Raw genomic sequence first — 144,179 nt, 5'->3', positions numbered from 1 at the left:
CTGTTTGTCTCTGTATTTCAAAGAACACTGGGGGTGCCACAGAGGAGCCCCAGGAGCCATCTCAATGGCAAGATCATGTGGCAGGTTCCAGGGTTCCTCCCTGCAGCGTATATTTTGATGATTCTCTGATTTCATCTATTTTCAATACCAGTCATCCGTGTAAAATTTAATTTGATTTCTTGAGGGCTCTGCTGACATTTGAAAAAAATAACAGAAAGAAAGGAAGGGATTGAAGTAGGGAGAGAGGGATAAAAGGATAAAAAAGCCATTGACCTAAAGAAGAAAATCTAAACTTCTTAATTTTGGCATTTCTGGACTTGCAGAAACTGAGACATCATTCCTCCTGTGACAGCAATCCCTGTTCTTGAACACTTCTTCTCCCATCATACTGACCAAATGTTGTTTCTGGAACTCTCCTCTTGTCTATTTGCGTCTGTGTCTCTCTTCTTCAGTCTCCCAAGCTTCTGCTGTTTCTTTCTGCCCTCCATTTCCAGCTGCCCCACAGCTTCTGTCCCCTGAAGACTTCACTACTCCCCCTGCCTGGAAGTTATTCAAAAGGGCAGAGGGGTGGGAGGTGGGAGGTGGGGGTGGGGAGAAGGTGCCACTGGCATCTGGTGGGTAAGGCCAGAGATGCTGCTAAACATTCTATAATGCACAGGACAGGCTCAAATTGTCAGTGGTGCCAAGGGAGGGAAACCCTCCAAGAAGACACAGAAACTAAATAACAAAAACGGAAAAGAAAAAAGTAAAACCATCTTATTCTCAATGTGATTATTAATGTAGAAATTCCTAAAGAATCTATAAAACACTATGAGGACTAGTAAGGAATTTATAAAGGTCATAGCATATAAGGTCAATATACCAAAAAGTTAATTTTATTTGTATGTACTTGCAGAAAACACTTAGAAAGTATTTTAAACATAGCGACAAATACATAAAATACTTCAGAATAAATGTAATAAAAGATGCACAAGGGATGTGTGGCTGGCATAGTCGGTTAAGCATCTGACTCTGGATTTCGGCTCAGGTCATGATCACATGGTTTGTGGGATGGAGCTCTGTGCTGGGGATTTCTTTTCTCTCTCTCTTTCTCTCTGTCTCTCTTCCCCTCTCTCTGCCCATCCCCTGCTCTCTCTCTCTCAAAAATAAGTAAATAAATAAATAAATAAATAAACATTTTTTAAGAAGACATGCAAGACCTCTACACTGAAAACTATAAACATTGCTGAAAGAGATAAAAAAATCTAAATAAATGGAGAGATTTAGAATTTTCATGGATCAACTGACACAATATTGTTAAGATAGCAATTCTCCCTAAATTAATCTACACATTAAATATAATCACAGTTAAAACATTAAGACTTTTTTTGTAGAAATTGACCCTACTATGAATCCAACATGATTCCACAAATATTTGGAGGACCCGTGAATTTTTAAGGTGATTTTAAGACCTATTTTAAAGCTATACTAATCAGGATAATGTGGAATTATCAGAAGTATAGACAAATAAATTGATGGAGCAGATTAGAAAGTTGGGAAATAGACTCATACATACAGAACTTTTCTATAAAGGTTTCAAGATAATTCAGTAGGAAAGAAAAGTCCTTTAAACAAACAGAACTAGAAAAACTGTAACAAATATATGGGGAAAAAATGAACCTCAACCTGTACCTCAAGCTTTACATAAAAATTAATTCAAGATGGGTCATAAACTTAAATGTAAAATCTAGAACCATAAAGCTTCTAGAAGGAAATGTAAGAGATGTTTCGAAATTTGGAAGGCAGAGATTTATTAGAGATAATCCAAAAAACATTAATTATATAAGAAAAACAGATGAAGTTGAATTTCATCAAATTGAAAACTTCTACTCATTTGAAGACACTGTTAAGAAAATAAACAAACCATAGGCTAGGAGAAAATATTCATATATACATCTGACAAAGACTTATATCCAGACTATATATACTAAAAAGAAAAAAAGCAACCCAATTAAAAAATGGGCAAAGTATTTGAATTGACAATTCACATCCCAAAATGAGCATTAATCCATAGGGGAAATTAGCACACATAAAAATGACTGTTTATACTCCTTACTTTCTTCCTGCTTGTGGAAGTCTCACAACTTCACTATCAAAAGAAGATGGGCTATCCTACTTAAAAGTCTAAGATACGAATCCTCTAGGCTTAGATGTTGTTGTTCCAAGTGAAGAGAAAGACAAATTTGAAAATTCTATTCTCATGCAGTAGTCTTGACTTCTGGTAAACTATGATGATTAAGCACAAATATGTATCTCTACACCTTCCCTTCCAAATTCATTAAAACAACAATGAAAGGATAAATATGTTCTAAAACCACAATAAAAGAAAAGAGAATAGATGACAGGAGATGAAGAAAGTCAACAAATTCTTGGCAGCTAAAAAGATGGTGGATGGGTGGTAACTGGCTTAGGCAGAGTAGAGAAAGCTGAAATGTTAAGTGTCTAAGACACACAGGGAAATTCTGGAAAGAAGCAAACCATTTCATTTAGCAGAACCATGGATAGTCTCAGGAATTGTATTCAACCAGTTACTTTGGAAGGTGAAACAGAAATGAGAAAAGAAATAGGAAAAGTTATGGATAAGGAGCCTGTCACCTCCCAGGTAGCTCCCACGTTCCTTCAGAACTTGGTGAGTACTGCTGTCCACCCTAGCAAGGGCTGGGATGGGTATTCTCCAGAGAAGTTGCATCAGAGTTTATGGGCTCAACTAGATCAGGTACTGCTTGGATAGAAGATATTGTAGATGATACCTGCATTAAAATCAACCAGGACATAAATTTAAGATGTGTTAAAAGACAGAAGATTGTATTTTTTTTTGAAGTTTAATGCCCTTTTGTATTTTTTTTTTTACTGAATATAACCTTTGAACTACTGTGCACCAAACATTATTTATGGCCAATGATAAAATTCAATTTCAAGCTTTTAAGCAAAATTTGGAATCTTAGAAAGTTTGTATGTACAAAGAGGCAGTTTCCAAATACTTAAAGACTTTTTTATTAGATAGGTGATGCAATAACCAAGTATTTATTTAACACTGTATAACAAGAAAGTGCCAATATTTGGAAGATCTGCAAATGTCTGTGAACCAATCTTTTCCCAATGACCAATGCACCATGTTATAAAATTATGAATGGGTAAAAGATCCACTTAAAAATCCAAGATAGACAATTCTATTGTAATGTAACAGAATAAGAAGACTTCATTGATAGAATTTCAGTTTCCACATTGCAGCTAATCTTTAGAAGACTGCAACTATATCAAGATATAATATAATATCACAATTATATGAAAATGCTATTAAAGTACCTTTTCCTTTCCAGCTACTATTTTTGTCAGACCAGACTTTGTTCGTGTACTTGAAACAAAACAACATAAAGCAATTGTTTGAATGAAGAAGCAGATATGAAAATCTAACTACCTCCTAGTAAGCCAGACATTTAAAAATTTTTCCAAAAGTAAAAAACAATGCCACTTTTTTTTGTTTGGAAAACAATTATTTTTTCATTAAATAACTTGTTTATGTGTTTATTATTGTTATAAATAAATTAATGAAATATTTCAAAATTTCTCAGTTTAGATTTTTCATACTACATAAAAATATCAATAAATAGAACCCACAAAATCAAAAGCTCTTTGAGGTCCTCAATAATTTTGAAGATACAAGGGATCCTGAAACCAAAAAGTTTGAGAAATGCTTCTCTAGGAAATCTCTTATATATCTTAGAAGTGATTTAAGTATTAATCGTGTACCAGTAACAGGATGCAATGAGGAAAATACGGCATGAATTCAAGGATATATACATCTTAGCATATATAGATAGAATTATAGGTATATTCTAATTATATATACTGTATATTTAATTATATACTATATAGTCTGAATAAATAGGATTATTAATCAATTATCAATAAATAGAATTATTCAGGGCCACAGACAGGGAGAGAGAGAGTCCCAAGCATGCTCTGTGCTGTCAGCTCGATCCCACAAAATGTGAGACCATGACCTGAGCTGAAACCAAGAGTCAGATGCTCAAGTGACTGAGCCACCCAGGCACTCCAACAGGTAATCGATAATTTTTAAAACACCCTATGGAGGCCAGATTCATGTGTTCTGTGGGCAAGAAAGCCACTTTTAAAATAGAGACTGTGGGCTTTTCCCAATATTAATCTTAGGGGTAATTGATACTTTAGGTTTGTCAGTTACTAAGTCTTCTTTTCCCTTAGTGGAAACCATATCTGCTGCATTTATAGTCAGTGTAAAATAGTTTTGCTGTTGTAAAACGGGCATAGAATTCCAGAAAGTGACACCTCAGAGTTTCCTCAGAGGTGAGTCACCCAGCAGAACCTGGAGCCATGAGTGGAACTGTCTATATGAGTTTTATTACTCATTAAAAGCTTCTCTGTTCCAAAGATGAGCTAAGAACTTAGTGGGAGACCCAGATGAGAGTGGATACTTTTCAAAAGAAAAGACAGAGATTCTGTTTCTCATGGTTAGAAGTAACTGGTAGAGAATTGAAACGGGGATAGGTGGCGTGTGTCATCAAAGACAGATAAATAATGAGATTAGGATCCAATGCTAACTAAGCTTATGTTGAGGTTCAAATGAACCTTAGCATCTCACTAGGTAGTGAATATGTATCGAAAACTTCATATAAGTTGGAGATAAATGGGTGATGGCTTAAGGCTGGATATCTAGCCCCAATGTCATAGAGCCCTTCCTGAAAGGGGCTGATAAAATACTGATGGCCTAAGACGGAAAACCTGAGGATACACAGACACACTGAGAAATGTCTTCCTCCCCAGGGACCAGTGATAAGGACAGCACTAAGAACACAGTGACCAGGCGGCCCAGGACCCAGCCTTGGAGATGACATTTTGAATCTACTTTTGGTGAGGCTGTTACCATATTTTTAACCGTGCTAATCCAAGTCTTTTTAATTTAGTCTAGCATACACAGAGTGGGATCAATAACAAGGAAGGGTATCTAGGGTAGGGTATCTAGTTAAGATATATGTGATTAGGTTTAGGAAAATTAGATGAAGAAATCTATGCTTTCTGTGTGAGCCAATTCTATGATAGAGTCAAAGACTAACCCTGCCTCAGGCGAACTAAGAGATGAAGTCATTTTCCTAACTTGGTGACAGTGAGGATGGAGTAAAGGGTGCAACATGGGGATAAAGATGCTGTGTGTGGATGTCAAGGGCCATCCTAACTCAGGATGCTAGAAAAAGACGGTGGTACAGCAAAATGAAAGGTGAAATACAGGAGGGAAAGCATTAGGGCAGCTTGAGAATTTTTAACCTCATCCAATCGGGAACTTTCTCTTGTAGATGTGTTACTATGCTTGATATGGTCCTTCAGCAGCCGGAAGGCAGTTAAAGCTCTCAGAGGTTATCAGTGGATACTTTTACCATCACTTAGCAACAATACAGGAAATTTATTTAAGTGACTGCTTTGTGAACACAGCAGCAGTCCACAATGCTTTGCTCCTTAACCCCACAGCAAGGCTCAGTGAAGATGCCCAGTGTGAATACAATTTATCACAGAAATCTTGAAACACTACATGTCTTGTACAGAATGGGAACAGCAAGCCCTTCTTAACTGCCCAGACCTGCTAGGGCCTCTTCTCAGCCCTTGATCCTGAAGAAATCATTTCTCCTGGGCTAGTTTTCTGAGCTCAATCTCTGGATTTTGACTTTTGAGAATGAAACTCCCTTTTCCCCAACTTCCAGTCATTCCCTACCCCCTTTCTTATTTTCTACCCCTACACAACACCTTTCCAACTCACACATGTTCTTTACTTGCCCCATGCTTCTGGCTGAGTGTTTGATCCAACTTGATTTTCGTAGCAGACTGCCTCAGCCCAGTCTGTTCCTAGACCTGCTTTATCTGGGTCAGTCTTGAATAAACTCACAATGCCAGTCGCTTTCAGAAATGAGTTGCTGATGACTGTTGGTTGTATTTACTATATGCCCTAGCATGTATATTCAGCACCACAGAAAGACATGAAGGGGATGTCTACCCCACACTGGATCGTCTTATGCCTGGTCACAGAGGATCTCTAGGCTGATAAAATTGCTTTCCTTCAAGTTCAAGTAGAACTTGGAATAAGCAAATCGCATCCAAGAAATATGAATTTGTAACGAGACTGTCAGTTATCTCACTGTGAGAAACACTACTGGCTGGAACTTTCTATTTCCCACTAGAACAGCAATCTGAAAAAATGATCAATGATGTGTTTAGTGTATACAATCCGAATTTGGCTTGTAAGGGATATTCTGTGAGATTCAGACAAAACCTAGTGGCTTTTCTTGCTTCTAGAACTCTTTTTAGTAATCTGGATGAGTCCAAATGCTACAAACTAGTAGTTCTTACCTCCATAGACTACGGAGATCAGATCTTAAAGGGACTGCTTTCCAGCCTAGTGATTTTCTCTTTGAGTCTAGCGATCTTTGTTATTGAAATTAAGTCTCTCTGAGCATTTTATCTATCAGTATATCTACCGAAAAGTAATTTGGGGGTTTAGACATAACAATTTTGCTTTGGAAATCAGACTATCTATACAAGATACATAATCCTGCAATGCCTAAAAAGTAGATGGGGCTCAGTAAATATGAAAAATGAATGATAAATACATGAGTATAAGTAATTCAAAATTAACTAAAAACCTTTGAAGAACTTCATGAAAAAAATGGACTCAAAAGTGGCCATTCCTTGTTTCAAATTCTCTTGAGAAGAAAGTGGTTTTATAGAACTAGTGGCGAATAACAATTTATAAATCATTCACTAAAATGCTTCACGTGCAATGGACCGCTCATGAAGGTGGGAGAATACCATATCATTCACTTGGAATCTAAATTTGCAAGACTTTCTGTTCAGTAAAGCCCAGTAGTAACAACACGGCAGGAATAAAAACCTGCCAAATCAAATCGAGCACATACTCAAAGCTCCTCTTTCCTCCAGTTATAAAAGGGGGAAAGAGCTCTTGGGAAGAAGAAAAGTAAAGAAGAATATGTAGGGTGGTTTGCCATGCATGCTTCACACATTCAAGTATATCAGCTCAGTAAGGACCAAATGTCATTCTCAGACATAACCCTCAGCCAGTTTTGTTCATGTACACTCTGCCTGAAGCCATAATCAGACTCTTTTGGAATGAATGAATGATCTTTTATACAGCAGTTATCATGCTTTGTACCAGGCGATGGTGTTACCACGAGCACAGCTAATTGGCTAAGGGCAGGTCTTTGAGCCAAAGGCAGTCATTTATCATCTGGCCAGCAGCTTATGAGTTGGTTGTATCCATAACAATGCATAGTAAGGATGTTCCCGGGGCACCCAATGCATACTGCAGTCAGATGCTGTCTCTCTCCAGGGAGTTTAACTCAAAGACAGACATAGCTGGTGGAAAATAAGAAGACCTGACGGGCACAGAAATAAGGCAGTAAATGGAAGCCTGTGACTGCAAGGGTACAGAGGCAGTTTTCACTGGTAGCAGGAAATGAAAGCAGTGGAGGCAAAGTGCTGAGTCACCAAAATGGTGGAACACTGGAGTAGAGAGTGAATGATATGTCCTGTCAGTGGAATGTGAAGATAAAAGCTAATTAAATGAGAGCAAGAAAGGGGCACCTGGGTGGCTCAGTCTGTTAAGTGTCCGACTTCGGCTCAAGTCATGATCTCACGGTTTGTGGGTTCAAGCCCCACATCGGGCACTGTGCTGACAGCTCAGAGCCTGGACCCTGCTTTGGATTCTGTGTCTCCCTCTTGCTCTGCTCCTCTTCCACTCATGCTCTGTCTCTGTCTCTGTCTCTCTCTCTCTCTCTCTCTCAAAAATAAGTAAACATTAAAAAAATTAAAAAAAAAATGAGAGCAAGAAAGACTATCTATTCTGATACTGTTATAGCAAGGGAGCCTGCCACTGTCGCTTGCATTTTGACAGAGACTCAAAGGTAGGCAGAGGATTGGGGAAACTTTATAGTAGAAGAAGGAGAAGACATCTGGTGTGCCCTAACTAAGGCTGTTGGCAAGGGGAAACTGTAGGTGGGCTAACTGGAATCAGGACATCCTGAGTGATTGGTTAGGGGGGCATATTTGGCTTTCTCTGATTGGTCCCAAGTTGGAAGCAGGGGCAGCAATTAGGGCAACCATCAGTTATTAATCAAGTCCTGGACATTTGGGGCTGATTGTTTCAGAAGTTATCGTTTAGCTTCCTGGGTTGCCACTAGAAATAGCGACCTGGCGTCCTGCAAGTGGGACATGGCAGGTTGCTCATTGCAGACAAGGGGCTGGCTTCCTGGGCAGGTTGCTGCAGATTGCGGGTCAAAGGTCTGCTTATATATATGGTCTAGCCATTGCCCATTGGTATGTTCAGTCTCTACAGAGTCTGGCTGTTGTGTCTGAGCTGGGAATCCAGTTCTCCATAGGGCCTGACTCTGCACTTGTTGAGATTGTTTCCTATATTTTCTGCTTTAACAACTGTTTCTGTTTTTGGGGTGCTTGGGTGGCTCAGTCAGTTAGGTGTCCAACTCCAGCTCAGGTCATGATCTCACAGTTCATGAATTTAAGTCCCACATCAGGCTCTGTGCTGACAGCTCAGAGCCTAGACCCTGCTTCAGATTCTGTGTTTCTCTTTCTCTCTGCTCCTCTCTGTCTCTTTCTCAAAAAAAAAATAAAATATAAAAAATATTTAAAAAATTAAAAAAAATTGCTTCTGTTTGTTTTTAAAACTAGGATTTTCTGAGGTTTAACACAAAACTCTCATATCCTGGGAAGGTCCTCAGTTCTAGGGCAAATTGGGATGGTCGGTTGCCCTACCTATTAATATCCTTTTAATAGCCCTAATTAACTGAGTGAACAAGCAAAGCATCAATGGCTTTTAACATCTTATCCTGTTCAGTGTTCTCTATCCCTTGAAATATAAAACAGCCTAACTAACACAAGGCAAAATGACATCCTCAGTTTTAATAAGCGGAGTAGTGAAAATACATTTGTTTCCTGTCATTTGCATATGAGTGCAATAGAGCGCTGCATTGGGAATCAGGCGGCCTGTCTTTGCTGCCAGCCAGCTCTGTGACCTTGCATAAATTTCAGAAAAGCATAATGGTAATGTGTGCACTTTCTGGAGACAGTGTATGGACTTGGTTTTAACAACTCATTCTCTATAGCTGTGGGAATGTCGCTTTATTTGGAACCCAAAGTTTTCTCATTTGTAAATAGCAATTCCAGTAATCTAGCTTTGGGGATCATTGTATATGAAAGAAGTATATGAAATAATATATGTAAAACAGTTATCCCATTGCCTGGCATGTAAAATACCTCAATAAATTTATACATTTAGCAAATATATTTTTCTTGCTAAGACCTCCTGTCATGGGCTGAGTCGTGCCCTGCAAACTCCACCAATGCCTTTCCCTCACCCCCCACCCCCACCAATTCATATGCTGAAGTCCTGATACTCCATACCTCAGAATAAGACTGTATTTGAAAATAGGGTCTTTGAAGGGGCGATTAAGTTAAAATGAGGGCATAGGATGGGGCCTCATTCAGTATGACCGGTGTCCTTGTGAGTAGAGATCAGGACACATGCAAGTACAGATGAAAGATGAGGTGAAGACACAGGAGGAAGGTGGCCATCTACAAGCCAAGAAAAGAGGCCTCAGAAGATACCAGCCCAGCCCACACCTTGATCCCGGCCTTCTAGCCTCCAGGATCATGGGCAGATTCCTGTGATTTAAGTACCTTGGTCTGGGTACAGTTGTGAATCTTCAGGTGCTTCTGAGCCCTAGCGCACTAATGACCACACAGTGGGGACCCTCACCCAGGAACCTGCTGCAGGGGCCAGGGGAGGCCGTTGTCTTGAATCTAGCATCGCGACAGCTTTTGATGAAGTACCCAATTAAGGGAGGGCAGGATATTTCAGTGACTACAGTTAAAAGGTCAAGGCTGCAACTTCAAGCCATTATGCTTTCAGTTCCTTTTTGCTCTTAATCTGTTTGATAATAGGCATGGGTTATCTGCAAATGCCTGACTGGCTTTGAGAGAAACTAAAGTTGTCTCATTTCCTACATCCCAGAGGAGACTGTGAGCTACTCTCACTGGAGAACCAACTATCAGCATGGTTTGGGCATAAATTTTCTCCAAGAAGACAGGAACAGTGCAAGGGAGAAACAAATAATGAAATGAAATGAAATAGGCAATCTTGCCATGCTGAGTGGGGACCACAAAGTAACACCACAGCAAATATGCTGTAAAAATAGTAAGCATATCCTCTCAAGAAAACAACACGATAATTTCCGATCCTTTCATGTGGAACATGCAAAAGAGCTTTGAAGGAAACACACACACACACACACACACACACACACACACACAATACCTGAGATATCCAAGCTAATAGAGGTTTAAAAAAAAAAACATAGCAGCATGGAGTATCTAACAAGGAAGAAAATATCTAGGGTACAGAGTGCCAAAGTCTCTCATTGATGTCATCATTTGAAGCCCTGGTTTGGTCAGTCATCTGCAACCAGCCCACATGCTTTGATTGACTGAAATTTGGATATTTGGGTTTCCTGTATCATCAACCTCCACGTGACTTCTGAACTCAATTGTCTTCTGCTCCCCTGATGTCAGCAGGGGAAAAGGACAGAGTGAAGGTTGGAGGGGGCACGAACTGCTTCTCAGACCGTCAGAGAAGCGGCTGTTTCCTCTGAACAGGGACTGAATTTCAAGAATTTTGTCGCAATGCTTTTTACCTCTTCTCCATCTTTGCAAATTTGGATTCTATAAACATCTGTATGTATTTTTGCATCACTGTAAAAAATAGCTACAACTTTGATTTAATTTTAAAGTATCTTTTTGAATATTTTGAAACCATTTAGATGGTACTATGATCTGAGAATCCTTAGTTTGGAGGATGCGTTGTTCTCCAAGGAGCCAAATGGCACCTTCCAACCAACAATTTTAAAATTATGAGAAGCTTGCTGGTGACTCTGAACTCTCACCTTTGCTTTCTATCAAATGAAAAGGATGGTCAGAAGAAAAGAGACATTATTTCTTTTGTCTTTGCAAAGTTTGCTCAGTCTACAAAATCTCTACTAGACTTTTTCCCGTTTCCAAGGACTGTGGCTCTGAAGTGCTTACTGACTATAACTTAAACAGGTTTCATAACTTTCTGCAAAGGCATGGTTTTAATTCAATTTCAAGCTTCTACCCTCTTAAATGATGACTTCTCTCATGCTTGCTTAATTTTTTTCTTGCCTTGTGCCACTGTAATTATTTTGATATAAATCAAATGCAAGAGGATAGAATTTTCAACCATATCCTTCTACTTGATAAAGTCCTACTCTACACGGAACTCAACTCAAATCCCTCTAACAACCTTTAAGAATCTTCTCCAGATGGATAGATCCAGTCCTACCCTTCCTAAGAGTCCTACAGCATCATGTGTGCCCATCTAGGACATCACCACATCAGAAATATCCTTCAACACTGGATTTTACACTCCTTGAGGAGAGAAGCAGTACATGATTTTTCTCTGTATTCCCAGGGCCTGTATATACAATCCCCGGAATACAGTCAATGCTCCACTAATCCTTGTTGAATTGACTCATTAAGGCTCTATTGAGATCAAAGACACCATCAGATACCTCTGTTTTATGAAAACTCGCTCATGATCAAGGTACTAAAAAATAAAGACTATCCCAAGATGATGTTTATACATGATATTCCATCTTTGGGACGATTTTCCATAAGGTTACCAAAACAGTCTCACATCTGTAACATGATTCTTTTCAGGGCCATTGTCTTTGGAATTCATAAAAAACAAAACAAAACAAAACAAAACAAAACAAAACACTACTGAGGAAAGAGCCAATGTCAATATCCTTGCTACTCTGAGAGCTACAATGAATATAAAGATGGCTAGAGCAATTTTAGGACCTTCTGAGTTCTATCTTTTTTTCTCTATATATTTCGTCAAGAAGGGTGAGGATCGAAAAGAATCAAATCAATCTTTGCTTTACATGCTTATTTCTGTGACCATGAAATTTCCTCAGGGGTGTTTGCTTAGTATTATAGATAGATAGATAGATAGATAGATATAGATAGATATAGATAGATATAGATATAGATATAGATATAGATATAGATATAGATATAGATATATGAGTGACACCTGAAAGGAGCTTAGCATTTTAGGATTTGAGCATGATTCATCTTAATGTTTTAAGGCCTCATTCAACAAATACATACAATTTACTATTTGCCAGGCACAGTGCTAGATGCTGGGATTGTAGTAATCACTGCTGGTTCCTACCCCAATCCAATTCCTGCCCACCCCCACCCCCACCCCCACCCCCACCCCCAAATTCCTTATTAATTTTGATCAAGATGAGAATATACCTGGCTAAAAATCTCAAGCTCCCCAGACTGTCAGAATTGGGTGTGGCAAAGTAACACCATTGCAGATAAGAAGATATAAACCAAGGGCTTCCAGGAAATCATTCTTATAAATTTAAACCATTCTGGGGACAGCTCTCTGTTACTTGCTGCTGAGTAAATTTCTTGCAACGCAGCAAGGCAAACCCAAGGACTGTTGTGGTGTGGCACTTATCTGCCAGAGGAATGATAGGGCTTAAATGTTGACGTCTCATATCCTGAGGCTTTTATTTCTAGACCAATCTGAAATTGTCTCAGTGGGTGGATGAATGAGAAGAATTGAGGAAACACACCTTCCCCTGTTTTAGGGAAGGAAGTGGATTACAGGCCTATATTATTACCACTAGGCCTAAGATACAGTGTGGGTGTTTGTTGTAAGGCAGCATCATGCTAATGAATCCAGCTGGAGTTTGTATTCTGTGGATGGGTGAAGCAATAAAGCTGTAAGTGAAGGATCCGTTCCCACAGTGCTATGCAACACCTCTGGGCAACAATCTGGCCCTTCCAAGGGAGGCAACATGATCATTATAGGAAGACTCGGAGGCATTCTCTATTCTTCTAAATCCAGATTTCCCTACCGACACTGCCGCTTAATGCCCTTGAAGAGAAGGCAGTCCAGGACAAGGGTTTCCTTATTAGCAAACAAATTATGACTAGAAGCCAAAAACAACCAGCAGAGGAGTATCTGGTTTGGGGAGAGGAGGGGATGCTAAATGAATTTAAATAGAGATATATTATTGCATTTCCTGCCTCTCTTTTGAGGTCACCTCAGTCCTTAGATCATCTTTTGTAATAATCATTCACCTCTGACTGGAAAAGCAAAGTCACTCCCACTGGTCATGGGTAAATATAGTAAGACACTTGCAAAGCAATGCCTTTGAGGAGCCAGCATCCTCTATAGGGAGCAACCTCATCTCAATAACAAAGAGATAGTGAGGGACCTCCAGCTGGCCTGCTGGGTGTTCTTGGACTCAAACAGCTGTTTCCGGATGTGTCATTCCCACCTTTCACTGCCTTTTGGCGGAAATATTTACTGGCTCACGCATGGAATAGAAAATCTTTCCAATTAAGCAAGTTGGTATAAAGGCCCAAGGTGAGAGTTGGCGAAGTTTCCTGGAGGCACCCACTTCATGTGGCAACCTGAGTCCCAGCGGAGAGCCAAGGGGGTTCCGGGCATGTCAGATGCCTTGGTCACAGATCTGGGACCGGGTGCCGAGGATGACGTCCTTCTCATGTTTTTCCTTTATTATCTCATTGCTGCTGTTGAAGCTTTTAGTTTTTCCAAGGCATAATCACAAATACCCTGCTCCCCTGACAGCTGTGTGTGTGTGTGTGTGTGTGCACACGCGTGTGTGCAAAAATGCCCATACATTTGTAGAGAAGGAAAAATGGGTGGGAAGAAAGAGCCTCCTGCCCCCTGGAGACTGAGGTATTTGCAATTACTCGAGACATTTGTAAATAACTATACTTACAGTACTGTCTGAATAGCTAAAATATAACAAACATGGAAAAGAAGGGAGTGGACTAAAATAAAGAGGTGAGTCTTAGGAAGGGGCCTTGCTGCGTGGTTTAAAGAGCAAGGTTTTTTTTTTTCGCCCTCTATCACCTGCCTACCAGGTCCCGGCCAGCTTGTCTTGCCAAGGCCAGTGACTCAGCAGAGCATGCCTCCACAGCTACTGAATGACACCCTCGGAACAGTTACTGTGGGTCTCTATACTCAGGAGCAGCATAGAGACTGATGAGGCATTGTATCCTTGTTCGTGCCGTTTTCATTCATCTCACAATGCATGCCCACCACTGTGTACATTTTCTGCACGTCTCTACATTGCCTCAGTGCTGTAAGTAATGCAGTAAGGGGCCACGAGAGAGGCCTCCTGCAGTCTCTCCAGGCTCCAGCTTGCGATTTTCTTATCTGACTCCGCATTTAGAACAGCTGGATGGCTCCAGCCCTTGCCAAATGTTGCTTGGAGCTGTGCACCGGGGGTATCTTTGCATTGTGACATGATTAAGTGAAAGCATACGCTTTCTCTTTCGTTGACTTTCTCTGTGCCCGGAGCTGAAATCAATCCAATCAGTAAAATCCTGATGCAGCAAATGGTAAACCTCAAGGCTTACTACTGTTACTGAAAAAGGGTCAAACACAGCTCCCTTGACACAGCTGGGGGAGGGGGGGTTGCCTTTACCTGGAGACCATGAATTTCCCTCTGTTGAAGAGCATGAAATTGCCATTAGATGGAGCTCAATGAAAGAAAAAATAGAGGATGGGCTTTTTCTGGGTTAGAAAGAGGTTTTTCCTGGGAAATCTGGAACTGTTAAAGGAACAAGTTTCATTCTGGTATGTGATTTTACAGACGAAAACTCCATATAAACTCAGCAGATGTCTCTCTGACATTAATGTTACCAGTGCAAACCCATATGCCTAACCATCAGAGAGGAAACTGGCAAGTGGGAAATATGGGGACCCAGGAAATGACACCAAAATAAAAAAGAATAGGGGTGCCTTGGAGGCTCAGCCAGTTAAGTGTCTGACTTCCACTCAGGTCGTGATCTCTCAGTTCGTAGGTTCGAGCCCCACATAGGGCTCTCTGCTGTCAGCATGGAGCCCACTTCAGATCCTCTGTCTCCCTCTCTCCCGTGTGCATTCTCTCTCTCTCTCTCTCTCTCCCTCCCTCTCTCTCTCTCTCTCTCTCTCAAAAATAAATGAACATTTTAAAACAATTTTAAAGAATAATCTAGTTTATATCATGTGGGAGGTAAATTATACCAGCAAACTCAGATTTCCTTATAATTTGTAAAATGAGCTCTTTTCTAGCTTGTTTCCATCTCTCTGCTCCTCAGTCATCCAGGCCACCAAGAGACTTTCTGGCATTCATACATGGAACAAGCTAGATTCAAAGAGATGGATGGGCTGGGAAGAGAAAGGCAACTCAGAGTGTATGGTGAGAAGGAAGTTTCCAGTCTGGCTTTGTGTGAGGGTTTGCAGGATGGAGTCAACTACTACGGCCAGGCACGATTGTTCTTTGCTTTATGGGGAGGGTCAACTCAGAATGTGTGCGATCCTGTGTAATAGGGAAAATGCATGTGTCATGGGAAAAACATAACCCTTCTGAGTATCACAGAAGAAAAACAGTGTAGTTTTTTAACACCCAGCTAGTAATATTACTTAACTGTATCACAATTACGGATATTCCATTGAGTGACATTGGAAATTTGCAAAGGATGTTCCATTTCAGAGCTTCCGCACGCTGAGGTTTCAAACTACCATAGAGTTCACACGTCAAGAGAAAGAAAATAAAAATTAATCATTTCACTGAGTTTCTTCATACCCACATGAAACCACAGTACGAGATTTTTATGCTATAAGCAGTGAAGAAATTATGGATTTAAAAGGTGAATTTGATTCTGTGAACTGATCTGTACCAATAGATTTTTAAAAGGAGTCATTTTCCTTCTGTTTTCTTTTTTTATATATAAATTCTTTTTAACGTTTGTTTATATTTGAGAGAGAGACAGAGTGCAAGAGGGGGAGGGGCAGAGAGAGAGGGAGACCCAGAATCTGAAGCAGGCTCCAGGCTCTGAGCTGTCAGCACAGAGCCTGACATAGGGCTGGAACCCAGGGACCAGACTGTGAGATCATGACCTGAACCAAAGTTGGACGCTCAACAGACTGAGCCACCCAGGCATCCCTCCTTCTGTTTTCTAATTGTACCTATGCAATTCTTCCATCAATGTACAGATTGTCCATTTGTCCTTTCCTTTCCACCCTATACACATTACTTGACATGTCAGAAGAGATGTGCCTTTAAAGTATTTGTTTGAAAATCAAAATATATTTTAAGCTTTTTTTAAACTGGTGGTTGCCAGAGGGGAAAGGGGATGGGTGAAATAGATAAAGGGGATTAAGAGGTACAAACTTCCAGTTATAAAATAAATAAGACACAAAGATGAAAAGTAGAGCATATGGAATATAGCCAATAAGATTATAATAACGTTGTGTGGTGACAGATGGTGACTATACTTATCACGGTGAGCACTGAGTAATGTATAGAATTGTTGAATCGCTATGTTGTACACCTGAAACTAATATAACATTGAATGTAATTACACTTCAATTGAAAATATGTTTTAATCTCACTGGAAGAGTCTTTATTACATTATTAGGGATAATTTCAGACAAAACATCTTTTAGAGAATGAATAATTAAACTGTTGTAAATCATTCTACATAGATAGGAGTTCACATACTAAGTATGCATAGTACAGAATACTCCATACAAAGTAGTACATTGTGGAATCCTTTGTGTAGGTGGCAGGTGCTCTCAGTTGGGTCAGCTAGTTAATGCTTTCTGAAAAGACATCCCCGAGGTCCTTAAAGATGTCAAAGATCTGAGCTCCTTCACTAGAACTCAAATGATGCTCTCCCACGCCTCCACTTACATCCTGATTTTCACCCTCAACACAACTATCCACCTGGTCTTGAGTCTGTTCACACCCGAAAACAAAGGTGGCAACGTATAGGAAACAGTAGACTTGTTACCGAGTCTCCAGGAAGATATTTTCTCCCAAAGAATAAGGGAAGAAATCTCCAGGGGCAGGAAGGCAAGACGGAAGAAGAGGAAGAAGAGAACATCGCTTAATTAAACAGTGCCAAGCCATTAGTCTATGCTTCAAAGCTAATTTCATCAATGAGTGCCTGTGTGGAATGTTAATTTGGATTTCTATTCTTGCATTTACCCCCTTTAACAAGAAAAAAAATGTAGATTCCCCAGGACTCAGTGACTGATTGGGGAATGAGAAAAGGAAAGGATCAAGGAGGGTGTGGCGTTCGTGATTGGCAACATCAGTAGATGATGGTGTTGTTCACTGAGATCAGGGTGGACACTTCTACAAGTTTAGTGCTAGGTTGATAAATGTAGAACATGTCTATCTGTATTCAGTAAAAGACAGCGTTGTAAAGAATGAAGGTACTATTGCATTATATTTATATAATGTTTTATAGTTCTCAAAGTTTTTTCAAAAACACTATCTCTTTTGATATAACAGCCCAATAAAATATGTGGGTTAGTTATCAATAGCCTTGTTTCAGAGATAAGAAATCTGAGGCCCCAAATGCTTAAATGACTGTCCAAAGATCACTGAGGAAAGAAGTAGCAAGGTGGGGCTTGAACTTCGGTCTTCTGTTTCTGAATCTTTAGACCACTGAGTTTAGGGGCTCCTGGGAGACTCAATCGGTTGAGCCTCTGACTCTTGATTTCTGTTCAGGTCATGATCCCAGGGTCATGGCTTCGAGCCCCTCAACGAGCCCCATGTAGGGCTCCATACTGAGCATGGAGCCTGCTTAAGATTCTCTCTCTCTCTCTCTCTCTCTCTCTCTCTCTCCTCCTGTGCTCACTCTAGAATAATAAATAAATAAATAAATAAATAAATAAATAAAAATAAAAAATAGACCCTTGAGTTTAGTATTTAACTATTCTTTGTAACTTCAAAATTTGTAAGTTAAGTCATTGTTCGGAAATTAGAGCATGTAGTCTCTGAAAAAGAGAATAAGGGTGTATGTTTAGTCCCTGATTTTCTCTATCTTAGCATTCTTGACCTTTTGGGCCAGGAGTTGCCTGTGCATTGGAGGGTTTCTAGTAGCAAACCTGGCCTCTACCTGTTAAATGCCAGTACCACTTTCCAAGTTGGGACAAGTAAATATGCTTTCAGTCATTGCCAGATATTCCCTGAAGGGCAAATCACCCTTGATTGAAAGTCACTGATTTAGCATGTTATAATCCTGGGCACATAGACGTCCAGTAAATTCCTGGTGATTGAAAGCTAATATGCATTCTGATATGTTTTTAATAGAAACTGATCAAACAACGAAGTTAAATTGGAGTGTAAAGTCAAGGACTTGGCCTTTTTAGCATTTGGCACGGTGCCTGGTAAACTGGGAACGATTGTGACGGTGACTCTCCTGTGCTGATTAGCAGAATCAGCACAATTCTGTAGGGATTAATGCAGGAAGAGAGGAGGGACACAGTTTCTTTCAAAAGCAGGGATGTGCCGTCTCACTCTGCCTCCACACTGCAGCGGGTCTGGAGGAGAGGACACAGTCATGTACATTTCCCTTGTTTAGAAATCCCAGGCACAGGGGAGGAGCTCATTAAAGGGCGGTGAGTACGAGAAGCCGGGGACTCGAGCACCTTGGGAGTGGAATCTATTTCTATCTCTGCTACTAACCGAGTAGTAAGACCTTTGGCAGGTCACTGCACTTCTCTGGACTCCGTGTCCTCATTCATAAAATGAGGAGGTTGGAATATATTATCTCCTAGGTACCTTCCAGCTTGAATATTTATTTATGATTCCATGATACAGGTCCCCAGTGCCCTGTTTGAAAACCTGCAGATTGCATGTATTACTGAATTCAAGCTTTCACATTCTTGCAAAGGTACTAAAGCGCATACACTATTTTTTAAATAACATTTCCAATGCGGGCTGAGGCAACATCCCCAAATCAAATACGTGAATATTTCTGCAGTAAAATGTATGCCTGTTCTTACTCAATGAAATAAATAAAGATAATTAACAGCAATGCATCAGTTCGGGTTAGATTTTTTCAGCCACAAAAGCAAGCAAACAGGGGGCGCCTGGGTGGCTTGGTCGGTTAAGCGTCCGACTTCGGCTCAGGTCATGATCTCACCGTCTGTGAGTTCCAGCCCCGCGTCGGGTTCTGTGCTGACAGCTCAGAGCCTGCAGCCTGTTTCAGATTCTGTGTCTCCCTCTCTCTCTGCCCCTCCCCTGTTCATGCTCTGTCTCTCTCTCAAAAATAAATAAACGTTAAAAAAAAAATTAAAAAAAATTAAAAAAAAAAAGCAAGCAAACAGAAACCCTTCCTGATTTTCAGACCACTTTAAACTTCAGAATTGGGGATATGCCACCCTCCATGTGTACTTAATTTTGATTATTGATAATTCATTAATAAACTTTGTTATAAATAAGTAAAGTCTGCTAAATTAGCCTAGGGTAAAGTTTTTAAAAAGATTTTGGGATGTAAGAGTTTTATTTAAAAAAATAAAAGGCTACAGGGCACCTGGGTGGCTCAGGCAGTTAAGCATCTGACTTTGGCTCAGGTCATGATCTTGCTGTTTGTGAGTTTGAGCCCCATGTCGGGCCCTGTGCTGACAGCCTGCTTCTGATTCTGTGTCTCCCTCTCTCTGCACCTCCCCTGCTTGTGCTCTGTCTCTCAAAAATAAATAAACATTAAACATTTTTTTAAATAAATAAAAGGCTTTTTCTCAATATGTATTCTCTTGGTTTCCAATTTCAAAGCTAACTCAATAGGCAGTCTCTAAGGCCTTGATTTTTATTCTACTATTTTGTTATCATGCAAAAATAATGATTATCTCAGGTAATACATGTGATGGGAAAAATATGAATGAAAATGAAAACTAGGGGTGCCTGGGTGGGTCAGTCAGTTAAGCATTCAACTCTTGGTTTCAGCTCAGGTCGTGATCTCATGGTTTCATGAGTTCAAGCCCTGCATTGGGCTCTGAGATGACAGTGTGGAGCCTGCTTGAGATTCTCTCTCTCTCTCTCTCTGTCTCCCTCTCCTTCTCTCTCTGCCCATCCCCTCCTCATGCTGTCTCTCTATCTCTCAAAATAAATAAATAAATAAACTTTAAAAAGTTAAAAAAAAATGAAAACTAAACAAATCCCTTCTATGTCTTAATGTAAAAAGCATATCATAAATTTCGTGAAAATGGCGATGAAATAGAAACTTATCAAAAGATACGTATCGCAAAAAATTTTAACAAATAAACTACTATTGTTTGTTCTATGTTATATTAATTAGGGTCACGTTGACTTGCAGTTTGATAAAATGAAAAAGGAAGAAACTTCAGTAAATGCTGTTTACGGGGTGACGTTACCAGAAAGCTCTGATAGTTCCTGGCCGGTCCAGACTTCAAGTTCCACCGTGGGACGTGAGTCTGACTCCAGCATGTCTCCGTTTTCCAGATTGCTATTAATAGTGCTGTCATGGATGGCACTTTCCTTCACTCACTCAACACTTTCTGTCACACACTGGTAATACTCCTCAACAGACAAACACCACTGAGCTAAATATGTCCCAAAGTCTTCACCAAGCAGAAAATGCATGCTCCCTATACTGAGAGAGAAACTCAGGTGGGTAGGGAGCCAACAGTGAAAGTCATACAATCTTTCAGTCAGCAGCTAAAAGCAGAATATCATTGCTTTGCGCTTTCTGGGAGCAGCAAAGTAGAAAGCTGAGAAATCAAGGTGGGAGAGTGGTTGGGGGAAGGACAAAGGGAGGAGGAAAGAGGAGGAGGGAAGAGTTTGTGAAACGGTGCTGGTGATGGAAAGTTGCCATGAAATATCCAGCTGTCCAGTTGTCTCTTTTGTCTCTCACCCAGCATTCTGAAAAGGAGGATGTTGATGACGAATGGCAATCACAGTGCTGGGTGCTGGTAGTACAATGGCCAGCAAGACATGTGACACTTAGGGCTTAGGGGTATGAACATACAATAAACAGGTAAGGAAAAAAACCCCTTATTTTCAGGTGATGATAAATGCCAGGAAGGAGAGCAATCGCATACTCAGGTAACACGTAAGCCGTAAGGAATGCTTCCAAGGGGTTGTCGGGAAAAGCCTTTCTGGGACGTGGGAGTTAGACTCAAAACCTGAAGGAGGGCAGTAAGCCAGCCACCGGACACGCTCCTGCTGCCAAAGCCTGAGGTCGGAATGGGCTGGGGCAAGTGCAGAAGAGAAAGGAGGCAGGGGGTGAAGTGGGAGAAGCAGCGGGATCTGGGGCTGCTGGGTCGAAGTCAGGGTAAGGAGGCTGTACTTTCTGGCGAGGACAGCGAGAAGGCCCTGAAGGGCATAGCAAAGGAGAAATGATTGTTTTATGTTTTAAAATGAGTGTGCCAGCTACCTTGTGGAGAATGGATTAGGAAGGGCATGAGGGAAGGTGAAAGCACCCGTTAGAAGGCTGGTTTGAATAAGGCTATTGCAAGAATTTAAGAATGCTCTGATACACTAAGACTAGGGACTTGTTAAGGGGAGGATGGGCTATTTTCTTTACATGCCAGCTTCCCTGTAGCCTGTGATTTTTATAAGCTCTACATGTATCTGTTTGTATATTCAACCTACAACTTCTGTACAAAAAATGTTTATTTTCTGTGTGGGTACTTTTTTTTTTTTAATAATCCAAATATAGACAAGACCTCCACAAAGGCCATATTGTTGAAGACCTATGCATTCACCCTGACCTCAGATGAAAAATTCCTCTTTAACCTGTCCATATCTTGTAGGATATTAAAGACTGAAATTAAATTTCCTTTCAAACTTTAACTTCCTAGGCTGAAAAATGTCTGTCTCAAAAAAGCTGCCCCCTTATTAGTATATCTATTTTAGAACCTTCTACCATTCTTTTTTCTAAGTTGACCAGTGGATTTTCTTGAGATATAGAATTAGCACACCCAAAAAACCCAAACATGGACACTATATTTTATTTAGTTTTCTTTGGAGCAAAATTTTACCTTGTTTTTGTGTTTGTTTTTGTTTTTTGTTTTTTTTTCATCTGTATGATGCTTAAATGGTCAGCAGTTTCTTTCAGCTAGGAACCATGGGAAGTGAGGGAGACACTTGCTTTGTGTGTGTGTGCATGCATGCTGGCTTTGATCACCATGTTTTTACACTTTTAGTCAGGTTTTTATATGTCTTTTCAACTCTTGTCATCCTGTTAAGGATGATTTCATGGTTGGCTGAGTGGTCTCACTGGTGAAATAAGGTTAAATAAGGGATTTAAGTGGTTACATACTGCTGTGTAACAAATTTCCAAACCTAGAAAATTATAACAAGAAGTGTTCATTATCTCACAACATCTATAGATTAGGAATTCAGGAGCGTCTTAACTATTTGGTTCTGCCTCAAGGTCTCTTACAAAGTTGCCATCAAGATGTCTGCCGGGGCTGCAGGCATCTGAATGCTTGAATGCAGCAAAGATTTGCTTACAAGATGGCTCACTCACATGTCAAAAATCGAAGCTAGCTCTTGGCGGGCAGCCTCAGTTCCTTCACAGGGATGTGTGAGTGTCCTCATGACATGGCAGCTGGCTTCTCCCAGAGCTAAGAAGCCAAGAGCGAATGAGGCAGAAACCATGTATCTGCCTAGCCACATCTGCCTATGACCTAGCCCCGGAAGTCATATTCCATCATTTATGCAACATTCTATTGGTCACACAGGTCAGCTCTATTCAGTGCACACATAGGCATGAACACCAGGAGGTGAGAATCATCAGGAGCCACCTTGGAGGCTGCCTACTGCAGGATGTAAACTAGAATGGGGAGGAGCAGATCAGGAAGAAGCAGGCCATGGAACCAGACGCCATAGCAAGATCAACCATTTTCCTGTGGGAAAGTCCCACTGGCCAAGTCAGTATCTGGAAAGCATAGCAACAAATACCACTGTTGGAAAGTAGGGGACCAACCACCGTGTTACAAAGGTGTGGATCAGGCATCAGAACATGGCATTGATGTCAGAGAAAGGTATTCTGATTCAGTTAGGCACTTAGAAAGACATTTATGATTCACTTGTTTTGTAAATATTTGCTAACAACTGTGCACTGAGCACTAAGAATACAGTGGGTAGGTGGACCACCCTCCCCCGCCCCTGTCATCATGAAGCATAGAATCTATGAGGGACAATGTCACCATAATGTGATGAGCTCTGTGATAGGAGAAGTATGGGATGGTGGAGATTTCACAGGAGGAACATTTGAGCAAGAATTGAGATGTGTAGAGGGCTTGGTGGCTCAGTCAGTTGAGCTTCTGACTTTGGCTCAGGTCATAATCTTGCAGTTTGTGAGTTCAAGTCCCAAGTCAGGCTGTTTGCTGTCAACACAGAGCCTGCTTCAGATCTTCTGTCCCCCTCGCTCTCTGCCCTTTCCCTGCTTGTGTGATCTCTCTCAAAAAGAAGTAAAACACTAAAAAAACAAAACAAAACAAAACAATTGAGGGGTGCCTGGGTGGCTCAGTCAGTTAAGGGTCTGACTTTTGATTTCGGCTCAGGCCATGATCTCACAGTTTATGAGTTTGAGCCTCACATTGGGCTTCATGATGAGTGTGGAACCTGCTTGGGATTCTCTCTGTCTGCCTCTGTCTCTCTCAAAATAAATAAATAAATAATTTTTAAATGAATAAAAAAAAAAGAATTGGGATGTTGATGGAGGATAAAGGAAGAAGTAATATTGGAACCAAAATTTAAAAAGGAGCTTGCAGCTGAAATACAGGGAGACAGAGAATATTCTAGACCAAGAGAATAGCACCTGGAAAGAGAATAGCCCTGTAGTAAGAAAGAACAAGTCCTTCTATAGTAATTAAAAGTGTGGCTGGAGTTAAGCACGCAACACTTAGGAGAGGAAGATGTGAGAATAAAGTTGTAATCCAGTGGCAGGATTTTAGGTTGGGTTAAGGTACAAGACCACAACCCTGGAAGGGAGCAGAAGCCCTGAGGGAGGAAAGCAAAACCCAGCCCCTGAGACACAGGGTTTCTTGGGAGTTCCCCAGAAAGGAACTGTGAGATGGGACAGACATCTGGTGGGAGGTTTTGCCAACTCAAGCGATATCTAAGATGGGAGTTCTCTTGTGATTATTCATTTCAGAAGTGGTCACCCTCACTCCAGTGCTGGGACAGACAGGTCTGGGCATATACCAGGGAGGGGGCCTGAGGTGCAGGATGTCAGGCGAACTAAAAGGGTGAGCCAGCAGATGCACACAGGAGTCCTCAGATAAGAGTGTCAAGAAAATACTGTGCAAGTGGAGGTAAGGGGTGAATAAGGGTTAGGAGCTGAACCCTCAGACTCTAGACACTGTATGTACTGACAGCATCATGGAGTCCGCTTGGGATTCTCTCTCCCCTTCTGTCTTTGCCCTTCCCTCACTCACATGCATGTAGGTACTCTCTCTCTCTCTCTCTCTCTCTCTCTCTCTCTCTGATCTCAATAAATAAATAAACTTTAAAAAAATAAAATAGGGCGCCTGGGTGGCTCAGTCGGTTGAGCGTCCAACTTCGACTCAGATCACCATCTCATGGTTCATGAGTTCAAGCCCCGCATCAGGCTCTGTGTTGACAGCTCAGAACCTGGAGCCTGCTTCAGATTCTGTGTCTCCTTTTCTCTCTGCCCCTCCCCTGCTCACACTCTGTCTCTCTCTCCTTCAAAAGTAAATAAACATTAACTTTTTAAAAATAAATAAATAAATAAATAAGCTTATTCTAAAGCGATAAAATAAAATGGAAATGTGAGAATTCTTTTTATTTTTTTTTTTTTATTTTTTTTTTTTTAAAAATTTTTTTTTCAACATTTTTTATTTATTTTTGGGACAGAGAGAGACAGAGCATGAACGGGGGAGGGGCAGAGAGAGAGGGAGACACAGAATCGGAAACAGGCTCCAGGCTCCGAGCCATCGGCCCAGAGCCTGACGCGGGGCTCGAACTCACGGACCGCGAGATCGTGACCTGGCTGAAGTCGGACACTTAACCGACTGCGCCACCCAGGCGCCCCGAGAATTCTTTTTAAAAAAAGAAAGAAATTAATGTCTCCAGAACAAAGAAGATGTGTAGATAGCCCTGGAACCTGAAGATAGAGCTGACCTAGGTAGTCAGACTGGATGCTGTTGCCTCAGTTAAGCCAGAGATCTTCAGGATTGGATTTGGAAAGTATGTAGGCTGAGATTTCAAAAATGGCTCCTCAACGGTCCTGATAGTAGGAAAAAATAGACAGGACCCAGAATCCAACAGCACCTGACCCATGGGAAATCCAAGGCGGTTTTGTATGGTGGTTCCTAAACTTTAGTCTGCATTAGAATAATGCAAACAAAATCTTTGTGCAAATGCAGATTTCTAGGGCCCGTGTCCTGGCACTCCGATTCAGTACGTCAGGAGTGGAAACTCGGCGATCCATATTTTAAGAAGACTTGCTGGTGACTCTGAGGCTAAAAAGTTGGCAGAGCACATGCTGCAAGCAGCTATTTGGAACTTAAAATTGAGAATAGTGGTGAAAGTGTGGGCCTTGCCGCCAGGCTGCGCAGATATCAATGCCAAGCTCAGTCACTTCCCACCATCTCCATGGAGGTAAGTCTGTGCCTGTGAAAAAGAGTCATAGTACCCACCTGACTGAGGTGTTATGGAATTAGACAAGTCAACATACGTCAAGTCCAGAGCCTGGTACAGTCTGAATACTCAACTAATGTAAACGATTATGGACTGCAAAAGCATACCAATATTGCCTGAAAAACAAGCTTAGCAAAATTGACATGTGAAATTCCAAGCTTTGTGGATTTTCGCAGTGCTGCAGATTTATGGTACAACCAAAAAGAAGATTTACATCAACGTCGATTTCTGCCTCAACTGATCTTCAAAATACTTCAACATTACTTTCTGCCTATCCTGGAACTTTCAAACGTAGTATAATTACTTGAAAACATTAAAATAGGAAGAAGTTAGAAACAGTATTGGCAACATTGGTTGGGTGGTAGTGAAGATGATGATTGACATTTTGTTACAAGTTTTTTGCCTTTGAGCTGTTACAGGGAAGACAAGGATGATGGCCAATTCCACCTCTGTAATCCTAGGCCATTTCCTCTGTAGGGGTATAAAGCAGATCATACCGCCCCCCCCCCCCATTTTTATTACAGAGGAAGCTGGAGGCACAAAGTTTTCATGACTAATAAAAAAAGAAAATCAGGATTCAAACACAGCCCTTCAGATGTAATCTAGTTTTTGTTTTGTGTCTTGTGTTGTTTAAACCCACTATACGGTCCTTCTATGCAATAAAAGGAGAGTCTGTTAAAAATAACATTCTAGCTTGACATTGAAGTAGGACTCAGAGAGAAAGAGGGGAAGAAAGCAACACATTAATTTTACGCACATAAGGAATAGTTAGCTAGTGACATCCAAGTATAAATGCTTAGGTAACCACATTTGGGGGATATTTGAGTGGCACAAGAAATGTACATAAAAACCTACACGTATAAAATGTTTTGGAGCCATAAAGATATATAGAAGTAAACTTCATGGCAGTTGTTGAAGCTAACAAAGTAATGTCATATAATGGGGTTATCTGATGGTTGTAAGGAGACAGTGACAAAGGATATTTTCATATCTACTTTTGAAAACATGGAGGATAACTATACTCAGCACTATTTATTGAGCACCACCCTTTGGTAGGAATTTTAGAGAACCTATCTCATATGGCTCTAAAAACAACCAGGAGAGGTAGGCATTGACCTGAACATTAACAGAAGAGAAATGGAGAATCAGAGTAGTTTGCCCAGGGGCACGGGACTTGTAAGTGATGGGGAGAGCTGCTATTTGAACCCAGATCTGTCTAACTCCAGCCCATATGTTCTTGCCCCTACACCAGCTGCTTCAAGTCAACGGAACCAAAAGAATTCTCCGTTCTTTCTCTCTTAATTCTTTAATGCCGAGTTTGCTAAAACCTATTCTTGTTAACTGACGTCTCTCCCAAATCTGCCTCTCCTCATGTGCTTTCTCTCTGTGACTCCCTTGGCAATCATCCCAATCAGCCGGGCTTGACGCCTTTCTTCCATTCATCCTACCCATCCAATCTGTTTGCAAGTCCTGGCAATTCTAATTCCATCTTCATTTTCACACCATTCCCCTATCTAAAGCCTGACAGGAACCACCTACTGCAATGCCTCACTACTTCTAGCTTACTAGGTTGAAATAACCTCTAAAATGGCCCCCAGTGAATCCCACCTATTTATTTACACCCTTGTGTAAGGACTGGGCTTGGTAACTTGCTTTGAATGAGCAGAATAAGCACAGTGAATAGAATATGGCACATGTGATGGGATATCACTCCTGAGATTAGGTTACAAAGAGACTCTGGTTTCCATCTTGCTTGCCCTTTCTTTTTCTCCCTTCCTTTCCCTTGCCTTCCCTTCCCTTTCCTTCCCTGCTTTCTGGTTTAAAACAAAGAAATTTATGGCCTCACTGTTCTGGAGGTCAGAAGTCCAAAATCAAGGTATCAGCAGGGCCATGGTCTCTCTGAGGCACTAGGGAAGGATCTGTTGTGCATTCTTCTTTTCCAGCTGTAGATAGATGCATGACTACAATCCTGAGTTTATCTTCACATAACCTTCTTCACATGCTGTCTACTTGCCCTTTCTTGCTTTCTCACTTGCTGGCTCTGATGGAAGCTGGCTGCCATGTAATGAGCTACCCTATGGAAAGCTTCACTTGACAAGGAAGTGAGGGAGGCCTGTGGCCAAAGACCTTGGAGGAACTGAGGTTCCCAGTCTAATAGCCTGTGAATAGCTGAATGCTACAATAACTATGCCCAAATTTCTCACCTACAGAAACTGAGATAATAAATGCTTGTTGTTTTAAGCTGTTACATTTTGGGATAATTTATTATGCAGCAATAGGTAATGAATATACCTTTAATGGGTATTCCCAAACTTGGGAATAGTATTGTCAATTTGGGGACTGCCAAATCAAACGTTTAGCAATATAATTCTGATTATGTCATTCCATGTTGGAAAACCTTCAATGACCCCTCATTTAGGCCTTAAGAAAATATCTAAGCTTTTCAGCTTAGCAATGAGATGCTTTATCATTAAGTCCCAGCCTACCAGTTAATAATTAATTAAAGGCTTATTTCATAGTTGAAGGCAATAGTGTGTTATTCAGGTATCCACTGAATCCACTCTGTCCTTTAAAGCCTAAATAAGATAGGCTCCAACCATCACTACACAGTCGGTGGAAAAACCACCACCTTCCCCAAGATTTCTATCAATTCCTGGTGGGTTTATGATCTCACAATCACCTCTGGCTTCATTTTTCTCCTGCTGAATTAATTCAGGGTATGGATTTTCTCTCTGTCCCACACATTTCTGTTCCACATCATGTCAACCCAGATGTAGAAATGTAGAAATTGGTCCTGTTCTTTCACACACACACACACACACACACACACATCTATAAACAAGACTGTTGTATGGAGTAGACTTTGCTAAATTTTGAAAATTTGCTTCACATCTCAAATAATTTAGATTGAATTTAAACATCACTATTAAAATATTTTGGGAAGTTAGAAAATAAAAACATAAATTAATTTTGGTCTGTATTTGCATAAACACTGGAAAGATACCCTAAAAACTAAAACAGAAATTACCTGGGGGTGGGGGAGGGTGGAATGGGGTAGATGGGGGCAAGAGTTGGACTAAGGCATTTCACTGAACATATTGTTCTGATTTATGAACCATATAAATGTTTTTTCCCAGAAGATTAAAGTAAAAAAATAATAATTTAATTTAAAAAATCATTTAAACCCTGTTGGGAATTTCTCAGTGGCCACATCACCCTGCTGGATTCTGAATCCCCCCTCTTATTTCTCCTCCTTAAGCATTCCTTCAAGGACTGAATCAGTTCCTGCTCCAATTTGGATTTTTCTCACTCCCAATTCAATTCAATTATCTTTTGTCCCACTCTCAGATTCATCTCTAGGGCTACTTTTGTGCATTAAAAACTCACAAACGGGGGCACCTGGGTGGCTCAGTCGGTTAAGCATCCAACTTCTGCCCAGGTCGTGATCTTGCAGTTCCTGAGTTTGAGCCCTGCATCAGGCTCTGTGCTGACAGCTCAGAGCCTGGAGCCTGCTTTGCATTCTGTGTCTCTCTCTCTTGCTGCCATTCCCCTGCTCACGTTCTGTCTCTCTCTCAAAAATAAATAAACATTAAAAAAAAAAAACAACCTCACAAATGTACTGATATACGCAAAGTACAAAAGAAGACCTAAGAGCGGTACTTTCCAATGCAATTCCAATGCACCTTACCATCCAGGATACAGAATAAGATGAGGGTGATGGAGAGGAGTTGTCAATGGGGCCGTGTTACCACAGACAAGTTGGAAGGTGGGAACCCAATGGGTGAGGTGAAAGGAGAGCAAAGGCAAATGGTGCTTATAACACAACTTTGCTTGGGACCAAGCAGACCACACCCCCTGGCTTCTCACGCTGTCTTTGCTGGGCATGTGTGTGCTGGGTAAGCTAACAAAACGTAAACTGCCACTAATGACATACGTTGTTCAAGTGACTTCCAATTCAGTAGTGTGACTTTAAAGCATCATAAGTTTTTTTTTTTTTTTAATTAAGCAGGAATTTGAACTGGCATTTCACACAAAAGAATGTACAAATGGCTAATAAACATATGAAAAGGTGCTCAATTGCATTTGTCACTGGGTAAATGCAAATCAAATACATAATGAGATATACGAAGTGCTCATCAGAAAAGCGAAAATGTAACAGACAATCCGGAGTGTTGGCAAGGTTGTAGAGGCCCGCTGGTGGAGGTGTAAATTGGTACAACCACCTTGGAAAACTAGCAGCGTCTACTAAAGCTGAGCTTCTGCACCATAGGAATATTCTGACTCAGCTAGTTCACTCTTAGGTATATTCCAAGCACATATGTGTACATATTCATGGTGATACTCTAACATTGTACCTTATGTTAAATTCAACTACATTTTTAAATATGATCGGAGATATTTAAAACCCACAGTCCTACTGCTTATTTTATTCTGCTCCTTAGTCATCTGTGTGACCGGCCCACTTCACCTCTCTGGGCCTCATTTTCCTCAGATATTGAATGAGGAAGCTGTGAATCACCAATCCCAGACTGAAGGTCTTCCAGCCCCAGATGACTGGAAGGACTGGTGAATACTTCTGGAAGTAGTGTGGCACAGCCCTGCTCAAGCTACAAGGCAGTAGGCAAGCCTAATCGTGTCCAGAACAAAGCCAGTACCAGGAGTGGAGCGTTTTGTGGTATGCACAGGTAGGGGGATTAATTTGTAGCCAAGGGTAAAAGTAGTTCCTGACTTCTACCAACTGGAGAAACTGGGAAATTGAGAGTAGCCCAGAGTGTCCCTTCCTCCTCTTGCCTGTGCCAGGAAACTGAGACATAGCTCCACCCATTGTGAACAGCGTCTTCTGGCTCTATCCAATCAGAAGGGTTGGAGACAACAACCCTGGTTGTTGTAACCCTGCAACACTGGAACTGAGGTGAATAGGCAAAACTGGTAGATTGCAGAGCAAAGCCAGTGAGCCTCTTCAGTTGGGGAACTTGGAATGTTGGTTGGCTTGAGTTAAGGCAGCAAATAATGAACTTTACCAGCTTTAGAGTTACTTCTGCTGCACCCAGATAGAAAATCTAATTCATATCCCCGTTCATCATTGAATACAGCCTTCAGCCTGCCCAATCAGGGAAACTAACCATAGCACACAAAACTGTATAGCCCATTCAACAGCACTATGTACAGTGGCACTTGAACAGAGAGCACAGCCCATGGCTTTCCTATGTGCAGAGCAAAACTAGTGACCTCATCTGACCAGGGAGTTCAGTGCACACTAGGGCCTGATTTAAACTCCCAAACAATGAGCTGTACAGGTCCTGAACTCTGTGGTCCCACGGCATGAAAGCTAATGGATAACCCCCATCTATAACTGAATATAGTACCCAGTCCCAACCATCTAGTAAGCCTGACCAGAGAATCCAGGCAACTGCAGAGCCCATCCTACAACTCACTTGGGCAGGAATCAAGCCAGCAGTCCTATCCAGCTGTTCTCAGCCTGTGGCTCCCCCCACCCCTATCCACAGAGCTCAAATAGTTGCCTTACCCCAAAATAGCCCATAATAGCAGCTCCCACCTGTCCAAGGACATTACCAGCAAATACACCCAGAAACCCAAACTGAGCTGACTGTGAGAGAACTTTCTATGCCAAAGTGAACCTGTAAAGTCTGGGAGAGGAACCCAGTTACCCAAATGCACAGATACCAACACAAAGAATCAAGGATCACAGGGCGCCTGGGTGGCTCAGCTGGTTAAGCATCCAACTTCGGCTCAGGTCATGATCTCCTGGTTTGTGGGCCTGAGCCCCATATGGGGCTCTGTGCTGACAGCTCAGAACCTGGAGCCTACTTCGGATTCTGTGTCTCCCTCTCTCTCTGTGCCCCTCCCCCACTCACACTCTGTCTCTCCCTCTCTCAAAACCAAATAAACATTAAAAAAAATTTTTTAATTAAAAAAAAAAGAATCAGGATCACAAAAATTCAGGTAAATATGACACCACGAAGGGAAAATTATAAAGCTCAAATAACTCACCTAAAAAAAAAAAAAGAAAATAGAGATCCACAAACTGTCAGACAAAAAATTCAGAATAACCCTCAGAGTTTGGGAATTTTCCTCAGAAAACTCCTAAGGAGGAGTTTGAAAACTCCTCTGGAGTTCCTCAGAGTTCAGAAATTTTAGTGAACTACAAGAAAACACAGATAACTAAACAAAATTAGGAAAAAAACTAAATAAAATTAGGAAAACAATGCACGAACAAAATGAGAAATTTGACAAGGAAATAGCAACCATCAAAAAACAAACAAAACCACAGACATCTTAGAGTTGAATAATTCAATAACTGAAGAATTCAATAGAGAATTGCAAAAGTAGATCAGTGATCTGGAATATAAAGTATTAGAAATTATCCAGAGGAGCAAAAAGGAAAAGAATTTTTTAAAAGTAAATAAAGCCTATGGGAATTTTAGGACACAATGAAAAGAAACAATATTTGCATTATGGGAATTTCACAAGGAGAAAAGAAAGAAAAGGGAACAGAAAGTATATTTAAAGCAGTAATGGTTGAAAACTTCCTGAACTTGGGGAGAGAAATGAACATCCAGATCCATTATACACATTGTAATTAAATTGTCAAAAGGCAAAGACAAAGAATTTTAAGAGCAGCAAGAGAAAAGAAAGAAGTTACATACAAAGGAACCCCCATAAGACTAGTTGCAATTTTCTTAACAGAAACTTTTCAGGGCAGGAGAGAAAGGGATGACATATTTAAAATATTGAAACTGTCAACCAAGAAGTCTCTACTTGGCAAAGTTGTCCTTCAGAAATGATAAAAATTTTCCCAAACAAAAAAGCTGAGAGAGTTCATTGCCATCAGAGCTGCCTTACAAGAAGTACTAAAGGAAGTTCTTTGAGTGGAAGTAAAAGAATGCTAATTAACACCGTTAAAGCATAAAGAGGTAGTGTAAATATCACTGGTAATAGTAAATATATAGTCATAGATTCAACAACATAGTAATTCATAATTACTTACATAATTCACTTACAACTCTAGTTTAAAAGTTAAAAAAAATGTAGTAAAAATAACCAAAACTATAATAGTATGTTATTAGTAACACAGTATAAAAACATGTGAATTATAACGGCAATCATTTAAAATGTGAAAGGAACAGGGTGCCTGGGTAGCTCAGTCGGTTGAGCATCTGACTCTTGATTTCGGCTCAGGTCATGATCCCAGAGTCATGGGACAGAGCCCCACATCAGGCTCCTTGCTGAGTGAGGAGCCTGATTAAGATTCTCCCTCTGCCCTTCTCCCCTGCTCTCTCTCTCTCTCTCTCTCTCTCAAATAAGAAAGAAAGAAAATATATGAAGGAAAGAAGTAGCAATGTGAAGTTTACTAATTTTATTGAAGTTAATTGCAATCAATTTTTATTTTTTTTTAAAAAATTTTTTTTCAACGTTTTTTATTTATTTTTGGGACAGAGAGAGACAGAGCATGAACGGGGGAGGGGCAGAGAGAGAGGGAGACACAGAATTGGAAACAGGCTCCAGGCTCCGAGCCATCAGCCCAGAGCCTGACGCGGGGCTCGAACTCACGGACCGCGAGATCGTGACCTGGCTGAAGTCGGACGCTTAACCGACTGCGCCACCCAGGCGCCCCTGCAATCAATTTTTAAAAAGGTGTTATATATTTAAGATTTTATGTAAGCCTCATGGTGGCTACAAAAGAAAATCCTATAGTAATTACACAAAAGAACAAGATAAAGAAGTAAAAACACACTCATACTAAAAGACATCAAAAAACCCCCAAAAAACAAAAAACAAGAAAAGATAGCAGGGTAAGAAATGAGAAACAATGGATCTACAAAACAACCAGAAAACAATTAACAAAATGGCAATAGTAAGTTCTTACCTATAGATAATTATTTTAAACATAAAAGGATTACATTCTCCAATTAAAAGACATAGAATGGCTGAGTGGATTAAAAAAAGGAAGATACAATAATATGCTGCTTATAAGAGACTCATTTTAGCCTCAAAGACACATATACACTGAGAGTGAAGGGATGGAAAAGACATTTTGAGCAAATAGTAATCCCCATAAAGCTGTATTTATTTCAGACAAAATAGACTTTAAATTGAAAAGGATAAAAGGAGACAAAGAAAATAATTATGTAATGATAAAGAGGCAATACATCAAGAAGAGACAACAATCATAAATATTTATGCACCCAATATGAAAGCACCTACATATATAAAGCAAAAACTAACAGAACTAAAAGGACAAATAAATTGCAACACAATAATAGTTAAGGACTTTACTGCTTCACCCTCACAAATGGAGAGATCATCTAGACAGAGAATCAATATGGAAACAGCGAATTTAAACAGCACTATAGACCAAATGGATCTTACAGATCTATACAGAATATTCTATCCAACAACAGCAGAATACACATTCTTCCCAAATGCACATGAAACATTTTCTAGGATAGACCATATGTTAGGCCACAAAACAAGTCTCAGCAAACTCAGGAAGATTGAAATCATACCAAGTATCTTCTCTGACCACCATGGCATAAAACCAGAAATCAACAAGAGGAAAACTGGAATATTCATGAGCACATGGAAATTAAATGACAGTTAAATGACAGTCTTCTGAATAACCAATGGAGCAAAGAAGAAACTCAAGAGGAAATAAAAATGTTTCTTTTTAAAAAAAATTTTTTTTAATGTTTTTATTTGTTTTTGAAGGAGAGAGAGACAGAGCGTGAGCCAGGGAGGAGCAGAGAGAGAGGGAGACATAGAATTTGAGGCAGGCTCCAGGCTCTGAGCTGCCAGCACAGAGCCTGATGTGGGGCTCGAACTCACAAACCGTGAGATCATGACCTGAGCCGAAGTCAGACGCTCAACCGACTGAGCCACCCAGGCGCCCCAAATGTTTCTTGAAGTAAGTGAAAATGGAAACAAAACATACCGGAACTTGTGGCATGCAACAAAAACAATTCTAAGAGGGAAGTTCATAGCAATAAACACCTACATTAAGAAGCAAGAAGAATCCCAAATAAACAACCTAACTCTATATCTTAAGACACTAGAGAAAGAAAAACAAACTAAGCCCAAAGTTAGCAGAAAAAAAACAATAAAAATTAAATCAGAAATAAATGAAATACAGAATAGAAAAAAATAGAAAAGATTAACCAAACTAAGAGTTGTTTCTTTGAAAGTATTTTTTTAATTGACAAACCCTGAGCTAGACTAACCAAGGGAAAAAGAGAAAGTTCCAAGTCAACAAAACAAATTAAAAAGGAAACATTACAACTAATTACGCAGAAATTCAACGGATCATAAGAGGCTACTATTAACAACTATATGCAACAAACTGAACAACCTTGAAAAACTTGTAGAAGTATACAACTTTCCAAGACTGAATCAGGAAGAAATAGAAAATCTGAATAACCCAATTATTAGCTGGAAGATCAAAGCAGTAATTAAAAATCTCCCAATGAAGAAAAGCCCAAGACCAGACAGTTTTACTGGTGAATTTTAGCAAACATTTAAAGAAGAATTAACACCAGTCTTTCTCAAATGCTTACAATAAATTAAGGAGGAGGGAACACTCCCAAACTTATTTTACAAAGCCAGTATTATCCTGATACCAAAGTCAGAAAAGGATACTACTACAAAATAAAACTTCAGGACAATATCCTTGATGAATATGGTTGTAAAAATTCTCAATAAAATACTCCACACTGAATTGAACAGTACTTTAAAAGCATTATATACCACGACCAAGTGGGATTTATCCCTGGGATGCAAGAATGGTTCAACATATGCAAATCAATTACTATAATACATCATATTAATAGATTGGGTAAGATTGGGTGCCCACTCTCACCACTCCTATTCAACACAGAACTAGAAGTCCTAGCTAAAGCAATCAGGCAAGATAGGGAAATAAAAGGCATCAGAATTGGAAAATTGTCTCTATTTGAAGATGACATGATTTTATATATAGAAAATCTTAAAGACTCCACAAGAAAACTGCTAGATCTAATCAATAAATTTAGTGTAGTTGCAGGATACAAAATTAATATAAAAATCGGTAGTGTTTCTCTACACTAACAACAAATCTTCTGAAAAAGAAATAAAGAAATTAATTGCATTTACAATATCATCAGCACCAATAAAATGCCTAGGAATATATTTAACTAAAGAAGTGAAAGATCTCTACTCTGAAAACTATAAGATATTGATGAAATAAATTGAAGAAATGGAAAAGTACCCTATATTCATGGGTTGAAAGAATCAATACTATTAAAACATCAACACTACCAAAGCCATCTATAGATCCAGTGCAATTTATATTAAGATTTTAATGGCATTTTTTACACAAGTAGACAAACAATCCTGAAATGCATATGGAACCACAAAAAGACCTTGAAGAGCCAAAGCAATCCTGAGAAAGAAGACCAAAGCAGGAGGCATCATACTTCCTGATTTCAAGCTATACTATAAAAGCCACAGTCATCAAAACAGTATAGTACTAGCATAAAAACAGACAAATAGCCCACTGGAGCAGATCTGAGAGCCAGGAAGAAACCCAAGCATTTTTGGTCAACTAATATTTGGCAAAGGAGCCAAGAATAATCAATGGAGAAAAGACAGTCTTTTCAATAAATGGTGCTGGAATGATTGCATATTGTCATGTAAATGAATGAAACTGGACCCAGGTCTTACACCACTTACAAGAATTAACTGAAAATGGATTAAAGACTTAAATGTAAAACCTAAACTCCTAGGGGAAAAAAAATAGGAATAAAGCTCCTTGACATAGGTCTTGGTAATAATTTTTTGGATATGACACCTAAAGTACAAGCAACAAAATTAAAAATAAACACTTAGGACCACATTAAAAAACTTCTACATGGGAAAAGAAGCCATCAACAAAATGCAAAAACAACCTACAGAGTAGGAAAAAATATTTGCAAATTATATATCTGATAAGGGGTTAATTTCCAAAATATATAAAGAACTCATACAACCCAATAGCAAAAAAAAGCCAAGTAACCCAATTTAAAAATGGGCGAAGGATCTGAAGAGACATTTCTCTAAGGAAGATATACAATAGCCCAACAAGGATATTCAAAGATGCTCATCACTAGTCGTTAGGAAATGCAAATTAAAACCATAAAGAGGTATCACCTCACGCCTATTAGAATAGCTATCATGAAAAAAAATAAATAAATGCTGGCAGGATGTGGAGAAAAGAGAACACTTGTACACCATTGGTGGGAAGGTAAATTGGTGCAGCCACTATGGAAACAAGATGAAGTATCCTGAAAAAATTAAAGATAGAACTATCATATGATCCAGCAATTCCACTTCTGGGAATATATCCAAAGAAAATGAAACTTGAAAAGCTATCTGCACCGCCATGTTTGTAGCAGTGTTATTTACAGTAGCCAGGACATAGGAACAACTTAATTGTCCATCAGTGGATGAATAGATAAATTATGCAGTAATGGAATATTACTCAGCCATTAAAAAAAAAAACAAGGAAATCCTACCACTTGTAATAACCTTGAAGGCATTGTGCTGAGGAAAATATATCAGAGAAAATAAATACCATATGATCTCACTAACATACGGAATCTAAAACAAAACAAAACAAAAACAAAACAAAGTCAAAAACAAAAAATCAAACTCATAAAAAAGAGATTAGAGGGGCGCCTGGGTGGCTCAGTCGGCTAAGTGTCCGACTTCAGCTCAGGTCACGATCTCACAGTTCGTGGGTTCGAGCCCCGCATCGGGCTCTGTGCTGACAGCTCAGAGACTGGAGCCTGTTTCTGATTCTGTGTCTCCCTCTCTCTCTGACCCTCCCCCGTTCATGCTCTGTCTCTCTCTGTCTCAAAAATAAATAAACGTTAAAAAAAAAAAATTAAAAAAAAAAAAAGAGATTAGACTTGTGGTTGCTTGCCAGAGGGTGGGGAGTGGGGAGAGAAGAAGGTAGTCAAAAGGTAGAAACTTCTGGTTTTAAGATAAATAAGTGCTAGGGATGCAATGTACCACATGATGACTGTAGCTAACACTGCTGCATGATATATAGGAAAGTTATTAAGAGAGTAAATCCTATGAGTTCTCATCACAAAAAGAATTTTTTCCTTTTTTCTTTTTTTCTTTCTTTTCTTTCTATTGTATCTATATGAAAAGATGAATATGTTAGCTGAATGTATAGTGGTGATAATTTCATACTACCTGTAAATCAAACTATCAGGCTGGACACCTTAAACTTATACAGTGATATATGTCAATTATTTCTCAAAAACAAACAAACAAACCTGGAAAGGAAAAGAACTTGTTGAACTAATTAACTCATTTAAGAATGTTAATACTATCAAGTCACACCTAATACTGCAAAAGAAATCTAGTATTGAAATTTCTTTAAAACATCTCAATCAAATGACCGAGAGACCATCGTTATTTGATAGCTCAATATGTTAGCGCATTAGGGTTTGTGATAAGACAACTAAAGCGATTGAATCTGGTAATTACTGTACCATGGAGCTCTCATCTAGAGAGAATGACCATGAACATCTGAGAAAGTGTGTGTTAGTTTCTGAGGCTGAACTGAACTCCTTTCCTAAGTAGGGCAGTAGGAATGAGGCAGAAGAGCTGACTCTATTTGTCTCATGTTGGTCTTCTTTCCCTCTCTGGCCTCCTGGGTGTAACAGATGCAAAAGAAAGGCTTTGCACAGTTATAGCTAAGCCAGAAGAACCATCCCCAGGGAGGGTTCAGTTAACCTTCATTAGTTGCTAACTATCTTTTGCAGGTTGTTTCTAAATTAAGTTCTGTAGATTAGTGGCTTTCAGTCTTTCCATGCACGAAGCAGACTGTTCTTGCTCCTGTGAGTAATCCCTAAGGAAGTCATAGCCACAATGATCCATGCGGGGGTGAAAGCTAAACTCAAGACCGGAGGGGGTTTTTAGGGTAATAAGATTTTTTTTTTATGTCATTTTCAGTTAGGAATGTAACATAATGATGTAGAATGCTAGCCAATTAAAATGCAGTTACTGTTCAAACAAGAGCCTTTACAGAATGACTTACAAAGAAAAGACAGTGTGTCTGTTTCATCTGACATTTGGCTATCAGCCACAAAGACCATAGGGGTAAATGGAGAACCTCCTTCCCTGGTTGTCTCAGATTTCACTCTATCTGGAAACATAAATGTCAGACCTCTTGTTCCAGGTGGAGTTTCTTTGATTCACAGCAGAATTTTATCTTGCCATGAATTGTAGTTGCATTGCCAAGGATGAAAAAGGATGTGAAATTGGACATGTTTTTGCTGAATTTGTTACAAGGCACCATAATTTTGAGGTCAGCCTTACTGGAAAGCAATCTGGAAATATGTATTCAAAGTTTCAAAATTGGCCTGTCCTTTAACCAAGAAACTGAACTTCTGGAAAATTAATCTAAAGAAACAGATAAAGATTTGTTTTAAATATGTACCTCCAGGAATATTTGTATGAGAACAATTTGTAGCAATGAAAAGTCAGAAATAACCTAAATGCTCAACAATAGAGGGTCGGTTAAGTCAACTTTGGTCCAGCCATATCCTTGAGTACTATTCAACTCTTCAGAGTGATGTATTACATACAAAAATTATGTATTGAAATAAAAAGATATTCTCTATATATTCTTTTAAAATTGTATCTTATGCCCATTTTTGTAAGAAAAACAAATGGCTAAAATGTGTTGAATATTTACTTTGCACTAACATTCATATGCATCTTCATATTTAATCCTAATGCAGTTCTATGAAGTAGATATTAACATTGCTACTACCTTCACTTTACAAATGATGAATGTTCTCAAGTTCTCAAGGTCACGTGAGTAGTAAATGTCAGAGAGAGAGAGAGAGAGAGAGAGAGAGAGAGGAGGAGGGGGAGAGTAAGGACAGAGAGAGATTGGGAGGTATAGATTAGTATATTACATTGTAAAGGATCTGCTCCAAGATGTCAAAAGCTGTTATCTATGATTATATGGGATTATGAATATTGTTGTTTCCTTCTTTTTGTGCATGTATTCTGGGTTTTATTTTTCTATAATGAGACTGAGTTGGTTTCATAATTAGAATTGCTTAGTCTATCGAACATCTTTTCTTTTCCTTGATCCTTTTCAAGATAGCCTCATATGTATGGGAGAGAGCACTGGCTCCTGTGACTTCTAGGTTACAGGGCTGGTGGGGAGGGCAAGAATTCATGAAGAATCCTCTAGATCTTACCAAGCTCTGTTGCAGAGTGGCTGGTCCCAGCTGCTCCTTGGACTGGTGAATAGAGAGATAAAATGAGTCCAATTTGACTTGTGGATAAATCAGATAAGTGGATAAATATCCACTACTGATGACTACATGGTCTTTGGTCATTGGGTTGCCCATTCTCAGAGGCCTCCTTTTCCCAACACCAGACTTTGCTCACCAATGATGGTCTAAGAAACACTGTGCTCCTCTAAGTCAGCACCTGGGCACATTTGCACCCATGAAAATTCTGTGTAAACTGAGGCTTTACCTCTTTTTTTAATTGTGTTAAGAACAGATAACATGGGGTGCGTGGCTGGCTCATTCAGTAGAGCATTTTGATCTCTGGGTTGTACGTTTGAGCCCCATGTTGGGTGTAGGGATTACTTTAAAAAAATCTTAAAAAAAAAAAATATATGTTTAATAACAGAGAACATGAGATCTATCCTTTTAGCAAATTTTTCAGTGTACAATATGGCATTGTTAACTGTAAACTCAGTGCTATACAGCAGATCTCTAGAACTTACTCATCTTGCATAACTGAAATTTTATACTTTATATAAAGTTTTATATGGACAGTTACTCTCCATCCCCCGCCTAAGCCCTTCTACTTCCTGTTCCTATGAGTTTGACTATTTTACCTTATTATTTTTTTAATTTTTTAACATTTATCCATTTTTTTTCAATATATTAAATTTATTGTCAAATTGGTTTCCATACAACACCCAGTGCTCATCCCAAAAGGTGCCCTCCTCAATACCCATCACCCACCCTCCTCTGCCTCCTACCCCCCATCAACCCTCAGTTTGTTCTCAGTTTTTAAGAGTCTCTTATGCTTTGGCTCTCTCCCACTCTAACCTCTTCTTTTTTTTTTTTCCTTCCCCTCCCCCATGGTCTTCTGTTAAGTTTCTCAGGATCCACATGAGAGTGAAAACATATGGTATCTGTCTTTCTCTGCATGGCTTATTTCACTTTTGAGAGACAGAGTGTGAGTGAGGGAGGCACAGAAAGAGAGGGAGACACAGAATCTGAAGAGGCTCTAGACTGTGAGCTGTCTGCACAGAGCCCGATGTGGGGCTCGAACTCACAAACCATGAGATCATGACCTGAGCTGAAGTGGGACGTTTAACAGACTGAGCCACCCAGGCGCCCCTAAAGGTACAATCTCTCAAGCTCACTCCTCCTGGTACCTCTCCACTATCTCTCTGAATCTTCCTGGAAGACATCACAAATCTGGCTTCTCTTAGCACCTTGTACCCTTTCTCCAGCATGCTCAGGTGAGTAGGATTCTTCCAGGTGGTTCCTTCCCTGTCACCATCTGCATCTCCCTTCTTCTCTTACAGCCCATCCCCAGATGAACGAAATCTTTCCTTTATTCTTTTTTCTGTCAGATCAGCACTTTCCTTTCACAAATCTTTATGAAGGGGTGCATCAGGCCTGATTCACGATATGCTAAAGGTGAGGACGTTGGAATGTTACAGTTTTATCTTTCTAAAATGACTACCTTCCAGAATTGTTACTGCAAAATTATGTTTAGGCGCCAGAAGAGGAATATTAACTCTTTATCTCTCTTGATATTCCTTCTGCAACGATTTGAAAACTTCCCTAATGAATCAGTCAGAGGTATCAAATGAATTTCTTCAGAAGATATAGTTCAAGAAAATTCAAAGACCTAATATTTATATTTCCCTAGTACATTGTTACAGAAAAGATTGAAATCTGGCATAACGATTATATAATTAGGGAACAGGACAAGTTATGTGGGCTTCCGGAGTTATAGAAAACATCTCAGTTAGTGAGGGTTTGAGAAAAATGATCAGATGCTTTGTCTTTCTATAAACATCTGGAAAAAATGTTCTGAGAACACTCTCTGAGAAAGCTAGGTAGTGGTGTTCAATGAAGGAGAGTTGGAACAGAAAGGCAAATTTGAAAATAGTCGTAAAAAAGTACTAAATGAAACACGTAGGATACTTTGAAAGAAAAGTCAAGAAGCCAACTCAGAAGTAAAGGAACTGAAAGAGATGATAGTAGAGAACCATATGCAACTACTTGCAACAAAAGTTGTCAAGTACAAGGAGCTTGATCTTTGAGGTCAAACAGAACACGAATTAAATGCAGCTTTGCTAGTTACTGACTATATGACAACCAGAAGTGATCAATCCTGTGTCTTGCCAACCATTTATTCATCTAAAAGATGGGGCCCCTGGGTGGCTCAGTTGGTTAAGTGCCCAACTCCTGATTTCAACTCATGTCATGTTCTCATGGTGGTGAGATTGAGCCCTGCATCAGACTCCATGATGATCATGCAGCCTGTGTAAGATTCTCTCCCTCTCTTCCTCTGCACTTCCCATGCTTATGCTCTCTCTCTCTCTCTCTCTCTCTCTCTCTCTCTCTCTCAAAATACAAGACTTCCTAAAGAAAAGAAAAGAAAAAATAAAAGATAGAGATGATAATATCTAACTCATTGAATTATACAGAGAATAAAAATCAGATAATGAGTAAATGACATATGTAAATTCTTCAAAGTAATGTGGGGCATATAATACCTGTTCATTAAGACTGGCTAAACACATATCATCATCATCATCATCATCATAATCATCGTCATCATCACTACCACTATCATTAGAAAAGGCACAGAATATCTGAAAAACAACTAGAAAAAAGGCTATGGTCCAGGCTTAGGAGAAGCCATGTGAGATCATCGCAAGAATGATGAGTGAGAGCCACACAAGAAGATAGGAGATAAGCCAGACACTTGAGAAACTCCAAGAGAAAGCACAAGGAAAATGGGGATATATATGATTTCCTTATGGATATGGAACCAGATGTGGCAGTAAATCCAGAGTCTATACAACTGAGTTTAAAAAGGTCCTCTTGCTTCCTCTGCTGAGTCACACAACTCTGAAACAAGAGAGGAAGAAGAGGAAGAAGAGGGGAAAAACAGCACCCACTATAGTTGGATTTTACACTGATCACGATAAGAGCCATGAAATCCTAAATGCATCCTCCGCACATGTGGCTTCAATATCCAGAACATGAAGCCCTCTCTGAACACAGGATATGTTGCAACCTGGATGTTCTCCTGGAGCTTCGACACAGGGCCTCTTCCTCCCATCCTGGTCTTCATTTCTTTGTCTGCCTGTGCAAGAGAGTTTTAACTATTGCAAAACCTTTACGAATTGCTATGCCTGGTGCTGTGCTAGGGACACGGCTCCTGACACTTACGGGAGCAAGATGGCCTAATGTTTGGGAGTGGCATGCCAAGAAAAGGGAAGGGTGCCACAGTGAGGCTTAATCTGTGAGAGCCCCCCTTCAGGCACAGTACCTAGGAGAGGTGTTCAATATTTGTTTAAATCTGCTATTTTTTGATGTTTTCACTGCACTTCTTCAAATTTGTGGAGCCTTGTTTCTAGCCTACAGTGTGGCAGGTCCAGGACCCCACAATGAATATGCTGACGAATTACTGCCTTCTTCCTTGGGCTCTCTTGTCTCGGAGCCTGGCATAACTATGTGACCAATTAGCAGGTGCGTCTGCTGTCTGGTTTGTTGTCTACTTCTCCACCAGGCAGGAAAGCTTTATTTGGGAACATTCTATCCTGGCATGAATAATTTTGCTTACCTCTGCCAACAGCCTAATATATATGTCTGTTCCCACACTGCATATAGGTCCACAGCTGAGCTGCTATAATTATGATTGGGAATTATTTTTGATCTAAACTAATATTACTATTTGCCTACAATGTATTTTTAGGAGAGGGGAGCTGAAATGTCTCGTCTTCATTAATGCAAACCTGTATGTAAAGAGGAGATACAGAAAAAAGCAATTTGCACATTCAGAGAACTTGGAAATGAAAGTTTGCATTATTTATACTATAAGAATGCTTTTCTCCCACAATAGAACTGCAGAAATCCTTTATTCAAATCACTTACTGTGATATAAATATTGTGGATAAAAGTACTAGCCTTTGGCCTTTTCTATCTTCCAATTCTCAAAGCTATCTGTTCATTTAATTAATGCTTCATGCCTCAAATCACATTTATTAGCATATGAAAACACAAGTCAGGTTCAAATCCCCAAACACTTCTGAAACTCAAACACAATCATGAAATCCGAAGTCAGTTCAGTTTGTTAGTGATCAGTATTTGTTAAGAAATTGCTAGTCTCGTTCCATTCCATTCAGTTCAACAAATAGAATGCGTCATGCCAGGCAGAGGGGAAACAAAGGTGTCCTCAAAGACTTGAAGGTCTCCTGGGGAGACTGGAGCATGAACGGATCATTTCAACCCGAAGGTTAAGTGCTCTCATTGGCCTTTGCACAAGTTGCTATGGAAACATGGAGAGGGAATCTTTTACCAGTCAGCCATTTGGAGAAGATCTGGACAAAATGTCCACCAGAACTAAGATGTGAAAGTTGTATATGAATTGATCAGGCCAGTGGGGACGATGGGCATGTGCATTCCAGCAAAGGAATTTACCCTTATATGTGAAGTGTGAGTGAGGAAATGACAGTAGGTCAGGTCAGAGTTTTAGGTGAACCATAACACATTCCTAGAATCAACCATTTTGACCTACAGAAATGGCAATTTCGTATGGTTCCTCCTATCAGTAAGGGTCAGTTACAGACAACTTTGTATTAATTCCAGGTTGAACAACATGTACTTTATCTTGCATGGGGTAGAAACTAATGAATTTTAATGAGGTGAGTTTCTGTCTAAAGTACAGATCTGTGTCACAGATGAGGTGACTTGTCTGTGGGTGGCCCAAGCCAGGTTACTCCTCAAGTCGTTTCTTCCTCTCATTTTTTCTCATCAGGTAATAGCCCAGATGAGAGCTAGTGGAGGCCTGAACTAAGACCGAGGTACTAATGCATAGAACAATTGGAAAAGGTAATCACAAGATAAAATCTGTCAGGTTTTCAGTGGAGTAGAAGAGAGAGAAGAAAGGCTCAGGTTTCTGGTTTGTGTCACCAGAGGGAATGTGGAGCCATTAACTCAAATGAAGAAAGAAAAGGAGCTGGACTGGGGTGAACATAATGAGTTACATTTTGGATGCATAGATTAGGAGGTGCCTGTGGAACATTCCAACAGAGATAGTTATCTGGAAGGAAAGTGAATATAGGAGGCTAATCCAGGAGGACTCTGAACTGGAACGAGAAATCTGGGGACCATCAGATCATCAGCAGGGTGGGAACGGGAGGTCCAAAGCATAAGAGCAGCTGACACTACTTAGAGGCACACAATTGTCAAGGGAACTTTAGAGAGCTGATGTTTTCTTTACATGCTTTTCAGCTGAAGAAGCTTTAGAAATAATCTTATTTGTGGGGTGCCTGGGTGGCTCAGTCGGGTGAGCATCCAACTTTCAGCTCAGGTCACGGTCTCACAGTTCGCAAGTTCGAGCCCATGTTGGGCTCTGTGCTGACAGCGCAGAGCCTGGAACCTGCTTTGGATTCTGAGTCTCCCTCTCTCTTTGCCCCTCCCCTGCTTGTGTTCTGTCTCTTTCTGTCTCAAAAGTAAACATTAAAAAAAATCTTATTTGTAAATATGAAAGAGTTGCCCCAGTTGAAATGGGGGCAAGAGTCACAGAGCCCCGCTTGCTTAGACTCCCTCCTCCTCCTCCTTCTCTTAAGACAGCCCCCAGAGATCTCTGAGGAACACTTGGGAAGTGATTGATCTGGATCAGGGGTCAGAAAACCAAGTCTCACGGGCCACATGCCTACTTTTGTAAATCAAGCTATATTGGAACACAGCTACACACATCCTATTTCTTATTGTCCGACTGCATTCATGCTTTGGTAGCAGAGTTGAGTTGTGGCAGGGACTGTGTCGACCACCAGAGCCTAAAATATTTACTATCTGGCCCTTTACAGAAAAAAGTTTACTGACCCCTGATCTAGACTAAACCCTTTAGTTCACAAATGAGAAAGCGGAAGTCCAGAGAATTTAAAAACATCTGACAAGCTGTTCAGGCTAGAACCCATCTTGGGATCTAAGCTCCCACTGTCTTAATTAAAAAAAAAAAAAAAAAAAGGCAGAATTAGCAATTAACATGCCAAACAATGAACTGGATGCATTGCCCACCCACAATAATTCTCGTAAGAACAGCAAACGAATAGCTCTTTTACTGAACTTCCTTTCACCATCCAGCAAAATACAGTTTTTAGTATTTCTTTGTTGCTATTATCTTAGAAATGAACTCCCTTTGTCTATATTACTGATTATTCTACTACTTTTTCTTGCCTAATTCGATGAACTTAATTCTTCCCTAATTGAACATTTTATGTTAAAACGTGAAGTAGGGTATCCTCTTTCCTACAGTAAGGAGCACGGATTGAGATGTTAGTTCTCCAAGGTGGAGCCAGTATGGTGGTTCACAGAGGTGTAACACCTGCTGTTCCAGGTCACACTGCACACAACCTCATTACACCGCCCCCTGCCACGTGTAGCTCCTTCCCCTTCCTTACATCTCACTCCTTTTACACATCACTCCCATCAGCAGATGCCATGTAAGTGGGACCAGAAACGAGCTGGTGCAGAAAGGTGCCCGGAGCTGCAGAAGTGGACAGGTGGACGTGAGGTGGGAGGGGCAGGGAGGGAAGCACAGGGACCAGTCGTTCCAGCAGGTGCACGCGCCATAGTCTTGCCTCTGGGTCCTCCCCCTCGCTGGAGTCCAGCTCCCACACTTGGGCAGAGAGGAGAAACACAAGGCAGGAGGCACACATTGCAGAGTTCTAAATGTAGTTCAGACAGCACCAACTGGGAAGGGAAATTTTTCCCACGGCTCTCCAGAAGGATTTTCATGTACTCAGAGGTCTGGCGGTGAAGAGACTTGATCTCGGTTCATCTGCTGATGACAAAGCAGTATTGAAGAGCCTCCATTTTCTCCAATCCATATCCTGTTTTTCTAGAGTGATAAAATGAATATAGAGGCATGAATAATAAACACTTATTTGTCATGTTTCTTTTAAGAACGACAAGGGAGAAGTGATCAGCCACTAATGAAAAGGAAGAGGTTATTTTTATAGATAAAAAGAACTACAGTGTTTAAGAATATCAGAATAAAGTTCCCGCTGTGTTTAGTTAAGACTTTGTCTGGACACATGAGGTGGGGAAGAGAAGTGTGAAGGAGGAGCATCGAATAAAGGAGGTCTTTGTAAGAAAATGAGACAGTTAACTCTTTTATTTACAAGCTTACCAACCCTCTTAACATACTCCACTGGTTTTGTAACTCATCAGTTCCATTTCTTACCGTTAGCCATGTTGATTTCAAGTAAGATGAAGAAAAGCATATGGGGATAAATTCTTATCTTGAGGGTGGATATTTTAGTATCATGCATTTATTTATCAAATATTTATATAGTTGCTCACTATTTTACTAGTTTCATAAATATTAACTCTTTCTTGAATAGTTATGGAGTACATCAGGGAAAGAACTGAACACTAAGTTATAAAAGTTGGTACAGGGAAAAAAAAAAGGAAAATATTATTAGAAGCAAGATTCAGGGGAAACAATGCAAACAGTATGTTGACAACTGGTATTTTATCTTACTCTACCTTGCTTCTACAGAACATTTCCTCTCCTGAACATTTTGTTGCTTCACTTAGAGTGTTTCTGTGAGAAAAAGAATCCCATACCTAAAGGTTCAGCTGCAAGGGTGCTTTTATCTCCCCAAGGGGACGCTCACATTAGTGACCGATTTTCATCACTGCTGGGATTTAAAAGAAAAAAAATTGCCTAAATTTATATAATGCTTTTGAAGTTATACTATGCACATCGTTTTACAGATTTATATGAAAAAATGTATTTAAATATGTAAATTGGAATACCAAAAATTATTTAACTACAGTATTTGTATACTTCCAGTTACCAAGAATTTTTTATGAGTATATGACAGCCATTTTCTATAACTGCAATCTCCTCATGTTTTCATTATTTTCCTTTCAACTGTTAGAATCTTCTTTTTTAAGAACGTGTCCCGTCTGTCTAATTGGCTCTTCTTCTGGATCTTTACATGTCTCTGACGTACACATTTCCACTGGATCAATATGCAAGTTTGTGAGCTTCCTTTCCTCCTTCAATTAGCCCATACCTAACCAATTTTTATTCAGAGAATTCAAAGACCCAACATTATTATTGTCTTTCCTCCAGCCTCCTTCATCTTTGGTCAGAAGGTTGCTATTGGCCCTGCCTGCTTCATTGCCTATAGCCAGCAGGGGGCTCTGTGAATTTTCCATGCGTTACTCCCATGTGTTACTGCTGTCTGAGCCCACTGATTCCCTGAGCTCATGCTTCATCCTCAGTCCACTCCTTTCTAAAGATCTTCTTTATTTCTTTATATTATATGAAACAGCTGTGTCAATTTCATTTCGTCCTTTCATCTCACATCTCACATCTCACTTGTGTGTTGAACTTCTAGTTCACACATCTCACTTGTGTGTTGAACTTCTAGTATGTGCTAGGCACAGGTGCATCATCTCTACACATCCAATGATGAACAAAACAGACATCATCCCAGTTCTCATGGAGCAATAATAAAGTAAACAAATATTGCTTCAATTGTTGGAAGTGACAGGAAGGAAATAAACAAAGATCACTGAGGGGAATAAAAGAACTAGGACTTAGGACGCCTGGTGGCTCAGTCTGTTGAGAGGCTTCGGCTGAGACTTCAGCTCAGGTCATGATCTTGAGGTTTTTGAGTTCGAGCCCCTCATCAGTCTTGCTGCTGTCGGTGCAGAGCCTGCTTCGGATCCTCTGTCCCCCTCTCTCTACCCCTTCCCTGCTTGTGCTCTCTCAAAAATAAATAAACATTAAAAAAAAAAAAAAAGAGCTAGGACCACTTACGATGGTCAAGAAAGGCTTCTCTAGTGAAGTGTCACCATAGTATCCTTTTACAGAGGGGCTTTTCTCTGTTAGCAAAACTAGATTAACACACACTTCCTACAACTTTTTTGAGAACTGGGAAAACTTGTTTTTTTTTTTCTTTTGTTGTCACCTCTTGTCTTAGAAATAAAAGAGCTCTATCTTTTGGTGACCTGTGCATGGGAACATACACCATACTGTTTTCTCCCTCAGGGTCAAAATAAGATCCCCTCCATAGATTGCCGTCCTGGTGGCCCAGCCAAACTTGGCCAACGGGAAAGAGGCTTGGCATCAGGGACCACGTGACTAATTTTATCCTGTTTTCTGAAGACTTTTTGATCCGGTCCCTTCCCTCCCCAAGATATTTTTTCCACATTTTAACTTTTATTCTGTTTATCTCCTGTTGTCCTCATCCCCTCTGAATGACAAATCAAGACTCTCTAAACCATCCTCCACTCTTACATCTCTAACAGATTGAAGCGCCTTTATTTTCTGAACTCCTAGCTTTGGGGAGGCAGTCCAGCACAGCACATAAATACCCAGCAATGCAAGAGACCCACAATACTTGAACACCAACCTTACCACTTTCCAGTAGTGAGATCTGGTGCATGTGATGAACTTCTAGATTTCATTTTCCTTACAGGTAGGGTGAAGGATAATACATCTATATTAACTTCCTAGTTCCATGTACTGAATTACCATAAACTTAGTAGCTTGAAACAACACACACTATTGTCCGTAGCTTCCGTGGGTCAGGAGTCCAAGTACAGCTTAGCCAGGTCCTCTGTCCAGGGGGTCACCAGGCCACAGTCAAGCCATCAGCTAAGCTGTATTTTCATCTGGAGGCTCAGCTGGGGAAGAATCTGCTTCTAAACATCCTTAGTTTGTTGAAAGAATTAATTTTCTTGCAGGATCAGGACTGAGGACCCCAGCTTCTTCTTGGCTGTTGGCTGGGGGCTGCCCTCGGGTACAAGAGGTCATGTGAAGTTCCTTGACACATAGCTTCTCCAGTGTGGCCACTTATTTCTTTAAGCTTGAAAGTAGAGTTTCTAGTTCCAGTGTGCCAAATGGGAGTCTTAAATAATGCAACATAATCACCTGGCCTTTGCCACATATCGTAACCTAATCAGGGGATTGGTTGGTGACATACCATCACTTCTGCCATATTCTATTGTTAGAACTCTGTCTACCCCAGTGTCAATCATAGGGCTGCTTAAATAAGTACATTAAATAAAATTACACATGCGTTCAGTGTTTTACAGGTCCTAAGTGTAAGCAGGTCCTAAATCCTCAACAATTAGCTATTGCTGCACTGCTTCTTTGTTGTACTTTTTAAAATCTACTGCCAGAGGGATGTCAGTTTTTTAAGTTATAACTGAGCACTGGTCACATCTTCTAATCACCATTTAACCTTCACAAGCTTGTCTTTTAAATAATTTTTCTGAGACCCTCATTTCTTCTCTTTTTGCTGGTCATTGGATTGGCATTCCCACCTGCTGAGGACAAGGATGAATGAAGATCATATTATCAACATCTTCTCTAGCACATTATGCCATGGATGATCTTAAGGAGAGAATTACATTCGCCTGATCAGCTTTTTTCTATAGTCCTGAACATAATAAATATTTTCCCACACTCCTCCTTTGGCACATTTGTTATTTCTCTGCTGCTTTTTTGTACCTCTGCACCATCAGTGCTGTGCCCTGTGCAATCCTTGGCAGCTTTGCAGAACGTTTACTTCAAAACCTCTTAGAACAGTGTGTAAAATGTTAGCAGCTTCCAGTGTCTAATTTCACTTTGCTTAAATGAAATTGACTACCCCTGTCCTTATATGATTGAGCTGGGTCATGTCTGTACCCAAGGCTCTTGGCATCCCATGGGATCCTAGGCCTTGTGTGAAAGGAGACCTAAAAGTTCACTGTCCAAGAGGCAAATAAAATCTAGGGTCGAAAGAGATGCTGTAGTTACTGTTTGAATTTGTCAGAATCTGGCTTTAAAAGTGGTGCAGTACTGGAAAGGAAGGTCCAACCTTAAGGAGAGATTAAAAAGAGAGACAGACAGACAGACAGAGAGAGAAGAAGGAGGAGGAGCAGGAGGAGGAGGACAAGGAGGAGGAGAAGCACCCTAAGAAGGGACCATGATATCTACATAGTAACCAGACTGAGATTAGAGACAGAATCCTACTGTCTAGTGCTCCTGCTAAAATCAAGTGGACTGAGAGACCCAAAAGGGAATTGAAGCAAAAAGAAGAAGAACTCCTCTGTGCTTTGGCATTGATGCACATAGACCCGGGGGTAGAAACGGTGGCTGGTCAGGCAGGTGGGCCAGGAGGATAGTGAACTGGAGGGCAAAAGTATCATACCATATAAGATGATTCTTGCATCTTTAGCCTCAGCCATATCCAGTCACTTGTAGAGTGACTGTTTTTGCAAGCTGGCACATTGGCATGACCCATCCAATTTATTAGCCACTGGTTCAGCAAATGTGATTCTGAAGACTGGGGTTATCCTGGTGGCCCTGTTGCCTGGTCTGTGAGTACCATTTACAGCATTTTCCTGTGTTGACCATGGCTGACTCAGGCCATCTTCAGGTGTCAACTATTATGACACTAGCTGCTTTCATTCTTGACCGTTGATTAAAATCCAACCTGTGTTATTTCCCTTCTCTCTTTTCCTGCTTCCAAAGCAGTCCCTTGAAAAGGAAACTCCACTTTCAAAATTTTAGCTATGTAAAAAATATACATACACACAAAAATATGACTTAACATGTTAACACATGTAGTAGTTTTCTTTGGCTGTTGTAACAAGTTACCACACACAGTGACTTGAAAATACACATTCATCATCTTACAGTTCCATAGTTCAGAAGTCCAAAATGAGTCTCACTGGGCTAAAACCAAGATGTCAGAAGCTGTGTTCTTTTCTGGAGGCTTCAGAGTAGAATGCATTTCCTTGCCCTTCCCAGCTTCTAGAGACCACCAGTGGCCCTTGGCTTATAGACCCTTCCTCCGTCTTCAAAGACAGCACATGAGGCCAGGGTCTTCTCCTACTGCCAGCCATCTCTCTGGTTTTGTCTTTAGACTTTCTCTTCTACTTTAAGGAACTTTATGATTACATTGGGCCTATAAGAATAAATGATAAGACTCTTCCTACCTCCAAGCCTGTTGATTAGCAAACTTAATTCCATCTGCACCTTTAATTCCCCTTTGCCATGTAATCTGACATAGTCACAGGTTCCAGGACTGGGATGCGGACATCTGTGGGGGCCATTAGTGTGCCTACCATACTAGGATTAGGGGTGATTTTGTTGTTGCTATTTTTATTTCACCTTATGTGTATTTTTAAATTTCTATATAATAGACATGGATTACTTACATACATTTTAAAAAATCACTTCACAAAATGATACAACTTTCTTATCCAAAATTTCCCCGTCAGTGTCCCTCCCCTAATGCCACCATGACCACTACCACTTAAGGACAAAATAAATCACTGAAATTTTCCATAGGAGACTACTCTTTCTTGACTATTTGCCTTTTTTTTTTTCTTAACAGCTCTATTATATTTCCACAGTTATCTTTGACTTGCTGTTTAGTTTTAGTTTTTTTTTTTTTTTTTACTTCTGTGGTTGGGAGTGGAGAAAATATTTGTTTTTAGAACTTTCTTCATCAGAGTCACCATTGCCTCTTTTACTTGAGAGAATTTTGACATATTTATAACATATACCGCCAGTCTCTGATATTTAGAAAATTCAATCAGCATTTTCTCCATGGATCTTGCCTCATATAATAATAAAAGCTTACATTTATGTAGTACTTATGATGTTCCAGGCACTGTTCTAAGCACTTTACATATATTAAGCTAACTCACTTACTGTACACAACCATTTACTGAGATAGCTACTATCCTTATAACTATTTTATTTTTTTAATGTTTATTTATTGACATTTATTTGGAGAGCACAAGTAGGGGAGGGGCAGAGAGAGAAGGAGAGTAAGAATGCCAAGCAGGCTCTATGCTGTCAGCATGGAGCCCAATGTGGGACTCAATCTCATAACCATGAGATCGTGACCTAAAGTGAAATCAAGAGTAGGATGCTTAACCAGCTGAGCCACCCAGGCGCCCCCTTATTACCATTGTAAAGGTGGAAATAAGGTACAGAAGAAGGAAGAAACTGAAACACAGTGGAGTTAAGTCACTTGCATAAGGCCACACAGCTAATAAGTGATGAAGCTGGTATTCCAACTCCAGAATGCAGAATCCATCCTCTGGTATTTTGTTATATTGCCATTCATATTTTTGTATCTTCTTTTCCCAACATTTTTTTCTTAATTTACAATATTTTTTCATCTCTTATTCCTTTTGCCCAAATTAACATTTTTTTTTTGAGAATATAATTTTTCCTATTAGCATACCAGGATCAGGAAAGGAAGTACAGCATCTCTCATAATCTCTATTCTTCTAAGGCACTTAAATGCCACAAATTCTACTGGTGATTACTCTTTTTGGAAGAATATTCCTGACTGTTTACTGCTGTGCTTTTCAGTCCTGTATCCATGCAAGTTGATTCTAAGTATTTGGTGTCCTTTCACTTGTTTATTATTCCTGATCATGTTTGAATGCTTTCTGCAACATAGTTAAATCCTGTTATATCATAATCAAGACAAATATTATACCCTAAAATCAAATTCTTTTTTACATTTGTTTTGGAAGGAAAACTAATGTATATTGATTGGCTCTTGAGCCAGGAAAGAGGAGATGCTTTTTCAAATGTTTGTCTAACCTTCACAAGACAGCTGTGAGGCATATGATGCCGTCCTTACTTTACAACTGAGAAATGAGATACTAGAGAATAATTCTATCTACAATTTACTGAAGGCTTGCCTTAGTCCACCATCTTTTTTATGCATTATCTTAGAAACTTGGAAGGTGGTATTGTTTATCTCCATCTACAGAGGAGGAAACTGAGGCCTAAGGAGGTTAATTAATTTTCCAAAAGCTTATGGTAATGATGGTTTCTCTGACTTTAAGGACTATTGCCTTTTCTCATTACCACACAGAGATCTGGGTTCCAGCTTCTGCTGGAAAATCTGTTGTTCTTATGTTCTTCACTCTTACTCTTCAAGACTTTTTATAAATTGAGGTAAATTCAAATGCCTGCAGGCCCCAAACAGGTAACAAAATGGAGCAAGACAAACCATGTGTCACAATGGTGTAAGCTAAATGGAAGTCACAACTGATCCTGGACCTTAATATCTCCAAAGGCACATGGATAGAGCTGATGGTGAGGCTGCATCCACGCACAAAATAGAGGGTGGAAGCCCCACATCCAAGAGTGATTGAGACCAGCTGGCTGAGGGCTCAGGGGCTTAGAGTCCTAGTGTAACATTTTCATGGGGGAATGCCATCACATGTTCCAGATCATCAGATTTTTTAAGACACTACAGAAAGTTATATTTTTAAATTATAGTTTCTAATGTTTCAATGATGGCAATCAATATGGCCCTTTGTTCTTGGGCCTCCAGTTTGGGACCTCTCTTCTAAGGCTGTCTTGTGCCTTCTTACCCATTTTACCTTTACTTTCCTCCTCCTTTTGCAAATGTCATAGAATTTCTTTTCCTTATTTCTTATACCATTTTTAAAGAAATATTTCACTTCTAACTTTTTTATTGAGATCTAGTTAACATACAATTTTATATTAGTTTCAGGTGTACACCAATATGATTTGACATTTATATACATTATGCAATGATCACCATAAGTCTAGTTACCATTGTCACTGCACAATATTATTACAGTATTATTGACTATATTCCCTATGCCATACTTATATCCCCATGACTTCTTTATTTTATAGGAAGTTTATACCTCCTAAACCCCCTTCACCTATTTTACCCATCCCTCCACCCCCTTCCTCTGGCAACTACCTGTTGTTCTCTGTATTTATGAGTCTGTTTCTATTTTGTTTTGCTTGTTCATTTGGTTTTCTTTTTAGGTTTCACATATCAGTGAAATGATACTGTGTCTGTCTTTTTCTTTCTTACTTACTTCACTTAGCAATAGCCTCTAGATCAATTCATATTGTAGCAAATGGCAAGATTTTTTTGGTTGAATAATATTTCATGGTGGGTATGTATGCATATATATTACATCTTCTTTATTCATTCATCTATCCATGAAAATTAGGTTGTTTCCATATCTTGACTACTGTAAATAGTGCAATAAACATAGGGGTGCATGTATCTCCTCGAATTAATGTTTTTATTCTCTTCAGATAAGTACTCAGAAGTGGAATTATGGGTCAAAGTGTTTCTATTTTTATTTTTTAATTTTTTTTAATTTTTTTTTCAATATATGAAATTTATTGTCAAATTGGTTTCCATACAACACCCAGTGCTCATCCCAAAATGTTCCCTCCTCAAGGGTGTTTCTATTTTTAATTTTTTGAGGAAACTCCATACTGTTTTTCACAGTGGCTGTACCAATTTACAGCCCCACCTACAGTACACAAGAGTTTCCTTTTCTCCACATCCTCACCAACACTTTTTATTTTTTGTCTTTTCGGTACTAGCCATTCTGACTGGGGTGAGGTGATATCTCATTGTGGGTTTGACTTGCATTTCCCTGATGTGCCAATGTCGATCATCTTCCCATGCATCTATTGGCCATGTCTATGCCTTCCTTGGAAAAATGTCTATTCAGGTCCTCTCCCCATTTTGTAATTGGATGTTTGCTTTTTGGTATTGAGTTGTATGCATTCTTTATATATTTTGGATATTAATTCCTTACCAGATGTATCATTTGAAAATTTCTTCCATTCAGTAGGTTATCTTTTAGTTTTATTGATGTTCCTTTACTGTGCAAAAGCTTCTTAATTTGATGCAGTCCCAATTGTTTATTTTTACTTTTGTTGCTCTTGCCTGAGGAGACAGATCCAAAAACATTTCTAACGTGTCCAAGAGTTCACTGCCTGTTTCCTTTGAGGAGTTTTATGCTTTTAGGTCTTACATGTCAGTCTTTAATCCATTTTGAGTTGGTTTTGTGTATGGTGTAAGAAAATGGTCTAATTTCATTCTTTTGCATGTAGCTGTCCAGTTTTCCCAGCACCGTTGCTGACTCTCTTTTCCCCATTGTATATTCTTGCCCTTTTTCTTATAGATTAATTGACCATATAAGCATGGGTTTATTTCTGGGCTCTCTGTCCTGTTTCATTGATCTATGTGTCTGTTTTTGTGCCAGTACATACTGTTTTGTACTAGATTTTGAAATCTGTGAGTATGATACATCCAGCTTTGTTCTTTCTCAAGATTGCTTTGGCTGTTCAGGGTCTTTTATGGTTCTATAAAAATTTTAGGACTATTTATTCTAGTTTTATTTTTTTAAATGCCATTGGAGGGGTGCCTGGGCGGTTCAGTTGGTTAACTGTCTGACTTCAGCTGAGGTCATGATCTCACACTCCATGAGTCTGTGCTGACAGCTCAGAGCCTGAAGCCTGCTTCGGATTCTGTGTCTCCATCTTTCTCTGCCCCTCCCCCACTCACACGCTGTCTGTCTCAAAAATAAATAAACAGTAAAAAAATAAAATTAAAAATGCCATTGGGTTGCACTGAATTTGTAGATTGCTTTGTTTGTAGATTGTAGATTGGACAATTTGTAGATTGTAGTGTGGACATCTTAACAATATTAATCCTTCCAATCCATGAACATGGCATATCTTTCCATTTATGTGTGTCTTCTTCAATTTCTTTCATCAGTGTCTCATAATTTTCAGAGTACAGGTCTTTCATCTAATTGGTTAGATTTATTCCTAGGTATTGTATTCTTTTTGATGCAATAGTAAATGAGATTATCTTTTTAATTTCTTTTTCTGATAGTTTGTTTTAGTGTATAGAAACCAAACAGATTTCTGTATATTAATTTTGTATCCTACAACTTTACTGAATTTATTTATTAGTTCTAATCATTTTTGGTGGACTTAAAAATTTTCTTTTTCTATATAAAGTCATGCCATCTGCAAATAGTGACAGCTTTAATTCTTTCTTACCAATTTGGATGCCTTTTATTTCTTCTTCTTGTCTGGCTGGTGTGGCTGGAACTTCCAGTACTGTGGTAAATAAAAGTGGTGAGAATAGACATACTTGTCTTGTTCCTATCTTAGTGGAAAAGCTTTCAGCTTTTCAGCATTGAGTATAATGTTAGCTGTGTGTTTGTCTTATATGGCCTTTATTATGTTGAGGTGTGTTCCTTCTATACCCACTTTGTTTAGAGACTTTTTTTTTTTAATCATAAATGGCTGTTGAATTTTGTCAAGTGCTTTTTCTTCATCTATTGATATGATCATATAACAATTTGTATTTTTTAATACTACCTTTAATACGAAGTAATATAACCTTTATTATACAGGGAGAAGACAACCATCTACAAAACAAAAGAGGCTTCCAACAAATTCTTTCCTCATGGCCCTCTGAAGAAACCAAACCTGCTGTCATTCTTAGTTTCAGACTTCTGGTTTCCAGAACTGAGAGAAAATACATTTCTGTTGTGTGGGCCAACCAGTGTGTGGTATTTTGTTACGGCAGCACAAGCAGACTGTTACATCCTCCTTCAGTCTATGTTCAACATAGCAGCCAGAATGAACTTAAATCAAATCATGCCTCTTCTCTGTGAAAACTCCCCAAAACCAAAGTTCTTCTACTGCCCTGAACTGATCTGTTCTCCCTGCTGCCTGCCCTACACCCTCTCCTGCGATGTTCCCCTCACTCTTGCTCTGGCCATGGCAGCCTGTTGGCCTGATGTGCCTCAGGCACTAGATTCTGGCTCTGCCCCAGGGTCTTTTCACTGCTGGCCTTCTGCCAAATGTTCTTCCCAAGATAACCACCTGGCTCTCACTCCTCACTTCCTTCAGGCCTTTCCTCAGGTACAATATTTTCAGTGAGGACTTTCCTAGCCATTTAATGTAAAAGTGCAACCCTCCCACACCCTACTATCCCCTTGCCTGAATTCTTATTCTCCTTAGTCCCTATTACTATCTAACACAGGATATATTTTACTTATCTTTTAATATTGTCTGCCACCCTACTCAAATGTAAATTCCAATGGGGGCAAGGATTGACTGTTGTGTTCATTCCTTTAGCTATTGTGCCTGACACATCATTGATGCTCAATAAAGAGCTCTTGAATGAATAAAGGAATTAATGAATGAAGAAATTCTTTATATCAGTTAGAAGTCTTCCTTCTTCCTAAACAAAAAGCCTTGGTAATATTATTATCAACTTACCATGCCACATTTAACCATGGTACAATACTGCTTAAAAATCCTAAACAGTCTTGAAAGAGAATGAGAGGCTTTTTTTTCTCCATAACTGCCAATGACTCTTTTTATCATACTTTTTCCCTGATAAAGTAAATCTAATAATCTAATTTCTTTGCTGTTCCAAAGTTCCTCCCACACCCATTTACAATGGTTCCTCTCTATTACTCCTTACATCTATTCTTACTGCATAGCATTTGAATTATTCCAATAATATCCCTTCAGTTTATCTCTATGGAATTAATAACCAAATGTTCAGTGCCTTGTTACAACAAATGTACAATGTCTGCTTTCCTAGGAAAGCTATGGATTCCTGCTTTCTACTTGAGGAAGAAATCCCGAGCAATATTAAAACCACTGTAACTTTAACAGGATGCTAAAGATAAAGAGTAATAGATTTCTTTTCTTTTTTTAATGTTTATTTATTTTTGAGAGAGAGAGAGAGAGAGAGAGAGAGATCAGGGGAGGGAGAGGGAGAGGGAGACACAGAATCCAAATCAGGCTCCAGGCTCTGAGCTTTCAGCACAGAATCCGAGGCTGGGGTTGAACTCATGAACCACAGGATCATGACCTGAGCCAAAGTCAGACACTCAACTGACTGAGCCACCCAGACGCCCATAGATTTCTTAATTTTCAAAAATAGAACCATAATCTAAACCTGACAAAACAGAGTTATAAACCCTGTGTTTTTCAAAATATGGCCTAGAAAAATTTCAGAGTGATTTTAAACATCCAATGGAGCAAATTGTAGCTTCTAACCACTTCTGTCCCCAGTAAGCCCCTGAGCTAATCCTGGCCTTCTTTTGAACAGGACTGCTGTTTTCCTGCCCACCATGTGACTCACAAGATTAGAAACCAGGCCTTCCTTAAAGTCCCTTCCATCAAGATTCTGTGAATTTTGTTCATGCTGGGTAAGGCACTGACCACAAAGGACTTAAGCTGTCATTGGTGTAAGATTCCTTGTTGGAATATTTTTGGAGTTTAAGGAGATATGTTTTTAAGCAGCAATCCAGTCTGCTTTTTAGTTTCTAAAAGATTTCTAGGAATCAGGGTTATCAAGAGACTGCCCTAACCGTTGAAGCTTCAATTACATCTTATTCTTCAACTTGATTTCAATGGCTTCCAAGAAGTATTTGCCAAGTGAGGCCATTTGGGAGGCAAAAGAGATGCATAGTGTCAGCCCTAAAAATGCTTGCCTTCTGGTAGAGAAAATCAAATTAACATCTTTAAAACAGTGAGAGGTCAAAAAATGCAAATTGGGTAGTGTTGATCAGGAGGGCAGGAGTGGTTCAGAGAAAGGAGAGTAGTGTGGTCTGAAGAAATCAAGAAAAGCCTCAGGAAAGAAGCAGTATGTCAGACTGAAATTTAGAGGACAATAAGATTAGGGTTAGGAAGGGGGGTCACCGTAGTCAAGAGTAGGAAGGGGGGCGCCACAGTCAAGAGAAATAACATAAGCAAAAGCATGGACATCGTTCCTGAGGAATTCTAAGTGGAGGATAAAAATCTTCATCCTCCAGCCTTTTCTTCTCTTCCTCCAAAATGCGTGATTGCCTGGCCCCCACGGGGCTCTGAAAGCACCCCGAGACTGAAGTCCATGTGTACCAGGTGAGAAAGCATGTGGAAGTCTCTTCCCAGAATAATAAGTGAGTAGTCCCTTGGTTTCTCCACTACATTTTGAAGAATATAAATGAGCAAATGTCAGATTCAAATAGATCCCTCAAGAAGGATAATTTTAGTTGACTGTTTGGGACTGGAAGCCTGTCTGGGCACGTACAAGCACACAGATATCAGTTACCTTTGGTTACTGAGGAGGAGCAGGTGTCTAAACAAAGCCGCTGCTAGCCAAACTGATTTAAAATGACACTGTGCTCCTCCACAGCCCCAGGGATTAGTGAGCATGCAGCAGGCCCAAGATCACCTTCTTTACAGATGGCTTTTGAGGACACCTGTACTTAATTAACTGTCACAGTCAATGGCTACATCTGAGCCTGACATTTTGTCCTGAAAGGATCATGAAGTTATACGAGCATAACACTGCTGAGCTTCGAACCTGGAGAAAATGACCCCAGGCTGTTTGTTCCAGGCTCAGTGGTTTCTAAAACCTCCCAAGTCTCTCTGAGCTCCCATTTAACTTTAAGTACATTAGGCAAACGTGCAACTTATTCGTTCTTATTTCTGTGCTATTGCCCTTTCTATTTGCCTAAACATGTTTACTGAGTGCTTACTCTGTGAAAGGCTCTCTGCCAGATGTTTGAGTGAAGAAGGGAAACACAGAGATGAATGAGGCAATTTATGTCCTCAAACAGTGTGAACTCTCCTCCAGTAGTAGCTCAGTGGGGTAGAGTAAGTCTGAAGCCATCAAGGATACAGAATATGCCAAGGGGAGGCAGGGCAAGGAGCAATTAATTTTGAGGGAAAGTTTCAGCGAAGACTCCTCAGAGGTATTTTTTGACTTGTGTTTTCAAGAACAGACATATTCTAATTGGGAAAAGAAAGATTCAATAACAGAGGAGTGTAAACAAAGGAAAAAATATGAAAATGTATGATATATTTGGAAAATGATCAGGAACCCAGGGTAGTTGGAGGGATACAATGAAAAATATGTTTTAAAAGGTAGGTTGAAGCCAGATGATGGGGAAGTTCAATGGCAGGCTAAGCAGATATGATTTTTTCTCTGTGTATGAATAATAAAGAGTTACTCAAAGTTTTGAGCAAGAGGATATAGCATGACCACATGTAATTATTAGTATGTGAAGGGTGGCAAGATATGCCACCTAAAATATATTCTTTTGGCCTGAGGATTATTTTGAGTGGAAGGCAATGGAGAAGAAATTGATAGAATAGCTCCTTAGCACCACCACCGTGCCATTTGCCTAAAAGCAGGGCATAAATTTTTAAAGGTGCCCCCTTCCCTTCTGTACTAGAAAGGACAGAAGTTAACACTGGAGACAACTCTAGACCTTTATTGGCCCAGAGAAATCTATACAAAAGGAATCTATAAAACAAACCCTGTTAAAACTAGTCCTTAGGGGGCGCCTGGGTGGCTTGGTCGGTTAAGTGTCCGACTTCGGCTCAGGTCATGATCTCACGGTCCGTGGGTTCGAGCCCCGCGTCGGGCTCTGTGCTGACAGCTCAGAGCCTGGAGCCTGTTTCAGATTCTGTGTCTCCCTCTCTCTGTGACCCTCCCCCGTTCATGCTCTGTCTCTGTCTCAAAAATAAATAAACGTTAAAAAAATTAAAAAAAAAAAAAAAAAAAACTAGTCCTTAGGTATCATTTGTTCCCCCATATATTTGCCTTCCCACAGTTTGCCACCTCTAGAGGCTCAAAGTCTTTTTCCTTTGTCTTGTCACTTCTCTGAAAAAAACTGTTGTCTTTGTTAGGCTTTATAAGCCCAAGTTCTAACCACCCCTTTGAGTTACTCACCACTGGAAGCTCCCATGTGTGTGCACAATGCACTTGTTAATAAACTTGTTTGTTTTTCTCTTGTTAGTCTGTCTTTTGTCAGTCCAGTTTATAGGCCCCAGCCAATACACCTACGATGGGTGGAAAGAAAATAATTTTTCCCTCCTCTACTTGTACTATCAGGAATGTGATGGATGGACTGGAGATAAAAAAAGGCCAGTGAGGACCAGCAGTCGCCATATTTCTAGAATGAGATGACAGAGGCCTGACCTGGTCCAGAGATAGAATGACCAAACGGGGCAGATTCAGTAAGCTGGCTGAGGTACAAGGAAGAATAGAGGTTGGCTCCAACTTTAGCTGGAGTTGGTGTTCACATGTCACCTTCTACCATACTTTCTATGAACATCCCATCTCATGGAATAGGACTTGAACTTATTTCTGTTCACAAAGAAACTTAAACTTACAGACCTTTTAGATCTTCCCAGAACACAATCAGTTTGAGTAGATTAAGACTGACAAAGGATCTGACTTCAAATCCAGTAGCTGCAAGAATAGAGATACTTTCAAATGAGAAAGGAAACAGGAACCAGTTCATGATGAAAGAGACTGGGGACACATTTGATGTTCAGCTGCCTGGTGGTCATTAATGTAGAGATCGCCTCACTGTAATTAGGAATGCTCACTTGGTGTTCTCTTATAACAGTTGACAGAGGCGATGACTGCTGTTTCAGATAATTGTGAACATTTAGGGTAATCTTTTGTTTGTTTTTCCTCATTTGTTTCTTTGTCAGTTAACTATTGGAGAAACATAAGTTTCAGTTCTATTGAGTCTTCCACGTTGAAGACAAGATAGAACATTCTCTCAGGGATTGAATCTCTTCTAGAAAACTTCATCAGCATTGAAATAAACATTAGGGGAAATCTTGTAACAGAGCTATGAAGGCCAGAAACTTTCTTTTAAATTTTTCTTTTTTTTAATGTTTATTTATTTTTGAGAGACAGAGAGAGACATGGTATGAGTGGGGGAGGGGCAGAGAGAGAGAAAGGGAGACACAGAATCTGAAGCAGGCTCCAGGCTCCGAGCTGTCAGCGCAGAGCCTGGCGCAGGGCTCAAACTCACGAGCTGTGAGATCATGACCTGAGCTGAAGTCGGATGCTCAGCCAACTGAGCCACTCAGGTGCCCCAAGAACCTTTTCTTTTGAGGGGGAGACCAGGCCTTTCATCTGATGGTACAGAATGAGGATGATTTATTTTAATTTTATCTATTAAGTCCCTTATTTACATAAGCAATTGCTTTTGGTCTATTACAATGGCTTATGCCTTCCTGAATCCAATCCTAGAGCATCATCTTTCCCAAAGACTGAGGAGAAAGGACTTCATTTGTGATCTCGGGAGCTACAAAGAGGCAGCACCTCTAGAGCACACCTCCGTACTGGGCAGCCTGCCTCGCCTCAGGAACAGAGAAGGCAGCCAGCCCTTTGTCCAAAAAGCTTTTTCGTGACTAACCGACAGTGAAACTGTTAGGTGGAAAATGTGCTGCAGAGTTTCCAATTACTCTGAAAGTAAAACTAATGCCCTCATGTACTTCCAGAATAATTATTAACGTCTTTCGTGATTGAAAACTTTAAAAAGATTCAGATCATTGGAATTAATATGTTCAAGTGATCTTGCCTAGCATCTAGATCATCTTGAGTAATTTAGATCAAAACGTTTGCTTTTATGCTCTAAAACACTTGTGAGACATAATTCTCAAAAATACATTCGTGAATGGCAAAAAATATATATAAAGCAAATGTTGTGGCCCAGGGAATTTTGATATGTTCATTCATAGTTACACTTCAACAGTGTGTTGACCCAACTGACAGTTTTTGAGACTTGTTACCTGCCAAAGAGTATTCATAGCCTAGGGTTCATGAGGAATTGTGAGTTTGTGGATACACACACACACGTGTGTGTGTGTGTGTGTGTGCGTGCATTTGAGGTTTGCCTCTACTAACAGAAGAAAACTTGCATAAATTTGCCACTTAAGAGACAATCTTCATCCAAAAATAGATCTTGATTCTTGTACTATATCATCACCTTACAGTTTGAGGAAGAGGAAAGCATCATCTGGAAGGAAAAATATGCTTAGGAAATTCACTGTGACTCTCTGATTTTTAGGTGGTTTCCACAAAGCTGACATGGTTTTGTGTGTGTATGTGTGACTGTTTCTCTCACAAAAGAAATGAGCAAATATATAACAAAGAAGATGTTTTAGCAAGACCGAGTTTCGCCTCTGTTTTTGGTCCTAAAACCAAATGTTTTCAAGGTAAAAACTTTCCAAGCAAGGGGAAAACAAACAATAGCGTTCTTTGTAAAAATGCCTTCTTGCCGCTAATTTGAATGATTTTAGGTAATTACAGTTGGCCACGATGCAAATTCTCATGATGCAGAGTCAGTATGGCAGTAGGAATAGAAAGTACAGACTCTTTCTCAGAGCCTTGGGCACCATCTCAAGTTAGGTTCTCTCTGCCCCAGGCCTCCCGCTGGCTCATTCCCAACCCATGGCCTCTCATGCTAAACCTTGTCTAAATCTGACAGCTCCACCGGGTCCTACGCTCGGTGGAAAAATACCATGTGCACATGTTATTTCCCATCCTCTATGGCTGGAAGACACTGATGACATGTAGTGCTCCAGACTTCCAGAGTCATTTCCAGTAACGAGATATTTTTCATGGCAGGTGTCCACGAATCACTCCGTCCTATAGATGGTCGGGCTGAGTCTCAAGGATTGAATGACCTGCACTCTGAAAATCCCTACAGAGCAATGACAGAGCCAGTTTCATAAGGTAAGGCCTCCAAAGAAATGGGTCATCCCACATGCAAAGTCAGGAAATGAAAATGTGGCCTCGGGCTCAGTTGCAGGGGAGAAATTTTAGGAGGGCTAAATATAGTCACCCAAACTGGAAGACAGCCAGCGCTCAGGGTGCCCGCTTTAGGGGCTTACACAAGACCACTCTGGCATCCTTAATTGCCACAGGTGTGTTACGTAGTTCTTTTAATCTCTTTTCATCTCTCCTAAAAATAAATCCTTAATGAGTCTAGCTCCAAATGTTGACTGTATTATCATTTTTAAGTTAAGGATGAAAAGAAGCTGTGGTGAGGACTAGAAAGAAGAGATGTTCCTTCTTGGGAAATCAGAGGTGTAGCCCATGAGTTGCTAAGGGATGATCCTGAAAGTTGATCTTCTTTCTTCTTTTCAAGACAAAATTTCTTACAGACCCCTGTTTAATTTGTTCTGTACCGTACTATTTTTTGTTTTGTGAAAGCCTGAGAAATGTGTCTGTCCCAGTGTTCCTCGCTGCCTGGGTCTGAGGATAAGGCCACCGCTTTGTCTGCCTCACCTTCAGAGTTGTCTGTGCGCCGCCCAGAGGTGCTAGTCCCGTGGTGGGAGTAGTGAGACCAACATATGGGCCAGCAAGGTCCCTTCACTCTCCAGGGAACCCCACCTTCCCGGGTGCAGTAGGGGTGGTAGAAGAGACTGGGTGTTAGCAAGGGTTTTGGAACAACGTACGTCTGGCAGTTGAATTGAGGTTTCATTTCTTACTGTTGCGTCCATGCACAGACCTCAGGTTATTTGTTTCTACCTCAGAAATAATAACACCAGGCCTTCCAACAAAGGCTGTGAGAACAGATGAGGGAATGGTGCAGGGTAGTCATCAAAGGACCCGACACAGGATATCCTCAGTACACACTTAGAGGATCTTGCTTAGCATTGAAGTGATCATCCGGAACAATCAGGCAACCATAGTTGCTTTTATTGCATCCAAAACACTTCTGGAAGAGCTCCTGGCTGGCTCAGTCGGTAGAGCATGCGACTCTTGATCCTAGGGTTGTGAGTTCGAGCCCCACGTTGGGTGTAGAAATTACTTAAACATTAAATCTTTAAAAATAAATAAGTAAAATACTTTTGTAAAACATGATTTGGCATTTGATAAAGAGTATTGGGGACAGGGTTGGTTTTGCAAATGGCATTGTTTCCATGGGATAACTCACATAGATTAGCGTATGTTACCACTACCAGAAACAGAGAGGGAAGATTCTTCTTAACTGGCATTTCAGATGTCTCCAATTTTTTTTCTTTGACTCTCAATTTAAAGTCATATCAATTTGCTTCCTTGCTAGAAGGTTTGTACATGAAGGCGGCATTCCACTATGGTAGCCCAGCTATTCCAAACTGGCTGCTTATTAAGGCATTCACCAGTAGTGGTCTTCCATATTTTCCTATTGTTTTCCCCTTCCTCAAAAACAGGGGCCCTATGGGCACCTCTCTCATTCCCTGCGCCACCCCCCCCAGTCTTAAAACTAACTAGAGTTCAATGAACTCTTAGTGATTAACTGTTGGATGCGTGTAGAATGATTTACTGCTGAGGGATTTCTCCAAAGACACAACCTACAAGCTGAGTTTCCCATCTCATGAAAGCCACTCTCTCCACCCAAATTTCTGTATTTAACTATAATCTTCAATGGATAAACAGGTGTTTTGGGGTTTTCATTTTGTTTTGTTTTGTTTTTTTGGGCCACTGGTTAGCTCCTTCTCTGTTTAACTGGTTTTGTCTCCATCCAAGACTACTCCTTTGTTTTTTCTTCCTACAAACTCTTTTTTAAAAAGAGGTTTCTCTCTGCAACTTTTAGTTTCCCTGAGGCTGGGCGGATAGACTTATAAGGCTTGAATTTTGTTTATGTGCTTTGAAAATTCTAATTATAACTCTTTGGGGAGTTGCTGTGCAAAGCGTTGTATAAAAGGAGAGCTGGATGGGGGACTGACAGGCTGGCGGGGATTAAACGTGCATGTCACTGTGGTGCTGGGTGCAGCTGCCGCAGCAGCTAATGCTACAACAAATAACCCTGAGACAAAGGTTTGCTGCAATACATTGTTGTATCTTACTGGGCTCTTAGAGGGGGGCCTGGTTAAAGGAGGGCAACATAGCACTCTTAAATATGGTGAAGTTGGCTGCCTTTCCAAGCTGACTTAGAGGAACCAAGGAGTCCCCCCAAAATGGTGCAAGCCTTTCATTCTATAGCTGAAAGGTCAAGTGTGGAATCTAAAAACTCCCTGCTAAAGCCATGGTGTGCCACTACATAAGACAGAGTCACTGACTGGTCAGGGAGTGGCAATGAGGAGAGAACTTGAGGTCAAGGCCCTTAGAAGGAGAGGCTTTGCTGGGGCGCCTGAGTGGCTCAGTCGGTTGAGCGTCGGACTTCGGCTTAGGTCATGATCTCGTGGTCTGTGAGTCGAGCCCCACATCGGCCTCTGTGCTGACAGCTCAGAGCCTGGAGCCTGCTTCGGATTCTGTGTCTCCCTCTCTCTCTGCCCCTCCCTTGCTCATTCTCTGTCTCTCTCTCTCTCTCTCTGTCAAAAATAAATAAACATTTAAAAAAATTAAAAAAAAAAGAAGGAGAGGCTTTGGAGTAGGGTATTTATATGTTTTGTTCCTAGGCTGGTCCAATGAGGATAAAGTAAATGTTCTTGTTAAGGATATCCATTGAGGAGTCTCAGGATAGTTACTTTACCCCCCTCCCACCCGCTTTACCACACAGTCTACAATCCACCATGCACGTCTAGCCTTGTGGGCTAAGAATTGTCTCTTCCCCTCCAAGTGTCTGTTTTTTGTCATTATTTGCAAAAGCGAGGGCAAGGAGAAAGTTAGTGGAAACATCAAGTTGTTTATACTTTTGCTTCTCAAAGTGCGGCCAATGGACCAGCAGCATCAACATCACCTACTGACATCCTATTTGTTATAAATGAAGACTCCAGCCCCTACCCTAGACCTACCGAATCAGAATCTGCATTTTAACAAGGTCCCCAGATGATGTACGTGCACATTAAAGTTTAAGAAGCACTGACTCAGATCTTAATGTAGATTTATTTAATTTTGGTTTGCACATTAGAAAGACAATGGATCATTTCTGGATGTTGAAAGAGGATACGAGGACGCAAGAAGCTGTACCCCGTTCTATTCCTTGATAGATTCACCGGAATGTCTCCGGGGCCCATCATTCTGTCAATCCTAGGCCAAGTCACTTTACTAGTTTATTCCTACTCCCGCTGGATCAATACACTCCACCTGCCGGTGACTAGGTCTCAGTCATCCCCCTTCTTGTGTCCGTCTAGACATTCCCAGAAGAGGAAGGGAGTAGCTCACATATGCTCACCCTGCTACAGACATCGTGTCCAACCATGCTCAGAAGAAGAGGACATCTTTCAGACCTCCACGGCCCACAGCAGCTGCACTCTGGTCTGCTGTTACCTGGAGTTCTTTGCCATCTGCTTACTAGGTTCTAATATTTATCTCTATCTCAGGTGAGAACATTTCCCTTGAGTGGCCACCTCTTTTCTGAAGAGGGGGGCAGGAACGGAAAGGATGGGAAAAGAGGGGGTCCCATGCAAGACGGTTGGAGGTAGTGGCCAGAGAGCAAAGTGGATCCCCAGGTAATGCTCTGTAGAGATATGGGAGAAGAAATTCAGCACACAGTCTGTTGTTTCGTGTGAAGTTTCTCTCTGAGCTGTGCTCTAACGCCGGCCTCCCTCCATTTCTCCAAGCAAGACTTTAGCAAAATCTGCTGTCTCTGACTTCTTGGCAAGAGAGCTGAGCTTCAGAGACTGTGTCTAGCCTGTGGTCAGGTGATGTGGTGAGTTGAGATATTACCTCACCTTTGAAGGCACACCGCACCAGCTGGCTAAGTGACCTAGATTTCAGGGGAAACAAGAAGTTGAGAACAGTAACTATGGACGTGTAAGTCCCCAAAATTCTAGAAACCTTGGGGACATCATTGATTTCCCACAGAATATGGGATGAGGGAGGTTCGAACAATTACTTTTTACATTAAACCCATGAGTGCTCCCAGTAGGGACTCGGAAACAATTCTGCCAGTGAGTGTAACTGTGTCCTTTCCTGCTAGGACAGAAAGGTTCTGGAAGGTTAGGGAGATTAGTTTGAATTGAAGTCAGGAAAAGCCACTGCTGCCTGCCTGCACTTAGCCCTGAGGACCCCCTTTGCCGCTCTCTGAAATCCAGCTTCCATCCCTTCGCCCTCTGCCCCTTGTCTGTCAGACACGTGTGTGTCTGAACCCTTTTTTTAAAAATGTTTTTTTAACGTTTATTCATTTTTGAGAGACAGAGAGAGACAGAGCATGAGCGGGGAAGGGGCAGAGAGAGGGAGACACAGAATCTGAAACAGGCTCCAGGCTCTGAGCTGTCAGCACAGAGCCCAACATGGGGCTCGAACTCACAAACTGCAAGATCCTGACCAGAGCCGAAGTCGGACACTCAACCGACTGAGCCAACCAGGCACCCCTGAGCCCTAAGTTCTAATTCCCTCCCAGAGTCACCAGTGATATTGAGGAACCTATAACCCCCAAGAAGATTTTGTCTGTGGAGCACACTTAAAGGGTCTACACTGGGAGCCACCAAGTCCTGACATCTGCAAAGCTGAGCCTCTGCTGAGCTGTAGCTGAGAGACACAGGGACAAGAGAACTTGAGTTTACTTAGCTGCTACCATACGAGCATGAAAAGTCACCTTTCCTGTTTCTGGAAATTCTCCTCGTTCTACCTACCCAGCCCAGTGCCTGCCAATGTACACAGATGCTTCGAAGGAATGACTGAGCCTTCTTTTATGCAGGGGTATTGACTGGTACAAACATGTATATCTAGTTAGGTCACTAAATGCTTGGTTTTCTTCATTCAGGCTTAAAGCACTTATTCATCTAGAAGCCTGAAAATCTATCACCACACCACTCGTGGTCTGCTGGCTCTGCCACCATCTCCAATAGTCCTCACCCTTTGGAGGCCATGAGAATCACTTGGGGTGACAGTCAAAGATGCAGATTCCTTGGCCCTGAGCTCAGTTGAGACTTTGTTCTGGTGCACCATGGGCAACACTGGAGAATCCCTGCTCCAGGGTGCTAACTCCAAGTTCCCTATCCTATCCTCTAGAGTCATTAATTTCTGCCCCTCCATAGCCTTTGGATTCTTTTTTTTTAATGTTTATATTTATTTTATTTTTGAGGCAGAGAGAGACAAAGCATGAGCAGGGGAGGGGCAAAGAGAGAGGGAGACACAGAATCCGAAGCAGGCTCCAGGTTCCAAGCTATCAGCACAGAGCCCGATGCAGGGCTGGGACCCACGAACCATGAGATCATGACCTGAGCCGAAGTCAGATGCCTAACTGACTGAGCCACCCAGATGCCCCCATAGCCTTTGGATTCTTAAATTCCCTTCAGAGGTAGGTTCATCCTTTTTGCTTCAGGCATATTGTGGCTTTAAGAGTCGCCTATTTATTTACCAGCGTAGTCAGGTTCCTCTTTTTTAGTTTCTCTGACTCCATTTTTTCCCCCTAAAACTCTCTCCTCATTCCTCATAATTCTGCCCTTCCTCCTGCTTCATCTTTCTACTTAACCTTCTGGAAAAAATTAACCTTGGTAATAGTCCCTTTTATACAGACCGCAAAACACAACAAAACACACTTACATTTTAAGGGAAACTTCTCTTTACTATCATTAAAATGTTTGAAATACCAAAGACTCCATCTTTATATGATTAACAGAAGAACCTCAGACCTGTGCGCATGGAAGGAGCAGTGACAAACTTAACCTACCTCAAAATTGTTGCTGTGGCAAAATTATGTTCCCTGTAAACAGGGAGCCACTCTCAAGCTGCTTTCACTGTGAGACAGAGGACCTAAAGCTGTCTCACTGTTCCTAGTCACCATTACAATGAAAAGATGCTACTTTAATAAGAGACTCTTAAAAAATGAGAACAAACTGAGGGCTGATGGGGGGTGGGAGGGAGGGGAGGATGGGTGATGGGTATTGAAGAGGGCACCTTTTGGGATGAGCATTGGGTGTTGTATGGAAACCAATTTGACAATAAGTTTCATATATTTAAAAAAAAAGAAAAGATGCTACTTTAGCATTTTAATAGTACCTACATTCCTTATTTTAAATGAAAAAATAAAATCCTTTGAAGATTTATATTTACTAAATGTGGGAAAAATAAGTGCTTCAAATATTGCAGGAACAAAAGAATCATTTTTTTTAGGCATAAAATTGGAAGTTTTAGATTCAAATTACATTTTACTCATTCAAATCCTTTTGGTGAGGTCTCAAATCTTTAAAGGAAAGGACAGCTAGCTGAATTAAGAATTGAACTGCTTAAAACTTGATGAGACAGATAACGAATTATATCTAAATCATTTAATGGTTTCGTGTTTAATGTATCTTCTGTAAATGTGGTGTTGGGTAATATTGCTTAAATTCTGCTTTTTTAATAAAGAGCTAAACTTTTATAGAAAGGAGGAAGAAAAGCAATGGATTTAATCTCTACTCCAGAGAAGTCAGAGCCCCCAAACCAATGCGGTATGACTGCCACCTAGTGGCAGTATATCCTCATCACAGAATCCGTGCCTCTTGGAAGTAGGGGAGAGGGCTATATAGCAGGTGCCCTGACTGCAGAGCTAATTTACAAACTAAATTTTGTAAATTTAGTTTAGTCACCAGGTGACTGCAGTAGAGTTTTATTTTCCACCATGTCAACTTTCATCGCTTCTAAAGCTATTTGAAGAAATATATACTTGTTAACATAGTTTCAAAGACAGTTATACAAGGACATGTAAATCATGGTTTTCACTTTCCGGGAGTTTATCCTTATTTTACTCAGGCTCCAAATGGACAAATAATATATATTTGAGGTTAAAGTTTCCTATCAATTTAATTCTATCTTAGAAAACACTTTGTGATTTAAAAAAAGCACTGAGTTTTGCTGATTTTTGTATCTTTGGCATCAGTAAGGGAAAGAACAGTGGGGCTAAATCGGATTCACTCAGCTCCAACACTGACCAGCTGTGGTACCTTAGGCAAATATTTTATTATTTTCCAACTCATTTGTTCAACCTGTTAAACAGAAGAGCTGGAATAGATTGTCTCTAAGATGATCTCCACGAAAAGTTCCAAGACTTCGCCTGTTTCTTAATTTCTACCCCACTGTGGACCAAAATATTTTTAAACTTTAGCTGAGTGGCTCCATTCACCCTGTTCCAGCCCTCCCACCCCACATGATTGTGGGCGATTTCAAGACTGACCCAATTTTCATAACCTGATTCTATCCTGGAGCCTTCTGGGAAACTGGAGTGTCTCCGAAATAGCTCAACTGAGTTGGTCAAGCAATTTTTGCTGCTTGCCATTTGCACCTGTGGGTTAGTAAAGCAGTCTTTTCAAATGAAGTTGGCAAAGAAGGCATAAAGGATTTGAATAAAGCCCACAAGGTTCAAAAGTGTGTAACCCGACATAGTTTCATTTTGTTGAGTTAGCAGCTATTTTTGCAAACTTAAAAACAAAAGCTGGTGTGTTCGAGGTTTCATTTCAGTCCATGCTTTCATTATTCAGAAATCAGTGCCAAGACGATTAAGCATGACCTTTCCATACAGATGGTGCCTCCCTTTGCTGGCACAAACAGCACCTGTCACACTCAACCTCAAATGCAGATGTTTGCATATTTTTAAGATACAGTGTCTTAAAATGGTAAAATGAGTGCTGACGTAAAGGCTTTGCGGAAGGGCACATAATATCACTTAATCTGTTTGAATTACTTGATAAGAAAGCCATACTGCAGTTCTAGGAAATTAGGAGACATGTAAAACAAAGCACTCTTCTTGAACCACATATCCATGTGCTTTCTTAAAATTATTTGAAATAATGTACAAACACTGTTGATTCACTGTGATAAGAGGTGTTTTGTTAAACGTACATGATCCCCCAACTTCAACACAAAGTATAATGTGTACTCCGCATGTGCAGAAAAGCTTCAGCAATCCTGCATCATTGTTTCCAAAAAAGTCACAGTATCTCCAAGTTAAAAGGAAGCTTACAAGTCATTTCCTCCCCATATAAGAATCCCTTCACTAGTAGCTACAGAGGCAAGGGAGAGAAAGGGCTGGGAGCAATCTAACCCCAAGAATAGCCAATAAAATTGAAAAAAAAAAAAAAAAAGAATCAACTTGAGGAGAAGTCAGTCTGTTTTTATTATCACCAGCGACCAGCGGTTCCAGACAATGGCAATGATAAAATACTCATCCAGGCAGGAGCAGACCGCCTTCACTTCTCCACCCTGCCCCACCCCACCAACTCCCATGCTTTCTACAGGATCTAGCCTCTGATGTAATATTACATGACTTACAGCATACTCTTTTTTTCTAATAAATCTTCTTTATATCTCCTAACTATCAAAGTGATATTTTATAACTTAAAAGGTATAAAAACAATATAAACAAGCATTTCAAAATTTGTCCATAATTTCATTATTCAGAGCTGCTTCCAGCCTACCAAAGCGTGTTTCCCGTCTGTCCCTCTCTTATCAATTTTTTCTTTACATGATTCAGATCATTTGTATATCCATACTAAAGACTGTCAATCACATTTTTAAAGGCTGCATAATAATTCACCATAGAGGGCTGTGCCAAACATTTTTTAACTATTCTGTTAGTGTTACACATTTAAGCTGTTTCCTGCCTGTCACTCTTATAAGATAATGTCATGGTAAAGATTACCATACTATTATTGCATTTGTCTAAGTATAGTGGTTAATATTCCTGGAAATGGAATTACTGGATCAAAGATTAAGCACTTCTTACGAAAATCTTAGAAATTATACTGCTAAATGGCTAGTTTGCATACCAACAGCAGTGCATGAAAACGCTGATCACACTAGATCTCACTGACAGCCAGCATTATCAGGTGGTTGGGTTAGAGAGAGAGGGGGCTGTTTGTTTATTTTCATTTTTTTTGCGAATTTGATAAGCAAAAATGTATCCCATTGCTAATACAACTTCTACTCCTTTGATTACGAGTAGGATTTTGCATTTGCATTTTCTCATTTATGAATTCCTCTTCAAGCCCTTTGCTTGTACAGATAGCCAGGCTTTGGAACTTATTTTTTATTTAAAAATGCACAAAGAAGCACAATTTTTTATAAGTTTGCCTGCCTGGGCAAGTCTCATACTGAAAAGTTTTTCTGCTGCCATGTAACCTTGACCCCACCGACCAAGTGCTGCCTTTTGGAGGCACACGCACACTAAAAAGGCATCCTTTCCTTTCTACGGCCCTCTATATCCTTACAGATAACCATCACAGTCTCCTCTGTGTTTTTCTTCCCAGACTGACCAACTGTTTCATCATCCTATTTGGTCACATTTTAGTTTATTGGAGTCCACTGGAGTGGTGGACAGAAAAGAATACAGGAATCAAGCTGTGGTTTCACCAGGAGGATGGGGCAGGACTTTGACCTCCACTGACTATGGTGCTGTCTCTGTTAGTGTTGCTTAAAGCATCCTTAATTCTTTATCATCTGTCTATCATCTATCTATCTATCTATCTATCTACTTCCTGCACGATTTCATGGATGTTTCACAACAAGTAAGAAAGCTACCGAAACTCCCAATCTTTTTTTAAATGACTTTTCTCAAGCCAGGTCTCTTTATTCTGTGCTCAAAGGATTGATCTGAAGACCCTAAAAGCAGATCTTTACATTCATGAGCGGTGTGGCAGATACACTAGCAAAGCAAAAAGCAAAACCAAAAAAACAAAAAAACAACAAAAAAAAGCACTCTCCTCTATTTGGCACACAGCTAGATTTCAATTCCAGGCTCTGCTGCAGCTGGGTAGAGCCACAGGATAAGTCACCTTCAGTGGAACAGGAGAGGTTATATGTATCTGTTATTGGTCCAACCCCTAAAAACCTCCCTCAACTGCTCCTCCATGTTGACCGGATTTGGGAAACTGAGAACAACTTTGAAATCCATGTGTTAAAGACAGCACAATGACTGATGTCCTGGTATGTAAATGACTATGAGGTGGGGGAGGGGGGTTGCCCCCGCTGACTTGAATACCCTCACTGGACAGTTACGTGAATAAGAACTAAACTTCCTATGCGCCGAAGTATTAACTGTTGAGTCCACTGGAAGTAGTAATTTAGCATACCCTAACTAACACAGGAGAAAGCAAGCTACAGAGGAAAGAACACAGAACGAGAATAGCATGTGTCTCTCCCATTCCTGACCTCTGCTCCCCTTTTATCACAGGAGCTGGGAGCCCACAAACTGCATCTCATTGATTCCCTTGCCAGCTGTCTTTTAGAAAGAATCTGTCTCTTGGGAGACTTGAGAAAGGAAGAAATCTTTTTTTTTGTTTTTTAGCTTTCTGCTTTAGGCAGTACAGCCAGCAGCGGTGGTGGCATTTGCGAGCCTCGGAAGCAATAAAGCCAGTTTTCAGCTGCATCAACAGAGGTGTGTCCTCCGGGGTCCTGGAGACCAGCAGTGGCAGTCTGCCTCCCATGCTCAGCAATGCAGACTTGTGTGCCCGGATCAAAGGAAGTCACAGCTTCATGATCTCCTCTTATTCTTCCAACCTCTTTGTAGCCAGTTCCCTGCATTATATCCCTTCCTGGATGAAATATCCAGAATGTTGTCTTTTTTCTCACCTGGACACGGACTGACAATACACACAAATTCTGTTTCTGGAGCTGTGTCCTAGAATCCATGTTCCTGGAGCATGCCCTTTGTTGTTTCTGAGCCCCAACTTTCTCATATATTAAAAAAAATAGCAAGAATGATGAAAACTGCTCTGCCTAATTAACATAACATTCATGATATCTAAAAGAAAGTGATTATGGAAACTCATTGTAATTTATACATACATAATTTTTTTTCAGTTGTCACACTTCTAATTAATTTAGGGCAAAGCTGTACAATGTAGCGAAGCCCCATTTATTACATTTTATCTCTTACAAACTTAAAAAATTTTAAGTAATAATTCCAGGCCCCAAGGTAGACCATGAACCTACTACCCATTTAAAAAAAAAATTCCACCTTCCTAAAAGAAGTGTGATGTTTTGGGCTGACAGATCAACATCTTAGATAAAATCTGTTGCCGTGAAACATAAATTCTGACCTGGTAACCTGACAGAGCGCCAAGATTCTAACACTACAGAATTCAAGGCATTCTTTTGAATTCTGTCCTTTAGTAGTTTTCAAAGGAAAATCAGGAAAAGACTTCCAGCTCAGTGAAGACCTTGATCAAAGCATGGTACAAGAGAGCAGGTGTGCAGACCTTGGGAAACGCGTGGCAAATTCAGCGGGCCATGGGAGTGCGTTTCCACGACGGGGCTCTCACCACTCACTGCTTCGGGGCCAGTTTTCCATAGCCTGCTCTCCCAGCACCCCAGTCCTGCCATTACTCATCTGGTACCTGGCCCCCAGAACAACCAGAGCCATACTGCCTGCCCTCCTTAAAGCCTGCGTCCCAGTCTTTGGGAATGATCCGCTCGTCCTGATGAGTTCTGTTCATATACCTCATGGCATTTCTGCCTCTGCTCTTGAATAGTATTCCACAAAGCAGAACCCACATGCTGTCTTCTTCAGCTTATCCAGGCCCATAGTGGTTTTCTTCATGTCACTTTTGCTGAAAAGTTCACAGATTTGTTCTTCAGTTGAGTAAAAGGAAAGACTGCCAACATACAACCTACAGCTCTTCTTCGGTAATTTTTCCTGTTCTTCATTGTCACCTCGGAAGTTTTCCTGTTCTTCAACGTCACCGGTACTGGCGGGTCCCGGTACTGGCTCAGCTCCACGTAGGAGTCGCTGCACAGCGCCTTCAGAAGGCTATGGACGCAGTGCAGAGAGGAAGACAAAGACGCCGCCACTCTGGGAACAATGAAGCCCGGCGACCCATTATTAATATTATGAGTATTATTATTTTAATGCAACCTGGTTAAGCTTCCTCTTGTTGGTCGCATCTTTCTCTTTCTAGAATTTCAGGAGCCTCTCGAGTATTTCTAAATCTTGATCCAGTTATAATATATTAGTTATTTCATCCTCCGAAAAAGACTAATATAACCTACTGCCATCAGGAAGAAAGCTGATCTTCTATAACCACTGAAGTGATTGTATTTCTTATTCCAGGGCAAAGCTTCAGTTGTTTCAACATTGCCTGTTGGCAAATGTCACCAATGAACCCGTGAGCCTGGCTTCCTGTATATATGCAGAACTGATTAAATGCCAGAGATGGGCTTGGGCACAGAATACATGGTAGACACAGAGGAAGGGTACCTCAGTATCCCAGGTGAATGTTCCTTGACTTCCACTCACTTTGCTTAGGCTCCTCTTAGAAGAAGCAGGACCTCAGCCCTTTATCACTCACAGCTTCCTGTTATTTCTGGGAGTTCCCAGAAACTACCTCATGTGTGCTGAAGACCAAGTCCCCTCCTGTTCTCTTGCTCTATCTTTTGTACCAAGGGTCCCGCAAAGACCATTTAGCCATGTCCTCCATGAAGCTGCCCTATGCAGTGTACATGGCTCCCCCATGCTCCCCTGGCTCTGTGGAGGCAGTTCAGTAAAGTGCACAGAAGCAGGAAAGGGCTGGCTTTTGATCCCACTACTGCTCTCCTCAGTAGGGGACTTTATATAGCTGCCTTTAATGGATTTATGACATCATCGTTTTTATGATGTTCTTGGAGTGAGAAAAAATTGTGCTTGAGGTAGACCAGGGAGAGTGACAGGATCACATTGCAGGAGATCGTGTTGGGTAAGAGATACTTTCTTGCACCATGCACAAAAATAAATTCAAAGTGGATGAAAAACCTAAATGTGAAACAGGAAACCATCAAAATCCTAGAGGAGAACACAGGTAGCAACCTCAGTGACCTTAGCCATAGCTTCTTACTAGACCCATCACCAGAAACAAGGGAAACAAAAACAAAAATGAACTATTGGGACCTCATCAAGATTAAAAGTGTCTGCACCATGAAGGAAACAATCAACAGGACTAAAAGGCAGCCTATGAAATGGGAGAAGACATTTGCAAATGACATATCTGGTAAAGGGTTAGTAGCCAAAATCTATAAAAAACTTATCAAACTAAGCACCCAAAAACAATCCAATTAAGGAATGGGCAGAAGACACGAATAGATATTTTCCAAAGAAAACATTCAGATGCCTAACAGACACATGAAAAGATGCTCGTTCATCATCAGGGAGATGCAATCAAAACCACAATGAGATACGACCTCATACCTCTCAGAATGGCTAAAATTAACAACACAAGAAACAACAGATGTTGACAAGGAAGTGGAGAAAGGGGAACCCTCTTGCACTGTCAGTGGGAATGCAAACTGGTGCAGCTACTCTGAAAACAGTATAGAGGGTCCTCAAAAAGTTAAAAATAGAACTACCCTACGACCCAGCAATTGCACTACTAGATACTTACCCAAAGGATACAAAAATAAAGATTCGAAGAGGTATGTGCACCCCTATGTTTATAAAGCATTGTCAACAATAGCCAAACTATGGGAAGAGCCCAAATATCCATTGACGGATGAATGGATAAAGAAGATGTATATATATATATATATATATATATATATATATATATATATATACACACACACACACACACAATGGAGTATTACTCGGCCATCAAAAAGAATGAAATCTTGCCATTTGCAACAACATGGATGGAGCTAGAGTGTATTACACTAAATGAAGTAAGTCGGTCAGAGAAAGACAAATAAATACCGTATGATTTTACTCCTATGTGGAATTTAAGAAACAAAACAGATGAATATAAAGGGGGGGAGAGAAAAAAGAGAGGGAAACCAACCATCGGAGACTCTTAATGAATAGAGAACAAACTGAGGGTTGATGGAGGGAGGTGGGTGGGGATGGGCTAGATGGATGACAGATATTAAGGAAGTCACTTGTGATGAGCACTGGGTGTTGTATGTAAGTGATGAATCACTGAATTCTACTCCTGAAACCAATATTTCCCTGTAAGTTAACTAACTTGAATTTAAATAAAAATTTGAAAAAGAGAAAAAAAATGTTGGGTAAGAGATAGAAATATATATAACATATAACTTTATAGATCATATAATTGATTTGTCACAGAAGTAAGCAACAATTCTATGTAATCAATCAGGTAGAGCTAAACAGAAGTGATATCCAAAATATATAGATTGCAAATGAATACAAGGAATCTTTTGGGGTGTTGAAAACATGCCAAAATTGAATTGTGATGACAGCCACGCAATTCTTTAAATTTACTAAAAATTGCTAAATTGTATTGCTAAATTGTGCTAGAACAGAGTCCCAGGGGTGCCCTTCATTTGTTGGGTGGTGGGAAGGTCTCAGGCATCTGGGAACAAGGGTGGCCAAGAGGACTGGAGGACAATCAGGGGTTCAGGGCAGTGGCTACTTATAAACTCGGATGGAAGTACTTCAGCATATTAACAACCAACATTAAGTGTTTTGACAAACAATATGGCAGAGTATGGAAATTGGAAGGACAGGCCAGGGGCAGGAGGAGAAGCATTTGAATATGGTGGCTAAGGAAGCTCCTTCTGAGAAGGTGACCTTTGAACAAAACACCTGAGTGAAGTGCAGGAGGAAACCACATGAGATCTAGAGGAAGAGAAAATCAGGAAAAGGGAAAAACTTGTATAAGGCCCTGAGGCAAAAATGAGCAGGTTCAAGGAGAAGCAAGAAGGATCGGAAAGCTAGGTTGAAGAGAGTGAGTAAAGTGCCAAATGTATATGGTGTATAATCTGGGGGATACCCTGTCCCTGCTCTAATAACACAGCAGCTGAAAATATGGGTAGGAATGGAGATAAAGTCCACAGCACCCATCAACTTGATCCTTGGCATGCTCTTCCTATGGCCTTGATGGAGCCTGTGACTTTTGCTGTACTGTGGATTACAGTGGGTGAGGGGCACATACTGCCCTTGAGAAGTTCTGAAAGAATGGAGCTTATCCTGAATGACATATGGCAGTGTGATTCCTAAGGAGCCTTAGTGCAAGACAAGGATTTCCCACCACTGCAGGGGACTCTTGATTCTCCACTTTCCCTGAGATGGGTTTTGTCAACTGCACTGCTATACTACTTCTATAGAATTTTCAAACACTGGAAGATGATATGAAGGAATTAAACCACATCACTGGCTTGGTGAAAGGAACAAATATTTCACATTAGATAAAGAGGGTTAGGAATGGAGTTCAAGATTAACTACTGAAAATGAAAAGTGAGAAAATGATAGAGAAGAGGGTAAATAAGAAAGAGGAACAGGGAAAGTTTGGGAAGGTTGAAGTAAATTTTATACCCTGAAGTTGGTGAGTTATACCCATATCCAGACAGCCTCCTTATTCAACAAAGAAGCTAGGACTGCTTATGGAGATGAGACAAAAATGAAATAAAGTCTCAATTAATTCAAGACAACCCAGTTACCTTAGCCTTTGATACTGGATTAAGTGATCATATAATTGTGGCAGAAAACACAGAGGTGGTGGCTTCAAGCCAAACTAAACTGGCATTTTTTTAGTGTATTTATGTATTTTGAGAGAGAAAGAGAGTGTATGATTGGGGGAGGGATGGAGAGAGAGAAAGAGAGAGAGAGAGAATCCAAGCAGGCTCTACACTGTCAGTACAGAGCCCAATGTGGGGCTCAAACCCACGACCCTTAGTTCATGACCTGAGCCAAAAGTAGAGTTGGATGCTTAACCAACTGAGCCACCCAGGCACCCCTAAATTGGCATATTTTTAAAAGCAATATGGCAGCTCGGAGCCCACCACAGAATTAAGAGGAGAGATGGAAGCCTTTCCTTTGGAGCTTTCCTTTGGAGAGCTGGCCTGCAGCTAAAAAACATGGTCAGTTCTTTCTTTCTCTGCTGTTTCTGTGCCCTAATTTACTATGAAATCATGATTCTTTTTCTTTTTCATGGGTTGGGAGAGCAGACAGTGGAAAACAAAGTTAGGCTTCCTCTACCCCAAGTTATGGTAACCTCAGTACGTGATAATCCCAAGCCATGGTTTACCTTTCCAGAATGTATCCTTTATTTCCCACCAACATAAACGATGGAGAGGAGGAGATCATGCTTATTTAATAACACACAGTTAACCAAGGAAGCTGAAAGATGGTTCTTTCTGTGAAGAGAATAAATAGAATTGCCATTTCCAGGTAACCAGGTGAAAAGCAGATATTGTGATAGTTAAGCTTCAGAAATACATTAGGAAAAGATCAAAAAGGATTTTTTAGAGGAGTCTCAAATGTTAGAACCCCATTCTCCTAATAAGGAAATTCAACTCTGGACACAATAGCTCTCAATGATTTGGATATGATAGTCATTCCAATAAAGGCCCAAGATTTCTTTTTTTTTTTTTAAGTGTTTACTTATTTTTGAGAGAAAGAGAGTGTGAGCGGGAAGGGGGAGAGAAAGGGGGACAGAGGATTTGAAGCAGGATCTGCACTGACAGCACTGAGCCAGATGTGGGGCTCGAACTCACATACTGTGAGATCATTACCTGAGCCAAAGTCAGACAGGCGCTCAACTGACTGAGGCACCAAGGTGCCCCAAAGGCTCAAAATGTCTTGATAAATAAAATTTTTTCCAACAAAGCATAAGATGTTCTAGAATTGTTAAAACAACTTGATAGTTTGTATCCATTTCTGTGTTCAAAACCTGTATGGAAAGAATTCAGTGCCTTGAACCAGCACCATTGAAATAAGTAAAAAGTCATTTGCAACTATGTGGATGGACCTCAAGGGTATTATGCTAAGCAAAATGAGTCAGTCAGAGAAAGACAAATATCATATGACTTCACTCATGTGAGAAATTTAAGATACAAAACAGATGAACATAAGGGAAGGGAAGCAAAAATAATATAAAAACAGGGAGGGGGACAAAACAGAAGAGACTCATAAATATGGAGAACAGACAGAGGGTTACGGGAGGGGTTGTGGGAGGGGGGGTGGGCTAAGTGGGTAAGGGGCACTAAGGAATCTACTCCCGAAGTCATTGTTGCACTATATGCTAACTAACTTGGATGTAAATTTAAGAAAATAAATAAATAAATAAATAAGAAATAAGTAAAAAGTAAATTATGTGATATGAGGCAAGAACTGCAGTTTCTTTAATTTAAAAATGAATATATAATACCTAAAAAATCGAACTTAAAATATATTATGAAATATTTGTTATGAATACCCAGAATTTTGTTGAAACCATCTGGTAATGCTCTAGCAACTGGTGCCACTGTAATCCTGAATGTGTGGAGAGTGGAGCAGGGGGCCAGTGGGGAAGGGTGGGAGCCTGGGGAAAATGGAATAAGTGGCAAAAACAACGACTTCAAAGGAGAGGGTCACAGGAGCCCCTGGGTGGCTCTGTCGGTTAAGTGTGGACTCTTGATTTTTGCTCAGGGCATGATCTCATGGTGCGTGAGACTGAACCCCACATTGGGCTCCTCGCTGAGCATGGAGACCGTTTGAGATTATCTCTCTCCTTTTACTCTGCCCCTCCCCCGCTCGTGCTCGCGCTCACTTTCTCTATCAAAATAAATAAGTAAATATTAAAGAAATATTTTTTAAAAAACGAGAGGGTCACAGGGGCGCCTGGGTGGCTCAACATGGGCTCAGGTCATGGTCTCGCGGTCCGTGAGTTCGAGCCCCACGTCCAGCTCTGTGATGGCAGCTCGGAGCCTGGAGCCTGCTTCAGATTCTGTGTCTCCTCTCTCTGACCCTCCCCCGTTCACGCTCTTTCTCTGTCTCAAATATAAATAAACGTTAAAAAAAAAAAAAAAAAAAGGAGGGGTCACAGATGGGATAGCAGAATGAGAAAAGGAGAAGGGCAGGAAGATTGAAAGGGAAGAGGGTGATCTTAGTAAATTTTTGCTACTTTCCTGAAAAAAAAGGGGGGGGGGAGAGGTTAAGTAAAAAACAAAGCAAAACAAAATTTGCTGAAATGGGAACAAAATAGCTGCTGAAACACTGAACAAAAAGCTGTAGAAAGAGAACAGGAAATCTCTGCCCAGCTGCCCCTTATCTCTGCCGCGTGTACGTGCGTCACCTCCCAGGCCAGGACTGGCATCTGCTGCAAGTGGACCCAGTGCTCCCCTCTGGGCAAGCTGTAGCAAAAAGAATTTTAAATGTTCACGTGCAATCAGTATGCTGTGCGTTAGCAGAGCTTCGTCTCCCCCAGGCTGTCTTTAGACAGGCAGGAATTTCTCCCACACACTCAGAATAAGCCCGGGCCTTGCAAATCACTGACAGACGGAGGTAGTAGGGAAGAACTTTAAGGAGAGATGAAATGATGCCACGGGCAGATCCTTCCCTTTAAGAACAGCTCTGCTGTCTTGGTATCCTATACGGCAGTCTCCTCAAACTTCCAGGGGCACGGGAGTCACCTTGGGGATCTTATTTAAATGCACATGCTGGTTCAGAAGGATGGAACGGAAATTCTGCACGGTAACAAGCCCCTGGTGACGTGAGTGTTGCTGGTCTTCAGACCACATTGGGAGAAACAAGTAATAAAGCACCCCGGTGACTCCTGAGTGAGTCAGGTGTGTGTGTGTGTGTGTGTGTGTGTGTGTGTGTGTGTGTGTGAGAGAGAGAGAGAGAGAGAGAGAGAGACAGAGAGACAGAGAGAGAGAAGGGAGAAAATCCAGAAGAACATTCTCTCCTGCAGGTACATAGAGAGAGAAGGCAGGAAACAATACATGTTCTTGGTCCATTTATTACTGCACTTTGTCCGATTCCCAAGGATTCAGAGTTATAGTAGTTTCCCTTTAGCACTTTCAGGCACACAGGATTCTCTCATGAACTGGGACACAAAGCAATACCAGCTGAGAGGAAGCCCAGTGAAGGAAGCGGGAGTTCCCACCATGCCCGTTAGTTGGGCACCAGGCTGGCCTCTACAACTTTTCCTATCTTCTCATCCAACCCTTCCTTCTCAGAGAAAACAGTCATGGGCGCGTTGGAAAGCTTGGGTGATTGAGGCAGAAATATTGAGAAGATGCTAAAAACTGGACTTCAGGATCAAATCTAGTGGTTTGACTCTGATGTCTTTACCCGCTGTGAGGGGTTCCCGAGATAGAAACTTCCCTGGAGTCCCTTGTGTTTGTGTGGGTGTGTGTGAGACAGAAGGTGGGGGTGCTTGCACCCTCTTGTACAAGGTTGATAGCACCAAGAAGAAACTATGCTTGACCTCGCGAAAAAAGTTAGAATCAGTAGGCCAATCCCAGCTGGCATGACTTTATCTTTATTCCCTTTGACAGAAACTGCATGTGTGGGTGCCCTCAGAGGTAGCTACCTAAGTTTGCATACTTCCTGGCTGACAGAACACTCTTGCCCGTGCCTCAGGGCCAGGGTGGTGAGTGTCAGTGGGAGGAGTAACCAAGTTTCACTTCCTTGCTGGTTGGAGGCTCAACCACAGCAGGCTTCTCCCTCAGAGGAGGAGACAGTGAGAAGCAGTTGGAACTCCTCTCTCTCTGCCTTCCCATAGCACCTGGCAGGGGCTCAGGAGACGTGAGGAGCGCGAATGGGCAGAGCAGAATCTCTAGAAGGGAAGATGAGCGCCCAGGATCCTTCAGATCTGTGGAGCAGATCAGACGGAGAAGCAGAGCTGCTCCAGGACTTGGGGTAAGAAAGCAGGTCTTCCTCTCAAAGTACTTCTTGGGCGAGCGTGGGCTCCCAACTCCCACCCAAATGCTCACTTCGATTGATGATCTTTAGCACGCTGCCATCTATGTCTTCTGTCCCTTCCACTTCACTCATTTGTGTCTGTTAGGAATCTTTCTGCTTGGGGCCAAAAGCATACAGTCTTTTCCCAGATCTGAAAACAGGTAGGTGGAGAGAATGAGACACAAATCAAATGTCGGACCTTCTTTGAGACTCGGGACAGGATTGAGACACAGAAGTTGGTGTTGCTTGATTTCCTTGATATGGGTCTGCTTTATGAATGAAAGTGCTGTTCCAGAGTTTTGAGCTCGAAGCTGTATTGCTAGGAAAGTAAACAGAAAGCCCAGCCTACTGCATGGGAGAGGGACTTTTTCAAAAGACAAAGAATGAGGAAGTGTCTGCAATGTCCCATCTGTGTTTCTCTCTCCTGACACTGCGTCTGTGAGTTCTTGTATGTATTCATGTCTGCAGGCACAGCGCTGAGGCTTTTAAATACCAACAAGTCAGGAAGAGGATAGCATTTGTGCCTCTAACAGGTTGTAAGTTTAGGGAGATGGAGACATCACAGTCCTGTCAGAAGGGACCAGATGAGACAACTCATGGGGATATTTAATAAAAGGAGCAAGTATTATGCAAGAGGTGTAGGGGGTTTCCTAGAAAAACTGGGCCTTTACCCTAAAGCATCAGAAATGTCCTCAAGAGGCTGATTTTGACACCTGGGCTTCACGAGAGGCGAGCCCAGCACCTGTCTTAATATTAACAGCACTATCTCCACAGCAACCCACTGACCTAGAAACTGTTACCACCTCCATCACACAAAGGAAGAAAAATGGTACCAGAGGGCTTGAAAACATTGCCTACATACACGTCAACACTTGGCAAAGTTGGGATTTCAACCTGCAGAAGCCTACATTCTTAACCAGAGAAAGACTGAGACAGGGATGAAATCTCTCTGCATTAAGGCTGCAGAGATCGTATCTGTTTGTGTGGTGTTACTGTAAAAGTTCTCAAGAAGTCCTGTCTTTAGATTTTAAAATGGAGGTCTCCTCATTGAACTCTCCCTTCACAAGATAAATCAGACAGAACAGCTAGAATTTTCTAGAAAGTAAACTCCCTCTATTGGGAATTCAGCGTTTCAGGATGTCACTGTTCTTCTAGGTTGAATCTCCAAAGAGAAAGGGTAAAATGCCCCTGAGCATCCAAATGGGTGTCACAAAGTCCAGGCACTAAAGCCAGACCCTTGGGATCTCACTCCTGGCCTTATTAAATTATTAAAGTGTACTTCTTTACATGCTTCATTATCAATATTCCCAGCCCACGATGGGTAGGAAGTTCCAGAAGAGAAGAGAGACAAAGGAGATACTCAATTCAATTAAATGATCTGAGCCCACATTCTGTGCTTGAATGACATTGTCACCTCCCTGGATGACAGCGATGAGCTAGCCAATGTCTCTTCTCTTCACCATATGCCCATAGCAGGAAGTGAGTGCGGGTAAAACCCACAAGGAAAACAGAATTGTGCCTTCCCTCCTTGTTCAAAGAATGGACACATTCTCAACACAACCCAGAAACACCCAAAACAGATACAGTTATGTCCAGACTTCTGTATTTCAGAAGGCCTGGAAATTACTAAACATCTGAGGATGATTTCTGTAACAACAGATAAGCTACAATTACCTAGGAAAATTGCTCTACAGTTGTGGTTCTTCAACCTTAATTGTACACTAGAGTCACACAAAGAGTTTTTAAAAGTTCCCGTACAGGCCACAGGCCAGACAAATGCCATTAGTATCTTGGGAGTGAGCAGGGGTTTTTTTGACACTCCCTAAGTGGTTCCAGAGAGAGGCCAAGGTTGGGAGTCACTGCATAGAATATAAATCCATCAGAAGTGCTGAAAAAAGTTTGGCCTTATTTCTCATTTGTTGGGTAAGCACCTGAATCTTAAATCCGTTCATAAATGTTGACTTCTTGTTTGTTGGTTTGGAGGCATTTTGCTTAACAATTTTATTGAGGTGTATTTTACAAAAGAGTGGTACAAATATCACCATAAATTAATTTTAGAACATCTTCTTCCGCCCTAAGAAGAACTTTCAGGAGCATGGTTTATTTAAATATACTTTAAATATTTAAATATACTGCTGATATACCACTTGGATGAGGGGTGATTTCTAGAGTCTTCCCATTTCCCTGATGTAAATCCTTCTACCATGGGCAATTTCCAATTGCCAAGGGTTTAACAACCTGCTTGGAAAATTCCTGAACCTTTCATAATGGACTTCAGAAAGTCCATACTTATCCTTCCAGGGCATCGCTGATACACCTTTTATAGGTGATGATATCTGAGAAAGCTTGAAAATGACCTGTTGTCCTTGGCAGAATTCTGAATATAAACGAAACTTTTTCTTTGAAACTTGAAGTCACTGGTTAGGTATGATCTGTACTAAAACTTCTGGTTAGTTCAGTTTTTCTAAAAGCTCCATAAAAACAAAATGATATAATGTAATTGATAGATAATAGGTGGCCGGTTTTAATGACTTCATTTTAAAATTATTTTAAATGTATTATTTGAGTAGTTAGGTAGATTTTTATGTTGGTATTTTGGGTGGTTAGAGAGATCTCATACATCCTTATTCTTTGGTCCCTATTTTTATTCAGGCTCTGCAATATCTAAGTTCTGAAAATTAAACCCTGAACTGCAGCAAATCCATCACTTGCCTTTTTCTAGGACACACATGGCTCACTCAGAGCACACGTTTATTCTTTTCTAAAGTACCTAAGTCAAGCAACTCAGATGCATTTCTGTGTCTCATTTATAGAGCGTCAATCTAAAACATTTATTTTCTTTAATCCTCAATGTGTTCATGTGTCCAAAGCAAAGGGGAAATAAAACCATCTGTGATTGTTGCTCAGATTCACTTACGCTTTGGGGGTGTGGGATTGGGGGAGGAGGCGGCAGGTGGGCAGGAAGGGAGGGGCCGGGGGTATGGAGAATGGTCAGCAATAAGGAAGAGGGGCTGGGAACAGAGTCAGGCTGTTTGTGCTTTCTAAATGAAGCAGTGGGGGAATGAAACAAGCAACGAATACAAGCGAGATCACCAGTATAAAATTGCTGGTTAGTTAATAATTTGAAGTTCCAGACGTTCTTTGATCACAAAGGTCCCTGGAGGACAATGTAGGAATAGTATATACTTTGTGAATAGGTAAGCCTTCATCAACTGTGTAACCACAGACACAAAAAGGATACTGTAAAACAAAAATATATTAGGACTTTTTAAATTAAATATTCAAATTATCTCTCAGACGTATTCCTTCAAGTGAGAAATATGATAAATGTTCTCTTTGTATATACTTTCCCAAATCTCAAATTTTAAGAGAAAGCCGCAGCATGTAGCTGCATTGGCTAGAGTCAAAAAGCTAGATTCTAAGTTCTGGCTGTTGAAAAAAATAAGGAAGTTTCTCATTTCTCTACCTCCGTACATGTAAGAGAAGGTTAGAAGAGATCAGGGGTCAGCAAACTTTGTGAAGAGCCAGATCACAAATTATTCAGGCTTTGCAGGTTTTATGATTTCTGCCACAGCTATTCACATCTGCCACTGTCATGCAAAAACAGCCGTAGATAACACGCAGACAAGTGACCGTGACAGTACAGTGTTCAACGAATATTATTTATGGACACTGAAATTTGAATTTCATATTATTTTCATGAGTCACAAAATATTTCTCTATTTTTCCCTCCAACCATTTAAAAATGCAAAACCACTCTTGTCTCTTAGCCTACACAAAAACACGTACCCTGGCAGGAAATACAGAAACATGTACCCTGGCAGGATTTGGCCCTCAGGTGGTGGTTTGCTGACTCAGGGAACAGACGATAATAAGCAAAATAAGTCCTCTTTATGAGGCAGACATTTTGCATACACTAGCTCTGGTCTTCAGACGGTCTTGGCGTTCTAATTTGCTATCCAAGGAGACTCACAAGCAGAAAACTCAGACTGCCTGAGGTCCCAGAGAATCTGTTGGGATACGCGTTATTTTCTGACCACGTGCTGCGTGCCAGCACCATATACCCCTCATGTGCACTATGTCATTTAGCTTTCCCAGTAACACTTTCGATGTGGTATGATTATACTCATTTTATAGAGAGGGAGAGTGATTTCAGACAAGGTAGGTGAACTGTTCAGGTCACAGACCTCACAGCGGTACAGCTGCGGGACATGCCCGCGAGCTTACCCCAAAGCTGATGCTCTTTCCACTGATCAAAACAGCCATGTGTTCTAATCACGACAATTAGTAGTTATTGGATGCTCACCGTGTGCTGGGCATTGTGTTAAACCATTTGCGTGTGTGATTTATAAAATTGACACGTCACTGGGAAGTGGGTACTATTAACTAATATCACCTCCATTTACAAATGAGGAGCGTGAGGGACAGCTTTTATCACCATGCACAAGCTTACATGCTCATAAACCTTTACATCCAGGAGTTTGCCTGTCCAGTGACGCAACTTCCTGATTTCTATCGAACTTTTCTCTTCTTACTACATTAGCGCTATTTGTTAGTGCCAGATGAACTCGGAGACAAAAAGAAAGTTCTGTCATTATTATAACCAGCAAATGTGATCACTAAAAGACGTTTTTCTAGGGCGACTGGGTAGCTCAGTCAGATGAGTGTCCGCTCTTGATTTCAGCTCAGGTCATGATCCCAGGGTCATGGGATTGAGCCCCATGTCAGACTCTGTACTGACAGCAAGGAGCCTGATTGGGATTCTGTGTGTGTGTGTGTGTGTGTGTGTGTGTGTCTGTGTGTGTGTGTCTGTCTGTGTGTGTGTGTCTCCCTCTCCCCCTCCCCTGCTCATGTGTTCTCTCTCTCTAAAATTAAAAAAAAAATTAATTTAATTTAAAAAACAGACATTATTCTTTTACATTCTTCACATAATAAGCCAGGCCAACACCCTAATTAATCAAAAATTTATTGAATTTTGTGTAGGTTCCATTTTTCAGAGCTAGACAAATAGAGTAGGCTAAGAAAAGTGTAGTAAAGTCAAAGTTTTAAAGGAATCTGTTTACAAGGCGCTTGGGTGGCTCACTCAGTTAAGCATCAGACTTCAGGTCAGGTAATGATCTCTCGGTTCACAGTTCGAGCCCCGTGTCGGGCTCTGTGCTGACAGCTCGGAGCCTGGAGCCTGCTTCGGATTCTGTGTCTCCCTCTCTCTCTCTGCTCCTTCCCTGCTCACACTCTGTTTCTCTCTCTCTCTCTCTCTCTCAAAACTAAACATTAAAAAATTTAAATAAAATAAAATAAAGGAATCTGTTTACAGAGCTGTGATACCAAGTAGAGCAATAAACCTTGCGCCTCTTCTGTGCGCAACTCTGTAATCTTGGATTCTAAAAATGGAAGGTGATTCTCTCATGGCTGTATGAGAGTATGTAACTACTGTACAGTGTTCAGTCTCTCCTTGACTCAAATGAATTTCCTCTTCAGTTGTTGTGTTTTCTGTTCCTCCCTGGGTGATGGTGACTTCCTTCTACTTACGTGTGGAAATCTGTCCACAAACCTTCTCCGCACTGAGTGGAGTCACTTTGTTTCATTCATTCGCTCCTCCATCCATTCATAGATCCATCTACTGAATGACGACATTATGCCTTGCATAATGTGGGGACACTGAGCTTAAGAAGACACGGCTGTCACATCGGGGAGTTTACAGCACAAAGGACAGAGAATGCACCTACATGGACAGTTGGAACACAGGCAGGGGGGCGCTGAGGGCCATGACTGTGTCTAGATGAAGCACACAGCACATGGCAGGCAGGAAGGAGATCACTGGTTGTGAAGAAGATGGCTTTGGAACTGATAGGCATTTGTCAGTTGAAGTCAGAACAGATGAGTGAAGGGGTAAAAGTGGCAAAACACATGGGTGTTCAGGAAATAAAAGAAGCCCACATGACTCAGAGCCTCTCGTCCCTGGGACCCAGCAGTTAATGAATGCTCATTCACTAGGTTCTGGGATCTGCCTCTCGGAGTCCCCACCGTCTGTCTGCCTCATTCTCAGAGAAGGCACCCACCTGCCTTTCCTCTTCTGGTTTCTAGTGTCATAACCATAGCCTTAGCCGTTTAAAAAAAACCAAAAACCTGCATTAATGTCTCACTCCTACCACTTCCCTTGGTAAATTCCACTTCTGGCTCCTACTCCCTGATACAGACCTGTCTGAAACCAGCACAATCCACGTAGTCAAGACTTAATCATGTTCCTTGCTTCCTCTCTAGAGTCTCTGTGGCCACATGTTCTCCTTGAGCACCCACCTGCCAGTGCCTGCCCCCATTATCTGTTTTCAGACATTTTTGTTTACAAATATTTATAACTTTAAAGAGCATAAGAGCAGGGTGCCTGGGTGGCTCAGTCAGTTAAGCAACCAACTCCAGCTCAGGTCATGATCTCATTGTGTGTGGGTTCGAGCCCCGCGTCAGGCTCTGTGCTGACAGTGTGGAGCCTGCTTGAGATTCTCTCTCTCTCTCCCTTTCTCTCTGCCCCTCCCTCGTTCACGTGCTCTGTCTCCCTCTCTCAAAATAAATAAATAAACTTTAAAATAATAATAAGTAATTAAAATTTTTAAAGCTTTCAAAAACTAAATAAAAAATAAAAAGCATAAGAGCAATAAGCTAATTTGTTTTTATAAAAGTATGGTTAGGAGTGCCTGAGTGGCTCTGTCAGTGAGGCATCTGACTTCAGCTCAGGTCATGATTTCACGGTTCTTGAGTTCGAGCCCCGAGTCAGGCTCTGTGCTGACAGCTCAGAGCCTGGAGCCTGCTTCAGATTCTGTGTCTCCCTCTCTCTGCCCCTCCTCCTCCGTGCTCTCTCTCTCTCTCTCTCAAAGATAAACATAGAAAAATTTTAAAAATAAATTTATTTAAAAAATAATAATAAAAATAAAAGTATGGTTAGATAAGAAAATATTACTTTTTAGAGACAGATGCTGAATGAACTACCTGGGATTAAAGTGTCATGATGTCTGTAATTAACTTTAAAATGTTCATCCAGGGAGGGGTGGGGGAGGGGGAAAATGGGCATTGAGGAGGGCACTTGTCGGGATGAGCATTGGGTGTTGTATGTAAGCTAATTTGACAATAAATTGTATTCATAAAAAAGTGTTCATCCAAAAGCAATGGGTGTTGTATATAAGTGATGAATCACTAAATTCTACTCCTGAAACTCCTGAAATTCTACTCCTGTAAACCTAAATAAAAATTTGGAAGAAAAAATAAAAAATAAAAATGTTCATCCAAAAATACATAAAGAATATATGGCAAAAGTTTGAAATTTATTCTACCTAAAATATGGGTACTATTTAAATATGTGTATTACTTTCTTCACTACTTTATGCTATTTTTCTCTTTTTTTTTTTAACAAAGCTTATTTATTTATTTTGAGAGAGAGACACACACACACAACATGTGCAGGGGAGAGGCAGAAAGAGAGGGAGAGAGAGAATACCCCAAGCAGGCTCTGCACTGTCAGCACGGAGCCCATGCGGGGCTCGAACTCCCGAATCATGAAATCCTGACCTGAGCTCAAAACAAGAGTCAGATCTTTAACTTACTGAGCCACCCAGGCACCCCTATTTTTCTACTTACTGAAGTTATTCATTATAAACAGTTAAAAAAAATAATTATCTGTATTAATTGTTGAAAATTTGAGAAATGAAACCACCCAAATTCAGCCATGTACAACCACTCAGAATAACATATTGTTCAACTTATCTCCAGTCTTTTAAAAATATTTTTCTGTAAACACACACACACACACACACACATACACACACATTGAACTGTGGCCATACCACATATATAATTTTTCTCTTGCTTTCTGGTAGGATATTTTTCCATTATCTACTTCTTAGTCTGTGTCAAAGCATGTTCTTGGTTTTTCCCCAGCCCAGCCTGTTTCCCTCTATTAAAGCTTGGATATTTAGGTTGGTCCGAATTCCAGAAGACTTTACATAGATTAAGAGTTTGGACTTCAGTCAAATTCCGCTTGGCAGTATAGAGTTATTGAATGCTTATTGGAACATGGAATTATATGGTCATCATGTTTTGTTTTTAGCTTAATCTGGAAGTTGAGCGTGGTAGGTAGCAATGGGTCCAGAGCCAAGAAAACAAATTAGTGAGGGAGTTTACAGGTTGGTGAATGAGGAACCAGAGTGATCACCTGGGAATGGCAAGAAAGGAACAGAGGTGAAAGCCAGTAATTCCACGGAACTAAGCACAGTGAGTGATTCACATCCGAAGAAGAATGACTTCTGCTTTTGCATCATTTTTCCAAGTAACATCAAAGGAATTTTGAAAACCTTAATGTCACAAGTGTCTTTTAATTCATTCTTTGTTTACTTTACCACCATACATTTCTAACGTTGTCTAGGATTCATGTTATTGCTTTCATGGTTCTGACTCACCACCAATAGAGTCTATGTCTTGGGTTGATTCTCCAGATAATAGAAGCGTTTCACAAATGTCAGTCCTAAGGCAGTAAGAGGTTTGTTGCACTTCTCTCAGCTGAGCACAGTAAACTCTTTGATGGTGAGCTCCTCAGGAGCAGGGGGGCCCTTTGCCTGCTCCGGCCCAGCCCACCACTTGGCGAAGAGTGGGCGTCGAAATGTTTGAATTGCTTCAAGTTGACTCAAGGTCCATAGACCATATGGACCATATGGACCGTATGGACCAAGACCATAATTCAAGGTCCCTGACTTCAGCACTCTACCGCACCACCCTGATCACATATTTGCATTTATTACTCTCAGACTCCATCTGTCCCCTTATACCCAAAAGTTTTTACCAGTGGGACAAATTGACATTGGTGGCAGGCATCGTCTGAAGCATGGAATACGGAAGATATAACTAATGAAACAAGTATCTGTCTATATTTTTTCATCCCCCCAAAAAGTCTGGGGCTCTTTCCTGTAGCTGTGACTTGCTAAAAGTGGCCCTCGCTATCTCCTGGACCAGCCCGCAATGGCAGGTTGCCAGCAACAACCTTGTTGCCAGCAGCAATTGTCCAATGACAACTACCTGCATTTTATGCAGTACAGGCTTCAAGAGTAATGAGCATAAGTGCAAAGTCAAGTTTGACTCCACTCAGAGATGAGCCCTCCTGAGAAATCTCTGGTATGGATCCCCACCCAGCTATTCCAAGCTTCTTGAAGTTCTTATCCACGAAGTGTTTGTACTGGTCAGTCTCTGAGCTTTGGATCCCTGTCCAAGTCAAACAATCACTAAGATGTGACCCCTAGGGAAACAATGACACCCTTTTTGTCTTGCAACCATTCCTCCACCTGTGTTGGCTGACCTGGGGATTGCACCGAAGGACCCGTGCTGGAATGATATGCCCCCCCCACCCCAGTCCATGGCACTGCCCCTCTGGTCTCTGCTGATCCTTAACCTCCCTGATGAGTCATTTCACCTACAAGTCAGGCTCCACGGGTCTCTCTTGAAGTGTCTGTGTCCTTCTCTCTTTGGTCTCCCGGCCTCTGTCTCCTGAATACTCTGCTCCCATCTGTTTTGTGTTCCCTAAGCCGCTGCCCTCTGTGCTTCTGCTATCTGGGTGAGCCCCTGTGCCTTTCTCTGGCTCTGAGTTTTGCCTATTTTCTCTCTCTCTCTCTGTCCACATCTCTTGCTTGTGTCCCTGACTCTTTGCACCAGTCTGTGTCTCCAAATATCTGAGTCTCTGTCTCTGTCTCTGTGTTTCCATCTCTCAGAACTGCCTACCTCACTCCTCAGACTCCTTCAAGAACAGGTTTGCCCTGATCTCCAACTCCCACAGAATTCTCTGCTTCCTTTCAGCCCTGCTTTCCTTTAGCTGAGCCTTGACTCCTACCAGAAAGAAAAACATCCTTGGGTCCCACCTTCAATTCCTTGTTTGACCAGAGAGCCAGAGCCCTGCCTCTGTGATCACTCAGGTATGCCTCTTAATGCCCGGGGCAGCTGGCCTCACCTTTTTGCTCTGTCATTAGCATATGTAAATGTGGGCATGTAGAATGGCAATATGAAAAGCCACAGACAAACTGTTCCATGACAGAAACTTCTTCAGTGGAAGGACTGTGGTGAGTTTATTTTCGGCCTAACCTATGCATCACACTCATGCCTCTCTTAGGCCTCATTAGAGCATTCAAAAACTTTGCAGGGCCTGTTCAGTTCCCTCCACTTGGACAAAGTCTGTTGCCACGATCAATGGAAAAACCAGCTCACATTTGTGAATATGGAACTTAATATAATTATATGGACAACACTGTCTTGTCCCCGATATTGTCACAGCCTGATTCTCATATGAATTGCAGCACTGAGAGCTCTTGAGCTAACAAGGCATTTCCCTAGCCTAAACCCATGATTTCTGATGGCACATGGGGCAAGAGCTTTATTTTTCACAAAGTCACAGTATTTAGCACCAACCATATGCCCAACTGAACATGAAGGAAATCAACAGCCAAGCGATCCTGTAGAATGACTCAGGTGCTAAGGACAGATGAACCCAAGTGAAGATTGCTTAGAGTAAGATTGCCCAACAGTGTCATCTTATATTCTATCCCTGTTGCATTCAGAAGGATTCCGAGGCCCAGTATAGCCTTAGCAAGGAAGAAAACAGATCAAGTAGCTATATTATCCATGGCCTTTAAAAAGGGGAGTGGCATCATAAACCGCACATTTGCTGTCTTCTGTCTAGAGGGTGCAAAGGGTGTCCATGTCATTGAAAAGTGAGAATCATTTCGAAAATGAAGAAAAAAGTGAAAATTCTCTAAAGAGTGTTTTTATCGGCTGTTCGACTCCAAGGACTATTAGCTGCTGTGACACAAACAGGAGTCTCTGTTCTTGCTTTAGATGGAAGTACATGTTTTCTTTGTAACTCTGATGGGACAGGTCTAGGTTCTGTGTCACTTCCCTTTGCCAGGAAGGGGAAGAATAAGTCATTAAATATATGAAGAATCTGTAGATGTGGGTTATTAAGAAATTTTCTCACCAAGAACCATATAATCTAAATGGTTGTGTGGCTCACGTTGTAACATGCAAGATCACTTTCTGTGTCCACGTGTCCTTCCAGTGTTATTTTGCATTACTCCCCAACATAAAACCTCTGTTCCAACTAGGCATTCTGTTTCCTATATATGCCATGCAAGTGTCAACCATAGTGCCTTTGCTTATGTCATTTCTCCAATTGAAATGACCTTTTTTCTCACTATTTAGTGAAACCTAAATTTATTCCTGAAGCTCCAATTCATGATCTTCCTCCTCCATGAAGCTTTCCTTGATATGCCAGCCCCTTGTGAGCTCCCCCTTTCTATACCATTTATTGGCCATATCTCTAAGATTGCAACTATTTGGGAATTTTCTGACCAGGAGAGCAGCAAATCCTTCTCTTTTCCTCCCCATTGGTATTTTAAAGCCACTTAGGACTTTCTTTGCCCTCTCTGTACTCCTCTTTAGATGAGACACACTGTGAACTCAAACCATCGAAGTTACTGAAACAAAGATTTTGGGACCAAGAATCCTGAACCCTGTGCTTCTCAAACTCTGAACTGCATATCAATCATATGGAGCTCTTGATAAATACAGATTATAACTCAACAGTTGTAGGGGGCCTGACAATGTACATTTCTAGCAAGACTGCAGGGCACTGAGTAGCAAGGCTTCGCATTGTTTTTCAAACACCAGGCCCTACCCATTAGTGTTCATAAAGTCAATTTAGTGGCTCACGATCAATGTTTGTTTTAAAATAAATGGAGAAGGGGCACCTGGATGGCTCAGTTGGTTAAGCATCGGACTCTTGATTCCGGCTCAGGTCATCTCACAGTTCATGAGATCGAGCCCCACGTCAGGCTCTGCACTGATCACGAGGGGCCTGCTTGGGATTGTCTCTCTGTTCCTCCCCTCTTGTGTGCATGCTCTCTGTCTCTCTCTCTCTCTCCAAAAATAAATAAATAAATAAACATTTAAAATATTGTTTTAGAACTAGAGGAAAGAAAATAGTAAATAGCAAGTATCCTACAGAAGAATAGTATTGTTTCTTATAATACTTTGTTTTTTGTGTATGTGTATGCTATAATGTGTGTGCGTGCATGCATGTGTCTGTTTAGAGAGAGAAAGAGAGAGAGATAAAAATGTATTTTATACTGTGGGCTGATTCAAAAAGTTTGATAGCTTCTCCTCTAAAGGATAGAGCAAAGTGAAATACCAACTCATATCAGCAAATTAAATTAAGGCAATAAAACCCAAAGGGATAAAAACTATGAAGTCTCCAATAATACTGAGGCAATTTCCCAGAAGGTTCTAGCACAAAGGGGCACTGCACTGGAATGGGAGAAGAAGCTGACTTGAGGAGCAGCCTTTTGGATCTAGCTCGTCTGCCCTTCTCTGTGGTTCAATTTACTTCCTGTAGTTCACTGAGAAGCAGCTATGAAAATTCTTTAGAGGGTGTGTGTTTCCTAATTTGCTACTATATCATGGAAGGGATAATACCACTGTTTCCTTCAAAGTCAACTGTTGGTTTTGGTAACCTCATAAACCCAGTGCAAATATTCTTTTGAAGCTTGGTGAGTCTCTGGTCTGTTCCCTCCATTAGCCTGAGATATAATTACAGCAATGTATGGGCCTCGGGGGAAAAGGAGACTATAACATTACTTGAATGTATGTTATAAATAGTAGTTTCTTGCTCTTTTTCACTTCTTCAGAAAAAAATGAGACTAAAAGAATTTTTTTTTGAATTTTTTGTTTCAGGAAGATGAACCTTATTCCCAACTATGCCCACACTGAGCACAACACCTAGCATATTTATAACATGTTGTATAATTAGCAAATCTTGCGCCTTTCTCTCTCCTGCAAAAGTTACAGAATCATAAAAAAAAAAAAAAACTTTGTAAAAGAAGGCCATGTTCCAACATATGAAAATAAGAGGGTTTCCGTTCTGTGGCATTGTTATTAGTCACCTTGCCTGCTGGGAAAATTAAAGTTGCTGCTTGTGTGGGGTCACATAGCTAACAAGTTGGAAGCTGCAGCAGACAGACAAGCTAAGGAAATGACTGGAGACAAAGGCATGGTCTCCCCTCAACAAAATTCTCACTGATACTATCTAGACGTTTGTCATCCAAGTTAGCTGCTTATTAGCATTTCTTTTCAGTTGGCATTTCCCAGTAGTAGAACGGTGTCTTACTGCACTTCATTCTAAAGCCATCACCTCTTAAGGCAGCAGGAGAGGAGGTGACGGAACACCAGAGGAAAATGACTTACTTGGGAGTTGTAATCAACAATAGGTTCAGCATGAATCAGCAGCATGATGCAATTGTCAAGAAACTAATGCAATCCCAGGTTGCCTTACTGTGTACCCAGCAGCTAGAATAAGGGAGATCCTTCGGGATCCTTCGGGTCCACATGTTTTACGCCTCAGATCTTAACTTGAAGATAGATTTTTATTTTTTTTAATGTTTATTTTAAAGAGAGAGAGAGAGAACTCACAGGTTGGGGAGAGGAGGAGAGAGGGAAACACAGAATCCAAAGCAGGCTCCAGACTCTGACCTGTCAGCACAGAGCCCGATCTGAGCCAAAGTCGGACGCTTAACCGACTAAGTCACCCAGATGCCACACCTTGAGGATACATTTTTAAAATTTGGAAGGTATTCAAAGAAGTTAAGGTCCTTGAATGATAAAGGGCCTGAAAGCCTGTCATAAAAAGAGAAGTTGAAGATCATGGAAAGAGAAAACAAGACAATCTAAATGCTTTTAACTGTTTATGTAAGTACCATGTATATAACTCCAAGAAGTAGCCCTGGGACCATCTGTGGAAAGCTAGACTGCAGGAAACAGTGATTCAATGTACGCAAGTTTTCTGGCCATCAACCATGGCAGTGCAGAAAGAGCTTGCCTATAGAGTAGGGAGTTCCCTGTCATTAACAACATGCAACATAGGTTGGGTAAGAGTCTTGTTAGGGTTTAGAACTTTATACACCGCACAAAAGAGTTTTAAAAGAAAGAATTACAAACCAACCTGATGGTTGTAGTGGCGGATTATACGTGGCTTTTATTTACTAAGCTAAACATTTCTAATTGCTTAATGTTTTAGAGATTAAAAGCATACGTGACTTTTATAATCACTAGAAATAAGTTTACTATGAAGCCAATGAGGCTTCAGCTTCAGGGCCCCTCCCTGGCAGTGATATAGTTAATAAATGTCATCAACTCAAAGAATATTTAAGATTAGTTCCTGTACATGAAAATGTGAAATGCCCTGGAATCTTAGAGCTCATATTCGAAAGAAATTTGATAGAGGTCCCGGAATTGGCCAACAATTACAAAAACTTCATTACCAATAAACCTGAAAATAATTTTTCAATGCTATCAATAGTCTTTAGGAATATTCTAGATGAAAGACTGAATTATTGTTTTATTCTCTCTCTAGAAGATTATATTATCAAAAAATTATCATATGAAGAAATAATCAAAGACAATACAACCAAAAATATAGGGGATAAAAGTACAAAGCTGTGTGATACAATTAAGGACAATAGGCTATTTTTCTTGGTTTTGTGATGTTTGTGATATTTGTCAGCTTTTTGAGTTTCTACTTTTTTTGTGATTTCTCATTCTAAATAATTACTTTTCTTTTTTTTAAATTAAACAACATACTTTTTTAATGTTTATTTCTGAGAGAGAGAGAGAGAGAGAAAGCACACGTGTGTGCATGTGCAAGTGAGAGAGCACACGTGTGTGTGTGTGCAAGTGCCCCACTTGCAGACAGAGAGAGGGAGGCAGAGGATCCAAAGCAGGCTCTGCACTGTCAGCACAGAGCCCAATGTGGGGCTTGCACTCACGAAACTGTGAGATCACAACCTGAGCTGAAGTCGGGTGCTTATCCGACTGAGCCACCCGGGTGCCCCTGAATAATTACCTTTCTTATTTTTTTGTAATTTGGTATGAATTTTCTTAAACAGAATTCCGTATTTTACACGCTTCAAGCTCCTTATGATCTGACTCTTCCCTCTAAGAATCAGAATAACAACAAAAAGAATTTTAAGCACAGTTCCAATTATAGGAACTTGGTTGGAACACAGTTCCATGCAGTTGGGATTCTATGTAATGAGCTGTCAGATGTGCCTATTAAGCCGTAAGAATCTCTGTAGCTGTCAGCCAAGGACCTGTCAATATCCAGCGCGCTGCGTCACGCAGCCAACCTCCTGTCTTCATCTCACCACACCTGACTGCCTCTTGCTGGCATGCAACCTGAGTCCTTCACTCCACCAAGTGGTGCTCTGATGCTAGATACACCTGCCGTTCTCTTGTTTCTAGGTCTGCACTGCTGTTCTTATTCCTTTCCCATGCAACAGCTCCCTGAACGATTGACACTCCAAATCTCACCAGCCTTTAAATGGAGAAAAAGTTCCCTTCCTTCTGTCTCTCTCCCCACCCAAGTGCTAGGTCAGTTCCAGTGTTCAACTGAATAAATGAAAGAATAAAACAAATTATTAGCAGGGCTATCTCTGGAGGTTGCGTGAAGGAAGAAGTGAACTGTTTCTCACTGTTTCAAATGTTCATTTCCCAGTTGATACCTGAATCTATTTTGTTGTTATTTTTTTCATCAGAACAAGTCACATTAGGAAAATTTGATTGAGCTAAAGTCTCCCTTAACAGCACTCCTGGTTCCTTCCAGGATTTGAGTTTGGGGTGTAGTTTCTTCAGACTTTTATTTTGTGCTTTTACATATCTTTCCACATGAACATATATGTGCTGTGTTGTTTGGGTGGAGGGGAGAGATTTTTTTTCTAAATACGTGGTATCATACTGTGCTTTTAACCACCACTAGTGCTTTTAACTTAATGACATGTTTTGGGATCTATCAGTCTTCTTGCGTGTATGTCCACAAAATCCTCGGTGAGTCTTAGTGAGGGTGCCCCTGGCTTCTGAGCAGGACAGTTTTCAGTTGTTTCAGGACTGCAGTATTCTTTTTTGGGAGTTAAGTATTCCTGGCACCCCCTTCACCCTCTTGACAAAGTACTAAAGCACCTGATCGCTTGCCCTCATCATTTGGCAATGAAATGCTCTCCACACCTTTTCTCTTCCGGTTAACTTTTTAAATTTTTTATTTTTTTTATTTTTTTTTTATTTTAATGTTTTTTATTTATTTTTGGGACAGAGAGAGACAGAGCATGAACGGGGGAGGGGCAGAGAGAGAGGGAGACACAGAATCGGAAACAGGCTCCAGGCTCCGAGCCATCAGCCCAGAGCCTGACGCGGGGCTCGAACTCACGGACCGCGAGATCGTGACCTGGCTGAAGTCGGACGCTTAACCGACTGCGCCACCCAGGCGCCCCTCTTCCGGTTAACTTTTTACGTCTTGTATTCTACGAGCCCTCTCAACTTTGTCATTTCGCTATTGGTAGATATTTAGCATGGTTCCAAATTTTTACTCTCACAAACAAGTCTGCAGTGAACACCTTTGTTCATACTTCCTTCTGCTTCTGTGTATTTCACGTGGCAGACGCTGGAACGGCCATCGCTAGCCACAAGTCCATGTTTGGTTCACATGTGCTAGATTGCCCTCCACCGTATACCCTTACCAACAGTAGGCGATAATATCCATTGCCCTGGATTCTTCAAGACTTAATACTCTCTAATTCTTCAGTTTTAACCAATCTGGCGAATAAAGAAAATATCACATTCTTGTCTTAGTTTGCATTTCTCTGACTAGTATTGAGACTATTTGAAATACCCACTTCCTCTTTTGTGAAAGACTTTCATTTTCTCTTCTGTATGTGTACATATTTTAATTTTTATTACATGTGCTTTATAATCAGAAAAAATAACACACACGTTAAAAAGTAACTTACGCGTCATTTAGGGTCTACTCAGATATTGGCTCCTTCAAACAACGGCCTTGATCTTTCTTCCTGCAACCATTCTCTTGAACGTAGTTTGCACAGTACTTGTCTTATCCTCTTGAATAATTAACGGAGACTAGACTGGGGCTCTCCCATTTGTGGTCCCTCTGACCTGCCTCGTGCAATGCCTTGTGCAATGCTCTCTGCAGATTTGAAGCTTAATAAAGATCTGAACGATAGAAGGTAGAGAAGGTTGACTATGAGAAAACTACCAACTCTACTCTATTTTCAACCTTTAGCTCTTCATGGACATGGTCTTGAACAAGCCTTACCAAAAGTGGACATATTCCTATAAAGGACATGTAACGTTATTTGGCTCTTGAGTCACTTCCCTGGAAGATATGCTCATCGAAATTTCTCAGAAAGGAATACTTAGCTCAACTAAAAGAGGAAGGTCAGATATTTGTGGAAGAGCTCTTGGGGGAATGAGGATCCCATTGCCCCATGGACATCATGAAGTGATAGGAAGCTGCCTGGCAGTCCCTGTCTTGGATTAGCCCAGGCCCAGGACTCCTAAAACCCACCACATGGCAATATTGACTCAATCAAGCTGGCCACCCACAAATTAACACGTGCTGAGATGTGTCAGATTAGAGCATGGTGTGATCCTCCTTGCTTTATACTCAAGTATTCTTATGTGTTTATGATACATAGTAGTATTTAAAACATTACCATTAAAAAGTTCTTAGTAAAAACTGCCTCCCAGCTGTAATTATCAGAAGAATTCTGTAAATGTTTTAAACACAGACTTCAGATCTCACTGAAAATAACCTGAAGGAATGTCCAAATCTTTTATATTTTAGACTTTTGTTAATCCAGTTTTGTTACGTCAGATCCAAATAAGTGATCTATTGGTTCAAGCTGAATCCTACACTAAAATGTTCATCCAGAAATTAATTATTGGCATAATGCATTTAAGAACATGTGACCTTGGGGCACCTGGGTGGCTCAGTTAAGCATCCGACTTTGGCTAAGGTCATGGGTGGCTCAGTCAGTTAAGCATCTGACTTTGGCTCAGGTAATGATCTCATGGTCCGTGAGTTCTAGCACAGCATCGGGCTCTGTGCTGACAGCTCGGAGCCTGGAGTCTGCTTCGGATTCTGTGTCTCCCTCTCTCTCTCTGCTCCTCCCCTGCTCGTGCTCTGTCTATCTCTCAAAAATAAACATTAAAGAAACAAAAACAAGAACATTAAAAGAATTAGAATTTTGGCTGTAGCCAAACCTGAAGTTTTTTATAGCTTCATTTTTAATTCCTTCAATTACTCTGTTTTTCATTGAGGTATAACTGGCATACAATATTGTATTAATTTCAGGTTCCAATTGTCCTTTGAAAGGATTTTGTAATGAGAAGATTTGAACTCGTCAGCAAATTAGCTCAATGAACGGGACCGCTTTACCCATAATTGACTTAGTGGGTTTGCTTATAAAAAGTTTGTCCTAGGGCACCTTGGTGGCTCAGTCAGTTGAGAGTCCGACTTGCACGCAGGTCATGAACTTGCGGTTCGTGAGTTGGAGCCCCGTCTGGCTCTGTGCTGACAGCTCAGAGCCTGGAGCCTGCTTCTGACTGTGTGTCTCCCTCTCTCTCTGTTCCTCCCCTGATCGCACTCTGTCTCTCTCTCTCTCTCTCAAAAATAAATAAAGAATAAAAAAGATATTTTTTTAATGTTTCTCCTTGCAATTGCTTTGAGCTAGTAGATACACTTCTAACATAGGACAGAGGCCTCTGTGCTCCCACAGAGGAAATATGCTAAAGAAACATACATTAGGAAATGCAGATTTAGAAAACAGATAGCTTGGAGACCTATGTAGAAGCTTCCTTCTTGGTCTTACATGTGCTTTTTATTATCAGGCTGAAGTGACATGCGGTAGGGATCTCACAGTAGATGCCAGTGTGGTTCATGACAGCAGGCTCCCTCACCCTCAGAATAGGGCTCTCCCTTGAGGCTCCTGTACATTATACACACCTCTTCAATAGCTCTCGGTTCACTGACGTAATCGGCATCGTCTGTATAGTCGCCCGTGTCCCCTTCCTCTCCACTGCCCAGAGGTGTGGGTCCCTGGCGGCAGCCGCTTCCCCCAGTACCTAGCGCTCTGTTAGCCAAAATAAATTCAAAGTAATGAAAAATTATATTTGAGCAACAAGAAAATCGCACCGCAGAGGATGTATCGCAATCCATGGCTTTGTGAGTCTCCACGGTTTCGTGTAACAACTAATGTGTGCTGAGTTCTGCTGTTTGCCAGGCCTGTTCTGACCATTTCGTGTGTGTTAATGGGAGCAGCACTTATAATTGGCCCGTGAGATATGGCTGTTATTAATCCTGTTTCAGAGGTGAGGAAACTGAGGCTCAGACTGGTTATGTAACTTGCCCAAGGTTGCACAGCTGGTAGGGGTTAACACCTGGGTAGGACTCAGGCAAACTGACTCTGGAGACCACAATCCTAATTCACCACACTGGACTGCCTCTACCAAGTCATTAAGAAAATGACTTGTCATTTGACAAGTCTTGTCATAATGACAGAAAGAGCTGTCATTAGGAGAAAGGAGAAAGGTGCAGAACTGTGTGCCTAGCAAGCTCTTATTGTCATAGAATTAGGAGGTGGCGGAACATACTGGATGCCTTTAGATGCAAAGGATGGCTCTGAGGAGGAAACACAGGAAAATGGTTGACATTGGTGTCCTCTGTGGGAGCGAACAGGGAGACTGGGGACTAAGGGTGAGAACAAGGCTTTATTTTTACTAACTCTTCTTTGGAACGGTTTGGAATTTTTTTTTTTCTTCTACCATGGATATATGCTACCTTTTCTAAAACAAAATTTTTTTTCATCTCCTTGGGACTTCTCTAGCTCTTCAGATATTTGTCAGTTTGAAACAACATCTGATGGGGCTCATGCGTCATGTGTAAAACATCTGAAGTCCTTGCTTTCAACTTCATTTCAGTCATTCCAGTGGACTCCAGTGTAATAATAGCCAGTGGTTTTCCACACTGCAGAAGGTAGTACCATACTTGCAAAAGAGAGTATGTGAGAGAGGGATCAGAGAAAGACAGAAATTTGGCCAAATCCTATTCTTTTTTTTTTTTTTAATGTTTATTTTTGAGAGAGAACACACGAGGAGGGGAGGGACAGAGAGAGAGGGAGACACAGAATCTGAAGCAGGCTCCAGGCTCCGAGCTGTCAGCACAGAGCCCCATGCGGGTATCAGACCCACCAATCACCGAGAGATCAGGACCTGAGCTGAAGTCAGACCCTTAACAGACTGAGCCACCTATAGGCCCATGGCCAAATCTTATTCTTAGGGTTATTTTTGACTTGGACTTTGAAAAGGATTTGTTTACGCAGTGACAGTGTGTTTGTTTGCTAGGACCACCATGACAAAGTGCCACAAAATGAGCAGTTTAAACAACAGTAAAGTTCTGCAGGATAGAAGCCAGAAATCCAGGCGTCCGTAGTATGGGTTCCTTCCAAGGGTTGTAAGGCAGGGACCTGTTCTGGCCTTTTCTTCTTGCCTTGTAGGTGGCCACATTCACATGGCACTGTCCCTGTGTGCAAGTCCGTCTCCAAATATGCCCCTTTTATAAGAGGACACCGGTCATATTAGATTAGGGCCCACCCTACATGACTTCATTATAACTTGCTAAAGACGAGATGCTAGCTCCAAATAAGGTCACATTCTGAAGCCCCGGGAATTAGGACTTCAACATATGAATCTTCAGGACACCATTCGACCCATAACACTGCCATGATCCACTTCTCTCTACTCTCCCCTCAGCCTGGCCCAAAGAGTTCCTCGTCCTGACGTTTGGGCTGAGACTTTGGTCTTTGGGCTACCTATGGTGGAGAATATTGTTGACGTCATCCTTGAGGGGAAAACCCAATGAAGGAAAAGTCACCTGTGGTTTGTCCTGAGTGCAAGTGTGGTTCTCTCCTTCCTAGGTGGTACCATGGTAACCTCACACGCCATGCGGCCGAGGCCCTTCTCCTCTCCAATGGATGCGACGGAAGCTACCTTCTGAGGGACAGCAACGAAAGGACCGGGCTTTACTCTCTCTCTGTGAGGTAGGATGTCTAAGAACTATGAATTCAATCTCGCCCCATCTCTTCCTTACATGGGCATTGCTTTATCATCACACTCAAATTGCCAGATAGCAAAATTCTCATGTCACCAGATACAATTCTCTCAATTTCTGTTAGACCTGCAGGTCTAAGGATTCCAAGCTCTGAATGGTAGACTGTAAAAAAAACATTCTTCCTCCTTCCCTTGGCAGGGAAGAAGAAAATGTTAGAGCCGAAGGATACTTTACGAATCGTTTAATGTCTTGCTTGACTGATGGAAAAACTGAAACCTGAAATGGTAAAGTGTCTTTTCACCCAATAAATCAGCAATAGAAACAGCACCGGAATCCAAACCCCTAAAATCTGGCCCAGCGCCCTGTTAATATTCATTGCTTCCTCTGGAAAATCAGAATGATTTGTGGCTGTGCAACTTTCATCACAAACTCAAGCAGGCAGTGAGGCAAATTTTAAGTTTTTTCTGTAAATGGACTGACCTTTCTCAAGGCTCCACTTCCCCTGAATGTTAGTAAAACTAATCTAGTCCTTACCAACACAAACCGGTGATGGCCCAGTCCTTCTCTGGTCTTTCTCCTCCCCTGCTTCTTCCTTGTTGGCCTCCGTATCAGGGAAGATGGCCTCACCAGGTGATAATCAGGACAGCGTCTGTTCCCTTGGCGTCTGAGGGCCTGTAGCAAGTCATTCTGGGTTTGCAGGGAGTTGGCCTCGGCTTAGACTGGGAATGTGAGGAGTCCATGAAGTCGCTCTCAGCCACCCACTCATTAACCTCAAACTGTGACTGTTTTATTACTGTTCTGATGGCGCCTCCATATACCCCTGAAAATAGTCCCCTCTTCGTTCGTCTTTCGCGCTGATCTGGCATAAGGAGGTTTTCTCTATTCTTTTCTGCTCCACGTGGTCTAGGCCTCCTTGTCACTAACTCAGGAGCAACACTTACACTCTTTTCTCTCTGAATCCTCTTTTTCATCTAGTTTAGCAGTAGTTTCTTTTGTTTTGTTTTGTTTAATTTTTTTTAATGTTTATTTATTTTGAGAGAGAGAGAGCACCTGAGTGGGAGAGGGGCAGAGAGAGAGGGAGACACAGAATCCAAAGCAGGCTCCAGGCTCTGAGCTGTCAGCACAGAGCCCGACGCAGGGCTCGAACTCACAAACCATGAGATCATGACCTGAACTGAAGTCAGAGGCTTAACTGACTAAGACAGCCAAGTGCCCCTGTTTTGTTTTTTAAAGTCTCCTCTACTTCTGAGAGGGGGGAGAAACTGGCTATGAAAGTATTTCCCTAAATAATTGACGGCAGGCTTCTATGAGCTCAAAAGAGAAGAATCACCATATTTTTTTATCTTCTCTTTGGGCCTCTGGACCTACATATTTTCTACGCCACACAACAAATTACCTAAAATGTAGTGGCGTTAAACAACGTAAACTGATTATCTCACAGTTTCTGTATGTCAGAAGTCCCAGTGAGTTCTCTGGATTCTCTGCTTGGCTCCGACCATGCCAAAATTAAAGTGCTGGCTGAGGCTGTGGTTCATCTGGGCCTTCACATGCTCTTCCTTCAGTCTCTTCTTGCTTCTTCAGCCCTTTTCACTCATGTCCTTGTTGCTATAGGACTGAGCTCCCCACTTTCCATCTAGCTATTGGCCAGGGATCGCTGTCGGCTTCTGGAATCCACCACCATTTCCTGCCAAGGGGCCCCCACAGGCAGTTCATAGCATGGATGTTTGCTTTCTTCTAGACCATCTAGAGCGAATCCCCCTCTCTTGTGACCAGCCAAGGAAACCCTTTTGCTTTTACCAAGACTTTTATGTGATTAGGTCAGGCCCACCCAGAGAATGTCCCTATTTTAAGGTCAGCTAATTTGGAGCCTCTATTACCTGCAAAATCCCTTCATAGTAGCATCTATATTAGCATTTATTGAATAAATGGTGGAAAGTGTATGTAGTCCAGGGGCTGAGAATCTTGGGGTCCTATTGGAACACTTGGGGTCCTGTTGGAACACTTCCATCCAGGGCACGTCTATAAGCCTATTTTAAGGGGAGTGGAAGAAATAGGTGGGAGGGTGAGGAGGTAAGTAAGAGGGTCACAGATTTTTAAAAACCACCTTCATTAACAGTTTTCATGTTACTCTGCTCTATTTTGCTTTAAATTTTTTCTAAATAACATTTTGGAAAAATTATTAATCAGACATGAATTTGTGCATGGGTGGAAGCAGGAATGTTGCTTTCTCTGATCGACAGCAAAGGTGAAAAGTTTATCAAGGGGTCAGGTTGCAAATCCTTTAATGCAAAGATCTTCCCCCGATCTCAAACAAACATGTGGAATTATTAGATCAAAGAATGCTAACTTGTCATCAATATATTTCTCATCAGAACGGTTAGATCAGAAACTTCTTCCAATTAGGTGGCACATATATATCACATCTATATAAAAATGTAAAAAAAAATAACCACAGGGGGCACCTGGGTGACTCAGTCAGTCGAGTGTTGGACTCTTGGTCTCCACTCAGGTCATGATCTCACAGTTCATGAGCTCAAGCCCCACGTCGGGCTCTGTGTGGACAGCACAGAACCCGCTTGGGATTCTCTCTCCCCCCCTCTCTCTGCCCCTCCTTGCTCTCTCCCTCTGTGTCTCAAAATAAATAAATAATCTTTTTAAAAAATCACCAACAGAGGTGACAGGAACCACAAACCAGCTCAAAAGAATGCCTTTTTTTACTCACTCATTTGTTCACTCCGTTAATAAATATCTAAGAGCATCCACTCTATGCCAAGCTCTTTGATAAGTGTTGTGGAAGATTCAGGCTTTGCCCTCAGGAAGTACAGCTCACAGGACAGTAGGATGCTATACAAGTAGTTCACGACAAGGAAGAGTGCAGTGAATGATGGGAAAGGAGCCAGATGAGTGTGTGGACTGTCGAGGGGAGAAAAGCAAGTAACTCATGTTGTGAGTATCATGGCATACTTGACCCAGCAGGTGTCTTTGGGCTGACACTTGTTCAGAAACAAAGGAGGTGATGTTGCTGGTGAAGGGGACTGCAAGAGCTCAGGGACCATAGCGGGAACTCTGAGGAGAATTGTAGGTCCGGTTGGATCAGAGAAGCAGTCCTCAGGGTGTGGTCCCCAGACTGGCAGCATCCCCAGAGAACATTAGGGATGCAAATTCTTGGGCCCCACACCCTGACCTGCCAAATCAGGAATTCAGGGGGCAAGGCCCAGAAATCTGGGTTTTAACGAGCCCTCCAGGTGATTCCAATTTCTGATGCGTGTTAACGTTGGAGCAGGACTTACACAGAGAGGAGAGGAATAGCGGGAGTCAAATACTACTTATCTATTTAGGGGCACCTGGATAGCTTAAAGCACCCGACTCTTGATTTCTGCTCAGGTCAATCTCACAGTTTCTTGAGTTCGAGCTCTGCGTCTGGCTCTGCACTGACAGTGTGGAGTCTGCTTGAGCTTCTCTCTCTACACCTCCCCTGGTCATGCGATCTTTGTCTCTCCGTCTCTCTCTAAGAGTAAATAAATACACTTAAAAAATTCTTTTAATACCAGTGCTTTCAATAAGTGTGTTGTAATTCTCAGTTTTTAGAAGGGTTTAATGATGATGCTCATGCCTAATGTTATATTTCCCTTCAAAACAAGATAATTCATTTCTTAAATAACCTAAAGCATTTCTTTTTCCCTTTCAGAGCCAAAGACTCTGTCAAACACTTTCATGTTGAATATACTGGATATTCATTTAAATTTGGCTTTAATGAATTCTCATGTCTGAAGGATTTTGTCAAGCATTTTGCAAATCAGCCTTTGATTGGAAGTGAGACAGGTAAGCCACGAACAGATAGATACTTGACCTATGAGACATTGTTTCAGGATGGAGGAAGGAAAAGGAGGATTTCATTAAATAGTTGTCACTTCTGTTGGGTTATGTACATACGATATGCGATTAGATATGGTTAGAAACAATTTTTTCCAATTGCTGTGCCATATGCTACATTAATAAATTTAATCTATATCTGTATCTATATATCTGTATTACATTTATGAGAAAACAATGTGCTTTGAACAAAGTAGACAGTTTTTTTAGAATGTGATATAATAATGGATTGATTTAAAGTACACAACTTTAAAAAATAGTCTATTCATTTTACAATAATATATATAGTAAACAAAGAAAAAAGAAAAGCTAGAACAACTTTCTGATTCCTCATAATTTTAGACATGGACAGTTTACATATTGGGACCACCCATAAAAGATAATGTTGAGCATTTTTTAAAACAGAATTCATACTTAAATGTTCACAAATATCACGGAATGTTAAAAATATTGACTGGAAATTGCTCTTTTGAACAATGCCTTTATTACATCATAAAATTCTGTTTCTCTTGGTTTTTGTAAGTCTTTACACTGGACTTAAATATGGATGGAAAATTTTGAATTTCCCTGTTTGAATGGTTAAAGTCCAACTAGAATATTCAAGTTAAAAAACAAAAGACACACTACCCGGGTATCTGAATTATCTAACTTGTTTTGCTGTACCAATTAAAGTAAGCAAAAGATCACCCCTATATCTGTGATACAGAATCACAATTTTATGTGGCCTAAATGATGGTAATTCTTGGGTAATCAAAAGTTGGGTGATTCCAGAATGTGTAGCAGAAGAGGAACTCAAGATTTAACAGTACAGCTATCTTACCATGAATGTGTTTATACTTGCTTTCTTGGTAAACATGGCCAGTGGACCTTTTGTTAACTTCAGTGTGGTTGTAGAGATGCCTCGCCAGTCTTTCCTCCTCTGCTGTTTCTGTGGCCTGGATAGACCCTGATATGAATCACACAGTATCAAGTGTAGATGAGAAGCACAGTGGAAACCACAGAGTAGTTGCCTTACTTTATACTGACCGCATAAGACCTATACTAGAATATTCCAAACTGCAAAACTGAAGCTATAATCTTTTTTTCTGGTGGAAATTCTTCCAATCGGCCCTGAAAACTACTTTACCAGCAGTAGTTCACATAAACAAATGACAAGTGGGCATGCATTATTTATTTCCATTGCTACTTTGGCTATGGCAAGCATTTTAGTTTCTTAAATCCCTTCACTTCAAACTTACCTCCTACTTGTTTCCCACTCTATGCTCGACTTTATTCACTTCTTGATCACGAGAAATTGAGATTTTGAAACTGAAAACTTTGTTTTGTCTACCCCTATTTGTGTCCTTCTCTATGTCCCCCAGGTCCTGATACAGTGCATGACACTTTGGGTGATGGATGGATGGGTGGATGGATGATGATTATGAGTGGGAACTCTTTGTCACTTCAAAGCCATGATAAGTGTTATCTTCCAGCCTTTTTTCTTCCTCCAAGCAACGTCAGCTTCCTTCTTTTGAACTCTCCTCCTAGACTCTATATTTAACCCATTTGATCATTCTCTGTGCTCCTTCCTGGACTTTCTCCAAGTTACGGAACAGGTATACATTCTGTCTACCAAAAGGTTTCAAAAACCTTTAAGGTCAAAGTGAATGCAGTGGTTTCTGGGTGAACCTTTCTGGCACAGGTCCAATTTCCAGGCAAGAGGATCACCTAAGACTTCTTCAAAGTAAAGGCTCCTTGACATTGAATTTAAGACAATGTTAAATTTCCCTGCAAATACAGTAATCTAACTAAAGAAGTTTTACTATTAATCCTTTGGGAGAGTGAAGATTTGTAATCCTGATTCCTAAGGTAGTTTTATCCAAAGCTAAAGTTTGTTGTATCGTTATCATTTCTATAATCATTTTTTACAATAAAACTCAGGAAACTAAAATTTTTATCCTCTCTGCTGCATCTTCTCTGTGCCATTCATTATCCAACAGGAAATTTGCTATTATTTGAATCCCTTGCTACAGGCTCTTGATGCTTATGGATATATACTTGGCTTCCTAGCTTCCAGGCCTTGAGTTAGATATCACCAACTCTGAAATATTCCTCTTATCTGTCCCAGCCAGATGAAGCAAAGCCACTGAGGCTGGGAACAAGGGGAAAAACCCATGACAAACAAGTGTTCCAATGTTGCCCCTCTGGGAGTAATAGGCCTCAGGAAACAAGATAACGTGCTGAAGTCATGATGACTCTTAAACCCAGCAGATTTTCAGAAGCCACAATCAGCACTATGACCTGTGAACAACAGTGAATGGAAACCAGGATGCCACCTTCTAAAAATAGGTCCCTTCTTGTTCATTTGAGTATTGGCTCCTGGTGTTGAGCAGCAGTGATCAGGAGGCCTCCAGTCTGATGATTTCTTGGTCTGCATCAGAGAAGTGCAAACTCTTAAAGTTCTCATGTAATTAAAGATTACCAGGAGAAGCATTTGTCTGCACAATGGATGAGGCCAGCCAGGGTTCTTACCTCCAGATCCTAGAATGGAAAGGACTAGAACTGGGGATTTCAGGCCACTCCTTTTAGCCCAGACCCCCATCAGGCCAGCAGCACCTTGCAGTGCCTAGAAAGTGAGTTTATTTAAAAGAGACTTTCCCACACTTACCCACTGACAGGGACGGCACTACATCTGAGGGCAATGGGCAGGACCTCCAAATAACCAATAGCTTTACCCGACTTCGCCTTGCAGTTAAATATAGTGTAGAGGGAAACCCAGAACACTCGGTTCTGGGTCATAAGAAAATATTTGTATTTGGGATAAGTAAAAGTGTTAACCTAAAGGGAAGAATACTATTTTAAGATCTCTTCTTTCCTATTCTATTCCTTTTCTCTACTCCTCAAATTCTCAGGATTTCTGTTTCCTTAATCTGAAGAATGAAGATTTCGTAAGCAAGAGCTAAAAGCCTCCCAACAACCTGAATATTCTATTGTTATAATTTCCTTATCCCTTGCTATAATCTGCATTTAACCTTTCCAATCTCCATGAAAGTTTCTGTTCACTCTAATTTCTCCTTATTAACAGCCATCAGCATAATATCGTTAGATATTTCTGATTGCCAAATCCCAATCATTTCCCAAGTAAATATCATAGTGACATTCAACATGCTCTCTTCCTTTACTTTCCTCAGTGGCTCTTTTATCTTCTAACATTTTGTTTAATTCACTTCTTAAAAAAGTTTTGTTTAATGTTTATTTATTTTTGAGAGGGAGAGAGAGAGACAGAGTGCGAGTGGGGGAGGGGCAGAGAGAGAAGGAGACCCAGACTCCCAACCAGGCTCCAGACTCTGAGCTGGTGGCACAGAGCCTGATGTAGGGCTCTAACTCGTGAACCTCAAGATCATGACCTGAGCCTGACCTAAGTCGGAGGCTTAACCTACTCAGCCACCCAGGACCCCTGTATAATTCACTTTTTTTAAAAATCTTTGCAAAAAATTAAAAAAAAAACAACTCTTTGCATTAGTATGTAAACCCCTTAAGAAGAGGGATATTTGTCATTTTTGTGCCCTGATCATATGTCCCAGTAGGTACAAGAATGAATGGTAATTTTCACAACATTTCATAATTTCATGTTGGTTTCCCATTATCTCATTACCAAAGCCTGCATTGCAGCTTGAATGACAACACATCAACCAGTGAACTTCTGACAATCAGTTTTTACTTGCAAAGTTTTGTTTTAATGTTTATTTATTTATTTTTGAGGGATAGCATGAATGCATGCATGAGCCAGGGAGGGACAAAGAGAATCCCTAGCAGGCTCCAAAAGGGCTGTCAGTCCAGAGCTCGATCAGGGGCTTTATGTGGGGCTCGATCTCAGGAACCATAAATCATGACCTGAGCCATCCAGGCGCTTCTCACTTCCAAAGTTTATGCAAAGCATCATTTAAAATGATGCTTTGTGTTGTATGTATGCTCAGTAATGCTTAAATTCAGAATTTGCCTTTTTTTTCCGTACATTTATTTATTTTTGAGAGACAGAGAGAGACAGAACACAAGTGGGGGAGGGGCATAGAGAGACTGAAACACAGAATCCAAAGTGGGCTCCAGGCTCCGAGCTGTCAGCACAGAGCCAAACACAGGGCTCACACTCACAAACCATGAGATCATGACCTGAGCCGAAGTCGGACGCTTAACCAACTGAGCCACTCAGGCGCCCCAGAATTTGACTTTCATTCATTATAATAAGCTGCAATATAAAACTTTTCTTCCTACTTGTACATGGCTTCTAAATTCAACTCAAATAGACTTGGAAATTTGAGACTTTTTTATTAACATGGATACATTTGGGCCATTATTAATTTTTACTGTACCCTCTTATAATTAGCTAGGTTTCATACACATATATTCTTTGAACATAAAGAGCATTTATCTTTATCCTTAAATGCCTTAATATTATTAGAACAAAAATTACCTTTCCTATTACTTTGTGTTTCTATTAGAATACTTCTGTATATGAAATTGCCATATACAATTTGTTATAGGAATTACTGTGTTGTGACTTTAAGCACCCACCCAGCATGAAAAAGGATGACATGAATCAAGTGTTATGTTTGTACTTACCCTTTATAATAATCCGTTCTCGGTTTTGAAGATCCCATCTGGTTCTTTCTTAAATGTCAGATTTCCACTTCTCTTTTTGTTTTGATGTGGGGATTCCCAACCTCTTGATAACTGCTGTCATTATTATTAATTTATTTTGTAACACCAGCCTTTTTACCCAGGTGGCATTTTAAAATAATTACGTTAAAATTCAGTGTAGTTTGGGAATTGTGTGGCATTTCTGAAAATAATCGATGACAACTCAGAATTCTGCCAAACCACAGCCAAGCATCACTCCTTTAGTTTCTGCTTGCCAAAAAAGCAAGTTTTCTCAGTTTGTCATAAGGTGTGTTTGCAAAAGGAAAAGGCAGGCAAGGAAGGGAATAAGGAAGCAACACGTATGGAGTACTCACTGAGTTTTGAGCGTGCCGTTGGATGTTTTCGCAGATATCAAGTTATTGAATCTCCTGAGCCATCCACGGTAATGTGAAAGTGGTCCCATTTTTAGATGAGGAATTGAAAACTTGGACATGTGAAGTTATTTGGCCAGCGTGGCACAGCCAGCAAACATCAGAGCTGAGAGTGAAATCCAAGCCAACCTGGTTCTAAACCATAGGGGCTTTCCATTCACCTCACTGTCTCCTGACGCTGGTCTACCAGTGACACAGTAGCACGACATTGCCACAGCACAGTGTGACTTTGAGTGGGTTTGGACAAGAAGATCTTTGCCACAACGACACAGTAGGATGTTTGTAGGACAGGGCAGAGCTATCCCCCAGTCTCTTCTTTAAGGTCTGTAACAATATTTTTGGTATGTGATGTAAAGGCATTGTTCTAAAGAATGTGAATCAATCTGAACTTCTGTCTTCGTATTTACCGCTGTTCCTATGCTATTTACATGAATTGCCACTTGGGAAATTATCTGGAGGACATCTTAAAACATAAAAGGCTGACTAAAAAACATACATAGGCCCATCGCATTTATGTCTCTCCGGAAGAGATATAAGACAGCCTATGTAAATATGATACAGTAAAAGAAAATGTAAAGTTTGGGATGCCTGGGTGGCTCGGTTGGTTGAGCATCCAACTCCGGCTCAGGTCACGACCTCACAGTTTGTGAGTTCAAGCCCCGCATCCGGCTCTCTGCTGTCAGAGTGGAGCCCGCTCGGATCCTGTCTCCCCCCCTCTCTCTGCCCCTTCTCCCTTGTGCTCTCTCCCAAAAATAATCAACATCAAAAAAAAAAAGTGACACTATAAAAAAGTAAATAAAAGGTAAAGGTTAAATGAGAATGTGGAAGAAAAGGAAAATGAGACACAAAGACGCAATGATGTCAGAAGTAAAGTACTTTAAACGGGCAGTGTGCTTGGCAAGAAACAGGACACACCTTTGGTTACTAAGTGTCCTAGTATCTCTTGCCCCTGCATTAGGCTTGTGTGTGTAACTAGATTTACAGGATATTAGAATGGGAAGGGATCCCACAGACCGTTTAATTTTTCCTTTACAAATGGAGAAACCAAGGCCTGATGAGAAACGTTGAGGCAAAAACTCTCATCTCCTTTCCTCAGGCTACCTCCTCAAGGTATTTGCTTGTTCGAATTTTGATGTCCATGTACACCCTTGTGCCGACAATAAAGTACATTTCACAGGCCGTAGAGAGTTTCCATTACTCCATAATGAGTAAACACGTGAACTCCTAGTTCAACTCCAGCCTCTGCCATTCATTCACCAGCTGTATGTCCTTGGGAAAATGATGTAACCTCCCTGAGATTCAGTTTCATCATCTTACAAATCAGAGCTGGTGACCTAACAGTTCATACCTTAATAGTTCCTGACTTGCTCTTGAGGATTGAATGAGATTGGGTATGAAAGGCTAAAAATCATTTTTAGCTTGGCATAAATAATCACTATTATTGTTTTTTAACAAAGCACCGTTATGGTAATCCCATCATATTGTCTGCAAGAGCTGCGTATTCTTTGGTATACCATGAAGAGTTAGTTGGGGGCAATTAATTACATTTGTATTTATCAAGTGTTTATGTCATCTTCAAATTTTAAGCCAGCTCCGCAGAGGATTCAGATAAAAGATCAGATAAAGTGACGGCTCCGCAAAGAGCGACCTGACTTGACTTGGACATTTTAACAGGGTCTTCTGACCTGGCCAGCTGATCTACTTCTCCTCCCTCTGTGTAGTTCTCCCTGTGAGACTGGAAAGGGGCTATTAAAGCCCCTGTGTATGTAAGCGAAGGTAGTTTGACCCGCATCATCTTAATGATGGGTTAAAGTTCATTTGCAGGGTAGGTTGCAAAGAAGAAAGGAGAAAGAGCTTGAATATTCCTGTCACTCCCTCTAGAAAGCCACTTCCCACCGGCAAGAGATGACAGAGAAATCCGCCGTGCACACACCAGTTGCCTAGCTTGTTTTCTGAACCTGAGGGCAACAACGAAGCATGAGCGGATGTAGTCTTATTTTAATGTAATTCAACAAATATGTATTGGGCGCCAGCCACGAGCTGAGGACTACTAGCTACTGATGATGCGGTGATGAATCAGGTATCAACCTCATCCTCCAACATCTTACAATCTAGTTGGAAACCTGATGGGCAAGCACAAGCTTTAGTGCCTAAAAGAAATATTCTAAATAAAAGTTTCCCTGTTCAGAGCTAGATGTGCTCTTGTGCTACCCTCCACTTCAGATATCGAACCAATGCCTGAGGCTTGAAAACTGTTCTGTGTTTCTGAAGCACTGCGGGATACAAGATAAGGAGTCCTCCGATGCAGTCTCACTGTATCACAAACAGAGTGGGTGTCCTGTAAGTTACAGTTCAGCCAATGCAAACTGAAATGCTTGCCTTGGCCCTGCTCTGATCACCTCAAAAATGTACCTCCACCGAGTGTTTCTGAAACCAGGTTTCATATCAAAGGCAGGAAACAACAATCTCCTTCATGTAGTTCAGAAACTGAAGTGAAACTTGCAGCCAGGTTTCCAAGAGCTGGGCTGTACAGCTTCCTCTCTCCTCCCTCCACCAGCCCCTGCCTCCTGTTGCTTTTTATCTGAATCTTCCAACCAAATCCTGGAATTAATTTGCCCTGAATATCACTAAACCCAAGTTTCTCTCTTATGGGGCCAAGGCACTACCTTGGACCATAGGTGGAAATACAATCAGTCTGTGGTGGCTACATATTCAAGTTTCTTTTGATTGCAACCAACCTTGGCTAGCTGAATTAAAAAAAAAAAAAAAATGGAGGGAGGGGAATACAGGGAAATAAATGGATTTTCCTTGGGGGTGGTGGTGGTAAGGATTGGTATTCTCTCCCAGAATTTAAAAACAGACTGAACACCAAGAGACAATAACGAATCAGCCCCATGATCACGGCACCGCTGAAGCTTTCAGCAAACTGACATGACTGCCTTGGTCCTGCTCTGATCACCTCAAAAGTGGGCCTCCACCGAGTGTTTCTGAGATCAGGTTTTATGCCAAAGGCAGGAAAGAACAGTCTCCTTCATGTAGTTCAGAAACTGAAGCTAGTGGGCCTTCTCTCCAGAGAAATCACTAAGCAGATCCCCGGAAGTAAGTCCCGTGAGTGCAGCCTGAGTGAGGTGTTTGTGGGGGAGGCCCAGGGTCTGTGGGGATCTACACTGGCGTACAAGGATGGGGCAGTGTCTACGGAAGGGGAAATCACTCTTAGCCCAGCAGCCGTGCCAGGAAGCTCTATATATTATTATTTTCTCTTGGGCAGACTGGTCAGCTAAGACCTTTCAGGGGGCTGGATGTTTATCAGTGGAAGTTGTCATTTTATAAGTGCTTTGCCATTTTCTTCATTCCACCATTCAATCCAGCCTCCTTAATGGTCTTACTAGTTAAAGTCAATGTATAGTCAATTGTACTCTCCTGTTGACTCAATATCATTTCCCTCAGTTTAGCTTTTGTTGGTGAAACTTTAGAAGAGGTTTTCGAAATAGAATTTGGTTCCCCCTAGTGGAGATTTGGACAGCTGTACTTGGCCTTGTGGCAGAAGCCGGCCTTGCCCGAAGCCGGGGTAATCATAGACCTGGGAGGCTGGTTCCTCCCAGGCTCTTCTCTGACTTAACCCTGAATTACTGTGGCATCCATTTATCTACTCACTCATCAAGCTTTCATTATGTCAGCATCTCTACCAGGAAGTGGGATTGCAAAGGTAAATTTGGCACTGCTCTAAAGAGACTCACAGGGTGGGGAAATGCACCTGTTGAAAAGGCAATGGCTTCATAATACCAAGTGGTTATAGCATTGTGACTCAGGCAACATTCCTTGCACACAGATCTTACACTATAGCACAACTGGCCCCCAAGGCTATGCTTATCTCCTGGGCACTGTACTATGGTAGGCAAGCTAATGGCCCACCCAAAGATGCCCATGTCTCTCCCTGGACCTGTGAATATGTTATGTTATGTGGCATGAGGGAATTAAGATTGCAGATGGAATTAAGAGTACAAGTCAGCTGACTGGATGGGGAGGTGTGCGATTACAATGGTGTGTCCGTTGTAATCATAAGGATCCTTATAAGTGAAAGACGGAGGCACAAGAGGGAGACCCAGAGACATGGTAGCGTGAGCAGGACTTAATGCACTGTTACTGGCTTTGAAGATGGAGGAATGTGGCCACCAGGCAAGGAATGCAGGCAGTTTCTAGAAGCTAGAAAAAACAGGGAATGGATTCTCCCCCAGAGCGTTTCCGGAAGGAAAGCAGTCCTGCCAATACCTTGATTTAAGATTATGAGACGCATTTCAGACTTCTGACCTCTAAAACTGTAAGGTAAGAAATTTGAGTAGTGTTAAATAACTACGTGGTGATTTGTTACAGAAGCAATAGGAAACCACTACAGGTAGTATACTTGGGTACGTGCCAGAAAAAAATTGGCTAGATACATCTTTCTAAAGCATCATTTAAAAAATTATTTTCATATTGGGGGACGTAGGTGGCTCAATTGGTTAAGCATCTGACTTCAGGTCATGATCTCGTGGTTTGTGGGTTTGAGCCCCCTGATGGGCTCTGTGGTGACAACTCAGAGCCTGGAGCCTACTTCAGATTCTGTGTCTCCCTCTCTTTCTCTCGCTCTCTGTTTCTCTCTCTCTCAAAAATAAACATTAAATTTTTTTTAAGTTGGGTTATAGACATAGTTTGAATCCTTATAAAACATTATTTTCATATTAAACATGGAAAAGTAGGGGCGCCTGGGTGGCTCAGGTGGTTAAGTATCCGACTCTGATTTCGGCTCAGGTCATGATCTCACGGTTTGGGCTCGGTGCTGACGGTGTAGAGCCTTGGGATTCTCCCTCTCTCCCTCTGCCTCTATCCTGCTCTTTCTCAAAATAAATAAATAAGCTTAGAAAAATGCATGGAAAGGGGAGAAAGCATAAGATTTCACGTTTTTTCTAACTTGAGAGCTGCTTTGAACACTGGGGTCCAGTCCCCTCTCCTCCACGATCAGACGGAAGGGTTTAGGAGGCACCAATACATCTTGGAGCTGCCATCAGTGGCTACTAGACTCTGCCATTTTTACTCTCAGCAGAATGTCACACATGGGTCTTTGTAAACTCAACATTTAAAAATTCATGCTCCCAAAGACGCAATCATTAGATTTTCACTTAAGAGTTTACAACTACTCTATATCAAAGCATAATAATATCTAACATTTTCTTTTTCACTATCCTTTTCACAAACAGTTCTTTATTTGGTGCTTCAGAGAGCCTTGTGAAGACAGGGTAATTCTTCCCATGTGTCCCGGGAGGAAACAGAAGCTAGAATGACCGTCCAAGGGTCAACGGGCACTGAGTGGCAGGGGTGGCTCTTTCCATGATGCCACGGTGACTGCCTGGCACATCACTGGGGGTGGTTCTCGGGGGGGGGCGGGGGGCGGGTCACCATGGAGCCAACCGCACATTCTGCAAGCATCTGGCACGTTGTGATTGTGTCACACGGCCCCTGAGCCTGCACAACGGCTGCTCTTGATTCACGCGTCTCTGCTTTCCTTATGACTGTCAAACTGTAACCGGCCTCTTGTCCTGATATGACTGGATCTGTTCTCATGAAAGGGTCATGTTGACAGGAGAGCACTGACGATGTGCAAGAGTGGGACCGGGGCCTCAGATACCTGTGAAGGCCAGTTTTCGCTGTGATCCCAACGCTATGGGTGTGAACTTGAGCTCAAGAAGGAGGAGGCCAGAGTCTCATTCTTTTCTGGGGCCAAGGTCAAGGACCCTCTCCTGGCTTCTCTCAGTGTTCCTTTTCAAGTGATAGCAGGTCGCCACGTGGGCGTAGTATCAGAGGCCACGGTTGTGTGTTTGCAGTCAGTTCGTTGGGCATGCTCAAGCCCCGTGGAATGGTTGAGCTTTGTTTGTAGGTCTGTTATTGTTACCAAGTGCTTTTTAACTGCAGAGGTGGTCTTTCTTCTCTTTCCTCATCTCTCTCTCTCTCTCTCTCTCACTCTAATTCAAGGCCCATATTTTCTATAATCTGTTGAAGTACCTTTTCTTTTTTTTTTTTTTTTTAATTTTTTTTTTCAACATTTATTTATTTTTGGGACAGAGAGAGACAGAGCATGAACGGGGGAGGGGCAGAGAGAGAGGGAGACACAGAATCGGAAACAGGCTCCAGGCTCCGAGCCATCAGCCCAGAGCCCGACACGGGGCTCGAACCCACGGACCGTGAGATCGTGACCTGGCTGAAGTCGGACGCCCAGCCGACTGCGCCACCCAGGCGCCCTGAAGTACCTTTTCAAAGAGGCTTTTCTGACCACCCTTTAAAATATCACCTTCTCCCGATGCCACCCTCGTCCCCCACTACGTCTGTACCTTGCTCTATTACGGTTTCCATAACACTTCTCTCACCTGACATACTTCTTTTCCTTTTTTCTTCTCCTCCCCTAGCAGAGGATCAAGTGCTCTATCTTCTTTGTTTGCTGCTGTATTCCCGCTGCCTGGACAAGTGTCTTGCCCATAGTAGAGCTCAAGAAATATTTGTTGAATGAATTACTGTATTCTTTACATCTCTGCCCATGTCGGGTACAATCTCTGTCCTGCCTTTATAAGACCCAGTGAAATAAAAAGCAAGAAGCCATAGCAAAGGGGGAAAGAAAACCTTAACTTACTCATTTTGTAAAGTATCTAGTTCCTGCTCGCTGGTTGACTGGGGCAGGGAAGGGTGTAGAGGGGGGAAGGTCAGAAACATGGTGTCAGGTGGGCTCTCAGCTTCAATGTGCCATGCCCAAGGCCCCAAAGACTGGCCCCTTTTGGAGCCCTTGTGCTGCCCAATCCCCTCCTCCAGATGGAAGTGAAGGCAATCACACATAAGCCAGTTCAGGTCATGTTCACTGGAGGAAAGCGAAAGCTTCACATAGTTTATTTTGTTAACTGGGTGGCAGGAGACAGTAGGGAAGATGCAACGAGTCCAGTTTTTTGAGATCCACTGATTTGTTAGAAGGCTTCTTCTGAAACGAGTGAGAAATAAGGTCTATGGACTGAATCCTCCCATGCCTCCGTGCATTTGTTGGGTTTTACTCTCGTGGTTTTTATAAAGCCTGCCTGGAAAACTTCCAGTTGTAGCTGCAGGTCCGGATCCATGTTGTCTCCTCTACGAAAGCTTTTCCAAAGTGTTCCAAAGGAGGGGTCTTCAGGGGCCCCGGGCACCACCGGTATGCTTTGCCCACACCTCTGACGCTGGCCTCGTCACGCTGTTCATGCACATGACTACCCGTTAAGTGACATCCCATGCTAGTTCTATCTGAACACTATGAGGACAGAAACCATCGCATCATGCTTTATATCTTCAGCGTCCAGCTTAAGTGCCTGGCATATAGTTGGTACTTGATAAACATCGAGAAATGAATGAGTGAATAGGTGAAAAACAAGAGACTGAAATCTAGACATGTTATCTGGTCATTTAGCATTTGGACCTTCTTTCTGGGGCTCCTCTTTGATGAGGTTCTTTTATCTTCATCCAGGCACTCTGATTGTTCTGAAACATCCCTATCCAAGGAAAGTGGAGGAACCATCCATTTATGAATCTGTCCGGGTTCACACAGCAATGCAGACGGGAAGAACGGAAAGTGACCTCGTGCCCACTGCACCCTCTGTAAGTGGCCCTCCATCTGACCACAGCGCTTTCACTGTCTAAATGTGGTAATATGCAGTAAGAGTTCAAAGGTTTTCCATATTTTTTAAATGTTTATTTTTGCGAGAGAGAGAGAGTATAAGCCGGGGAGGGGCAGAGAGAGTGGGAGAGAGAATCCCAAGCAGGCTCCACACTGTAAGCACAGAGCCCGATGTGGGGCTCAAACTCATGTACGGCGAGATCATGACCTGAGCCTAAGTCGAAGGCTTAACTGACTGAACCACCCAGGTGCACTGAGTTAGATAGTTTTAAAAGGATGTTTGTTCACATAAAAATTCTAACTTGTGATATAAAACCTGGAAAGAAACATAAGGTTTGAAGCCCATGACTCAGTTCATCTGGTCCATCTGGCAAATCATCAAAAAATACATTGCCATAGTGATAGTATTCTAAGTACCTTGAAAATGACACTTAGGGGTGCCTGGGTGGCTCAGTCAGTTAAGTGTCCAACTTCAGCGCAAGTCATGATCTTACAGTTTGTGGGTTTGGGTTCCCTATAGGGCTCAGTGTTGACAGCTCAGAGCCTAGAGCTTGCTTTAGATTCTGTGTCTCGCTCTCTCTCTGCCCCTCTCCCCTTGTTGTCTCCCTCCTTCTCTCTCTAAAATAAAATAAAAAATAAAAATATTTTTTTTAAATAAAAATTAAAAAAGAAGAAAATGGCACTTAAATTCTTCCCTTTACTTAGCTAAACAAGTTCTTGGTAGAATGGGCGAGAGATGTAGATGTTCACATAGTTGGCTAAACTGTTATTCTGCCACAAGTTTCTTATATTAAGAAAATTTGGGGGGCGGGGCACCTGGGTGTCTTAGTCAGTTAAGTGTCAGACTTCAGCTCAGGTCATGATCTGTGGTGCATGAGTTCAAGCCTCGCACTAGGCTGTCTGCAGTCAGCACAGAGCCTGCTTCAGATCCTCTGTTCCCCTCTGTCTCTGCACCTCCTCTCTCTCTCTCTCTCTCTCTCTCTCAAAAAACAAACAAACAAATAAATAAAAACATTAAAAAAAGGAAGAAAAAATTTTTTTACATCTCAATGGTCTGCAGAGGAACAATATTCCCCTCTTTGACTATAAAACCTCAGGATGTTATTTTTTTCCTATTCTTTTTTTTCCCTCCTGAATGAAGGGTATGGACAGACGGACAGACAGAAAATATTTGCACTTCTTTTTTTAATTTCTTTTAATGTTTATTTATTTTTGAGGGAGAGACAGAATGTGAGTGGGGGAGGGGCAGAGAGCGAGAGGGAGACACAGAATCGGAAGCAGGCTCCAGGCTCTGAGCTGTCAGCACAGAGCCTGACACGGGGCTCGAACTCACAAACCGTGAGATCATGACCTGAGCCAAAATCGGGCGCTTAACCAACTGAGCCACCGGGCGCCCCGACATTCGCGCTCCTTTGCAATGTGGGCCTTTGTTCAATTTCAGCAGCACTCACTGTTCCTCAAGTCCATTTCTGTTTGCTCTATGAGCTGTGAGCCTGCAAGGAATCCTCCCAAAACTGCTTCCCTGCCCTGTGCTCAGGGCTCTCACACTCTCCCTCTCTTCCTTGCTTGCCAAATACTCCCGGTATAAGACATCAGGATTTGTGTGGATAATAAAGAAGACAAAAAATGAAATACGGAGAACCAACTCTAGACAGCAACTATGACACTTGAAAAAAATCATCCCTTGAAGGTATTAGGCTACAGATGACAAACGTGTGGCCTCTTTGTCTCTGCAGAACTTTTCCTACCCTGCCACCAAAGAGATCTTTCTTAAAAAGCAGATAGGTCACTTGACCTCCCTGCTTAACCTTGGGTGGTGGCCACTGTCTTCCCCTCCCACCTGGCCCTGTTCATCTTTCTGGCCTCACCTCTGCTCCTCTCACACTCACGGTCATGTGCATCCCTCTGGCTCTGCTCCTTCTCCTCTCCCTGCCTCAGGTACACTGTGAACACCACTGCTGTGCCCTCACCCTTCAAGGCTCATCAGAGATTGGTGCCTCTCAGGAAGCCTTCCTGGGCACCTCCTAGCTTTGGTGAAAATGCCCCCTTTTGTGCTCTGAGCACCCACTGTTCACTTTGATCTTGCCATCATCACACTGGAGGCTAATAACCACTTGTGCATGTGTCTGCCGTCCCCGCTGTCTGACACTTCTCAGGACGAGAATCTGAGCTTATCATTGGAGCTCTGTAGCCTAGCCTGGTTCCCAGGCGCACATTACATTTTTTGCTACTCTGCTACGTCTCCTTGAAAGTAAGCATTGTGGGAATTGGGTGAAAGGGGTATTTTAGCTTTGTTAGAGTTGGAAGAGGAAGTATCAAACCTCAGAACCAGCAACATTTAGGAAAGCAAGACAATGAATAGTCCCAAGTCAGAACAGACCAAAGACCAAATGAAGACTCACTCTTGGGGTGCCTGGGTGGCTCAGCCGGTTGAGCATCTGACTTTGGCTCAGGTCATGATCTCACGGTTCGAGAGTTCGAGCCCCGCGTCGGGCTCTGGTGCTGACAGCTCAGAGCCTGGAGCCTGCTTCAGATTCTCTGTCCCCCTTTCTCTCCGCCCCTCCCCTGCTTGTGCTCTGTCTCTATCTTTCAAAAATGAATAAACATTAAAAAAAACAGAAAAAGACTCAACTCCTAATCGTTTTCCAGCCAACCCACCCCTCCCTGACTTTGTCTTTATGCATCCTTACCGGCTTACCAATCACCTCACATCTCTTTCATTTGTCCAGTCCATGTAACTTCACATTCTCCTCAGCTACACCCCCCCCCCCCCGAGATCCCTGCTCAGGGTCAGCTACACCATACTCTACTACGTGTGTTCTTTATCAACAGTAAATTGCAGGACCTGATCTGTAGAGCTGGCGCGAGCATGGGATGTAGCTCCCTTAGGTAGAAATAGACCTCTTTGAACCAAATTCTGAAAGCCTCATTGCTTACCTTCTTTGCTCACTCCGAGCATGGGATGGATTCCCCTGCCCAAGCATCTCAGTATGACTATACACAGAACGTTCTGTACAATGGGGTTTTTAAAACAGTGGTGACTGATTGGTGGAGTGTGGCTTCACCCACACTGCGGAATGACAAATCCATGAGGCTTATTGTGCATCAATACAGGCAGAAAATTACCAACGTTTTCCGGTGTCGCAGGCAGAGAGAAGAGTACAAAAGCCCTGAGGTGGGGACTAAACGGAGGTGCTTTGCAGACTGGCAAGATCAAAATGATTGGCATGAAGTGAGCGAGAGGGCAAGTGTTGGAAGATGAGATTATTGAGGGAAGGAGGGGTTGATCGCCTACAGCAGTGGGGTTCTTAAGGGGCCTGCTGCCCAGCTGAGTGTTTGGAAATTCGTGGTGCTTTGGGGCCCTCCTGGCATCAGTGGGTGTCAAGAACTGAGAAGAGCCTTAGACTTCACCCTGCTTGCAGACTAACAAAGCTCCACAGCCTCATGCCAGACTTCTGTGTGTCTGCCTTTCCTCTGGAGGGAAACACTATTTCTATCTTCCAAAGTCATTTGCTCAGGAGCGCCTGGGTGGCTCAGTTACACGTCCGACTTCGGCTCAGGTCCTGATCTCGCAGTTGGTGAGTTCGAGCCTCATTGGGCTCTGGGCCGACACTGCAGAGCCTGCTTGGGGTTCTCTCCTTCCTCCTCCCTCCTCTCTCTGCCCCTCCCCAACTTGCACTAAGGCTGTTTGTTCTACAAGCATGACTTAAAAATAGCTCTGGGACAAAGGGCTGGTGCCTTGCTCATAAGACATACAGAAACATGAGAACCCCTGAAGACTTGTTTCCCAGCAAAGGCAGGGGCCATGGAGGCTAAATGTGCCACCACACATAGGGGAGAATTATCACGTCCAAAATGTCAGCTGTATTAACAATAGGAAAGGCCTTGTAGATAAAATAAATACTTTATTTTTGTTCTAAGTGTCGAGGAGAAATGATACGGGTTTTGAGCAACGTAATTTAAGTTTTAAAATTTTAAGACGCTCATTCTCACCACTAAGTGCAAAGTGGAATGTGTTGCAAAGTTGGGGCGAGGTGCCCAGTTAGGGGGGCTGTTGGAGCAGTCCAGGGAGAGACGGTGGCAGTGGAAACTGAGAGTGGGGATAAGAACTGGTGAACCTCAGGGTGTGTTTTGAAGGTAGAAGAGACGAGACTTACAACAGGTTGAATGTGGTATGTAAAGGAGTCACAGAGTAGGCCTCCTGCACTTTACTCATACGGCCAAGTTGGCAGGAGGGGCGGGTTTGGCAGATGGGAAGAAGCAGTTCTGTTTTGGCTCTGGGAAATGTGAAATACCAATTGGTTCTGCTGATGGAGATTAAGTGAGATAATATATTTCAAGAGCCTGACATAGAATAGGTCCTATCTAAAATGTTAGCTCTCTGGGGCTCTTGGGTGGCACAGTTGGTTAAGCGTACGACTTCAGCTCAGGTCATGATCTCATGGGTCGTGGGTTCAAGCCCCACGTCGGGCTCTGTGCTGACAGCTCAGAGCCTGGAGCCTGCTTCCGATTCTGTGTCTCCCTCGCTCTCTGCCCCTACCGCACTCACACTCTGTCTCTGCCTCTGTCTCTCTCTCAAAACTAAGGACACATTAAAAAAAAATTTAATACAATACACTATAATACAATTAAATGTTAGCTTCCTGGGGTGTCTGGGTGGCTCAGTCAGTTAAGCATCGGAATCTTGATTTCAGCTCAGGTCATGATCTCACAATTCATGGGTTCGAGCCCCACATCTGCCAGTGTGGAGCCTTCTTGGGATTCTCTCTCTCCCTCTCTCTCTGCCCCTCCCCTGCTTGCTCTCTCTCTCTCAAAATAAATAAATAAACTTAAAAAGTATAATAATAAAATGTCAGCTTCCTTAGCTTCCCTGTTATGGGATTCATCCTTTTTTTAATGACTCCTTCCTTCTAAAATTTCTGTTCCCTTTGCTTCTGCAACATTTTTCTCTCTTTATTCTGTTATCTTACTAATATAAGATACATTGTGACATCATAATAGAACAAAATATCCTATAAGGAATTTGGTTTCTTCAGAAATTTATGAAGTTACAAAGTCTTCACCTTAGGGTCCTTGTTTTAGGCATATTTCTATTTACACTGTTCCCCACCATTCTTTACATTTTATAGGTGCTAGTTATGCGTGTGATAGTTACCCTTGAATTAATGCTACATGACTGAAGAAATGATTCACTGTCACTTCAAGTGTCAATAAATCTGCATTCCTGAAATTTCTTTCCACTGAACAGAGGCCTCGAGAGATGGTCTGTGAAAAAGGGATGCTAGGATAGCAGAGGATCACGTGATAAAATAAATATGGAAATGCTATCTCTACTGTTCCCTCTCAAAATTCACAAGGCATATTAGCATCATACAGACTCGGGGAAGTAAAGAAATGTCTCTACTTAGTCCAGCGTTTCCCAAATGTATTGACCCAACATCAACCCACGGGTGTGTGCCTGGGTGCATAATACCCGTGCAACAATCAAAGCAATGGGTTTCACATGACACACTTTACCAACCCCGACTTTTACAAGTGATGTGATGTGGCTTATTATTTGCAAATTGCTAACTCAAGTTAGAAGAGAGTCTCTCACTTGTTGTCTGTTGCTATAGGATTCCCCCAGAAGATCCAGTCTGCAAACAGTTTCTCCCCACACAGGGAGGATGTTCAAGAAGGCGATTACTCAAAGATCAATGGCAAACTTGTGTTCCTTCTTAAAATAGGGCAGAAATAGACAAAAATCACGTTGTGATAGATCTGAGCTTTACTTGGTGCTTCTCTCTTTTTCAGCTGGGCACCAAAGAGGGTTACCTCACCAAACAGGGGGGCCTGGTCAAGGTAAGGAAATGGGTTTCTGCCTGGAGCCAGCCACAGAGAAAGAGAGCATGTCGGTAGACTCAATTCCCACGTTGACATTCTTTTAAAACATGCTTGCCCACTCATTTTGACCCAGTTAAAATATTTCTGTTTCAAGAGTTGATCTTTATGACTAATATTGGTCAAAATTCTGGAAACTCACTTGACTGTCTTTGGCAAAGTCAAATGTGTAAGAGTAGCCTACAGTTAATACTCCCCAAAACTTACAGTCCTTTTAATGGAACAATAGAGGATGAAGGATGAAAGTAGCAAGTTAACTCTAGAACATTCTTCTTTTTCATTTTTTTAAACAAAGAAGTGAAAATTGTATAAAATGTTTACCCAAAAGTAGGCCAAAAATATCACTGGCCTTAACGTAACTATGTTATAAAATCCCAAAGGAAACACAGTTTAGAACTTTACTAGTGTGGGGTATCCAACTGTCCCTCCATTTATGTCATTGTACCAAGATGGCCTTCATGGAATAGGTCTACTCTTCCCTATTTTAAGAGTCGGGGCACTTAACCTCTCTCAGGGGTACTGGCCTGCTTGAGTTCAACCTAAATATTTATTTATTTGTGTCCCTACTAGACTGGATGCTTTCTAAGGATAGGAAGTATTTATATTCACAGCATATCTGTTTTTAAGTTCTCTGTTACCTCTTTTAACTGGACACGTTGCCACCCAAGATGAGGGTTCTGTCAGTACGTAAGAAGGAGGAGGTGGGAAACACCAGTTCCTGCCACCAATACCATGGAATTCTTAGGCAAGTCTTAGAAAATTATGTGGTTTGAGGTTCCTAAACTTCAATTTGTGTATTTGTTAAACAAGAATATTGGCATCATATAAGGATTGGCTATAATATATATGAACCTCCAAGGATAGTATGTAGCCCATAGTAGGTGCTCGCAAAATGGTATATATTCTTATTATGGAGTTAATAAGACAGACATTTAGTAGTTTGTTATAAATAACCTTGGATATTTATGATAGACCATTTCTTCTTATTTGTTTAAGTATGTCAATATCTCTATCTTCATTATGAACTTAAAGCATGAGATCACTTTAGTTTTTGTAGGTATTTTGAAACTTTTCTTCAGAAATGACTTACCACAACAATATTTTATTGGATCTAATCTTTTAGATACTATTGAAATGAAAGGAAATGATCCAGTTCAAAGATTGCATTCCTATATTCAAAACCTGCATGTTTTAATTATTTTTTTCTCAGACCTGGAAAACAAGATGGTTCACATTGCACAGGAATGAGCTGAAATACTTCAAAGACCAGATGGTGAGAAACATAATACATTTGCCCTTTAAAAATCAGCTCTCTAGATGCAAAGAACATCTGCCTTTGAAATCCCTGAAATTTTCTTTATGAGTACCTGAAGCGCCAATAAGTGATTGGAAATGTGTGTTCTTGATTCCTGATATGAGAGTTGTTTTCTTTTTAAGTAATCTTTACCCCCAACATGAACCCTCGGGGTTCAAACTCACAACCCCGAGATCAAGAGCTGCATGCTCCACTGACAGAGCCAGCCTTGTGCCTTAGGCAGAGTTCTTCCGCAAGGATGAGATGTGTGTCCCAGAAACGGATCTTTTGAACTGCTAAACCAGCTTCCCAAGGCACATCATTCCCTTGTTTAGGGCAATGGGTTTGTTGTCTTGCTGGGGTGTATTAGCTTTGTCTGCAGCAGTTTCTCCCTTTAGTAAAATATGTCCATTTCCCATGCCCATTTCATGAAGCCAGTTTGAAATTATTTCATTTCTTCTCACTTTCCCTACACCAAATTTCTGAGAAAGTAGAAGTTTAAAAACATGAAAGAAAAATATGACTCCCTTCTATGTTTAAAATCCACCTCCAATAAGACAAATATACGACTTCACTCATATGAGGACTTTAAGAGACAAAACAGATGAACACAAGGGAAGGGAAGCAAAAATAATATAAAAACAGGGAGGGGGACAAAACAGAAGAGACTCTTAAATATGGAGAACAAACAGAGGGTTACTGGAGGGGTTGTGGGAGAGGGGATAGGCTAAATGGGGAAGGGGCTTAAGGAATCTACTCCTGAAATCATTGTGGCACTATCTGCTAACTAACTTGGATGTAAATTAAAAATAAATAAATTATTAATAAAATAAAATCAAATAATTTTTAAAAATCCATCTCCACTAAATTTAAATTGATAAAGGAGCACCTGGGTGGCTCAGTGGGTTGAGCATCTGACTTCGGCTCAGGTCATGATCTCACGGTTGATGAGTTCGAGCCCCCCGTGGGGCTCTGTGCTGACAGCCTCAGAGCCCTGGAGCCTGCTTTGGATTCTGTGTCTCCCTCTCTCTGCCCCTCCCCCACTCATTTTCTGTCTCAAAAATAAATAAACATTAAAAAAAATTTTAAATAAATAAATAAAATAAATTGATAAAGACAATCTCTTCCTAACGTCCAGTTTCATGAATAGCAAATCCCCAAACCAGGGGTTATGACTTCCCTTTAGGAAGGTTCTCTATGATCAGTCCCCTTAATGAAAGTAAAATCGACAAGGGCATATAATGGAAGATTTTTAGGGGAATAAATGATGGACAAATTTGTGTGTTTTATTGTGATGACATATAAGTTGCTTTTTTTTTCCTTTTTTGAAGTCACCAGAACCAATTCGGATCCTAGACTTAACAGAATGTTCAGCTGTACAATTTGATTATTCACAGGAAAGAGTAAACTGTTTTTGGTAAGTTGTCTTGTAAGGAAATGATTTTAAACGTCTTCTTGGCAGACAATTACTTTAGCTGAGGAATAAAAAAACCCTGTATGTACAAATGTCTTGATCTGAGGGGCACGGATGTAACTAACACACGGCGTATGTATGTTAGGAATGCTACAGCTGAGCGTGACATAATACCTCATTTAAAGTGACTTAAACCAATAGGCAGGTCCGGCAGCATAACTGTTCACGTTGTACACTGCGTAAGTATATACGTAACAGAATGCCACCAACATCTCAGCTTTATTCCTTTGGAGTTTTTTACTCATTTTAAATTTTAACTTTGTTGACTGCAACAATGGGTGATTTGTATTATTATGACTATTTCTGGCAGATAACACAAAAGTGTTTCGTTCTAACCTAATCAGTGCATCATGACAATTCTCTGACTAGGAGACGTGTCTTGAAAAAGGAGTGCTTTATTTTCCATCAACTTTAATGTTTTTCAAACATATCCACATACCTTTCAGTTAGATGCATCATAAGTATTTTGCCATTACCTGCTATATCTCTATCCATTCACTTTTTTTCCTGAACAAATTGAAAGTAAGTTGGAGACATCATGGCGCTTTATCTATATATACCTGGGCATGTACTCCCTAAGAATAATAATGTCACCATTACACATCCAAGAAAATTAACGTTAATTCTGTAACATCTACCAGTAATGGATATCTTTTAAAAATTCACTTAAAGGGGGGTGCCTGGGTGGCTCAGTCGGTTGAGCAACCGACTTCAGCTCAGGTCATGATCTCACGGCTTGTGAGTTCGAGCCCCACATCGGGCTCTGTGCTGACAGCTCAGAGCCTAGAGCCTGTTTCAGATTCTGTGTCTCCCTCTCTCTCTGCCCCTCCCCGACTCATGCTCTGTGTCTGTCAAAAATAAATAAACATTAAAAAAAATTTTTTTTTAAGAAAAAAAATAAAAATTCACTTAAAGGTACCATATGAGCCAGCAGCGGGGGTGGGGGGGTGGTGGGGGTGGGTTATTGGTTATACAACAAAATATCAGGAGGCAGGCAGCTAACATGACAAGATGGGAGCCAGTGTCTCTACATTTCTCTTGACCTTGAGCAATTCATTTGCTACTTTAGTGTCCAAGATAACTACTCCAGCTTTAGGCCTCACATTTTCATGTCAGTCATGAAGAAGGATGTAGGGATGGGATCACCCATACTTGTCCCTTTTTATCAGGAAAGCAGGCATTTTCTCAGAAATCTATCAGATTTCCCCTCCTATCTCATTGGCCAAGGCTGGGTCCCATGGCCATCAGCAGCAGCAGGGAAAGCAAGAAAACTAGTATGATCATAATTGGCTCCAACTAATTATAATTTATTGCCTGGGGTTCTGTTAGCAAGAAGAAAGGAAAAATTATCTGCATTAATAGGCAATTAATAATGTCTCTCACAGAGAGTACCAAACAATGACAATTCCAGAAACCAGTTCTATATAGTACCACCACTATCCCCTCACCACCCAACTGGGCCTCACACCAAGGTTTACCTTCTATACACAGGGACTTACTTCTTGTCTATTCAACATTAATCACTGATACAAACAAGATATGCTGCTTTGGCTTTAAGATATAGAAACCCTTCTGACTTAGAGTGGAAGGCTTTTTAAAAATTTTTCTCATGAGAGAGGAAAAAAGGATTCTTAGTGTTTCGCATCTCAAGTATAAGGACAGGAAGTATGGGCAAGATGTAAGTTAGGGCTGATCTTTTTAGTCAAAAGATTTGACTAGATAGCCAAAGAGAGACAGTCAATGAAGAGCTACCATATTCCTAGAATAAGTTTTCATGCCAGTAGGAAAGTTTGTCTTCTTCTAAGCAGAGATGAACTCAAGACACAGTGGGCAAAATGAATAGTTGAGATTTATTATCTTTTTTTTTCCTGTCCTAATTAGTTAAAAGTACCTACATCCAACAAAGCAGCTTATTTCTCACCGAATCAGGCCAACACAAATGGGTTTCTTCAGCAAACTCTTACCCGTCTTGCTGATTCTTTGAATCATAGCACGCGTTCGGAGTCATTTAACACATCAGCTGAATAAACACACAAGTGCTGTATTCAGTCTAAGACATAAGCCTACAAAAGGATATGGGGGTGTCCTGGACATGTTTTTTTTTTTTTTCTGTTTTGACTTCTCATTAGAAAATATAAACTGGGGGTGCCTGGGTGGCTCAGTCGGTTAGGCGTCCGACTTCGGCCCAGGTCATGATCTCACGGTCCATGAGTTCGAGCCCCGCGTCGGGCTCTGGGCTGATGGCTCAGAGCCTGGAGCCTGCTTCTGATTCTGTGTCTCCCTCTCTCTCTGCCCCTCCCCCGTTCATGCTCTGTCTCTCTCTGTCTCAAAAATAAATAAATGTTAAAAAAAAAAAAAATTGAAAAAAAAAAAAGAAAATATAAACTGACCAGTAATAATACTATGAATCCACAACTTCCTCCACATTTCTGCCCTTTGCTGGCAGGAATCACTCTGAATTTATCAGTTCTTCAAGTTGCTCTTTGTTGATTATTTTTTCCCGTTGAATATTCTAATTACTGTTCAACGAATACATTCAACCAACCACCTGGAGTATCTTATGTTTTTCTTTCGTCTTCTCAGCTTAGTGTTTCCATTCAGGACATTTTATCTCTGTGCAAAGACAGGAGTAGAAGCTGACGAGTGGATCAAGATATTACGCTGGAAACTGGTGAGTTATACAAGTCCTCTTGATGTCTAGTACTCAGAAATAACATGTTGACAACTTCAAACATATTTCTATTGAAAGTGTCAGACTATCTCCAAGAACGAATGGGATGTCCACTGGCAGACTTCTTGTGAGTCCCAGAAGGCATGGAGATGGGGGTAAAAGAGAAAGGACAGGGCTACACTGGGGTCTCAGCCCTGGAGCCTTAGCCTCTCGCCCTCAAGATTAGTCTTCCTTTGAGTGGGTGGCCTGGTCCAATTTTGCCATGGAAAGGAAGAAGATTAGTCTTCCTTTGAGTGGGTGGCCATGTCCAATTTGTGGACATGTGGGACTGGAAGGTCAGACAGAGGAAAGCCGCCATATTTCTATAGTAGAAATTCCTTTTAAATAGAGAAGGAAGATTGATTGCTAGGGGAACTTCCCTTAGCTTCCAGTCTTTGTGAAGATCAAGCATGAAATGTGGTTTATTTTATCTGCTTTCTTATAAGGTGCTTATAAAAATTCACCAGTCTCATACATTTTTTGTATATGTGTTTGCAACTTAGTGAGTTGTTAGTCAAAATTGTGTCCTTACAGCTTTCTAAAATTTTCTATAAATACCACCTTGAAACCCTTGATGTTTTCAAACATCAACAACTTTTCTTAATTTTTTTTTTGTTTTTGTTTTTATGAAGAAACTTGTTGAATATTCTTTTGTAGATGCTGGGACTTTTGCTTTTGGTTGTATTTTCAGTTTGAAATCCAAATAAGTATACCATTCATTTTTATTTTTTATTATTTAAAAACATTTTTTAAATGTTCATTTATTTTGAGAGACAGAGAAATAGAGAACAAGCAGGGGAGGGATAGAGAGAAGGAGATAATCCCAAACAGGTTGAGTGCTGTCAGTACAGAGCCTGATGCAGGGTTCGAACACACAAACCGAGAAATCATGACCTGAGCCAAAATCAAGAGTCAGACACTTAACTGATTGAGTCACCCAGTCTCGCCCCCCCGACCCCATTCATTTTTAGATAGTTCCAATGTATTTGATACTCAGTGGGGAACTACTTTGCCACATGAAACATTTGCTCAGATAATCAATTTTTTATTCTTTGTATTCTGTAATTATGCAAGTGACACATCATTATTATAGAAAAATTAAGGTAAAAGTACATCAAACTCACACACTTTCAGACTTCTCCCTGTGCAAATAAATATTTAAAAATCAAAATTTAATCACTCTTTACATACATACTCCACTGGCAATGTGTCATAAACATTTTTCCCTATTTATAAATTTAGATCTAAGTATTCATTTTGATTCATTGAATAGTATTTCATTTTATGAATTACCGTATTAGGCCAGTTCCCAATTTGTACATGTTTTAGCAACTACTTTTCAATATTTATCCTGCAAAAAGTACGGAAAGCCATACTGAGATTCAGTGGGGGATAGGGGTGTCACGTGTTCATTAACTTATAGATGCAATGTGTCCTTACTAACCAGCATGTCTTATTTAATATTTGCTAAGTTCGTTATCATAAAATTGCTCACCAGTAAATATGTATGTGTGTATGCTCTATTACAGTCTCAAATAAGAAAGCAGCTCGACCAAGGGGAAGGCACAATCCGATCTCGGTCGTTCATCTTTAAATAGGCCTTCCCTGCCCAAGCGCGCAGGGCGGAATGGTCCCTGATGTTGTGATCCACAGCAGGCTTCAGACGAAAGCTGACTAAGGCTTTTTCTTTCAAAACAAACCAAAAGCACATGCAGATTTGGACCTTTCGGAACCCACCACATTTGCTGACTTGTGGGTAACTGCTTGCCCTTCAGGATGTTGTCACCTCCGTGAGAATACCAAAGCTGTCATCGTTCTGATGGAAGCCGATGAAACCACCAACCCAGGCGTGCTCACTTTTAGGAAATGTAGAAGACAAAGGGGTTTTGTGTTCTCTCATTGCGGTCCCCAAGCCGCATGGCATCCCATTCTGCATCACAGTCAGCTCCTCCGACATCCAGGTTGTGCTATCAACCAGGAAGGGAACAGCTATGTGCTTTGACTGCTTCTACAGAAAGTGTCTAGAAATAGCAAACACCGAAGATTGAGGGTGGGGGCAGCGCTGGTTCTGTTTTTTGTTTTTGTTATTTCTTTACACAGAAAACCAAACAAAACCAAAATGGGAAATTTCTTTTCTCTTCGTAACAGGCTCAGGCATCTAGTGGGTCCTTCCTTCCCTTCTAATGATAAGCCTGTGAGAAGTACATGTCCTACCGGCTATTAGGTAGGATGAGAAAGATAAAGGAAGGTAATCATTTGGGGGAAAATGTTTTAAAGAGTAGGTAAGCCTAACTTGAGGAAAGGTAATAAAAGAGCCGGTAACTTGTAGTTTAATAACAATCCGTGTTATTAGTATTATAACTAGAACAATAATAGAGTATTTGTAAGCGCTGGGTTCTCTTCATGCAACATCTCCGCGAACAGACTGAAAGACTTGTGAAGCCGAGTGTGTTGGGACAGTCCCTTCCCCAGGGCGAGCTGCCGGTGTCGGCCTGGGGCAAGTCAGAATTCCCTTGCACTGAGATGGCTGAGCACTCTCGCCTTATTCAAGAGCAACTTCTGTGGCCACATGAAGGAGCAACACTAAGTCCACATGACACGAACAATGACGTGTTACACCGCATTTTCAAACTAGAAAAAGAGGATTGAAATAGGGTAACGAGATACTGGCATCGAGAGCTCAAATAGATTCTAACCCCTTCTCTTATTTTTATGAATACTGCTTTTTTTCTTTTTTTAGATAGAAGTTTAAAGGGAAAGAAAAGTGGAGGGAGACCCCAAATACAAGAGATTATGGTATATGGTGCGAAGCGATGTCGTAACACTGCTTTTGCAGTTCAAATGCGTACCTTGACGAAAAAGTTGCTTCTGTTACTCAAAACATCTAGGACTCAGAGATTACATTACATTTTTGTGTATTTCAACAAGGTTTTCCATGTATTTTGTTATGTTTGTATCATATGAGATAAAGCAAATGGCAACTTTAAAATGTATTATGTCAAGTTCACAAAGTAAGCAGTTGCAAATGAATCTTCACTGAGATGTGCGGTTCATGTTTTATTTTCTTAGAACCAAGTTTTTCTTTGTGTAGGTAATATTGTTCCTACTTTTTGTAAAATATGTCCTGTTTATTTATATTCTTTGGTTAAGTTTATTAAAAAGAGCATTTTGCTGTGCCTGTAATATTTTGCTATTAAAATATATTTTATCTGTAATTTAAAAGGAAATACAACGGATTAATGTCATAAATGGCAATGAAGAATCCACTTCTGTTAGACTGTGTGCTATGAAGAATTTGGAGTTGAAGAAATACTCTCGGTCTTGAAGGAGTTCTTAGTTAATATGGAAAAGATAATAAATAAATACATACAGGGGCACCTGAGTGGCTCAGTTGGTCAAGCATCTGACTCTGGATTTCAGCTTAAGTCATGATCTCATAGTTCATGGGTTTGAGCCCTGCATCGGGCTCTGTGCTGACAGCTCAGAGCCTGGAGCCTGCTACAGATTCTGTGTCTCCCTCTCTCTCTGCCCCTCCCCTGCTCGTGCTCTCTCTCTGAAAATAAATAAAATAAAAAAAAAAAAAAAAGGGGGGGGCCGCCTGGGTGGCTCAGTCGGTTGGGTGTCCGACTTCGGCTCAGGTCATGATCTCACAGTTTGTGGGTTCAAGCCCTCCGTGGGGCTCTGTGCTGATGGCTCAAAGTCTGGAGCCTGCTTCAGATTCTGTGTCTCCCTTTTTCTCTGCCCCTCCCTGACTCATGCTCTGTCTGTCTGTCTCTCTCTCTCTCTCTCAAAAATAAAAAGAAACATTTTTTAAAAATTTTAAAAATTAAAAAATAAAAATATGGGGCACTTGGGTGGCTCAGTTGGTTAAGTGTCTGACCGTTGATTTTGGCTCAGGTCTTGATCTCACAGTTTGTGGATCCAAGCCCCACATCAGCCTCTGTGCTGACAGCTCCAAGCCTGCCTGGGATTGTCTCTCTCTCCCTTTCTGCTTCTCCCCTGCTCCTGCTCACCTACTTGCTCTCTCTCTCTCTCAAAATAAATTTAAAAACTTAAAAAGTACACACACACACACATACACACACGCACACACACACACATACATCCATGATCACGTATAGAACTAAGTAACACAAATTCTGCACATGAGGCACACAAAGCTACATGATGGAGAGTATACTTCAGCAGGGATACAGTCATTTTTTGGAGGTTTGGACATGAAGAGGTCAAGCTCACCTATAATATAACATACTATGCATTTGTACTCCACTAGATACTTTACCTGCCCTCAGCAGCCCTGAAAAGTGGTCACGATTTTGCCCCCTGCCAGGAGCCTGCTATTTCTCCAAATCCAAGATAAGGGAGGATGGTTTATGCCAACAGCAGATGGGAGTGGGGCCGTCTGGGAGAACAGCCAGTGGGGTGTCTGCATCAGGTCCCTTCCACTACCAGGTATGTGTTTATCCTAAAGGAAGTGCCACTTAAGACACAGCCAAAGTATTAGCAGGTATTCCCAGAACGCCGCCTAGGAAAATCTTGCCCCACAGCAACACTGTTCCCTCTGGACTAGCGGAGTCACCCCCAGGGTAGGGACGGCTATTTATGCCTCTGAGGGCAACCTGTCTGCTATGACAGAGCCACTAGGAATCAGGACACTCAGTGGGCCACAGCCCTTCTCTTCCCACCCACATGATGTGCCAGAGTGGGTGCTTCCATCTTTGCCCCTCCCATTCGCCATGCACAGGTCAGAGAGTCAGGCTGTGTCCCTATTTCAGGCAAAGAGCAAGAGAACAGTATGGCGTTAACATCGATCCTACTTCCCTTCCCCTCCACTACTTCAGGTTGGTTGCAACAAACCTGTATTTTTGCCAGACTCCTCCGAGCCAAGTATGCTTCATAGCAGATTCCAGGCTAGAGCTTACACTCAATCACTTTGGACTCAGGCCTTCTGGGCATGATGCCCCGCAGTTTCCTCAGTCATGTGCCGTGAAGGACCAGGCTTTCTTTTTCTTTTTTTAAATTTCTGATCTATCACCGACTGAGATTTTGTAAAATCCTATAAAAATAAGTCGTTAGAGACACGAACTCAAACTACAAATAGCACAACCTCAAGTTCTTATTATCAAAAACAACAGACATGAAGTTGGTTCTGCCTAATTGCTGTTGTTTAAACACTGACTCTCAACACTTACTCTCTTACTTCTGTACTTGTCACGTGCCGCTCACAGGCGTTAACAGCCCAGTTTGTGGACCACATTTCTAGTCGCTCTGGTCTAGTGAACTGGCAGATAAAAGGAGCCAAGAGCCTTCTCGAGAAAGAATGCACCTGAGGGAAGAGAAGGTTGTGGTGCAAATGTCTTATTGATGGATTATGGACATTCGCCATATGGGAGGGGTGATTCTGAGCACATTCTTGTCTGTTACGCCCACAGCAAGCCACAAAGGAGCGTTCTCACTAGGGTCTTAAGGGGAAGGCATTGGGATAGTGTGTGGTGTCACATTTATAGCTGTGAAGACCGTGCCCTTAAGTCTTCCACAGTGTCTAGGCACTCAGCACAGCGGCAGGGGCCAGGGGTTGAGCTCATCCCAGAGAATGAAATTGGCAGATGCCTGCAAAACCTGGTTTCAGGAGCGTATGGAAAGTGCTCTATGGGGAATCCCAGAGACACTTGGAAGGCATCTGAGAGGAACTGGATTTTCCACAGAAGCCACGAGGATGAAACCAGAGAAGCGTGGCCAGTGAGTTCCTGAGCCTGTGGTTATTTCTCCACTTCTAGAATGCTTAATTGGTGTAGACTTACTCAGTAACTGGCAAGATACACAGCCTGGTTTTCTGAGCTGCGCTGTGAGGGCTACTATAGTCGGAAAGGACAAATGTAAGTCACTGGAACCGTCTCTACTCTGGAAGATTGTAAACCAGAATCAATATTTGGGGAGGGGTTTCAGAGATTAGTGCCACCATCATGCACTTGAAGGATGCAGGGGTGGTGATTTCCACCACATCCCCATGCAGCCCACCCGGGGGACCCGTGCGGAAAATAGATGGATCCTAGAGAATGACAGTGGATTATCACAAAATTAATCAGGTGGTGACTACGATCACAGCTACTGTTCCAGATGTGATTCCATTTTTTGAGGAAATTAACAAATCCCCTGGTCCCTGATGCGCAGCTATTGATCTGGCAAATGTATTTTTCTTGATAGCTATTAGTAAAGACTGCCAGAAGCAGCCTGCTTTATCCGGCACGGCCACCAATACACCTTTCACTACCCTACCTCAGAGGTTTACCAGTTCAGCCCCATGTCACAGTTTAGTCCACACCAACCCTGATCACACTGCTCCTAAGACATCACATGGGTCCACTGCGCTGATGGCATTAGGCTGATTGGACCTAAGGAGCAAGAAGCAGTAACGACTCTAGACTTTTTGGTAAGACATTTGTTTGAGGGTGGGAAATAAATTCAGGGGCTTTCCACATCACTGAAACTCTAGGGGTCTGGTGGTGTGGACAGGTCAGATATCTTTTCTTTTTTTAAAAAAAAAATTTTTTTTTTTTGGATGTTTATTTATTTTTGAGGCAGAGACAGAATGTGAGTGGGTTGGGGCAGAGAGAGAGAGAGGCACAGAATCTGAAGCAGGCTGCAGGCTCCGAGCTGTAACTACAAAGCCTGACATGACGTTCGAACTCACAAGCTGTGAGATCATGACCTTAGCCGAAGTCGGATGCTCAATCGAGTGAGCCACCCCGGCCCCCCTCAAATATCTTTCCTAAGGTAAAGGATACCTTGTTGCATCTGGCCCCTTTTGCAGCCAACCAAAGGCACAATACCTAGTGGGCCTCTTTGGATTCCGGAGGCAATATACTGCTCATCTTGCTGATGGAACTTGTTGCCTTTACCATATTCCCCATCATCCTAAAGTAGCAGGCCTGACAGAGTGGCAGAATGGCCTTTGAAGACTCGGTTACAGCCCAGCTGGGGCAATGTCCCCATGTTCTTGCGCTGTGCTAGTTTAGAGGCATTTGTTCCAAAGGGAGGAATGCTTCCACCGGGTGACACAACGATTCTAACACGCTGGACATTAAGACTGCTACCAGCTACTTTGGGCTCCTATCTCTGATTCAACACATGAAGGGAATTACCGTACCAGCTGGGATGACTGATCCTGATTCCCCGGGGGAAACGGGGCTGCTACTGCACAATGGAGGTAATAGTATGTTCCAAATACAGGGGATCCTCTAAGGGATCTCAGTACCACCAAGTCCTGTGACTAAAGTCAATGGAAAACTACAATTAAATTCAGGGAGGACAGCCAATGGCCTGGACTCTTCAGGAATAAATGTTTGGGCCACCCTACCAGGCACAGCCACGACCAGCTTGCTGAGGGAGAGGGAGTATGGAATGGGTAATAAAAGGCAGTTCTAAATACCAGCTACAACTACACACCCAGTGGGAAAAACAAGGACTCTGATTATTACCTTTCTTCCTTGTTTTGTTATGTTTGTGTGTACATAAACAAATATGTACGTATTATAAATACACACATAGTAAGCACATCTTTTTTCTTCCCTCTGGTATCCTCTTATTACCTACCATAAGATATATTAAAAATGGTTAACCTTACATCACAGCATTTAAGCTATAGTATATGAAGGCGAGAAGTGAGCATCACCCAAGAACATCACATCCTCTTCCGGGGAGAGTTAACATGTTTTCTGTATGTGGGTTAGTCGTTTGATGTTAGAAGTACTTTATGTGGAGATTAAGGATGCTTTAGGAAGATGTACACGATGCCAAGCTGACAAGGGTAGACTGTGAATGTTATTCTGTGTGTCAGCTTAGCGAGGCTGGAGGACCCAGTTATTCAATAGACCATGAACCTACGTGTTATGTATTGTGTAGCTGTGCTTCACACCCATCTATAATCCACTAAATTTAAATAAGAGTTATCCTCGATAATACGAGGGGACTTCATCAATCAGTTAAAGGTTAGCCTTGGGGTTCCTGGGTGGTTCAGTTACTTAAGCGTCCGACTTCGGCTCAGGTCATGATCTCACGGTTCGTGACTTCGAGCCCTGCACCCGGCTGTATGCTGACAGCTCAGAGCCTGGAGCCGTCTTCAGATTCTGTGTCTCCCTCTCTGTCCCTCCCCCACTCTCTCTCTCTCAAAAAAAAAAACATTAAAAAAAAAAAAAAAAAAAAAAAGAAGCCTTAAGAGCAAAACTGAGGTTTCCAAGAGGAAATTCCGCCTTAAGACTGCAGCTTCAGATGTGAGGGTGATCTGGCTGCGACATCTGTCACCCCACTGATCACCAGGGTTGATTCGGCTGATCTGGCTGGCGAGGCAGGTGTCCCCTTCCTTCCTCACCACTCCATGTGCGTCCCTCCCAAAGCTGAGTGCTCCATCGAGGTGGACGACCTTCCCCGATAGAGGAGGACCGTTCTTTGGTCAAGGGTATATGAGTAGCTGCACTCCCCTGCTAGAACCTCCAAACAAGCTCTCAAGGTTCACCTGGAGGAGAACGTAGGGTAGCCAAGCTTCTAAGACTCCAGAACATCCAAATGAGGCGTTGCATATGGCAATTTGCCTTTGTTTAAAAAAAAAAAAAAAGACTGCAGGCTCAGCTCCTGCCACAGCTTTCCCAGCCTTCTGACCTGCCCTACAGATTCTGGACCAGCCAGTTCCCACAATCACATAAACCCACTCCTTGAAATCAAATTAATACATATATAGCTTACTGCTTCTGTTTCTCTGGCAATCCCTGACTGACACAATTTTCTTCCCCAAATGCCCCGTCACCATATTATTACAAATTGTGTTTGCTGGAATACTTAAATTTTATTGTGTTTGAATTTAAAAATTCAGAAACCACCAATGAAGTTTACAGTAAAAAGGCTCAGTCGTGGGCTCCCTGTCCCCCAGGTGCCTAGTCCACTAGTGCCACCAGGTTCTTCTGTGTATCTTCAGAGACAAGTCTACCATATGCAATCAAACATGAACACACGCGTGTATTTTTCTTCTTATATATAAACTGCAGCATACCATGCAATCTCACACCATGCTTTTGTCACTGAACGTCATGTCGTGGATTTCTAGGTCAGTAACTAAAGAACTGCTCCATTCTTTTTTTCATTGGGCAAATGTAGTCATTAATGTAACCAATCCTCCACAATTAAGGTGACCAAATAATTTCTTACCTAAAGTGGGACACTTGACAGATGAAAGGAGCGTTAATAATTACACCAAAACCAGCAGGTATAACTGGTATGTTAAGCCCAGAACATAGGATCACCCTGTCTATGAGGAGTCATTCAGGTTGTTTCCAATCCTTTGTCATTACCAAGGTGCAATGAATACACTTATATATAATCTTGCACTTGCCCCTTTTGTATCAGTAGAAATTTCTAGAAATGGAATTGCTGGGTGGGAGGACAATTTCTTTTAATCAACTTGACTGGTCACAGGGTGCTCAAATTAAACATTTCGTGTCTTCGAGGATGTTTCCGTACCATTCCATCTGTGGACTAAGTGGATTGCCCTCTGCAGTGAGGGTGGGGTTCATCCAACTCACTGAGAGGCTGAATAAAAAAGCTGGAGAAAGGAGGAATTTGCCCCTTTGTTTGCCTCACCCATGAGTTGGGACATCTTATCTTCTGCCCTCAGTGGATTTACACCAGTGGCCCCCCTGGTTCTCTAGCTTGCAGATCATGGTACTTCTCGGCTTCTAGAATTATGAGAGGCAATTCCTCATAATAAGTCTTTTATATTTGTTTAAAAGTCATAATATGTACTTACAATAAAAGGTATATATCCTACTGGTTCTGTTTCTCTGGAGAATCCTAATAAACTAGGCCAAAGGTTATGTGCATTTGGAAGTTTGACAGATTACCAAAAAGTCCTATAACCTAGTGGGTTGAGTGTTGGAATCTTGATTTCGCCTCAGGTCATGATCTCACAGTTGTGAGATCACCAAGCCCTGTGTCAGGCTCTGTGCTGAGCTTGGAACCTGCTTGGGATTCTTTCTCTCTCCCTCTTTGCCCCTCCCCTGGCTCATGCGCTCTCAAATATTTTTTTTTAAATTTAAATTTTTAAATTTTAAAAATTTTAAAGTAGGCAATTTTTAAATTGCCTACTTACTGAGTAATCCTTTTCCCACTGACTTATGTCAAATTCATAATGTTTTAAGTTCTCGTATGTACATACTGGTCTGTTTCTGGGTTAGTTTGTTCCATTTATCTGTCTAAAGTACACCTAATTGAGTTTATACTACTATTTTTTTTTTTTTAACATTTATTTATTTTTGAGACAGAGACAGAGCATGAATGGGGGACGGGCAGAGAGAGAGGGAGACACAGAATCGGAAGCAGGCTCCAGGCTCTGAGCCATCAGCCCAGAACCTGACACGGGGCTCGAACTCACGGACTGAGAGATCGTGACCTGAGCTGAAGTCGGACGCCCAACCGACTGAGCCAACCAGGTGCCCCTATACTACCTTTTAAAAACAGTTTATTTAGGGTGGCGCAGTCGGTTAAGCGTCCGACTTCAGCCAGGTCGCGATCTCGCGGTCCGTGAGTTCGAGCCCCGCGTCAGGCTCTGGGCTGATGGCTCGGAGCCTGGAGCCTGTTTCCGATTCTGTGTCTCCCTCTCTCTCTCTCCTCCCCCGTTCATGCTCTGTCTCTCTCTGTCCCAAAAAAAATAAATTTAAAAAAACGTTGAAAAAAATAAATAAATAAAAACAGTTTAGTTTCACATTACCTTTTCAAACATTTCTTAGTGATTTTCACCTCACTTTTCTAGAACAATTTATCTTCTTCAAACAAATTTTAATAGTAGCAGTCATCATGCAAAGGTTAGAAATAGCTCCATTTATTATTATAGTTTCCTTTCCTGGGATTTTTAGGTATATAATTATTATTACCTGAAATTAAAAGTTCTGGCTACCTCATTTATAATCGACCGTCTTCGTCAAGCATCATTGCATTAGCAACAATCTCCTGGACACTATTAAACAATAGTCCAGATAATGGGAATTCTAGATTTTAATGGGTGCATCTAATGCTTTACTAGGTTTCCTTAACTATTTATAGCTTCCTGCAGGTAAAACTTACCCTCCTGCTTACTTCCACATAAATGCTGTTGCTCAAGTCCCATTTAAATGCCCCCGTTCTGGGTTTCTACAGCCTCCCGTATAGCTTCATGACAGCTCTTCCTGTACATACCTGTTTGTATTTATTGAGCTTTTAAGT

General features: G+C 41.3%; 1 protein-coding gene and 1 pseudogene across 1 annotated transcript; one reads left to right on the top strand and one right to left on the bottom strand.

The window, feature by feature from the left end:
• Positions 1–75,692: 75,692 nt before the first annotated feature.
• On the bottom strand, positions 75,693–76,835 carry LOC131508041 (nuclear cap-binding protein subunit 2-like; annotated as a pseudogene).
• Positions 76,836–83,741: 6,906 nt separating this feature from the next.
• On the top strand, positions 83,742–136,314 carry DAPP1 (dual adaptor of phosphotyrosine and 3-phosphoinositides 1). Its single transcript, XM_058721820.1, has 9 exons — positions 83,742–83,980; positions 104,860–104,982; positions 108,682–108,815; positions 121,425–121,555; positions 127,368–127,415; positions 128,665–128,727; positions 130,080–130,165; positions 132,806–132,893; positions 134,462–136,314. Exons 1-9 carry the CDS (start codon positions 83,880–83,882, stop codon positions 134,528–134,530), a joined length of 843 nt encoding a protein of 280 aa, XP_058577803.1. The 5' UTR covers positions 83,742–83,879; the 3' UTR covers positions 134,531–136,314.
• Positions 136,315–144,179: the final 7,865 nt, after the last annotated feature.

The sequence above is a fragment of the Neofelis nebulosa genome, chromosome 3 (genome assembly GCF_028018385.1).
Source record: "Neofelis nebulosa isolate mNeoNeb1 chromosome 3, mNeoNeb1.pri, whole genome shotgun sequence".
Lineage (NCBI taxonomy): Eukaryota > Metazoa > Chordata > Mammalia > Carnivora > Felidae > Neofelis > Neofelis nebulosa.
The sequence above is the reverse complement of the archived record's forward strand: the minus strand, read 5'-3'. Positions and strand labels throughout refer to the sequence as shown.

Coding starts and splice junctions, on each gene's coding strand:
- DAPP1 (XM_058721820.1), top strand. CDS start 83,880: ATGGGCAGAGCAGAATCTCTAGAAGGGAAGATGAGCGCCCAGGATCCT. Junction 121,556..127,367: donor TCGTGCCCACTGCACCCTCT/GTAAGTGGCCCT, acceptor TCTCTTTTTCAG/CTGGGCACCAAAGAGGGTTA. Junction 127,416..128,664: donor AACAGGGGGGCCTGGTCAAG/GTAAGGAAATGG, acceptor TTTTTTTCTCAG/ACCTGGAAAACAAGATGGTT.